The sequence below is a fragment of the Nycticebus coucang genome, chromosome 1, assembly GCF_027406575.1.
Source record: "Nycticebus coucang isolate mNycCou1 chromosome 1, mNycCou1.pri, whole genome shotgun sequence".
NCBI classification, from domain to species: domain Eukaryota; kingdom Metazoa; phylum Chordata; class Mammalia; order Primates; family Lorisidae; genus Nycticebus; species Nycticebus coucang.
Genome location: NC_069780.1, coordinates 47,850,420 through 47,972,315, shown reverse-complemented (window position 1 = coordinate 47,972,315; position 121,896 = coordinate 47,850,420). Strand labels below are relative to the sequence as shown.

Below are 121,896 nucleotides of genomic sequence, written 5' to 3'. Positions count from 1 at the left end.
TTCATCCAAGAAGAGATCCAATCAGTTGATTGGGGAGGGGAGACTTAGGATTTTATTTTTAATTTTATTTCTCAGATGGCTTGTTTGTTATAATGCAAAAACATAGGAATAATGATATCCGTAGCATTTTCCTTAAGTTGTTGACATGCACTGCCAGGATCTGAGAAGAGAAATAAGAAAATATTGGGAGGATTAACAAATCCCACTGCTTTTTATGTGATCCTTTATCAGAATCTTGCGATCAGTATGACACTGGAGTCCTCTGGGGACTATGCAGAGTTAGACAGAGAACTCTTACAATCTGATAGTCATTAAGTCATTTTTATCTTTTAAAAAAACTTTTTCTTTTTGAGACAGGGTCTTGCTCTATTGCCCTGGCTGGAATGCATTGGCATGATCGTAGCTCAGTTTCAAACTCCTGGGCTCAAGTGATTCTCCTGCCTTGGCCTCCTGAATTATAGGTGCATGCCACCATATCTGGACAATATGTATATTATATAATATACACAAATAATATTATATATAAATTATATATGACTTTTATTTATATATAAAGCATTACATATAAATAAATATATACATGAAATTTATTTTTGGTAGAAACAGAATCTTTGCATGTTGCCCAGGCTGATCTCTAAAACATGGTCTTAAGCAATTCTTCTGCTTTGGTCTCCCAAAGTGCTGGCTTGGATTACAGGTGTGAGCCATAATACCTGGCAAAATTTTATTTTTAAAATGTAAAATTTTACTTAAAAATAATTCAAAAAGGCCAGGTGCGGTGGCTCACACCTGTAATCCTAGCACTCTGGGAGGCCAAGGCAGGTGGATTGCCTGAGCTCACAAGTTTGAGACAAGCCTGAGCTAAAGTGAGACCCTGTCTCTAAAAAATATCCAGGCATTGTGGCAGATGCCTGTAGTCCCAGCTACTTGTGAGAGTAAAGCAAGAGAATCACTTAAGCTCATGAGTTTGAAGTTGCTGTGAACAATGTATGATGCCACGGCACTCTACCGGGGGCAACATAGTGAGACTCTGTCTCAAAAAAAAAAAATTAATTTAATTTAAAAAATCTCCTTTATGAAATAGCAAACATTGTTAATTTTAAGTCTCAACTCATGACGGCTTCTTTAATATTCTGAGTGATGGCATGGGAAGTTATGTATAAAACACTTTCTATTGAATATTAAAATCCATGAATTGTCTCAAGAAAAACTACTCGTGTGATTAAGTTGCTAACTAAACTGCTTTTTTCATGGATCTTTACTTTTATTTGAAGGCCCTACTGGCACATTATAATTATTCAGACTTGGATATTTGGCATACATTTTCTTGAGAATTCAAGGAGGGAAACCCCAGTTTAAGGAAAACAACTGACTTTGGTTGCCAATGCTTAAAATTTCAGCTTTCAAGCATGAATTCAAATCTTGGAAAACACATGTTTACCATCAGAATTTGATGGCTTCTTAATACTTCTTTTCTAATGAGATCTGCAGTGATATTAACAGATGAGATTTTCGGGAGGGGATGTTCTATAATGAAGTCACATTCTACATTGCAACTAACCTTTCAAAAACTACTACTGTTGAGTTCGGAATAAATTTTCTTCATTTACTTAAATAAAAACAGCATATAGCAATAGACGGAATGCAGAAGCAGATCTGGGGCTCCCACTGTCTACTATTAAGGTGAACAGAAAACAGATTTGCACACAATTCCAGTTGCTTCATTTTACTTATTTTTTATGTTGAAAAAATAAGGTGTTTATGTCATGCATTTATTTCTTTTTAAGGTTGATGGATATCTGTTATTTATTGACTAGGATGGGGACAGTGAAGATCTACGTATTTTTCTGAATTAAATAAGGAAGATATCAATATATATCCATTTTGGTACTCTTTATAATTTATAAATACATATGAATAATTACACTCTAACATGATTCTAATAATAAGGAATTATGTGATTGTCATAAACATCATAAAGACATCAACTGTCTTACATGGTCTATAAAATTTGTCATTAATCTTACCCCTCGAGGAAACTTAGAGTTCAACATTTTCATTATATTCTTTAAGTTCCTTTAGTAGGATCTCCCCTAGTCCTGTCCTTTATTAACAGTGTTTCCCAAATTGTCACTGTTGGTCATCTGAGAAATTGCAGGTCTTTGTTCTTGCTCCCAGAGCTGCATCTTCTGCTGAGTAAGGTCAGGAAGCCCCCAGATCAAGCCTCATCTGATCCACTGACAGGCTGTGATCTCCTCTCCAAGGAAGAGTTGGACCCATCTTCCTCCTAGGAGGAGCTGTGAATTCTCCACCCAGGGCTGGATCCCTAGAATCAGGCAGTGTAGTGAGCTTCCCTCAGTAGGGAAGACAAAGGTCACTTGGGTGGCAGTGGCATAGGTTTGCCTTGCTGTGCTCATAGGCCCCTGAATCCAGGTGAGCTCGAAGAGGTGCTCCCAGATCAGTGGGAAAGGTACCTGTTGTTCTCATATCCAGGCTATGTCTTAACAAATGGCCCCAGACACAGAATGGAGGGAGGTATCCAGTATTTTTTGAAATGGCATCAGGTGATCTCCTTGGAACTGAGATCTGGGCCACTTGCTGTACCCAAGGTGAGCCTAACAGGAACCTCTACCACAGGCATTGTAGGTCTCCTCAATTTCACTAATATGTACAATGTTATAGGACTTTAGTTTCTTTTCCAATGTCAAACTGTATTCTGTGGCTCTATCTTGGAAGCTGTCTGTCCTTGGAACTGATTTTCGTTTTCCCAGAGTTCCCCCATTTGAGCAGGACACTGATTCTATTCCTTCAAATGATTTTTATTTATCTGGACCTTTTTCTGTAAACAGGTGTGTTGAAAAGGGGGTCTGTGAGTGGGGCATTGCATGGAGGGGCAGTAGAGTTCTGAGTCTTCCATTCCCACTCTCATGCTGAAACTCAAATGAAAAGTCTGCTATCTTACACATCCAGATTCAGAGTGTTAGGTCTGCTGAATCTTCCGTTTACAAGCAGGTGTGGCTGAAGAGATCTCTCTTTTGCCATAGCCTCAGGAAGAAATGTTTTATGTAAGGGTATATATATAATACACCTCCAGGGTAGAGGACACAACTACAACAGGAACTTCATAAATGCAAACATTGTAACCTAATTGTTTGCACCTTCATATTAATTTGAAACATAAAAATGTTTTGGCTGTGATTGCACTGGGCACCCAGAGATTGGGTTTCTGTAGTTCTCTAACATTATATTTACACAATTTTTTTTCTTTTTTCTTTTCCTACACAAATTTTGCTGAGCAGTGTCCAGGTATTCCCACATCCCTAAATGTCAAGTTTCTTTAAAAACATGCTTGTAGAAAAAAAAAATCTATGGAAGATAGCGAACCAAAGACACCAGCTACCAGATCATCTCATCAAAAAGGAAAATCTTTCTGGATTTAAATAAAAAACATTTCAGTTCTAATGACTAATATGGTAAATTATCAATAGGTCACTTATTGATAGACCACAAATAGTGTTTGGAGTCCTCAAAAGTTTTTTATTTTTTAGAGATGAAATCTCACTATGTCTTCCTGGGTAGAGTGCTGTGACGTCACGGCTCACAGCAACCTCCAACTCTTGGGCTTAAGAGATTCTCTTGCTTCAGCCTCCCAAGTAGCTGGGACTACAGGTGTCCACCACAACGCCAGGCTATTTTTTTGTTGTAGTCATCGTTGTTTAGCAGGCCTGGGCCGGGCTTGAACCCTCCTGCCTCGGTGTATGTGGCCGGCGCCCTAACCACTGCGCTACGGGCGCCGAGCCCTCAAAAGTTTTTCAATAAGTTTTGTAAGGGCGTCCCAAGGCTGAAAGTTTGAGAACTGCTACTGTAAGCCAACGTTTACAGAGTAAAAGAGGTCAGAACCCACGCGGACTTCACATTAGTCTTTCCTACACAAAAGGGGAAAGACGCCGAGGATTAGCTCCTGGCGCGACTGAGGGTGGAGCCAAGAGGGCGTCTCTGGTCTCCTTGGAAACCGCCCTTCCGAGACTCTAGGACCGCGTTCTTCGTTTTTCTCCGCCTCTGATTGGAGCAGCCTGTCAGAAAGCGGCGCGCCGGCAGAGGGGCGGGGCTTTATCTTCGTTTAGGGGCTGCTCGCCGGAGCGTACTGACGTCACCTAAGACGCCGCTACCCTGTCGCCCGGCTTGTGCAACCCCCAGCCGAGACGTAGGGTTTTGGCTCTCTGAGGGGACTCGGGGTGACTGCGTGTCGGGGTCCTCGGCCTGGGTGCCGGCAGCTTGAGTCCCCCAGTTTCCTGCCCGGTGCTACCGGCGCGTCCGTGCAGTCGTCATGGATCTGGTTTTAAACCGAACGGATTATTTACAGGTAAACCCAAGGGATGAGTCGGGCGCTCAGCTGGGTGAGTCCTGCTCCCTTGAGAGAATTCCTTCCTAACACTGACCTAAATCAGGGTCGCGGGAGCGGGTGTGGAGTCGAAGGAGTAGGCCTGGGTGCTGCCCTCGGGATCCCCCAGTCGCGGGCAGCCCCGCCTCGTCTGTGTGGATCCTCGAGGACTGGAAAAGAAGCCGCAAGCCCCCGCTGTTTGGTGCCTGCAGGGTCCTGAGGATGCTCCCGGCCTCTGGACGCGGTCAACTCCCGGATTCCTCCCCAGGGCTCTTCCCCGGCTCCTCCCCGTCTGCAAGCTGCCTGTGGGCCTCTAGCGCCTGAATCTCCATCTCTACCCGGAGCCTTCTCCCCAGCGCCAGAAACTTGTTCCCTCCTACTGTGAGCTGGGCCTCATGAGTCAGATCACAATAAAAGCGATGACAGCCGTTTACCTTATTCTAAGAGCTTAGCATACATACATGGTTAATCCTCTTAAGAATTTTCTTTTTTTTTTTTGTAGAGACAGAGTCTCACTTTATGGCCCTCTGTAGAGTGCCGTGGCTTCACACAGCTCACAGCAACCTCCAACTCCTGGGCTTAAGCGATTCTCTTGCCTCAGCCTCCTGAGTAGCTGGGACTACAGGCGCCCGCCACAACGCCCGGCTATTTTTTGGTTGCAGTTTGGCCGGGGCTGGGTTTGAACCCGCCACCCTCGGTATATGGGGCCGGCGCCTTACCGACTAAGCCACAGGCGCTGCCCCCTCTTAAGAATTTTCAAAGTAGGCAGCATTAGAAATGAGGATTCAAGGGCTTAAAGAAGGTAAATACTTTGCTTAATTGCTAAAAATTAAGAGTTACCGTTTGAATCAAAGTCTTGGACTCCAAATCTAGTGTTCTTTGTGTCACACCACGCTGCATTTAGGATTTTCTTTCAGTCCTAGAATTCTTACTCACCCAATTCCCCATCTCCTCCTTTTTCAGCCACCCCATTTTAGCTAATGGTACAATGGTTTGCCTAATTTTCCGCGAATTATTTGAGGTACTTCCCACCTTAATAATGTCCAACTAGTCATCACAACGTGCTGTTTTTATCTCTTAAATCTCTCTTTCTTTTTTTTTTTTTTTTGAGACAGAGTTTCACTTTGTCACCCTTGGTAGAGTGCTATGGCATCATAGCTCACAGCAAACTCAAACTCTTGGTCTCAAGCAATTCTCTTGCCTCAGCCTCCAGAGTAGCTGGGACTACAGGGGCTGCCACAACACCCAGCTGTTTTTAGAGACGGGGTCTCCACTCTTGCTCCGGCTGGTCTCCAACCTGTGAGCTCAGGACAATCCACCCGTCTCTGCCTCCCAGAGTGCTGGGATTACAGATGTGAGCCAGTGTGCCTGGCCACTATCTCTTGAATTTGTACCGGTTTCCTCCATCTCTGTTACCCTCAGTTTGAGTTTTCATCTTCTCTTGCTTAAATAATAGAAGTAGCTTCTTCGTTAGGCTTCTGGCCACCAGCTTAACCTTTTTACAAGCTATCTTTCAAATCATTTGCTAGATTGATGTTTCAAAAATATAGATCTAGGGCAGCGCCTGTGGCTTAATGGAGTAGGGCACCGGCCCCATATGCTGGAGGTGGCGGGTTCAAATCCAGCCCCAGCCAAAAACTGCAAAAAACAAACAAACAAACAAACAAAAAATATATATGGACAGATTACTTTAAATTTTAATACTACTACCTAGAATGTAGAATAAAATCATATATCTATATTATATGCTGGTTCTTTTTTTTTTATTGTTAAATCATAGCTGTGTACATTAGTGCAATCGCCTGTACCCATTCTAAGATGGTAGGTGTGGCCCAACCCATTCTACAGTGGTAGGTGTGGCCCAACCCATTACCCTCCCTCTACTTAAACCTCCCCCCTCCCTTCCCCTTCCTTGGCCCTTTCCCCATAGTCTTGTGCTATAGGTGGGTCATAGTCTTCATGTGAAAGCTATAATTTAGCTTCATAGTAGGGCTGAGTACATTGGATACTTTTTCTTCCATTCCTGAGATACTTTGCTAAGAAGAATATGTTCCAGCTCCATCCATGTAAACATGAAAGAGGTAAAGTCTCCATCTTTCTTTAAGGCTGCATAGTATTCCATGGTATACATGTACCACAATTTGCTAGTCCATTTGTGGATCGATGGGCACTTGGGCTTCTTCCATGACTTAGCAATTATGAATTGGGCTGCAATAAACATTCTGGTACAGATGTCTTTGTTATATTGTGACTTTTGGTCTTCTGGGTATAAACCTAGTAAAGGAATTACAGGATCGAATGGCAGGTCTATTTTTAGGTACTTAGTATTCTCCAAACATCCTTCCAGAAGGAATGTATTAGTGGATATTCCCACCAGCAGTATAGAAGTGTGCCCTTTCCTCCACATCCACGCCAACATTTCTGGTTTTGGGATTTTGTTATGTGGGCTACTCTTACTGGGGTTAGGTGATATCTCAGAGTAGTTTTGATTTGCATTTCTCTGATGATTAAGGATGATGAGCTTTTTTTCATGTGTTTGTAGATCTTGCGTGGGTCTTCTTTAGAGCAGTTTCTCTTCAAGTCCCTTGCTCACCCTGAGATGGGGTCACGTGTTCTTTTCTTGTTAATACGTTTGAGTTCTCTGTGGATGCTGGTTATTAGACTATATGCTGGTTCTTTCATGCTCTTTCTTTTTTTTGCCAACTTCTCTCCCATTATTTCCATCCTCCCTTAACTGTGACAGTTCCCTGCTGAATAAGCCACTCTGTTTTCATCCTATGTATCTTTTGTAAAATAATCTAGGGCGGTGCCTGTGGCTCAAAGGAGTAGGGCGCCAGCCCCATATGCTGGAGGTGGCGGGTTCAAACCCAGTCCTGGTCAAAAACTGCCAAAAAAAAAAAAAATCTAAATCATCAATTATAGTAGATGTTACTGACATTAGCGTGTTTGGTATTTTATTTATTTATTTCAAAGACAGGGCTCTGTTGTCCAGGCTGGAGTGCAGTGGTGCAAGTGCAGCTGACTGTTACCTTGAATTCCTAGCCTGAAGTAGTCCTCCTGTCTTGGTCTTCTGAGTAGCTGGGATTACAGGCATGTGCCACTACAACAGGCTAGTTTTTAAATTTTTTTTGTAGAGATAAGGTCTTGTTTATACTGTCCAGGCTGGTCTTGAACTCTTGGCCTAAAGTGATCCTCTTGCCTTAGCCTATCACAGTGCTGGGACTGTAGGTATGAGCCACCATGCTTGGTCAGCATGTATGAATATTTTTAGCAGAAATCTTCTATGTTGCATTTTTAATAACTGTAATCTATTTCTGAAGATTTTAAGTCACTTTATAAAACAACTGAATGAAGTTAGATAAAGAAGGCTTCTAGAAGTATTTTTTTCAAAACATACCTTACCAGTAATGTCATAACATTATTTTTGATGTGACAACTTTATAGGATAAATTATTGTAGAGACAGGGTTCTTGCTCTGTTGCCCAGGCTGAAGTGCAGTGGTGTAAAGCGCAGCTGACTGTTACCTTGAGTTCCTAGCCTCAACCAGTCCTTCTGTTTTGGTCTTCCGAGTAGCCTTTGACATGTTTTGTTAGAAAGTAAGTTCATAGGGCTGGGAGTAGTGGCTCACACCTAATCCCTGCACTCTGGGAGGCAGGGGTGGGTGGATTGCCTGAGCTTAGGTTCCAGACCAGCCTGAGCCAGAGCAAGACTTCACCTCTGAAAATAGCCAGGCCTTATGGCGGGTGCCAGTAGTCCCAGCTACGGTGGAGGCTGAGGCAAGAGAATCACTTAGCCCAAGAGGTAGAGGTTGCTGTGTGAGCTATGATGCCACAGCACTCTACCAAAGGTGACAAAGTGAGACTTTGTCTAAAAAAAAAAAGAGAAATTTATAGTCTGTATAGTCTGGATACTGTGGCTCATATCTGTAATATCAGTACCATGGTAGACTGAGGCAGGAGAATTGCTTGAGGTCAGCAGTTTGAGACAAGCCTAGGCAACACAGTGAGACTCCGTCTCTAAAAACTTTTTTTTGAGACGGAGTCTCACTATGTCGCCCTGGGTAGAGTGCTGTGGCATCACAGCTCACACATCCTCAAGCTCTTGGGCTTAAGCAATTCTCTTGCCTTAGCCTCCCAAGTAGCTGGAACTATAGGCAACTGCCACAATGCCCAGCTATTTTTTGGTTGGAGTTGTCATTGTTGTTTGGCAGGCTGGGGCTGGGTTCGAACTGCCAGCTCTGGTGTATGTGGCTGGTGTCCTAGCTGCTGAACTACAGGCACCAAGCCACTAAAAACTTTCTAAAAAAAAAAAGTTCATCACTGAACTGTTAATAGTTATGTCACTAATTTCAGTAAAAAAAAAAAATAAATAAAATAAATAAAGCTCACTATGACCTGCGTCTGCTGATCCTTTTAATGTGTGATATAATATGATAAATTAAATTCACTAGGTGGTTGGTGTTTTTTCTTAGGTGGGAGTGACCTCTCAGAAGACTATGAAGCTGCTTCCTGCCTCAAAACATAAAGCAACACAAAAGGTAATTGTATAGATTCTGATCGCTCCACTTTTCCCTAGGTCTAACAGAAAAGAGGCTCATATTATAAGTTATTCTTTTAAAAGTTGCTGTGGTTAAAATTGAAATTAATTTTTTAAAATTCGAACAGAAGTTGGAATATCGAGCGACATTTACAGGAATAATCTTGTACATTAAAACCATTATATACAGTTTGAATAACTGAAATAGCTTCCTAATTGAGCTTCTAGCTTCACCTCTGTCTAAGCCATCCTTCACATGACTTGCTAAATTGATGTTTTAAAAATACAAATCTAGACAGATTACTTTTAAACTTTAATACAATTTCCTGGAATGCAGAATACAATTTTTCCGTTAATAGTTTACTATGTGTATTTGTGTCTACCAGATTGTGTACATGGAAAAAGAAAGAAAAAAAACACAATAGGACATGGAGAAAATGCTTTCTTCAAACTTTACAATAGTTACAACTGAAATAAAATGCCTAGCAATAGGTTTAACCAAGGAAGTGAAAGACCTCTTTAATGAAAACGACAAAACACTGGTGAAAGAAATTAAACCAGATACAAAGGGAAAGATGTTCCATGCTCATGGATTAGAAGAATTAGTATTGTTAAAATGACCATGCTACCCAAAGAAATCTGTGTTTTCAATGTAATTCCTATCAAAATACCAATGACATTCTTCACAGAAATAGAAAACAAAAATCCTAAAATTTGTGTAGAACTGCAACAGACCTCTCCTGAGCAAAAAGAACAAAATGTCACACTACCAGGCCTCAAAATATACTGCAAGGCTATAGTAACCCAAATAGCATGGTTCTGACATAAAAAATTGACACACAGACCAATGGAACAGAATAAGGAACCTAGAAATCCACATATTTAGAGCCAACTGATTTTTGACAAAGAGGCTAAGAATACTCATTGGGGAAAGGACAGTTTCTGTAATAAATGGTGCTGGGAAAACTGGATATCCATATATCCATATACATAAGAGTGAAACTAGACTCCCTCTCAGTGAAACCAGACTCCCTCTCACCCTGTACAAAAATAAATTCAAAATGCATGAAATATCTGATATAAGATCTGAAGCAATAAAACTACTAGGAGAAAACATAAGGGAAATGATTCAGAATATTGGTCTGGGAAAAGATTTTGAGAACCTCGAACAGTCAGAAAAAGAAAAAATAAATTGGATTACATCAAACTAAAGACCTCTGCAAAGCATAGGAAACAATTAACAAAGTGAAAAAGATCTATAGAATGGGAGAAAATATTTGCAAAGTACTCATTTGACAGAGGATTACTATCCAGAATATATAAGGAACTCAGATATCTCAATGGCAAAAAAAGCAAATGATCTGATTAAAAAATGAGCAGGTGGGGCGGCACCTGTGGCTCAGTCGGTAAGGCGCCGGCCCCATATACCGAGGGTGGCGGGTTCAAACCCGGCCCCGGCTGAATTGCAACCAAAAAAATAGCCGGGCGTTGTGGCGGGAGCCTGTAGTCCCAGCTACTCGGGAGACTGAGGCAAAAGAATCACTTAAGCCCAGGAGTTGGAGGTTGCTGTGAGCTGTGTGATGCCACGGCACTCTACCCAGGGCCATAAAGTGAGACTCTGTCTCTACAAAAAAAAAAAGAGCAGGTGATCTGAATAGATATACAAATGGCCAACAAAAATATGAGAAAATGTCCAATATCAGTAATTATCAGGGAAATGCAAATAAAAACCACAACAAAGTGTTGGGCACGGTGGCTTATGCTGGTAATCTGGCACTTAGAGGCCAAGGTGAGAGGATCACCAGAGGTCAGAAGTTTGAGGCCAGCTTAGGCAACATAGCAAGACCCCCAACTCTACAAAATGTTAAAAAAAATTTTGTTTTTAAAATTCACTGAGGTGATAGCACATGCCTGTAGTCCTAGCTACTTGGGAAACTGAGGCAGAGCATTTCTTGAGCTCAAAAGTTCCATGTTGCATGGGCTATTATTGCACCACTGTGCTCTACCTTGTCTCTAAAAACAAAACAGGCTCGGTGCCTGTGGCTCAAGCAGCTAAGGCGCCAGCCACATACACCTGAGCTGGTGGGTTTGAATCCAGCCCTGGCCTGCAAAACAACAATGACAGGGCTGCAACCAAAAAATAGCTGGGCATTGTGACAGGCGCCTGTAGTCCTAGCTACTTGGGAGGTGGAGGCAGGAGAATTGCTTGAGCCCAGGATTTGGAGGTTACTATGAGCTGTGATGCCACTGCACTCTACCCAGGGCAACAGCTTGAGGCTCTGTCTCATAAATACATAAATAAATAAATAAATAAAAACAAAACAGGTTTGACCCTCGTAGCTCAGCGGCTGGGTGCCAGCCACATACACTGGAACGAGCAGGTTTGAATCCAACCCAGGCCTGCCAAACAACAATGACAACTACAACTAAAAAATAGCCGGGTGTTGTGGCAGGTGGGAGGCTGAGGCAAGAGAATCACTTAAGCCCAAGAGTATGAGGTTGCTGTGAGCTGTGATGCCACAGCACTCTACCCAGGGCAACAGCTTGAGACTCTGTCTCGAAAAAATAAAAAATAAAAACAAAACAAAATAAACACCACAATGAAGTATTGTTCAATAATGGCTATTATCAAAAAGGCAAAAAAAAAAAAAAACAGTAACAAATGATGGCATTGGCAAGGATGTGGAGAAAAGGAAACACTTTTGTACTGTTAGTGGGAATGGAACCTAGTATAACCACTATGGAGACCATTATGGAGGTTTCTCAAAAAAACTACAACTAGGCTTGGTGCCTGTCCCTCAGTGGCAGGGCACTAGCCACGTACACTGGAGCTGGTGGGTTTGAACCCAGCTCAGGCTTGCCAAACAAGGACAATTACAACAAAAAAATAGCCGGACATTGTGGTAGGTGCTTGTGGTCCCATCTACTTGGGAGGCTGAGGCAAGAGAAATGCTTAAGCCCCAGAGTTTGGGGATGTTGTGAGCTATGATGCCACAGCACTCTACCAAGGGCAACATACTGAGACTCTTATCTCAAAAAACAAACAAACCCCCTACAACTAGAACTACTATATGATCCAGCAAACTGACTCCTGAGCATTTACATCTTCACTCCTATGTTTACTGTAGTACTATTCACAATAGGGATAAGATGGAATCACTGAAGGCCAGGCGAGGTGACTCACTACTGTAATCCCAGCACTTTGGAAGGATGAGGCAGGTGGATTGCCTGAGCTCACAGGTTCAAGACCAGCCTGAGCCAGAGGGAGACCTCGTCTCTCAAAATAGGCGGGCGTTGTGGCAGACTCCTGTAGTCCCAGCTAGTTGGGAGGCTGAGGCAAGAGAATCACTTAAGCCCAGGAGTTTGTGTTTGCTGTGAGCTATGATGCTGTGGCACTCTACTGAGGGTGACAAAGTGAGACTGTCTCAAGGCTCGGGACCTGTATCCCAGTGGTTAGAGTGCGGGCCGCATGCACAGGGGCTGGTGGGTTGGAACCCAGCTGGGCTTGCTAAACAACAACAACTACAAAAAAAAAAAATAGCCAGGTGTTGTGGCGCACACCTGTAGTCCCAGCTACTTGGGAGGCTGAGGCAAGAGAATCACTTAAGCCCAAGAGTTTAAGGTTGCTGTGAGCTGTGATACCGAGAGCAGCATAATGAGACTCTGTCTCAAAAAAAAAAAAGATGGAATCACTATAGCTTTCCAACAGCAGATGAATGTATAAAGATAATATGGTCTATATACACAATAAAATACTACTAAGGAATAAAAACGCATGATACCCTGTTACCTGTATTATCGTGGATGGAACTAAAGTACTTTATGTTATGTGAAATAAGCCAAGAACAGAGAAGTTGAAATAGTGTATGTTTTCACTCAATCTGGAAGCTAAAAAAAGTTGATCTCATAGAAGCAAAATGTAAGATGGAGGATACCAGAGGCTGGAAAGGGTAGAAGGAAGGAAGGGATAAGGATATATTTGTTAAAGGTTACAAAATTGTAATGAGATAAAATAAGTTCTAGTGTTATATACTACTGTAGGGTCACTATAATTAACAATAATGTAAAGTTTCAAATAGTTAGGAGGATATAAACAATCACAACACAAAGAAATATTTGAGATCATTGATATGCTGATTACCCCAATCTAATCACATTAATTATATGTATCTAAACATCACTGTGTATTTCATAAATATATACAGTTGTTTGTCAATTAAAAATTAAAATTAAAGTGAAAAAAATTAAAAAGAAATTTTTTTATTGCCATTTATTCAGTCTACATGATCAGCACTTCTTGGTCTAAGGAACCTCTTAACACTTAAATTATTTGAGAATTTCAGAGAACTTTTGTTTAAGGAGGTTATCACTATGGATACTTAACTATGTTAAAATTAAAACTGAGAATATTATTTTATTGTAAAAAACACTCATTACATGTTTATGTAAATAATACATTTTTACTGTTTTTCAAGACAAAGAATTTAGTGAGAATAATGACATATTTTTTGCGCATTCTAGCATAAGCAAAGGCACATGGATTCTAATACCTGTTTCTTACATTCAGTCTGTTGTTATATATTGTTTTGTTTGAAATATATGAAGAAAATAAACTTACCCTGACAATATAATTGAAAATATGGAAGAGTATTTAAATAACTTTTCTAGATAATTATGACTCTGCCGATTTGATACTACACTAAACTTGATAAGTAGTATTTTCTTAAATGCTAGTTGCAGTGTGGAATCTGAAACCATATTGATGAACTTGCTTTGGTACATTAAAATCTATTGGTCTGTTTTTTCCCCATACATGATTTTATAGCATCCTGTAATGGCATTGGTCAAATGAGTTATGCATATTTTTCACATTATAGAATATTATTATAATAGTCTGTAGCAGTGGTCTCCAACCCTTTTTTGGCACTAGGGACTAGTTTCATAGATGACAATGTTTTTTGTTTTTTTTTTTTTGGTAGAGACAGAGTCTCACTTTATGGCCCTTGGTAGAGTGCCGTGGCCTCACACAGCTCACAGCAACCTCCAACTCCTGGGCCCAAGCGATTCTCTTGCCTCAGCCTCCCGAGTAGCTGGGACTACAGGCACCCGCCACAACGCCCAGCTATTTTTTGGTTGCAGTTTGGCCGGGGCCGGGTTTGAACCCGCCACCCTCGGTATATGGGGCCGGCGCCTTACCGACTGAGCCACAGGCGCCGCCCAGAAGACAATGTTTTCACAGATCATGGTGGGGAAGGATGGTTTTGGGATGATTCAAGCCCATTACATTTATCGCGTATTTTATTTCTATTATCATTACATTGTAATATATAATGAAATAATTACATAACTTAACATAATGCAGAATCCTTGGGATCCCTGAGCTTGTTTTCCTGCAACTAGATGGGGTCTTGGCGCTAGGTGGGCCTCAGTTCTACCTTAGATCATCATACATTAGGTTCTCATAAGACTTACATAACCTAGATGCCTTGCATGTGCCGTTTATAGTGGAGTTCATACTGCTGTGAGAATCTAATGCCATAGCTGATCTGACAGGAGGCAGAGCTCAGGTGGTGATGTGAGTGATACAGATGAAGCTTCCTTCGCTCGCCTGCTGCTCACTTCTTACTATGAGGCCTGGTTCCTAGCAGGCCCTGGATGGACGGATTACTGGTCTGCAATCCAGAGGTTGGGGACTGTAGTTCTATGGAATATCAAGTATATCATATTTATTCATTTCATTACTGATTGCATCAGAAAAGTTAAGTATTTCAAAGCTGTCATGTTCACAGAGGCAGATACTAGTCTTCCAAGGTACTAATTTTTAGTTGAAAGCTCAAATTTTATCAGCAAATAATGTCAGTTTTTCTTTTCTTTGAAGTGACAGGCTTCCTTCAGTTTTAAGAAAATGTCTATTAAATATACAAGTGTGGTATTCAGTTATTTTTTAATTCTTAAAAATGTTTCTTGAAAAAAGTGGTTAATTTAGCACTTAACTCAAATAATTACACAAGGGCTTTTTCTCAGGCCTGTTTTGGTGTGTAGCAGAAGTGCTTTATGCATACTTCCTAGTTTGTTACACTAAATATTAAAAAGATATGTACTCAGGGGTTGAGATTTAATAAAATTAGTAGTATTTATTGCTTCATCAAGGATATTCTTAAGTGAAATGATATTTTTTCTTTATTTTGAGACAGAATCAAGCTATCGCCCTGGGTAGAGTGCCATGGCGACATCATAGCTCACAGCAACCTCCAACTCTTGTGCTCAAGTGGTCCTTTTGCCTGAGGTTTTTGTATTTTTAGTAAGAGATGGGGACTGGCTCTGGCTCAGGCTGGTCTCGAACCCGTGAACTCAAGCAATCCACCTGCCTCAGCCTTGCAGAGTGATAGGATTATAGGCTTGAGCTTCCACACCTGTTTTTTCCTTTAGTCACAAGTGAAGATGAAGATTAAAGGGACTATTGGTATAGTTTGGTGTGATTTCTTTTGATTCTTGCCAGATGGTAGTAGTTTTACCCACCATTGCTTTTGCATCACCATCATAAATACCAACATGGTGAAAAGGAAAATATTTATGGTGATTAAAAAAATAGTTTTGAACTGGTAGATTCCTAAAATGGTCTCCTTGACCCCCTTCCTCCCACAGTAGTCCAGGGGATCACACTGTGAGAATCCCTGTTAATAGATTATCATTTTACAAATTACTGGAATAGCATATTGTCAAAAAATTGAAAATTTAATCTTATATATTTTTTCCATCTGAAAAATGGAAATACACTTTTTGAATATATATTGTTCTGTGGAGAGTATCCACACCTCTCATCAAATACACAAAGGGTTTTGTGATCCCTGTAGAAAGTTAAGGATCAAGGGCCCAAGAACATACTCTACGAAATTTTCAATATTTGAGACTTGTTTAATGTCCTAATATATGGTCAGTTTTCTAATGTTTTTGTGGTTGGAGAGAACAATTCTTGGGATTTGTGATTTATTAATTTATTAATATACACATACCCCCCTATATATGTATACATGCACACATATATACATATATGCATATATATTAGAAAAGGTAATTGTTTTTCTAATCTTTTGTTTACTTAATAATCCATTTCTGAGAAAGAAATGTTAAAATTTCCCTCTATAGTTCTTTCAAAATAATTCATTTGCTATATGTACTACATGTTGGTAATTGAAGCTGAGTGACAGATATATGAGAATTCATTATAATATTTTGTGTACTTTTTATATGTTAATTTTTTATTAAAAGGGTTAAAATTTATCAAATAGGTCAGTCACAACCTTATTTGATACTCTTTTTTTGAAAGATAATCTTAAAATGTTCTTATGCTCCAGTTAAGAAAATAAATTACTTCTTGGTCTTTTCCCTTCCCTTCCCTTCCCTTCTTCCCTTCTTCCTTTCATTTTTGAGACAGAATCTCATTTTGTCACCCTGGGTAGAATGCTGCGGCATCAGAGCTCACGGCAACCTCAAACTCTTGGGCTTAAGCAATCCTCTTGCCTCAGCATCCTGAGTAGCTGAGACTATAGGCATGCACCACTATGCCTGGCTAGTTTTTCTGTTTTTAGTGGAGATGGAGGTCTTGCTCTTGCTCAGGCTGGTTTCAGACTCCTCAGTTCAAGCTATCCACCTGCCTCAGCCTCCCAGATTCTTGGACTGTTTCTGCTCATATTTCCTTGTTCTGTTAACATTGTAGGAATGAAATATGTGGCCAAGTACTTTCTTAATGGCTCTTGATAGCTTTCTCTTTTGTCGTTTTCTTTGGAGGATCAGTTTTTGTGAGGGTGTCTTTTCTAGATTTTCTGATCTCTATTTTTATTGTCATAATTTCTATCCTGAGAAACTTGTTTTCCCCATGTATGCTTACCAGGGTACAGTAATAGTAATTTTAGATTCCCTTTAATCTGTTACAGGTGGTTATTGGAGATCAAGATGGGGTAGTTATGTGCTTTGGCATGAAGAAAGGAGAAGCAGTGGTAAGTACAGCTTTTTTAAGGGGAAAAATGGATTTCTAAAAAAGAGTACACTGTTAGTTTAAAAAAATTTTAAAATACAGGCAATGGAATATGGATTGTGAGGGAAGTAGTTACATGAAGTATGAGGGTGCAGGCAGCACACGAGTCATTTGCTGCCTAGTCATAACACACCTTTGACAGGCTATGGTGGTATATTAGTTTTTTTATGTTATGTAACATATTACCTCAAATTTAGGCACTTAAAACAGCAGGCATCTATTACCTGAGAGTTTCTGTAGTTTAGGAGTCTGGGCTCAAGGTCTTACATGGCTATAATTTAGGTGTCTGCTAGGCTATATTCCTTTCTAGAGCACAGGGTTCTTTTCTATACTTGTAGTTTGTTGTCAGAAATCATCAGCTGCTGGTGTAGGACTGAGGCAGAACTCAAGTGTTTATTGCCATCTGTAAGCTAGGGGCTGCTCTCAGCTTCTTGAGGCCTCAACAGTTTCTTGCTATATGGTCCTCTCATAGTCGTTTTCATAACAGGGGTAACTAACTTCTTCAAAGCCAGCAGGAAAATCTCTCTAATCTTCTAAGATGGAGTCTTATACAGTATAATGTAATCATGGAAGCGTCTATCCCATCACTTTCACGGCTTAATGTACCCTAATCAAAAAGTGATTACTGCTGCAACAGGATATAGTTTACAAGTGGTGGGTCTAAGATGTGAACTCTAATATTCATTGTATATTATATAGAATTTAGAAAAAGATGAACAGTAAAAACTACATGGTGTCCCAAAGCTAGCCATACATAGGGAAAAATAAAAATTGTAGCTAAATGTACCTTTATTTACAAAATATCATTACAAAATTTGACAAAAATATTTCTTTACATGTTGATATGTAAATATAAAAAATATAAAGTATAATATAAAATTTAATATGAGTTTGTTAGTTTTCCCATGTATGGTAACCTTTGGGACATCTAGTACTAGAAACCTAATGTTTACATTATTCATATATTTTTTTCAGACATTTTATACTCTGTATAATGTCTTTGCTGGGGAGAGTGAAAGAAACTAGTACAAATAATAAAATGGAAAATAACCAGGAAAAAAATTAATGATTAGAATGTTGTTGGCTGGGTGTGGTGGCTTATGCCTGTAATCCTAGCACTCTGGGAGGTTGGGGTGGGTGGATTGCTTGAGCTCAGGAGTTTGAGACCGGCCTGAGCAAGAGAGAAACCCCATCTTTACTAAAATTATAGAAAAATTAGCCGGGTGTTGTGGTGGATGGGCGCCTATAGTCCCAGCTACTTGGAAGGCTGAGGCAAGAGAATTTCTTTCTTTTTTTTTTTTTTTTTTTGAGACAGAGTCTCACTTTGTTGCCCTCGGTAGAGTGCCACAGCGTCACAGCTCACAGCAATCTCAAACTCTTGGGCTTAAGCAGTTATCTTGCCTCAGCCTCCCAAGTAGCTGGGATGATAGACAACTGCCACAATGCCTGGCTATTTTTTTGTTGTAGTTGTCATTATTGTTTAGCAGGCCCGGGCTGGCTTCGAACCTGTCAGCCCCTGTGTATGTGGCCGGTGCTCTAACCGCTGAGCTACAGATGCTGAGTCTCAAGAGGATTTCTTGAGTTCAAGAGTTTGAGGTTGCTGTAAGCTATGATGACCCCCGTGACACTCTTCCCAGGGTCACAAAGTTTGGGAGGATCGCTTGAGGCTTGGAATGCAAGACCAACATAGTGAGAGGCTGTCTGTATAAAATATTTTAAAAAATTAGCCAAGCATGGTGGTATATACCTGTAGTTCTACCTACTGGGTAGGCTGAACCAGAGGATTGTTTGAGCCCAGGAGTTTGAGGCTGTGGTGAGCCATGATCTTGCCACTGCAGTCTAGCTGAGACAACAGAGCAAGACTCTGTCTCGATTAAAAAAAAAAAAATGTTTTCAGTTAAATAAAGAAATATGATTATGGGTATTAAGTTATACATTCACATTTTCAGTAAATTCTATATCCTTTACTACTAAAATTTATTAACATAAAAATTGTAAAGAAGCCAGGGAAGATTAGTTTTAAAAAGATGATTGAGGCGGTGCCTGTGGCTCAAGGAGTAGGGCGCCGGTCCCATATGCCGGAGGTGGCAGGTTCAAACCTAGCCCCGGCCAAAAACCAAAAAAAAAAAAGATGATTGAAATGTAAAAACATATTCATTGGCTCTAAACAATTTACCAAGTGCATTTTCTTGTTGATGAAAGTATTCTTTAAGCTGGTGCTTCTATGTTAATATTTATAGGAACCAACTGGAGAATCTTATTAAAATTCAGATTCTTATTCAGATCATGAGACTAAGCCTTAGATTTTGCGTTTTTAATAAATTTAGTGATATTAATGTTGCCAATTAGTGAACCTTACTTTGATTTGCAAGCATTTAGACTTTTAATTAATGATGTAATAAAAGTACTTATGGGAATAGTCCAAAGTTTAAGGATATTTAGTAAAAAATCTAAAACCCACTAAATAGATTATCTAAAATTGTTTCTGTATAGAACTGTAATATTTTGCAAGTTTAAAATCATAACATTTTCTATAAAATGTTTACAATAAAATAATTTGTGTAATATTTTCCCAAATGATTTTTACAGGCAGTGTTCAAGACTTTACCAGGGCAGAAGATTGCAAGGCTGGAACTAGGAGGGGTCCTGAACACACCTCAGGAAAGAATTTTTATTGCTGCCGGATCTGAGATTAGAGGCTTCACAAAGAGAGGGAAACAATTTCTCTCTTTTGAAACAAATCTCACTGAAAGTATTAAAGCCATGTATGTTTTTTAAATTTTTATATATTTATAATATTTTGAATAAATGTAGGGCACCTGATTAAGTTATTATATCTTAATAGGTTTTCTAGAAAATAAAATTGATTAAAGGTGTTAGAAACTAAGTTTGACCTAGAATCAATATAAAGTTGATTGGTTGTTGAAATGTTTTCTTTTTAAGAACCTTATAGTATTTACATACTCGTTTTTGACTACTTGGTTCAGCTATGATTCATGATCAGTGTATAGAGAAAAAATTGAGTGAAATCTTTAGGTATTTAGGTTCATATTCCTTGGCTCTTTGGTAGTTCTGGTTTTGAGGTAGCATCATTATGTTAAAAAGCTGGCTGTCAAAAGTTGAAGACTACCAATAGTGTATAATTTCAGGTGAATCAGGTAAGACTCAAGGAGAAAAATAGCTCGCTTAATGGCTTCCTGGTATACAGGTCATTACAAAAGTTTTGAGATACACAAAAATCAGAAAATGTAAAATCTTGGCAGATGGAGACAAATGAAGCCTGCCCAGCAAGTTGAAACTTGCATAGGTGAATCAGAAAGGATGCGTCGACTATGTTTCTTGGAAGTGAAGTAATGGAACATAACACAGTCTATCTCAAAACTTTCGTGGTGACCCACATATGTGAAATTTTACAATTAAAATTTTAGTTTTTGAACTATGGGGAGCTGTAAAGGGCTTTAAAATTCATTTAATCCTTGTCCTCAAACTTGCTATTTAGCAGAATCCCTTGGGATGCTTAAACACTTGATTTCTTATTCCATTTTCTCGTATCTACTGAATTGGAAAAATCAAGAGTGCTTTTGTTTGTTTGTTTTTATTTATTTATTTTTTTGTTTTATCTTATTTATTTTTACAATTTTAGAGTATTACTGGTTTACATACGTTTTGGTTACATAGTTTATTTTATACATTTCAGGTCAAAGTTATAAGAATGCCCTTCATACAGAATGTGTTCCTTATACCCATTATGTGTGATTAACCCACCCCTGCCTCCCCCCTTCCACCTACTGGATTCCTGTTGAGCTTTACTTCCTTATGTAAATCAACACATGAGTGTTGATTCACTAGTTCCAATTTAGAATTGAATGCTTGGTTTTTCATTCTTGCAATACTTCACTTAGAAGGGTGGTCTCCAGTTCCAACTAGGTTGTTACAAAAGATAGTATATAACCATTTATTTATTCTTTTTTTATTGTTTGGGTTTCCTTGAGGGTACAACGAATTAGGTTACGTTGATTGCATTTGTTAGGTGAAGTCTCTTTTTTTTTTTTTTATTGTTGGGGATTCATTGAGGGTACAATAAGCCAGGTTACACTGATTGCAATTGTTAGGCAAAGTTCCTCCTGCAATCATGTCTTGCCCCCATAAAGTGTGACACACACCAAGGCCCCACCCCCCTTGTTTTTAAAATTCTTTATTTGACTATGATGCAGCCATGTTGTACACAGGGGTGTCCAACCTTTTTTGTTCTCTGTTGCACTTTGGAATAATTAGAGTTGTCTTGGGCCACACATTAAATACTTTGGAAACACATAGACACTAATGAAACATAAACATAAGTTAAACACTAATGAAAGCTGATTAGCAAAAAAAGGTCTGTGCATACTTTTAATGATACCCCAAACCACAGATAAACAAAAATAGTCCTCACAAAAAAGGCATATAGCCCCAAAGGCCGCAGGTTGGACACCCCTGTAAGCACTAGACTCCTGGATTTGGAAACTACTGATTTAGTCTGGTGTTCGGTATAATGCATAGCACATCTGGTGTTTGGGCTGTAAAACTTCGGCTTGTGTAGATTAAATAAGAATTAATGGCAAGTGAAAGTATATAATTTCAAGTGGTTTAATAAGAATGGGACACTTTTGAAATACTCTTTTTTTTTTTTGAGACAGAGTCTCACTGTGTTGCCCTTGCTAGAGTACCGTGGCGTCATAGGTCACAGCAACTTCAAACTCTTGGGCTCAAGCAATTCTTTTGCCTCAGCCTCCCAAGTAGCTGGGACTATAGTTCCCAGCACAACACCCAGCTATTGTTTTTGTTGCAGTTGTCACTGTTGTTAGCTGGCCCGGGTCGGGTTTGAACCTGCTACCCTCTGTGCATGTGTCTGGCACCGTAACCACTGCGGTACTGGCGCCGAGCCTTGACATACTCTTGTAGATAACATGGCCAATGATAATTGTGAAATACTAAAATCTCAGTAATATGTTCAATATGTACCCTATATGCAGAGAGGCATGTGAATAGTGGCATGAAGAATTTAAGGAGCTTCCCAGTAATAGTTTCTTTGACCAGTTTCTTAAATGTTTTTATTGGAGTGCAGGGGTAGGATAGAAAATTTATTTACTCCATTTTTGAGAATTGATTTTCAGAATCCCCACATTAAAAGTTTTACAGGAAAACAAAGTTTATAACTTGAAAATACTGAGTAAGGAAATTGACCACTTGTAACATTGGTCACCACATATCTTTCCCTGCCATCTGTCCCTACACTTATCAACAGAAGTGATTGTGAATAGTACTTTGGCTAATATAATGCAAATTTAATGCAGATTTATTCGCAGTGGAATTGCAAATCTTGAAAAAGATACAGAATTTTATAAGAATTGATAAAAATGGTATTAAGAAAACTATACAATCATATGCAGAACCACAAAGTGAGACCACTTAATAACTGAGGAGAAATATCCACTGAAAAATCATAAGATAAGCTCTTCAAAGAATAGCTTTAATATCAAAAAATTTTTAAATAGACCTTGGAAGTAGAGGAATAGATGACACCTTCAAATAAAAATTATCCTTTTTTTGATCATATGGTGATAGAACTCTAGAAGTGAATGATACATTATACTCGTATATAACTTGTCAAAAAATGTCAGCTTCCCCAAGTGAAAACTTGATTCAGTCTAAGAATTAGAAAATAGCTGTGTACTGCCTAAATTTTGTCAAATATGTAATAATTTGAAATGAACTTGATTTCACTTTTTTCAAGATAAAGTTCTAATAAAATCATGTTTTCTATTGCTTGCCATGTAATTTGAGGTAGATTCACTTTGAATAGACTTTTCCAGGCAATTTAGTGTGATTCTAAGAAAGCTAATTCTAAGCCAGGCTTAGTGGCACATACCTGTAGGCCCAGGTGTGTGGGAAGCTAAGGCAGGAGGTTCACTAGTACAACATAGGGAGACCCCTGTCTCAAAAACAAACAAAAAAAGAGAAGCTAACTCTAGAGTTTGTGCCATTAGGCAAGTTACTTACCATTATTCACCTATAAAAAGTAATAATGGTCCCTGCTTTATAGGGTTGTGAAGATTAATTTAGCTAATACATCTAAATCACTTAGGACACTATTTGGCACATAGTGTACAAAAATGTTACTTTTTGACAGTGTCTTCAGATATAGACAATTAAATTATCATTATCTTTTTTTTTTTTTTTTTTGAGACAGAGTTTTACTTTCTTGCCCTTGGTAGAGTGACGTGGCATCACAGCTCTCAGCAACCTCAAAGTCATGGGCTCAAGAGATACTCCTGCCTCAGCCTCCGGAGTAGCTGGGAGCACAACATCTGCTGGTTTTCTTTCTTTTTTTTTTTTTTTTTTGAGAGACGGGGGTCTCACTCTTGCTTACACTGGTCTCTAACTTGTGAGCTGAAGTGATCCACTGGCCTCAGCCTCCCAGAGTGCTGGGATTATAAGCATGAGTCGCACCTGGCCTTAAATTATCATTGTTTTCGGTTTTCTGAGCTCATCTTTTACTGAGAAGCTGAAGGCCTTAAGATCCCCTTATTTTCAGCTTTCAGAATAGAAAACAATGTTGAATGAAAAACGTTTGAAATTAAGTAGGAGAAATGAGAATAATTTGTGTTCTCTCAATCTGTGATACAATGATAGTAAACTAAGTAAATAAACCTTTGATTTCATTTCTTTTAGAAATATTCTTGAGTTACTTGTGCTTACTTTCAGAAATATGGTTGCTTTAAATTGCTATTCTAATGTTCTCAGGCACATATCTGGCTCAGACCTCTTTCTCAGTGCAAGTTACATCTACAATCATTATTGTGACTGCAAAGACCAGCATTATTACCTTTGTGGGGATAAAATAAATGATGTCATCTGCCTTCCAGTGGAAAGATTACCTCGTATTGTACCAATATTGGCGTGTCAAGACAGAGTGCTCAGAGTTTTGCAGGTTGCTGTTATTTGCATTTTTATATTTTCTAACAATTTATGTAATGAATATTGGTAAATGTTTATGTATTTGAGATAAATTACTTTAGTGATTGCTACTTTAAGTGTCCTACATAAAATTGTATCTGGGAAAATGTTTTAAATAATTTAAATGATATGGTAATATTTTTAATTGAATCAAATGTTGAAATCTTTCCCAAGTTTTTAGAGAGACATATATGGAAGGAAAAGAAAACATACTTTCCCTATTCACATTTTCTGAGCTAGTACAATCAGAATGGAATACTTTTGCTACAGAGAAGCTTTTCTAACCTTTTAATGTTTTGTTTCGTTTTGGTTTTCTTCCTCCATTACTCTGCTCTTCCTCAACAAATCAAATTAAAGGAAGAATTTGGGTTGAAGAAAGGATGTTCTATGAGGGTCCAAAAAATTTCCAGCCATATAGTATGAAAAATAGTATTAACAATGGCTGTATAATTTCTGGACAGCCCTTGATAACTTGAGTTGATCCAGAATTTTTGACAATATGTAGAATAAAGTAAACACTCAATAAATATTTGTTGGACAAGAAAATGAGTGATGGGGAAAAATACCATTTTGCTGTCCTTGTATTTCTAGTAAAAACCATGATTGGCTAAAACTGTCAATAGTAACAACAGTCTATGTCTTATTGAGAGTGGGTTTCAATAAAATACATACAACTGAGTATATGTAAATAGCATATACTATGTAGATTAACTAGATCAGAAACTTTGGCTGATAATAGTTGGTGTAATTGATCAAAAAAGTTAGCTATGAAGTCCATGCCACCACAGGATATCTCACTCTTTGGAATTTCAGTCAGATGACCATTTCTTGGCATCAACTCTTTTGTAGAATGAGAAATGTAGTAAGATTTTTTCATCCCAGTCTGAGCAACAAAGTAATACTTGAGATTTAATCTAGAGGTATGAATAATTAATTTCTCCTATTAGCCTATGCTTTCAAATCTGAGTTATTTGAACATGGCTTTTAATAGGAGCTGGCTAGTATACAATTAGTAATTGATTTGGCTTAACTCTAGGATTCTGTTTTAATAAGAGATCTGTATGCTTATTGCTTTTAAAAATATCACTAAGGACTTATAGAAAGTAGAGTTGAAGTCTTTCCCTGTGCCCTGCACACTTCTCCCCTACTCCCCATATGCCTTGTAGGCAATCATTATCATAGGTTATGTCTCAATAGTTTTATGTATATTTTGTATTTATATAGTTACTTGTAGATAATCTATAAATTTTAAAATGGCCTTTTTTTTGAGCTAGTGTCTTACTCTGTTGTCTAGGCTGGGAGTACCATGGCATTAGCCTATCTAACAACAACCTCAAACTTCTGAGTTCAGGTGATCCTTCTGCCTCAGCCTCCTCAGTACCTGGGACTACAGGCAATCCCCCCTCCCCCCAGGACACCTGGCTTATTTTTCTGTTTTTTAGAGACAAGGTCTTACTCTTGCCCAGGCTGGTCTCAAACTCCTAAGCTCAAGTGATCCACCTACCTTGGCCTCCAAAGAGTGCTAGGATTATAGCCATGAACTACCACACCCAGGCTTAAAATGGTATTTTAAATAAAAGATAAATATTTTTAAATATTTAGATATATTTACTATAATTTTGCAAATTGTGTTTTCATTGAATATATACCATAGATACGTTAGTATGTGTATTACCTCTTTTTTTTTTTTTCTTATAGAGATGAAGTCTTGCTATGTTGCCCAGGCTAGTCTTGAACTCCTGGTTTCAAGTAATCCTCTTGGCTCAGCCTCCCAAAATGTTGGGATTATAGGCATGAGCCATGACACCTGGACAGCACTTTTATTCTAAATGTTATTAAGAATATTGATGTTATTCATGAATGCCTGTATTATTTTAAATATGTATTCTTTTTCAGTTTTTAAATACTTGTTCTCCTTCAGGGATCTGATGTGATGTATGAAATTGAAGTTCCTGGCCCACCTACTGTCTTAGCATTACACAATGGAAATGGCGGTAATCAAGATTTCATTTTTCACAGTCAACTAGGTGTTGATAAAAAACATTAAGTGAAAATGGGAAAATGTAGAAAGGACATGAACTGAGTCAGTTTTCTTCTGATAACTTGCCAGTAGCTAATGGTAATAAGTTATCAAACTTCAATTTTTATTTCTTCTTCTTGAAATTAGATGATGGAGAAGGGTCTTATCTCTTATGGTTATAAAATTCTGTGACTATATAGCCATGCTCCCCAATTAAGTTTTCTATCCTTTTTACAATACCTTTAAAACTCATATTTTTATGTTAAAATATTTTAATTTTAAAGATACTATGAATTGTGAAATAAATATGTTGACTTTAATTATAACTAGGTGATTCTGGAGAAGATCTTTTGTTTGGAACATCAGATGGAAAACTGGGGCTTATTCAGATCACTACATCGAAACCAGTACACAAGTGGGAAATTCGAAATGAGAAAAAGAGGGGAGGTATGCTTTTGATGTAGTGCAGACTCTGAAATGTCTATGATTCTTAAATAAAGTATCTTAGGTTATATACTTCATTCTGTTATATTTGTTTATATAGCATACTTAGCAATTCACAGAGCCCACTTCAGATTTATCTACTATTTTATTTATCAGATCTGCTGTTGGCAGTTTTTTAAAAGCAAGAAATACTTATAGTAATTTGGGATAGATAGGTTTTATAAGGTTCCCCATTCTATACTAAAATCCATTTTTAATTGTCTGGAGTGTAGAATTAATTGGAATCTGGGAGTTTTTGGTATGAAGCAAAGAAGTATAGTGAGTCAGGGAATATTCCTATTTCCTGTTTTTTTGTTTGTTTTTTTGAGACAGTCACCTTGCGTAGAGTGCTGTGGCATCATAGCTCATAGCAACCTCCAACTCTTGGGCTCAAGCAAGCAAGCCTCTTGCCTCAGTTTTTCTATTTTTAGTAGAGAAAGGGTTTTGCCCTTGCTCAGACTGGTCTTGAACTCCTGAACTCAAGCAATCCACCTGCCTGGGCCTCCCAGAGTGCTAGGATTACAGGCGTGAGCCACCCCGCATAACCAATATTCCTGTTTTCTAAGGAATGTGTTCCTTTCTCAGGGGACTTTCTAACTGACTTGTTCGTTAGTAAGATAACTATATGTACAGGATGTTTAGTCATATAACTGTTTATTCTTTCAACAAATACATGTTAGGGCAGACAGAGTATAAACAAATTAATACATACGAGATAGTTTCACCTAGTCATTTGATGAAAATACATTGGGGCAATGTTAATTAGAGAGTGATAGAATGTGGAGGACTACTTTTAGACTGGGTGATCAAAGAAAGCTTCTGAGAAGAGGTGAAAATTGAGCTGAGATATGATTGATAAGAAAAAGATTGAGTAATGTGAAGGTTTGAGGGGAAAGAATGTTCCAGGAAGTGCCAAGGATTTGAGACAAATGGAAATTTGATTCATTTAAAGAACAGTAGGAAGACAGTGTGGCTAAATGCACTAACATGGCAGGAGAGGAAGTCAGAGAGGTAGAGCAGAGCCAGCTTGTGTAGGTCCTTCTAAGCCTTGAGAAAGAGTGAATTTTAATATGAGTACAGTAGGAAATCATTGGAAAATTGTGAGTGGGGATCTGACATCTATTTACTAATAACAAAAGAAAACAAAACAAACTACCCTACATGGAGAATGGATGTAGGGGGAAGCAGGTCAAAATTGGAAGCATGGAGATCAGTTAGAAGTTATAGTTATTATACTTTGACTCAATCTATACAGAAACAAATTATGTAACTGAAACATGTATCCCCTATTATTCTGAAATAAAATAATAAGAGAATTTATAGTTATTATAATTTATTCTAGTCTAGGCTAGCATAGTCTAGGCTCCTGGTAACTAGAAATTGAAAGAACACATTTTAGTATAAATTGTGGAAATAGAACAGATAGAATTTGTTAGTGGATTTGATCTATGGGGACTGGGTCTGAGAAAAAGACAGAAATCAGAGATGTAGCTAAGATTTTTGGCCTGAGCAACTAGCTGGTTCTAAGGAGAAGGAGCAATATTGAGGGGGTTTGCCAAAGAGAGGAATAAAGGATTTTGTTTGGAGCATGGAAAGTTTGAGATGCAGATATCTATGTGAAGATGCCAAATTGGATGTATGAGTCTGGAGCTCTGAGGAGAGGCCAAAGTTGGAAAGAGATGTAAACTTTTAGGTCATTGCCACATAGATTATATTTCAAGCCCTGGAAATAGATAAATATGGATGGCAAGAGAAGGGCACCTGTTTTTGCTCAAAGTTGTCCCCCCCATTCTGAGTTGGCATATGTATTTTTTCATTCTTGCTTGGTATATACTTGACTATTACTAGCTTTAATAACTTATCACATATCTTTTTTTAAAGGTATTTTGTGTATTGATAGCTTTGACATCGTGGGTGATGGGGTTAAAGATTTGCTTGTTGGGAGAGATGATGGAATGGTGGAAGTGTATAATTTTGATAATCCAAATGAACCTGTTGTACGATTTGATCAGGTAAGTTCATTAAACAAAGACTATATATACTTATTATTTGTTAAGTTATTATAGAGATGACTGATGGTTTGAGTTTTAATGAGAATATGTTAAAAACTTATGTTTGGTTTAAAATATTGCTGTTATCCGAATCTTCTTTAGATTACTCTTGTGCTTGAGTAAAAGACTGTTGCTTTCAAGCAGAATAATAAATTTTTCGTTATACTTTTAAATATTATTATAAACCTTTAAAGTACTAAATACACATATTTTATCTTTTTAACATATAATAACACATCATAGGAGTAACATTTTATGTTGGGTCATTGCAAAAGTTGTGAGTTACACAAAAATCAAGAATTATAAAATTCATGCAAACAGAAACAAATGAAGGCCTCCCAGCAACACCAATAAGCCGAGCAAGTTGGAACTTGCATTGGTGAATCAGAAAGAGCACTATCAACTGCTTCTCAAAAGTGAAATAATGGACCATAACACAGGCTGTCTCTCAACTTTCATAGTGACCCATGTATATGTTTGGGTAATATAAATGAGATTGTTGTTTTAAAATAATGAGATTTTAAGAATAACCTTTATATTGTTAGGACAGTATTGCAAATATTCTTAAACAGAAATGTTAAAGTAGCAATTTCGCTTCTAGCCACTCAGTTATCAGCTATGTGAGAAGTACTAGATAAAAGTGATTTTAGTTCACAAATTTTAAATGTAAGTAAGCTTATTTGAGCCAAGCTATAAAGTCACACACAGAACCATTCTGGTATAAAATGAATCTTTCATTTTCATGAACTGGTGTTCTCCAATCCAGAGCTTCCCCAGCCTGCCTCATGCAGGAAGCACTGAGGCTGTTTAAAAAAAGAAAAAGTCTACAACTCAGTCTCAACTCTTTTCTTTCTTTTTTTTTTTTTGGTCTTATTTCTCTAATAGTGGCAATCCCAACTTTGTTTAACTGAGAATAGGTTTAGAGCATATGTAAAGTATATTTTATAGATAACAGGGATAAAAAAAAGTTACACAGTTGAACTTATTTTATAGATTTATTTCAAATTTGATCATCTTACTTTGGTGAAAAAAGTCATCTTGCTAATGATGCAAGTAATAGTTTAGGCTTCAAAGGATATAATAATTACTTGTTGATGATCTCCTATTTTTTCTCATCAGCCCTTGAGAAACTTTCTTATTTAAACCCCAAGTCTCCTCTTTGACTTCTATTCTAAACTCCAATAACATCCTAGCAATTACCTGTTCTGCTAGGTCTGGGGAATCCCCTTCCCTTCCAACCCCTATTTCTTTTGTTTGTCTAATGACAGAAGTACTGCTTTTAGGTTATGCTTAAGCTGGGAATATTCTGCCTCATCTTGAATTTACAGTGTTACTTTCCAAGAGTTTAGAGGATCTCTTATCTGACACACTGTGGACTAATTGGTTGGTTAATCAGAAAAGTTAGTTAGGGGGCAAATCATAAAAAAATAAAATATGTATACCTTATATATCGTATTTTAACTTATATATTCATTTATCAATATTTTGAGGAATGACCAAGTTTGTAAGTTTAGTTACATGTTGTTTTCTTACATAAATCATACCAATAATGTATTGTCTAGGATCTCTGATTTTATGGTTCCCTAACTAGTATTTTAAAAATATTAGTTGAGGCTGGGCACGGTGGCTCATGCCTGTAATCCTAGCACTCTGGAAGTCTGAGGCACATGGATTGTTTGTGCTTGGGAATTCAAGACCAGTCTGAGCAAGAGCGAAACACAGTCTCTACTAAAAATAGAAAAACTAGCCAACCACAGTGGTATATACCTGTAGTCCCAGCTACTTGGGAGGCTGAAGCAAGACAGTTGCTCAAACCCAAGAGTTTGAGGTGCTGTGAGCTGTATGCCATGGCACTCTACCAAGGGCGACAGTGAGACTCAGTCTCAAAAGAAAATAAAATAAAAAATAAATAAATAAAATAACAAGAATTATTTGATTTAGATAAATCTACATCTCCAAGATTTTTAAAAAAATATGTTTGGGGTGGCGCCTGTGGCTCAGTGAGTAGGCCACCGGCCCCATATACCAAGGGTGGCAGGTTCGAACCTGGCCCTGGCCAAACTGCAACAAAAAATAGCCGGCCATTGTGGTGGGTGGCTGTAGTCCCAGCTACTTGGGAGGCTGAGGCAAAGAGAATTGCCTGGAGGTTGCTGTCAAAGGTGATGCCACGGCACTCTACCGAGGGTGATAAAGTGAGACTCTGTCTCTTAAAAAAAAAAAAAAGTATTTGGAGTATGTAAGGTAAGTGAATTTTATTAAAATATTGTATTGGCAAAAAAATTACTAGAAATAAACAGTTTTTAAGGTACTTCTAGGTGAAAGAGTAAAAGTTACAATTAATAGTCACCTGAAAAACCACTGGGCAAATGAGAACGTATATGAATCTATTGACTGGGTAAAACATCCTTCAGTAGATGAGGTGGCTTCCAGTGTTTGGCATTTAATAATTTAAACTGAGTTGTCAGATGATACATCATTGAAACATTTTTTTGGTGGTAGATCAGGTGGTTATTTAGGTAGATAATTTGGAAGATGTTTTGAACTTTCCATAACAAACTTTCTTTTATTCTCATCAACATCTTTATGTGACTAAGGTTGATCAGTGCTTATACACAGTTGTGAAAAATAGGAATAGAACTGATATTGAACCTAGTCATAGTCTAGTGATATGTAATATTAATTTGTAATACATGAATAATTTGGAAGGAAATTAAAATTCTCATTCATTTCATGAGACACATTTTCTACAGAATTTTTATTTTTTGATTATTATTTACTAAAACTTATTTGTTTTTACCAATTGCATAATACTAGTATTATAGTATTAGAATTAAAAATTCTAATGCTTAGAGCTTTATGATTACAGAAGATAATTTTTGATTTTTTTTGGTTATAGAGAAGTATTAAAGTATAAAAGTATTTTAAGCATATGAGTATATTAAAAGCATAGGGATAGTAAAATGAAAAGTTCAAGGAGAAAAAGGAACAATGTAAAATAAAATTTCCAACTATTAAAGAAGGATTTGTTTTTCTATTTTTTACCTCAGTGATTTTTTTTTTTTTTTTGTGGAGACAAGAGTCTCACTTTATCCCCCTCTGTAGAGTGCTGTGGCATTACACAGCTCACAGCAACTTCCAACTCCTGGGCTTAGGCGATTCTCTTGCCTCAGCCTCCTGAGTAGCTGGGACTACAGGCGCCCGGCTGTTTTTTTGTTGCAGTTTGGCGGGGCTGGGTTTGAACCTGCCACCCTTGGTATATGAGGCTGGTGCCCTACCCACTGAGCCACAGGTGCTGCCCTACCTGAGTGATTGTATATATAAGTATATTGAGATTCCTCAGGTATGTATGTATGATTGAAAGATGTGACAGTTTGATGGCTGGGCACGGTGGCTCACACCTGTAATCCTAGCAATCTGAGACACCCAGTTTGGAAGATCACTTGAGTTCAGGAATTTGAGATCAGCCTAAGCAATAGTGAGACTCTATCTCTACTAAAAACATAGACAAATTAGCCAGCATCATGGCAGGGGCCTGCAGTCCCAGCTACTCAGGAGGCTGAGGCAGGAGGATTGCTTGAACCCAGGAGTTTAAGGTAGCTATGAGCTAGGCTGATGCCATGGCACTCTAGCTCAGGCAACAGAGTGAGACTTTGGCAATAGTCAATCAATCAATAGAAAAAAAGAAAGAAAGAGAGAGAGAGAAAGAAAGAAAAGAAAGCAAGTGACAATTTTATTTTTAAATGACATTATTTTTAACTTGCATAAATTACTATCTTTATAACTACAATTATGATAAAAAGTCTAGAAGTCAACTTAAATATATATGGGGGATGCACAGTTTTGTTCAAAATTCCTTTAGTGAGTACATGAATGAAAAAAGTTTAAAAAAGAGTTTGAAGATTTCTATTATGTATGATCAACTGGGATACTTGTTAAAAATGCAGATATTTGATCCCACTTGTGACTCCAATTTCATCAGACTTAAAATCAAAGCTTTCTTACTTGAATCTCTCAAGTAATTAGCTCCTGGAGTAACTAAAATAACCTAATTTGCAAGATAGCTCAGAGGTCTCCTACAGGGTGGATGGAGAAAGGAGCATTTTGTTAATTTTGTTAATTGTCTAGTTTAATGCTAGTCACTGCTCTCTCCATTAACCCCTTTAAAATAATGGTTCTGGTCAAGTGGCTCACCCCCATAAACCAGCACTTTGAGAGTATTGCTTGAGACCAGGAGTCTAAGATCATCCTGAGCAACATAGTGAGACTCCATCTATGCAAAAAAATAAAACAAATAATTGTTCTCAGCCTCACCTAATTAGAATTGGCTACCAGAGTTTTTCAAACTGCTAGTCAAAACCAACCATTTGTGGGTTGCCAGTGCATTTTTTAAAAAATAAAATAGATTAGGATGTATCACAGTGTGACACAAACCTTACAAGTTTTGTATGTTGTTATGTTCATATTGTGTATGTTCATGTGTATGTATGCTAGACTGCAGTATGCAATTGATTGCTTGCTTGCCAAATAGCTTGAAAGCCACTGACCTAGAATGCTTGTTAAAAATACAGATTCCTAGTTGACTTACCTAAGTGATTAAGTCAGATAAGCTCGGGAAGTATCACTTAGAAAATAGTTATTATAAACCCTGAACCATCTGAGAAACTTGATTTTTATCCCTTCCCTCCCCTAGTGACAGATTTCCTAAAGGTTCCCTAGAAGCTATTATCTTTATGTATCTAAAAACCTATTTGGAGAAAATACAGAGAGGTGTTCTATAAAATTCAGATAATAAACTAAACTTGCTAGAAGTTTTGCTTATGTAATCTTTAAATGTTTTTTAAAAAAACTTCTTTATATAAATAAATAATTTTTCTCACTACATGATTATTCTATTAGCTGAGTGGTATATACAGATATTCTAGAGTCATTTTGAATATTCTTGCCCAAATTTAAAAACCTTGGCCAGGCATAATAGCTCACATCTATAATCCTTGCACTTTGGGAGGCCAAGGTGAGAGGATCACTTGAGCCCAGGAGTTCAAGACCAGACTGTTTGAAACTGCAGTCAGTCAGGATCTCACCATCTTATTCCATCCTGGGTGATAAAACTAGACTTTGTCTCTAAAGAAAAAAAAACACACTGGAATTTCCAAGATTTTGTCTTTCTAATCTCAGTGTCTGCACATTTTAAGTTTTGAGAAAATATTGGTAGAATGTCTGAAAATAAGTTTCATTCACTTATTATAACATCTGGGAAACTTTTGGTTACTAATGAATTGTTTGGTCTTAAATTTTTCTAGACGTTGTCTGAAAGTGTCACATCTCTCCAGGGTGGTTGTGTAGGGAAAGATGGCTATGATGAAATTGTGGTGTCCACATACTCAGGTAAAGTAAATGAGAATAGGTAGTTGAAGAAAGAGTCAATAACAAAAAATTTTAACTTTAATAAATTGCTTTTGATGACATTTTTGAACAAAAATATTACAGAAGTCTCCTCTTATCCGTAGGGGATATGTTTTAAGACCCCCATTGGATGCCTGAAACCTCAGTACTGAACCCTATATGTACTGTTTTTCCTATGCTTACATACCTATGTACAAAAGTGATTTATAAATTAGGCACAGTAACATAACTAATAATAAAATAGAACAATTATAACAATATGCCAACATCACTACTCTTGTGCTCTGGGGTCCTTATAAAGTAAAATAAAGGTTACTTAACACAAGGATTGCATGCCACAGCAGTTGGTCTGCTAACCAAGATGCCTTCTAAGTGACTGAGGAGCAGGTAGTATTTATAGTGGGGGATACACTGAACAAAGGGATGATTCATTTCCAGGGCAGAATGAAGCCATATGGCTTTCATCATGCTACTCAGAGTGGCATGCAGTTTAAAACATAGATAACTTCTGGAATTTTCATTTAATATTTTCATACTGACATTGACTAAGAACTGAAACCATGGAAAGTAAAGCCATGGTTAAGGGAATACTACTACTGTATTGGTAAATCATTATTACAGCATTAAAAATTTAATTGGTTAAAAAATAAGGAAGGAGAGTAAAGCTTGTTGATTTATAAAATTGATAAAACTTAAAAAATATTTTTAAGTAATCCTACCACTCTGGGAAGCCAAGGTGGGTGGATTGCCTAAACTTATGAGTTTGAGACCAGCCTAAGCCAGAGCGAGAACCCGTCTCTAAAAAAACCGGGCGTTGTGGCGGGCGCCTGTAGTCCTAGCTACTTGGAAGGCTGAGGCAAGAGAATCGCTTGAGCCCAAGAGTTTGAGGTTGCTGTGAGCTGTGACTCCATGGCACTCTACTGAGGACAGCAAAGTGAGACTCTGTCTCAAAAAAATATGTGTATATATTTTTAAGAATGCTTATTATGTCTCTACAACTTTCAAGTATTAAATGATATTCTTGGTTTAAGAAGTATTGAAATTTAGTATATGTTTTGAACTATGTAAAAACTTGCTTTTGAGTAGATAGTTTTTGCATTTTCACACTAGTCCTGTATGAGTTTAAATTTACACAAAAGTAATTTTTGAAAGACCATTCATATTTTTCGACTGTTTTTGAATTTGTTAGAATGTGTCGACTTACTCCATTCTTGAGAACTCAATTGTTAAGAAATGAAAGACTCCTACAGTCATAGTATGCAAGCCAAAAAAAAAAAATGGTATTAAAAAATGCTTAAGTAGGGCAGCGCCTGTGGCTCAGTGAGTAGGGCGCTGGCCCCATATACTGAGGGTGGCGGGTTCAAACCCGGCCCCGGCCAAACTGCAACAAAAAAATGGCTGGGCGTTGTGGTGGCCGCCTGTAGTCCCAGCTGCTCGGGAGGCTGAGGCAGGAGAATTGCGTAGGCCCAAGAGCTGGAGGTTGCTGTGAGTCCTGTGACGTCATGGCACTCTACTGAAGGTGGTAAAGTGAGACTCTGTCTTTAAAAAAAAAAAAAAAGTAATTAAGTAATTTACTTAATTTGCTTAAGTAATTTACTTTTGTTTTCTTTTTTAGGACAAATTCTTACTCTAGATTAAGTAATTTCTTTATGGTTTGAATGTTTTTCAGCTTGATTTTATGTTTTGTTTCATTTTTTAAAAAAAGTCCTAGATCTAAGTTAGGTTGCTGTTAGTGGATATGGATATTCAGGTTTCTGCTCTATGGTGTATAATATATCTCTTTTAATACTGACACTACCAAATGGTGCATGATTGCAATTCATCTTTACAGGCTGGATTACAGGTCTGACAACAGAGCCCATTCATAAGGAAAGTGGACCAGGAGAAGAACTAAAAATTAATAAGGAGATGCAAAATAAAATTTCTTCTTTACGGTAACATTGAGTTTTGTTTGCTTTTCCCCCATCTCATGAAGTATGTGGTTGTTGCTTTTTATTATTATTATTATTTTTTTTTTTGTGTGTGTGTGTGTGTAGAGACAGAGTCTCACTTTATGGCCCTCCGTAGAGTGCCGTGGCCTCACACAGCTCACAGCAACCTCCAACTCCTGGGCTTAAGCAATTCTCTTGCCTCAGCCTCCCGAGCAGCTGGGACTACAGGCGCCCGCCACAACGCCCGGCTATTTTTTTTTTTGGTTGCAGTTTGGCCGGGGCCGGGTTTGAACCCGCCACCCTCAGCATATGGTGCCGGCGCCTTACCGACTGAGCCACAGGCGCTGCCCTGCTTTTTATTATTTACAGATGCAGTATATCTTATTTGAAGGAATGATATAACTAGTTTATCACTTTTTAAAATGAAAGTTTATATGTGGGTTTGAGAAAATTAGCAGGAAGTGCTGGTTAATATTTTGGAGTTAAAAATATACTTTTTGTATGTTTTATTCTATATTGATGTTCTCTTTGATCAAGAATTATTTATTTTTTTCATTTTAGTCATAGATAGTTGTGTTTGTTTTTGTTTTGTCACAGACATTAGGAAACCAACACAAGATGGCTGTGTTTCTCATTCACTGAAATATTCCCATTCCTGTGGACACTCTGAGCCTGTATTGTTGGCTTATAATTTTCTTTTTTTTTTTTTATTGTTGGGGATTCATTGAGGGTTGGCTTATAATTTTCTTACTGCAACTGAGTAATGGTTGACTTTCTTAGACTCAGAGATTGCTTTTATGGCTTCAATTTGACATATCCTGTGAAAAGGGACTCGAAACTTATAAATTGCTTCATACAATGAAGAAGTGGGAGTTGGTGAAATTTTTAATGACGACTTTTCCCCTTTCAACCTTTGCTAAGCTCTTGTGTAAATGAAAGCTGATTTTTTCTTGGTGGTATTTGAAGGCTACAGTAACTTTTAAGGCAGAAAATACCACAGGTACAGTAGCACAAGGCAGTTCACTGAAGCCACCAGGAGAGCAGAGGGATTGTGTGAGATTCTTAGGTGTTGCCTTAAGAATGAAGAAAAATGAAACAAAACAAAAAAATCCCCCCCTTTTTTATTTTTAGAGACAGAGTCTCACTTTGTCACCCTCAGTAGAGTGCTGTGGCATCACAACTCACAGCAACCTCTAGCTCTTGGGCTTAGGTGATTCTCTTGCCTCAGCCTCCCAAGCAGCTGGGACTACAGGTGCTCGCCATAATGCCTGGCTATTTTTTAATTGCAGTTTGGCTGGGGCTGGGTTTGAACCCCACCACCTTTGGTATATGGGGATGGTGTCCTACCCACTGAGCCACAGGTGCCACCCCTATAACAAATCCTTTTAATAAAGGGATTTGTTCTGTGAATGAAGTTTGGGTTCAGTTGAGGACCCACACTTGGGAATCTGGAGGACCACATGTGACCTTGAGGCCATAGACTCCCCACCCCAATACCTTTTATGTATAATAAAGTCTACCCCTCCCAATTCCACTGGAATGTAAGCTTTCTGAGAAGCTTTGTCTGTTCTGTACATTCAGTACTTGGAATAGTGCTTGGTAATGTTAAATAAAAGTAAGTATGTAAAAGCAATAAATATTTCTTGAATGAATGAAGTTTGTTGATTGCACAAATCCCTTTCAATCTTTCTCCAGACTTCTCCCTAAATTGGGGCTTGCTGAGCTTCATGTTGAGCTATCCCACTTACTGGTAACTTCATTTGCATGTGGCTTTTTCCCCTACGCAAAGTTCCTCTAAGCAAAGCAGTCAAATTTCAGCAGAATCTTCTCCAACACTTAGTAGACCTTAAATTAAGCTGTACCACTGGCTCATGATCATCCTTGTGATCCCCAAAACATTAAAATTCTTCAGCATCCTCCTTATTTTTGTCACCTCTCCTTAATGTCTTATTGAAAGGTACATATTCACTGGTGTTATACGTTTTGTTTCTTCTCATTAAGTCTAATATGTTCTTCTGCCATATTAGTTCCTCTTTCTTTAATAGTTTGTACCATATGCAACTGCAGCTAGATTCCTCTTGTATTAGAACTTATAATTTTCACCAGACATGTAGATACCTGTAGTTCTACCCACTCTGGAGGCTGAGACAGGAGGATCGCTTGAACCCAGGAGTTTAAGGTTGCTCTGAGCTAGGCTGAGGCCATGGCACTCTAGCCTGAGCAACAGAGTGAGACTCTGTCTCAAAAAATAAAAATTAAAAAAAGAAAAATGATTATTTGCAACCTGCCTTAATATTTAAATTCTTGAGTCATTTTGCTGGTATGGGACTGAGAAAATGTTTTAATTTGGGGATTAAGGATAAATAATGTAGAATCATTTGGTCAGTCATAGAAACAAAAATTTTGTTCCTATTGGTGTCATAGTTCTAGTTCAACAAATAAAATCCATTTTGCAAAAGCAAATGTCTCAAATTTTTGTAAATATTCAAAAGATCTCAACTATTTCTACTTCTAGGTGACAAAATTTTGTATATTTTCCATCTAGGAGTGAATTGGAACATCTGCAGTATAAGGTGTTGCAGGAAAGAGAGAACTATCAACAGTGTTCTCAATCAAGCAAAGCAAAATCAACAGTACCTTCATTTAGTGTAAATGACAAATTTACATTAAATAAAGATGATGCCAGCTACAGCCTTATCTTAGAAGTGCAGACTGCAATAGATAATGTTTTAATACAGGTAAGCAAAATGTCTTCTTTCTTAGTTAAGTGATTGGATCTGTTTTGAAAACCAATCATAAACACAAACTTTTTAGTTTGAGATAGTAATTTTGAATGTTTATGGCTTTCTAGTCTTCTGTTAGATAATCAGTTTGCTCATAATTTATTAGAATTATGTCTTTACTTTTATTTATCATATACTTAATAAACAAACAAAAGATGGACATAATTTTCAGGAAGAGATAGAAAGGACAGTAAGGATTTTCTTCTTCGGCTGCCCTCTGGGTAAATCTTAATAGAGATGTGCCTTATAAAACTACTGTATTTAATGCCTTTATTAGAACTTTTTTTAAAAGCCCCAAACACTAAAATGAGTACAAGTTGCTCATTAACCTGATAGTTTCTAGGTAGTTCAATAGGCATAATAGATAATCCCAGAGGGATTTAGAGATAATAATGTACAACTTCATTTATTAATATACATATATATATTTACTTATTTAAATCAGAAGATATTGAGGAAATAGAAAAGGATGATAGAATGAAAGATAGTAAACCTATCACAAAGTGAGAAAGTAATAAGTTAGAGGAAGAAAACAGGTTTAAAAGATGTTATTGAGAGGTCAGATTATTATTAAATAATTAAAACTTTAAAGGCAGAAAATTCTCTTAAGGAGTGCTAGCTCATCAGCTGTTGCATTGAACAACCCTAGGAGTGCCATTCATACATAGCATGGTGCAATGCCTCTGTCCTAGAAACTGCTCCAGAGGAGCAATAGTTATCTTCTTTCTGTGTTACAGATGAAATTAAAACTGATAAAAATGAACTGATATAATCAGAATGGTTATATGATTATTTACAGCTCATGATAACATTTTTAGCACTAACAGAAATAGGTAAGGAAGTTGTATTTTAAGATGATAGTTTATGATTTCTGATATTCTGAATTAGAAAAAAATAGGTGATTGTAAAATAACCTTTATTATATTTATTTTCTAAAAGTATGTACTATCAAGTATAAGTTTAAAGAGAACTCTCAAATTTAAAGATGAACATAAACTAAAATAAAGAGAATCCTTAGAGAAAACATAATTGTGAACATTTTTAGGTTTTCAGTGTGAACCTTTTTTCTTTTTTTTGTATTGACTGTAGAGTGATGTTCCAATAGATTTACTAGATGTGGAGAAAAATTCTGCTGTTGTTAGCTTTAGCAGTTGTGATTCTGAGGTGAGTAAAAAGTATCCTTCACAAGTTTTTATTTCTACTATGCCATTTGATTACAGCTACAAGGGCGGCACTTGTGGCTTAGTGGGTAGGGTGCTAGCCACATACACAGGGGGCTGACGGATTCGAACCCAGCCCAGGGCAGCCAAACAACATGATAACTGCAATAAAAAAATAGCTGGGCATTGTGGCAGGTGCCTGTAATCCCACCACTTGGGAGGCTGAGGCAAAGTGTATAAATGGTAGCAGCTTTTGATGTTTCTTTTTCTTTTTTTTTTTTTTTTTGATGTTTCTTTTTCAATCATTTCTTACATATTCTTTCCCGTAAAATCTGTTTCTATTCTCTTTGCTTGTCCTTAGATAATCCAGAAACCAGGGTGTTGTCCTAGATTCCTTCTTTTCTCTGATCTGTTGTAGGTTTATATCTTATAAAATAAGAGATATAAATACCAGAAGTGTTCAGATTTTGAATTTTCTTGGATTTTGGAATATTTGCATTATACTTCCTGACCTAGCATCTCAGATTCAAAAATTTGAAATCTGAAATAGTCCAGTGAGCATTTTCTTTGAGTGTCATGGTGGTACTCAGGAAGTTTCGGATTTTGGAGCATTTCAGATTTTGGAGTTTCGAAATTAGAACACTCAATCTAGTTAATCACTAGTTGCTGTTAGTTCTACCTCCATGACTGTCATATCTCTACTCAGCTTCATTTCTATATCTTATTCCAACCCCTCATCATCTCTTGCTTGAACATAACTCTGTCAGCTTCTTTGGGTCTAGGCTATGTTGTACATTGGCTACCAGAGAGGTCTTCCTAAAATACAAGTATCATGGTATCATTTCTTTCCTAAAACCTTTTTAAATATTCCTTATTTCCTGGTGAATATAAGTCTAGAGTCCTTACTGTGGCATAGAAAACTTTCCATGATTTAGCTCATGATTATATTTCTAACTTCTGTTACCAGCTGCTACCTCCCCTCCCATGCACATTATTTCTGTCAAACTGAGGTTCTTAAAATTTCTGGAAGATGCTACATAGTTTCACACATCCTAGCATTGGAACATGATCTATTCCTTCCTCCGCTCTTCCTGGTCTGCCCCACTTTTTCTGGGCTTGTTGAATGTGTGCTTAACCTTCATTCAGTAGACATTTACTGAGCACTTTCTATGTGCAAAATGCCTGTGATGAGATCACGTCAGTGCTTTTGGACATGCTTACTGTATCACTTCCTTGTTGCTTAGTACAAGGAGGTAAGAAGTCTCACTCCTGAAGAGAAGTTAGGGCAAAGATAAGGTCTCCTTCTTCATTGGAGAAGGCAAGCCAGAGCAGGAGATGGTGACTAGAGTTGGTGGGTAGTTATATATGTGTGTATGTGTATGTGTATGTGTGTGTGTGTATGTATATATACACATTCTTTTTTTTTTTTTTTTTTGTAGAGACAGAGTCTCACTTTATGGCCCTCGGTAGAGTGCCGTGGCCTCACACAGCTCACAGCAACCTCCAACTCCTGGGCTTAAGCGATTCTCTTGCCTCAGCCTCCCGAGTAGCTGGGACTACAGGCGCCTGCCACAACGCCCGGCTATTTTTTTTTTTTGTTGCAGTTTGGCCAGGGCTGGGTTTGAACCCTCCACCCTCTGGCATATTGGGCCGGTGCCCTACTCACTGAGCCACAGGCGCCGCCCTGCATTCTTTTTTTTTTTTAACAAAGAAGGAAAAAAGAGTAAAGAAAAAGGTTGGTAGTTATATGAGGGAAAAATTTCTGATAAAATTTTATAGTGAACATTTTCTTTCTTTCTTTCTTTTTTTTTTTTTTGAGACAGAGTCTCAAGCTATTGCCCTGGGTAGAGTGCTGTGTCGTCACAGCTCACAGCAACCTCAAACTCTTGGGCTTAAGTGATTCTCTTGCCTCAGCCTTCCAAGTAGCTGGGATTACAGGCGCCCACTACAATGCCCAGCTATTTTTTTTTTTTTGGTTGTAATTGTCATTGTTTGAAAGGTCCTGGCTGGATTCAAACCTGCCAGCTCCAGTGTATGTGGCTGGCGCTCTAGCCACTGAGCTACAAGTGCCACGCTGTAAACATTTCATTTTCAGTAAGAGATTTTATAGAGCCAGGAATAATGGGTCATGCCTGTAATCCTAGCACTGTGGGAAGCCAAGGCAGGAAGATTGCTTGCAGTCAGTACCAGCCTAAGCAAGAGTGAGACCTTGTGTATACTAAAAATAGAGAAAAATCAGCTGGTTGTGGTGGCATATGCTTATAGACCCAGCTACTAGGGAGGCTGAGGCAGGAGGATTGCTTGAGCTCTAGACTTAAAGGTTGCTGTGAGCTAAGTTGATGCCATGGTACTCGAACCTAGGTGACAGAGTGAGAATCTGTCTCAAAAAAAAAAAAAGAAAGATTTTATAACTGTTGTATTATGTTACCTATATATGGTTTGCCACCCCTGTTTGAGGAAAAAAAAAAAAAACATAAAAGATTAAGACCTGGCGGAGCCTGTGTTCAGTGGGTAGGGCGCCAGCCCCATATACTGAGGGTGGCGGGTTCAAACCCAGCCCTGGCCAAACTGCAACAAAAAAATAGCTGGTCATTGTAGTGAGCACCTTTAGTCACAGCTACTCGGGAGGCTGAGGCAAGAGAATCGCCTAAGCCTAGGAGTTGGAGGTTGCTGTGAGCTGTGTGACACCACGGCACTCTACTAAGGGTGATAAAGTGAGACTCTGTCTCTTAAAAAAAAAAAAGGATTAGGACCTACCTTTTAACGAACATTTAAAAAAATCAAATTAAAATTAACTTAAAATCTATGATTCCTAAGTTACTATGAAAGATTAGCCTGTTTTACTTACATTACTGCAGGATTCTTTGAAATGAGTATTTTATACTAATTTAAAAATCTGTATTTTAGGATGATGGTTTTTTACAGAAAAATTGATTATGGAAATTTCAAATGTACTTCAAAGTATAAAAGCTAGTATAATAACCTCCATGTACCTATCACTAATTTCCCACATAGCACGGGTCTTATTTTGTGGTCTTTACTTTCTCCTTCTGCTAACCTAGTCCCAGACATACCATTTTATTTAATTTATTGTTTCATGTGTAAATACTTGATTACATAACATTTAAAGATTTTTTTTTTAATTATTTATTTTTGAGACAGGTCTTGCTCTATTGCTTGGGGTACAGTGCAGTGGTATCATAGCTCACAGCAACCTCAAACTCCTGGGCTCAAGCAATCCTCCTGGTAGCACAGGCTACCACGCCCAGCTAACTTTTGTATTTTTTTCACTGGTCTCACTGTGTTGCCCTGGCTGGCTTGAAGTGGTCCTCCGACTTCAGCCTCCCAAAGTCTTAGGATTACAGGTGTGAGCTAATGTATACAGCCTTACTTACTTTTAAGTTTTTATTTTTGTTTATTTATTTGTTAGAGACTGGGTCTTGCTCTGTTGTTGCCTAGGCTGGAGTGCAATGGTACAGTCTTAGCTCACTGTAGCCTCAAACTTCTAGGCTCAAGGGATCTTTTCCTTTAGCCTCTTGAGTTGCTAGAACAATAGGCATGCACCACCATGTCTAGCTAATTTAAAACATGTTTTTGGCTGGGCAGGGTGACTCACGCCTGTAATCCTAGCACTCTGGGAGGCCGAGGTGGGTGGCTTACATGAGCTCAACCATTCACAACCAGCCTGAGCAAAAATGAGACCCCATCTCTACTAAAAATAGAAAAACTGGGGCAAGAGGATCGGTTGAGCCCCAGTTGGAGATTGCTGTTAGCTATGACACCACAGCACCAGGGCAACAGCTTAAGACTGTCTCAAAACAAACAAACAAACAAAAAAACATATATATATATATATATATATGTTTTTGTAGAGACAAGGTTTGGATATGTTGCCAAGCTTTGTCTTAAAATTTTGGCCTCAAGCAATGATCTGGCCTGGGACTCCCAAAGTGCTGAGATTATAGGCGTGAGCCATCCCACCACACCCAGTAAACATTTGTTTTTAGTTTTTAATCACATGAGTATTTCCTTTTTTTTTTTTTTTTTTTTTGGCCTTTTTAATGATTATGGGTACATAATAGTCAATAGTCCTATATCTTTATAGGGTACGTGTGATATTTTAATACAGGCATATAATGTGAATTGATCAAATCAGGGTAATTGGGGTAGCCATCACCTCAGGCATTTAACATTTTTTGTGTTATATATTACTTTTAAATTGATCAGTCCTCTCTGTTTATTGAGTTTAAATGATTTGCAATCAAAATGTTTGTGGCTCAAAGGAGTAGGGCACCAGGCCCATATGCTGGAGGTGGTGGGTTCAAGCCCAGCCTCAGCCAAAAACTGCAAAAAAACAAAAAACAAAAAACAAAATGTTTTGAGTTTTCTTTTTGACATTAGCATCCTTATTTCTTTGGTTATTTATTAAAAATAGGGGAACAGAAGTACATGAAAATTGCATATAAAATATTTCATACACCTAGATACATTTTCCTATTTTTAGTAGTTTGAAAGTAAGTTCAAGAAGTCATAAAATTTCAAGGCACTTCTCTAATTCAATTCATCAAACATGTATTAAGTGGCTACAGTATGCTACACACGGTGCTGTTTGTTGGGAATACAGAGATGAGGTATGTCTCTTTTCTCTACCAGCATTTGTGAAAATGTAAGAGATTCGGCATCAAACATTAATGTACATGCCTTTATAATACAGACATTTGGTGTTTGTATTGTCAGTAGGATTTTAGAACTCTTAATGTTTAAAACTGTTATTGTAGAGACCCAAGAAGGAAGGAGCATGAGCTTTGGAGTCTTAAAGATATGAATTTGAATTCTAGTTTCATCACTTACTAGCTTTGGGGAAACTATTTTTTCCTAAATAAACTTTTATTCCCTGATAAACTAATTCATCTTTTTAAACTTACTTTTAGTGTGTGTTTCTAGGAATAAGTGAGAAAATAGTCAAACAGCACTGAGCACCAATGATAGGTACTCAAGTAAATGGTAACTATTATTATTACTGATGCTGTTTTTCTTGTTAAAAACAAAGATTCATTCTTTTCCTCAATTTTGAATTCTTCCCAGACAAATGACAACTTTCTTCTCGCCACTTACCGGTGCCAGGCAAATACCACTAGGCTGGAACTCAAGGTAAAAATGTTACAGTTACCTTTTCTTGAATTTTTGAATGCTTTTTCCCCCTTACTATACTATACATCTTACAACATATTATTATTATCTTTTTTTTTTTTCTTTTTTTGAGACAAGAGTCTCACTTTGTCACCCTTGGTAGAGTGCCATAGCATCACAACTCACAGCAACCTGAAACTCTTGGGATTAAGCGATTTCTCTTGCCTCAGCCTCCCAAGTAGCTAGGACTACAGGTGCCCGTCACAATGCCCGGCTATGTTTTTGTTGCAGTTGTCATTGTTATTTAGCTGGCCTGGGCTGCGTTTGAACCCGCCAGCCTGGATATAAGTGGCTGGCACCATAACCATGGTGCTAAGCCCTTACAATATATTATTTCTTTGCTTTGAGTTTCTTCCTGAAATGAGTTATTTTGGAATAATGACTGTTCAGTGACTAGGTAGGTTTTAATTTAGCCCCATTTAGCATTCAATTACCTTCTCTAAAATTATTGATCTTAAACTTTCTCCTAACTGGAATTCTTTTTTCTTATTTTTTATTATGGCAAGTTTCAAACATATGTAAAAGTAATGGATTCCTATTTATTTATTACCTAGCCTCAGCAATGAATGAGCTCATGACAATCTTATTTATATTGTCTCTTACTGCCCCAAATCATTATTTTATTGTTACTTTTATTTATTTATTTGTTTTTTTGAGACAGAGTTTCACTTTGTTGCCTTCAATAGAGTCCCCTCACGTCATAGATCACAGCAACCTCAAACTCTTGGGCTCAAGTGATTCTCTTGTCTCAGCCTCCCAAGTAGCTGGGACTGTAGGGGTCTGCCACAATGCCTGGCTATTTTTAGAGATGGGGGTCTCACTCTTGCTCAGGCTTGTCTCAAACCTGTGAGCTCAGATAGTCCGCCTGCCTTGGCCTCTCAGAGTGCTAGGATTACAGGTGTGAGCCACTGCACCTGGCCTACTGCCCAATATTATTTTGAAGCAAATATAAAATATTTAGGATTTAAATTTTAGATGTTTTAGTATATATGTCTTTTTTTTTTAAAGATAACTACAATACTATTATCACACCTAAGAAAAATTTACAAGAATTCCTTAATATTAAGAAGAATTCCTAAATATCAAATATTTAGCATCCAGATTCCACTGATTTTTATTTTTAAAAATTGATCCAATCCTCATCCAAATAAACTAGTTAGTAAGTATCTGGGCATTCACCCTGTATTTTCCTAACTGTCTACATTTTGCTTATTGTACTCCAGCAATGTCATTTATTAACATCTGTTCTACAGAAAACCTTTTAAAATCTTCTTTAGCAATTTAATAACATCATCATTTTTATAATTAAATACTGAATGTAGCACACAAATCTATTTAGTTATTTGTAGTGTGAGATTTAAAAAATTTTTTATACACCTATGATTTAAAATTAAGGACTGTATCTCTTCTGGTGTTGCTGATGTTTTGAAATTCAGACTATTTTTTGTTGTTGTTCAAGAGAGATGCTGTTATACAGTAATTTTTTTTTTTTTTTTTTTTTTTGTAGAGACAGAGTCTCACTTTATGGCCCTCGGTAGAGTGCCGTGGCCTCATACAGCTCACAGCAACCTCCAACTCCTGGGCCCAAGCGATTCTCTTGCCTCAGCCTCCCGAGTGGCTGGGACTACAGGCGCCCGCCACAACGCCCGGCTATTTTTTTGGTTGCAGTTTGGCCGGGGCTGGGCTTGAACCCGCCACCCTCGGCATATGGGGCCGGCGCCCTACCGACTGAGCCACAGGCGCCACCCGTTATACAGTAATTTTTTTCACATTTGATTAAGGAAGTTCCAGTTAAATGCAATTTTTTTCCCTAAATGATTCATTTTTGTCTGTATGAGTTTCCTGTGATATATTTTGAAAGGAAAATTGAAAATGGGATAAATTTATTTCTAAAAGAATATGTTTAAGTATACTTTAAAAGTCATCTAATTAATTTGAAATGATATATCTTTCAGAATGTTTGTGCCAATAAATTGGAAAATGGGTTCTAAAGCATTTTTTAAAAGCAATGTTCTGTTTTTATTTTTATTTTTCTTATTTATTTATTTATTTTTGAGACAGTTTCACTTTATCACCCTCGGTAGAGTGCTGTGGTTTCACAGCTTACAGCAACCTCCAACTCCTGGGCTTAGGCGATTCTCTTGCCTCAGCCTCCCGAGTAGCTGAGACTACAGGCACCCGCCACAGTGTCCAGCTATTTTTTTGTTGCAATTTGGTTGGGGCTGGGTTTGAACCCACCACCCTCGGTATATGTGGCTGGGCACTCTACCCACTGAGCCACAGGTGCTGCCCAATGTTCTGTTTTTAATTGGATACAATAATGTTAAAGTCCAGAAAAAAAAATAAATGCCTGAAAAGAGCCAAGAAAAATTATGAAAAGGTCCCAATACAGTATTCCTGAAAAAAGAAAAATAAATTATGAAAAGGAAGAAAAGTAAGGTGGAACTTGCTTTGCCATATAACAAAACATTCTATAAAATGATCATAATAAAAATAATTGGGGGGGAGGGTGTTTCCAAGCCTAAATAAATAGGCCATGCAACAGAATAGAGTCTAGAAATAGATACTAGCATATATTTATGGAAATTTAATGTATGACTCTTCTATTTGGAGGAAAAAATCTCTCTTTTCTTGAAAGCTACTGCTTCTGTTTACAAACTGGTGTCACAACTGGCATTCATCTGGAAGAAATTTAAGTGGATTCTTATGTCATACATAAATTCACATGAATAAGTTATTTAAAAAGAAAAAACTTTGTCTTCCAGATAATAGGTAATTATCAGTAAAATATAAAGACAGCCTATAAAATTGTTATAATAAAGACCACTAATTATGGGAAATAGGCCACAGATATAGATAGATAATTCACAGAAGAGGGAATCAAAATAACAAAAAAAGTTCTATCCCATTATTAGCTGGGGAAATTAAAATTAAAATTAAAAAAAGCAATTTCTGCTTATCAAACATTGGCAAAATATGTTATTTTTGCCACATCTTTTAGAGCAATATCTCTAGGTGACATGAATGACTGTCACTTATACCTGGTGGAAAGATAAATTGTTATAACTACTTTTAAAAATGGTTAATAGCCAAAGCACTCAAGCTAGACCTCCCATTTGATCCTGCAATCCCATTACTGGGCATCTACCCAGAAGGAAAGAAATCCTTTTATCATAAGGACACTTGTACTAGACTGTTTATTGCAGCTCAATTTACAATCGCCAAAATGTGGAAACAGCCTAAATGCCCACCAACCCAGGAATGGATTAACAAGCTGTGGTATATGTATACCATGGAATACTATTCGGCCATTAAAAAAAATGGAGACTTTACATCCTTCGTATTAACCTGGATGGAAGTGGAAGACATTATTCTCAGTAAAGCATCTCAAGAATGGAGAAGCATGAATCCTATGTACTCAATTTTGATATGAGGACAATTAATGACAATTATGGTTATGAGGGGGAAACAGAAAGAGAGAAGGAGGGAGGTGGGTGGGGCCTTGGTGTGTGTCACACTTTATGGGGGCAAGACATGATTGCAAGAGGGACTTTACCTAACAATTGCAATCAGTGTAACCTGGCTTATTGTACCCTCAATGAATCCCCAACAATAAGAAAAAAAAAAAAATGGTTAATAGCCTCATTTGAGAAAATTTATATAATAGCAATAAAATGACTAATATACAAGTACACACAGATGTGTATATATAATTAACTATAGCTTTGCTTGAAGAGGCAGGAAAATGGAACCAAAGTGAATACTCATAAGTGATAGTATGGTTGAATAATAAGTACTTATCCATATAACATGGAATATTATATAGCTCCTAAAAAAAGAAGGAGTTGATCTATACCTGTTAATATGGTATAGATAAAATTGTGAATTAAAATATCAGTTAGAGAAGTAACCTTTGTGGTGCAAGAGGTACTACAATCTGTCCTATGAATTGGAACAGAGAAGAACAGAAAGGAGGACAAGAGGAAGAATCTAGACAGTGTTCCTACTCCTCTTAAATTAGGTCTTCATAATTTAGTGAATTGTTATTTTCTGTTAGGAATTTTGAATTCTTAGAATATCCATCCAGCTATACTTAAAATAACTTAAAAGAATTCTAGTCCAAATATGCCATAATTAGATTGTAGGTATGCATCTCTGTTTTCACAGAAAATCAAGACTTAAGTTCTTAGAAACATTTTGTTTTGTCAGTAAATTTTTATAACAAGAGCTATATGCTATAATGCTCTCATTTCGTAGAAAATGAAGTGTTTCATGAGTTTTAGTTACTTTGAAAACTCATTTATAAACAAAATATCTGATTTTAGCCATTTTTGATGTGAATCTTATGAAACAAACAGAGATGATAGGGTAGTATGTGAGAATGTGTATCTTGGACTGGCATAGCATTGGTAAGTGTAGACAAACAACTTAAAATATGTGGTAGAGATAACTTCGAGGTTAATTAATTTTCCTATTAACCACCAGAAGTTTTATTTAATTTTCCCCTTTAGTGGCAAAATGTAGTTGTTTAATGGAATGTCATTGTATCCTTCAAAATAGGACAGAAGAGATTAAGGCATACGTACTTGATAACTTGTGTGGAACATTTTTGTGTGTGTGGAACATTTTAAAGATGTGTTTATATTGCTTACTGTTCTTATTTCTTTCTTCTTTTATGTTGAATCAGATTCGCTCAATTGAAGGCCAGTATGGCATACTTCAAGCATATGTGACTCCAAGAATTCAACCCAAAACCTGTCAGGTCCGCCAGTATCACATCAAACCTCTTTCACTCCATCAAAGAACTCACTTTATTGATCATGACAGGTAAAACAAAGGAAAGAGCAGTTTATTTTTAGGGTATTACACAATTCATATAACCTGATTTTTATATTTATACTATAAATTTTTGTAGCTCTTTCTATATTTTAATAATTAAAATATATATTTTAAATGCTATGGATTTGGTATCTAATAAATATAAGATTCTTCATCTTATTTTAGAAACTAGTTTGGGTTGAACTTTCCTGCCTTTCTTCAATGACTATTCTGAGATCATTAGAGTAGCAGTTTCTCTTTGTCAGACACCTCTTGTAAGCAAATACTATTTAGGTTAGATTGTGGTCATATGTGTATTAGCCTTAAGCATTATATTTCTTTTCTGTTTCACTTCATGGAATGCCGGTAGAGCAATTGGTTATTATAGTCTCTTTTATTTCTGATTTTCATTCCAACTTAAGCATCCTTCTGTTGTTTTTTGGGACATGGGCTTAAATGAAAGAGAAGGGAAAGAGGTGAACAATTATTGATTACTTTCTTTTTGTTACGTATTGTGCTAGGGGCTTATGTATTATCATTTAATTCTTACACCAATTCTTACAGTAATGTTCCCATTTTACAAGTGACAAATGGAGTAACTCAGAAAAGCAAGTAACTTATATTAATAAAAGGAACAAAAGTATGAATTGAAGCCAAAGCTCATCCATGTTCTTTCTATTGCAGCTTGTCATTTAAAAGATATGTAAATTAAGTAAGATATAAGGGGGAATATTCTTAGAGAAGATTTCCAGAAAACATAAAAGATTCCTTTGGGAGTATCTTCCTGCTTAAAAGTCAAAGTTGGATCTGGGCTCAGTGGCTCACGTCTGTAATCCTAGCACTCTGGGAGGCCAAGGTGGGTGGATTGTTTGAGCTCAGGAGTTGGAGACTAGTCTGAGCAAGAGCAAGACCCTGGCTCTACTAAAACTAGAAAAAAAACTAGGCGGGGTTTGTGGCAGGCACCTATAGTCCCAGCTATTTGGGAGGCTGAGCCAAAAATGGCTTGAGTCCAAGAGTTTAAGGTTGCTGTGAGCTATGATGATGCCATGGCACTTTACCCAGGGTGACAGAGTAAGACTCTGTCTCAAAAAAAAAAAACAAAAAAAAACTAAGAGAAAAAAGTTAAAGTTGGCATTAATGGAGGCAGCATCATATGCAAATTGAGAATCAAGAGACTTAGTTTATAATCTATTTCTGTGTGATTTGGGGGAAATCAGTTAATTTCTCCGGATTTTTTTTTCATCTGTAAATGAGAAGATTAATCTGGATGATCTCAAAAGTTCCTTCCTTTTAGATTTTAGATTACCTTTTAAAAATAAATTTATTTTTATATTTATGAATGAATGAATGACACAAGGTCTTTCTGTTGCCCAGACTGGAGTGCAGTGGTGCAAGATGGCTTACTGCAGGCTTAGACTCCTGGGTTCAAGTGATCCTCCTGCCTCAGGCTCCAAGTAGCTTGGACTATAAGCTTCTGCCACCATACCCAGCTATTTGTGTTATTTTTTTGTAGAGATGGAGTGTGACTGTATTGCCCAGACCAGTCTTTCCAACTCCTGGTCTCAGGCGATCCTCCTGCCTTTCCCCCCAAAATTTTGGGATTGTAGGCATGAGCCACCACACCTGGCCTAGATTTCTTAATTCTGTATCCTACTAAAGTTCTTTTGAACTTTTCATAAACTTTGTATTTTCTGATCTCTTTATAATTACCCACTTGATTTATTTTAAATATATTTGACTTATTTTTAGAACATTTTGTAAGCTAGAGAATATGATCACATATTTCTACAAAATAGAAGGTATTATTCTCTAACTTGTCCAATTGGGCTTACATAAAAGCCCAATTCTTTGCTTTCACACTATACTAATTCTTTTACCAAGGAGATTCTTGTATAATTATGTTTGGTAGTTTAGAAATGGTAGAAATACTAGATGAACTTTTAAAAAGTGAAATCTACCTGAGTAAAGTCAATTTTATTTGAAAAGCATGTTACAAATACAAGTTATAAGGAAAGAAACTATTTATGTATATCACTTGGCTGAATATTAAGACAACTAGTACAGGTACAGGTATAGACAAATACTGAAATTTTTTTTTTCAGGAAATTGGAATGTTTTTTTATTTGATGTGAAAGATTAATCTGAGAAATTTAAGTTCTTAATGTTTGTTTAGCTACTGTTGCAGAATTTTTCTTATTAATGCTTACATACAAAGTTTTCATGTATTCCCACACACAAATGCATACCTCTATCATTAAATTACAGACCCATGAATACACTGACTTTAACAGGCCAGTTCAGTTTTGCTGAAGTTCATTCCTGGGTGGTTTTTTGCTTGCCCGAAGTTCCTGAAAAACCTCCAGCAGAAGAATGTGTGACATTTTACTTTCAGAACACCTTCCTGGATACACAACTGGAAAGTATCTATAGGTAAATCAAACTTATTACTGGTTCTTAAGTGTTATTTTATATAAATATAGCTTATAAGTTTTCACTTGTTCTAAGGGAGGAATAATTTGCAAATAATATGATTGGAAATCTGTTTTGTTCAAGAGAATCTATTGAAAAACAAGTAGAATTAGTAAGTTTAGAAAAGTGATTGTGGGTGGCGGCTGTGGCTAAGTGGGTAGGGTACCGGCTCCATGTACCGAGGGCGGCAGGTTCGAACCCAGCCCCAGCCAAATTGCAACCAAAAATAGCCGGGCGTTGTGGCGGACACCTGTAGTCCCAGCTACTCAGGAGGCTGAGGCAAGAAAATCACCTAAGCCCAGGAGTTGGAAGTTGCTGTGAGCTGTGACGCCATGGCACTCTACTGAGGGTGACAAAGTGAGATTTTTGTCTCCAAAAAAAAAAATAATAATAATAATAGAAAAGTGATTGAGTAATGATGAATATACAAAGGTCAATACCTTTCCTAAATTCCCAACAATAACATCAGAAAATAAATTGCTTTAGAAAAAACCTTTCAGAGTAGCAATAATAACAAAATAGCCACATAAAATCTGTAGGAATGTTCTTAATTCAAAATACATAGAATTTACATAAAACTATAACATTTTATTGATATAAAAGATTGAATGGATTAATCTACAGTTATCAAAATCAAGACATTGTAAAATATAGCAGTGCTACCCAAATCGATTTAAATATTTATTCTAATTCCAATAAAAATTCCATTTGAATTTCTTTATTCAAAAATATAAAATGGCATACAGTGGTGTCCAACCTGTGGCCTAGAGGCTGAATGCAGATTATGTGAGGACTTGTTTCTTATTTGTAGTGGCAGGTATTATGAAAACTGTGCACAACTCATCAGCTTTCATTAGCATTTCTCTATTTAAGTCACCTATTTTTCCAAAGTACAGCAGTAAACAAAAAAGGTAGGACACCCCTGGTAGAACATGCAGTCTTTTTGAAGGAGGAAGGAGCGCAGCTATCATGTTAAAATGTGGAGGTCATTATATTCTTTTACACATTTCTCAAGCTTCTAGTTGTGCTCCCTCCTCCTTCACTGTCACTTCTCACTCATTTCTCAGAAGTTCCCATAATTTCCCTCAATTTCACAATGCAGTAGAGGCTGAACATTTCCTTTTATACCTGTCTCTGAACGTGCATTGACCTACTTCTTGGGCAATGCTACTATCTCTACACCTGCTCTTTGAGCTTGGGTATACCCACTTCTTCAAGGGCTTTGCATTCTCATTCTTAACATCTGTAAGCTTGTTTTTATTTGTGTTTGTTTGTGTTGTGTTGTGAGGGAGAGAGCATGTTATCCTTTCTCCACTTTTGCCTGCTAACGATTTTTTTTACCTAAGCAGATGATTGAGGTAATCTAATTCCTGCTCCCTACTTGACACTTTTATCATGTAAGCTCTAGAAACAGCAGCGAACACCTCATTATACCTCAAAATTTCAGCATTTTGGTATCAAGAACTCATTAGTAATCTAATTGGTTTAATATCAGTTCTATATAAGTGTTTCACTGTACCCTCTAAAAAAGCTTATCTACGTCTAAACCTGTAATAGTTATCCCTGTTTTGAAGTACTACAATGAACCTCATTTACTAATCCTAACAGACAATTCAATATGCTCCTAGCACATTATATACGTTTACAATAGCACACATTTGGTAGGGTGATAGCTCTTTACCATTCTGTGTCTTTGAATATTTCCTTAGCAGTCAAAACTCTTTCAAGGCCCAACTTAATAGCAAGGTTTTTTTGTTGTTGTTGTTTTTGTTTGTTTTGTTTTGTTTTCTTTTGAGACAAAGTATCACTCTGTTGCAGACTAGAGTGCCATAACATCAGTCTAGCTTAAAGCAACCTCAAACTCCTACTTTCAGGCCATTCTCCTGTCTCAGCCTCCCATGTGGCTGGGACTAAAGGTCCCCAACACAATGCCCAGCTAATTTTTCTATTTTTTAGGAGAGACAGGCTGGTCTTAAACTCTTGAGGTCAAGGGATCCTCTGGTCTCTGCCTTCCAGAGTGCTAGGATTATAGGCATGAGCCCCATGCCCAATAGCAATATTGTTTTTTTGCTAGGGTCTCATTCTTGCTCAGGCTGGTCTTGAACTTCTGAGCTCAAGCAATCCAGAGTACTAGAATTACAGGCATGAGTAATTGAGGATTGCCCAGCCCCCAATAGCAACATTTTTGAAGTCTTCCTTGATTCTCTTTTCTTCTCTTGTAGCATTTTCTTTTTTACTATCTTTGGTATTAATACTGTTATTTGCTTAAAGTATATAATAATTTTTTTAAGTAAGCTTATCTCTCTTAAGTTAGACTGTATCCTCATGGACTAAGGCTATTTTTAATTATCTTTGTATATATCCTCCTAGGATCTACCATGTATTAATAGTTTTGCACATAGTAGATGCTCAATAAATGTTTTTTAGGTCTCTGAATAAAATGTGTATATGGAGGTAGTATAGAAGCATGTGCTTTGGAGGCAGACATACTTAGGTCCAAGTCTTGGCTCCATGACTTCCCAGCTATATGACCTTAGCTGATTACTTAACTCTCTGAGCTTCAGTTTTCTTTCCTGAAGAATGGAATTAATAGTGCTTACTTCATTGAATTGTGATGATTAAAAGAAGGTAAACCATGTGAATCATTCCATTGTTCCTGACACTGTATAAATGTTTACTAAGTATTGTTAAAATTAAAGAGTAGTAAAAATGTCATGATTTCTAAAACATAATTAGTATCAAAATAGTAGGGGCATATTATTCATCTTTCTAGAAAAAGCAACTAGCATTTGCCAACCTCTATTCAGTATCAATGATGTAAGTGTGCATGTGTGTGAGAACAGGCAACATCAAATATATGAAAATGGTATGTATTCATTAGGAAACTTGGTCACCATAAAAAGGAAGAAAATATAGGCAGGCTTACCCAAATAAAAGGAATGTATTGGCTTATACAACTTAAAAGTGTAGCAGTGCTCTGCCTCAGGTACAATTTGACTGATGCCATCAAGACTTTATCCCTTTCCATTGCTCAGTTCTGTTTTTATATTTTCTTCACTTTATCAGGTAGTGGAATGGTAGCTACCAGTAGTTTCTGGTAGCTACCATACCAGCCTTATGTATTTTCAGCTGCCATGGAGCTTCTTTTCCCCAGTTGTTTCAACAAAAGTTCTAGGATTTAGTATATTGTCAAGCTGTGAACCCTTGTGGTTAGGCATATGGAATATATTGCTAAATGCATCATCCTGAAGTCCCAGAAATGGATTGAGGCCACTGCCACTGAAGCTATGTGGACCGAGAAGGGGGAGGGAGAAAGTGATAAGCAATAATTCTCTAAAGAAAAATAAAGATTTTGTGGCTATAAGCCGTGACAATGGATGCTGGCATGTAAAAACAGCAGATGGCACAATCAGGTTTGGTATCAGATTTATTTTAAGAAGGACATAGGTGAGGTGTGGTGGCTCACCCCTATAATCCTAGCACTTCGGGAAGCTGAGGTGGAAGGATTGTTTGAGGCTGGGAGTTTGAGACAAGCCTGGTCAAATAACAGAAAAGTTACTCAGGCATAGGAGTGTACCTGTAGTTTCTTCTTCTTGGGAGACTGAGGTGGGAGGATCACTTGAGCCCAGAAGCTTGAGGTTGCAGTGAGCTGTACTGGTGTTACTAAATTCCAGCTGGGGCAATAGAATGAGGCCCAGTCTAAAAAAAAGAAGACGCATATAGTCATGCTGTACTTCGTGTGATTACATCAAAGAGAAATAGTTTGTAAGTAAGCAATTCCAAATATATATAATAAGAAGTTAGCCATAGGAAATATTAATGAAAATGAAAGGTAGTTTTTTGTTTCTTTTTTTTTTAGAGATAAGAGTCTCACTTTGTCGCCCTCGGTAAAGTGCTGTGACGTCACAGCTTATAGCAACCTCCAGCTCTTGGGCTTAGGCGATTCTCTTGCCTCAGTCTCCCGAGTAGCTGGGGACTACAGGCACCTGCCACAATGCATGGCTATTTTTTTGTTGCAGTTTGGCCGGGTCCAGGTTCAAACCACCATCCTCAGTATATGGGGCTGGCGCCCTATCCACTGAGCCACAGGCACCGCCCAGAAAAGTAGTTGTTTTAAATGAAGTACTTAAACTGTCTTATCTTATGAGACGTATGAGGGCTTCCCAGAAAGTATCCAGCTATGTACTATGAAAAATAGTATTACCAATGGCTAGATGCTTTCTGGACAGCTCATATATCTAGTATATTTTGTATAGTTCTGCAAGTATGTTCAGAAACTGAATTAATACAGTATAGCATTATGTATTTATGCTTCATATTAATGATATATGTATACAAAGAAATCTAAAAGCAGATGAAATATAACATTACATATACTTAGTAATAAAATGTGTTATTTACTGAATCACTTCTACCACTTCTAGCTGTTCTTTTAAAAAATGTATTAATTTTATAGAAAAGGAGAAGGAGTTTTTAAATCTGACAACATTTCTACTATATCCATCCTAAAAGATGTGCTTTCTAAAGAAGCTACAAAAAGGAAAATTAACCTCAACATAACATACGGTAAAAATAAAGAAAAATTCTCTTTGATTGTTGTTGTTATAATAATACTGTATGTGATCAAAGTGACTTATCTAATTGTGCCTGGCTGACTTCTTCTAGAAATAAATGAAGTATCAGTCAAACATACTTTAAAGCTAATCCACCCAAAGCTGGAGTACCAGTTGCTTTTGGCTAAAAAAGTGCAATTAATTGATGCTTTAAAAGTAAGTATATATGTTGTGGACTAAGGATCATTATTTTAAGTAATGGAATTTTTTAAATTATGAATACTTTCATGTTACACTGGATTGAATTTTTAACATTAAGGTACTTCTGTTTTACTTTCAAATAAGGAATTACAGGTTCATGAGGGAAATACGGATTTTCTGATACCAGAATATCGCAGTATTCTAGAAGAGGCAGATCATCTACAGGAAGAATACAAAAAGCAACCTGCACATCTTGAAAGATTATATGGTTAGTGGACTATTCTAGAATACCTTTGTCATATTTCTTTTCAAGTGGCTATTTTCCCCAGGATAATGTGAGAGAAGGTGGATAGAAAGAGACAAAGATTACAGCCATCATGAACCAATGACAACTAGTTTATTGCACAGAATATATCTGCATTTCATCAAGCTAGTTTTAATATTTAATAATTTTATTTGATAAAAGAATGTAAGTAAAAACAAGTGAAATAAGTATACTGTTGATGAATTTGTATATATATATGAAGAAACCTGGTGTAAAATGAATATAACCCATAAAGCATTAGAATATAGATTATATTTGATACAAATAATTTTCAGGGTTTTTTGCTATTGTGAAATATAAAAATGTGGAATTTAATTTTTATATTTCACATGTAGAGATTATATAATCTTTGTATTTTTTAGGCAAGGTTTAATAGGGCATATGTAGTATATGTGAAATGTAATTTACAGTTCAAAACTCTCTTTGGTGGTGAGAATCGGGTGTTTCACAAATTGTATTGAAAGAAAGAATGAAGGAGGTCAGGGGAGAGAGGAATGAAGAAAGAAAGGAATAGCTAAAGAAAAACAATTTTGTTAGTGATCTTTCCATAATACCTATTATAAACTATTTGCACCATCTTCCTAATCAGGAATTTAATTCTTACAAGAGCTCTGCAAGGTAGATGGTATTATCTTCATTTTTCATATTTAACTGAAATCTGAGACTAAAAATGTTATAGTCAAAGATTTAATTAGTGACAATGCCTACCCATTAGAGTCTTTTTACCCCCAAATGCATAATTTTTACACTGTGCCAAGTCTTCCATAGTTACTACAGAGTCAGTTGATCCTAAAGTTTACCTACATACCTGGAAGCTTTCTCATAAAATGTAACAATACCTAATATCTTCATGTCTACCATATGGCAAGCCCATGGTCACTTTTATTCTTATAACGAGATCAGTGGTGTGGATCCATTAATCTTTATGTCTGATTCCAATTTTAAAAACCATTTTTTTGTTTGTTTGTTTGTTTACTGAAGCAGAGTCTAACTGTTTTGTCCAGGCTAGAGTTCCATGACATCAGCCTAGTTCACAGCAACCTCAGACTCCTGGGTTCAAGTGATACTCCTAACTCAGCCTCCTGAGTAGCTGGGAATATAGGTGCCCACATGGCTGATTTTTCTGTTTTTGGTAGAGACAGTATCTTGCTCTTGCTCAGGCTGGTCTCAAACTCCTGAGCTCATTTGATCTTCCTGCCTTGGCCCCCTAGATTGCTAGGATTATAGGCATTAGCTACCAAGCCTGGCCAAAAATCAAATGTTTTTTCATAAATCATTTGACTGCAAAATCTTGACTTAATCTGAACTAATTTAATGACAAAATCTGACTTGCCTTGATATGATTAAGATTATTTATAATCTTTTAAATTCCATTTAGTGTAGATATCATATATTTTGTTGCAGAAATATTACTGTGTTTTATTTTTGGATGCTGCCATTCAGTCCCTTTGGGTTAATAACATATGTAGTATATATATTCTCTTTATTGTTTTCCAAAAATATGGAAAATTCTGAAAAATATCTTATATCAAGAGTTTTAGATAAAGGATTGATGGCTTGAATTATTCTCATTTTACAGATGAGAAATGATGTTCTAAATACTGATAGCATTTCAAAATGGACAGCAGTTGATTGAAATAATAGCTTATAACTAATTGATAAGAGAGTTATTAGTCAAATGATTTATATCTTGAAACTTGCTTAAAATCCCCTCAAAATGAATATTTTTTAAAACATCAACCCTTTTAGGTTTTGTTTAGTTTTGAGAGTATATTCACAAACTGTATATATTTTTTTGTTTTTTTACCCTCTGTAGAGTGCTGGAACATCACAGCTCACAGCAACCTCCAGTTCTTGGGCTTAGGTGATTCTCTTGCCTCAGCCTCCCCAGTATCTGGGACTACAGGCACTCACCACAATGCCCGGCTATGATTTTGTTGCAGTTTGGCCAGGGCTGGGTTCAAACTCCCCACCCTCGGTATATGGAGCCAGCACCCTCCTCACTGAGCCACAAGCCACAAATTTGCCCCAGAAACTGTATTTGTTAAGTAGTAGAATTACAGATACTTAGAAATAGATTATCAAGCAGTCACTTACTTTCATGAAATACTGCATCATTAAATAGAACTAATAAATGACAGGAAATTAACATTTTTCTTTATAGGTATGATCACAGATCTTTTCATAGATAAATTTAAATTCAAAGGCACAAATGTAAAATCTAAAGTACCTCTTCTACTGGAGATTCTGGACAGTTACGACCAAAATGCATTGATTGCTTTCTTTGAAGCAGCATGAAATATAACCAAGGTAATGTCCCAAAGAAGTGATCTTTTTAAATGAAAAGTGTTAGAATTACAAGCTAACTGTACATACTTTTAGTTTAAATGCTTTTTAATCTTATCTAAAAATATTTGAGCTATAATTATTTTAGTAATTCTTCTATTTCTTTGGACAAATGGAACTTTTCTAAAACTAAAGAGTATTTTTATTTTTAAAACACAAGTAGAATGATTATAAGTAGGATTTTAATAAGTTTTGGAAAGTAGCTGTTTTAATTTTTTAATTGAGAAATATTTGGAAAAATAAAAAATATTGAAATATTTTACAAGGTAAACACACGCATAAATGTATAAACTTGCTTTATAGGTTTCAAAATGTATGTTTACATATCACTGTATTTTATCTTCACAATTGTTCTATAAGTTTGTGAAATCATAGAAGAAAACTGATTTCTTAGTGAGGTTACATAAGGACATGCTAGCATTTTATAAAGCTGGGACCCAAACCCAAGTGGTTGTACCTGTTTTCTGTCTTGGTTAGTATATACGCTCATCAACCAGCATATGCAATCTACCAATTATTTTTTCTAGGAGTTAGGGTTGATTTGCAACTGATTTCTCTGTTTGGTAATGTTTTATGACCCTGCTGTGGTTTATGAAATGCTTGACTTGACTTAGTGCTGTAAATTGTGGCCAGGAAAGTAAGCAGAGCTTGCACAGAGTAGGGGGATCTTAATTTGTGCTGTGACTAATTGAGCTATACAAATGTATTATATATAGATGAAAGGTGCAGAAATAGTGATGGCTTCTTAGATTTTCCTGTACTAGTGTCCTGTAATTCCCTTATCATTTGTGAAGGAAAATACGTATTTAAGGCTACAGAAGTTTTGTTCCTTAATTTTAATTCATATTTATTTATTTTAGGGGAAAAGGTTTTAAAATGGCATAAATATGGTGGGAAATAAGCTATTCTTTACGTTTTCAAGAAGGGCAGAGTCAAGAATTTTTCAGAAAATAATGCTTCTTAATTATATACTCTTATGTTTATTAATTATGTGCCAGCCTTGTATATAAACATTTGTTAAAGGCACATGTAATTAGTTAAGAGAGTTTTTATTTTAATAAGGTCATATTATTTGTACTATATTTAAACAGCTTTCATTCCTGAATGAAGCGTATCATTGTATCTCAGTCGCTAGAATTTCACTGTGTTTCTTGTTGGCTTCCACAGCTTGGGGAAAAATAGATAAAAATAAAAACTGTCTTATTTGAATTTCTCTTAATACATTACTATTTGTTATATATTCAACAGTAGTTGGCAACTTAATTAATTGCATCTTCATTAGGAAAACTAAAAAGCATAAGACACAACTTCTGCCTACTGTGAATAAACACATAAATGGTAAGATAACATAGTGTGCCACTTGAGGACTGTAGTACTATGTGTACAACATGTTAACTAATTATCCTAACAACAACTGTAGGACGTGTAGATGTTATTGCTCCATATTAACAGTTAAGAAAACTAAAAAATCGGCAATGAGTATCCTGTCCCAGATTTTAGACCTCAGGAAACAAGTCAGTGGAGCTAATTAAAGGTCCCAGGGCCAAAGGCTGGGGTGGCCCACTAATAGTTGCTAAGTTTAATTACCTTTGCCCTAAATGGCTTGGAGACATCCCTTAGCCCTGAGCCAGGGGATCGGGATCGGCCTACTGGCTTAGTAAACACGGGCGGCGTGTCTCCCTACCTCTGCCCGGTGCTGGTGTTTTTCCTCCCGCCCGAGTTCGACTTTTCTTTACCCGGCCCCGCCCCGCCCCTTCGCCGGGCGGAAGGATCAGCCCCGCCCCTTCGTGGCTGCCTTTCATCTGCGACCCCGTCGCTTAGAGTGTCGTCACCTGTCTTGGCCGCTTTCATTGGTCCATTTCAATAGTCGCGGGATACTTGAACTGCATGAACAGCCGCCGCTGCGGCGGGCAGCTTGCTACAAGTCGGGCACGACTTTGGCCCGCCACGCCTGGCCGTGCCTGCCCGCGCCTTTCACGACCTCCTCGGTCCTACGTGGTCCGGAGCCCGGGGAACAGGCGGGCGGGCAGGCAGGCTGGCTGGTTGGCTGGCCTGGGCTGCAGCGGGTGGCTACAGCTGGAGTGCTGCTCGGCTGAGTTGGAGCAACTGGTCGACGGAGCGGAGTGCACGCTGCTTGGCGCCGCAGGTTGATCTTGCCGCCCGCCCCCGGGAGCAGTGATGTTGGGCAACTCTGCGCCCGGGCCTGCGGCCCGCGAGGCAAGCTCGGCACTGCTAACATTGAAGCACACGGCGCTCCAAGAGGATCAGGAGAACATCAACCCGGAGAAGGCGGCGCCTGCCCAGCAACCGCGGACCCGGGCCGCGCTGGCTGTACTGAAGGCTGGTAACCCGCGGGGTCCCCCGCCACAGCAGAGACCCAAGACGCGACGGGTAAAAGGATGCGAGATGTCTAGGAGGGTGGGTCGGGCGGGAACTGGGCAAGGGCTAAGCGGGAAGAGAATAGTGACTGTAAAGCATCTTCTCTGGCTTGGGGGGTGGTGTGGGGCTCTGGAGTTCACCTGGTCCCCAGTTTCTGGTGTGTGGATGCCACAGTAGAAGCTTTTAACCTTATTCTTAGTATCATGTCTCCCGCCAGCACTGAGTATGCTGTCTGCTCTCTACTGGGAGCATTTTCCCATAGATAAAGGGGTCCGACCCAGTGTGTCTTTGCCCAACTCTGCGCCTTTCTCTACTTAACAAATCCCAGGCAGTGTTCCAGGACCCAGTTTCTATTCCTTTTCATCATTTGGTTAAGAGAAGATCTTTACTGTAGGAAAGGGGATTAAAAAATACCTTGCTTTTGATAAATTCCGCCATTTTTGCCGGTTTTGCTCGGTTGCTCCACCCTGGGGTGAAAGTGGTGAACCAACACTTTTTGCCTACCCTTTCCTAAACTTGTCAACTATTGGCTTGCCATTCCACCGTTCTTGTGGCCTTGATTACTTTTTGCAGAATTCCATGTAGTATTGACTGCGCTAACCTTTGTGGGAAGGCCTGTGGCAAATTGAATTATCCTGTCTGTCTTTGCTCAAACTACTCTTTGCCTAGACTTTGTCTCAGAAAGTTTAGTATCCTGATGGAATATTTGGGAGAAAAAGGAAAGGCTGAGACCCATAGGTTAAAGAAAGCAAAACCTCATTTAGAAAACTTAAAGCCAGTTATCAATTTTTTTTTAGGTTGCACCTCTTAAGGATCTTCCTATAAATGATGAGCATGTCACTGTTCCTCCTTGGAAAGCAAACAGTAAACAGCCTGCATTCACCATTCATGTGGATGAAGCAGAAGAAGAGACTCAGAAGAGGCCAGTGGAATCCAAAAAAACAGAATCTGAAGATGTCCTGGCTTTTAATTCAGCTATTACTTTACCTGCACCACGAAAACCACTTGTACCTCTTGATTATCCAATGGATGGTAGTTTTGGTAAGTTTTAAGAAAGTCTGTATTGAATTAAGGTAATTGTAACTAGATTGTATTACTGTTATTTTGTATATTAAGATAATGTCTTAATCATTATCATGAAGTTAGCTTTAATATAATAAGGCTTAAAAAGGGTATGAGTTATCTCAGATCTCACAGCTACACTTGACCTGGTGACCTACAAAAGGATCTTAATCTAGGCACACTGCCAATTACATGAATCTGATTACATCTTGAATGTTTATTTTAATCTGATCCCATAAATAGTTGTTGAGAGAATAGATTTTTAGTTCTCAGACTCAATATATACATACTACTGTATGTATATGTGTATTTATTTGAGACAGAATCTCAAGCTGTCACCTTGGATAGAGTGCCGAGGTGTCATAGCTCACAGCAACCTCCAACTCGGGCTCAAGCAATCCTCTTGCCTCAGTTTTTCTATTTTTAGTAGAGTTGGGGTCTCGCTTTTGCTCAGGCTGGTCTTGAATGGGTAAGCTCAAGTAATCCACCTGCCTTGGCCTCCCAGAGTGCTAGGATTATAGGCGTGAGCCACCACACCCGGCCTTACATACCACTTTAGAGTGTGCTATTTGAGGATGCAGTCTTAAATACTGTGATATCTAACATCTTTTCCAGCTTTACAGTTTTGCTTCTATAAAAGCAGTCTGGATCATTTGATAGCAGAAAGTGTCACTGCCCTCCTACAAGTCAGTGGTTATACCATGGCTGTTTATCCTTAATGACATACAAAATACAATGGCTGTTACAGACAGTTCCGCCTACACTTCGTGCTGTTATTTTACCAAAGGGCTATTGAGGCAATGGACAGCTCACTAAATCCATTCTCATTTTAGTTTAAGTTCTATTAACTGTGTGGGATGGAGAGTAAGAAGAAAAGTTCTTGGAAAATAATTTGTGTTTTTATTCAAATTTTGCAACAAATTTTTATCTTCAAGGTGATCTTTGAAGTGAAAATAATGATGGATGATATTCTTTGCCTAAAAAGATAATTTGTATTATAAGAAACGAATCACTTCTTGACAAATCTAACTTCTCGTTAACATTTGTTTATGAAAATCATTTCACTGATTCTAGCTATATTGCCTAATTGTGCTTTGAATATGTTAGATTCTAGGATCCTGCTAATATCTCTTAGGGAAAAAGTCTAACATATTGTCTTGGATTTTAACTGCTTTATCCTAATAGAACCACTTGCCATCTGCATCTTGCTCATGGAAGATGAAGCCTTAAAGATAATAATCCTGTTTTTTCTTTGGTTGTTTTTGTCATGAGAAACCCTTTTTAGTTGGCTGAAATGAATACTTTTGTGGCATGAGATTAGTTAAGAGGGCAGTCATTTTTAGCTATTAAACCAAATAGAAAATTAAGCAATTAATTTAATCATATCTTTTGAACTGTTCCAGAATCACCGAATACTATGGACATATCAATTGTATTAGAAGATGAAAAGCCTCTTAGTGTTAATGAAGTACCAGATTACAATGAGGATATTCACACATACCTTAGAGAAATGGAGGTAAAGGCTCTCTGAATCCAGTTTATATAATGTATTCATTAAATGTGGCTAAATTAATTGAGAGGATGTTTAAATTTTTTAACTAGTGAATTGCTCTAATGGAATGTTTCAGTTTATGGTATTAGCATCTTTGTTAATAGTATGATAACCTAATTATCAATTTTAACATTGCTAAATAACTTTCCCAACAGGTTAAGTGTAAACCTAAAGTGGGTTACATGAAGAAACAGCCAGACATCACTAACAGTATGAGGGCCATTTTGGTGGATTGGTTAGTTGAAGTAGGAGAAGAATATAAACTACAAAATGAGACTTTGCATTTGGCTGTGAACTACATTGATAGATTCCTTTCTTCAATGTCTGTGTTAAGAGGAAAGCTTCAGCTTGTGGGCACTGCTGCTATGCTGTTAGCTTCGTAAGTCCACCTTGGTTTGCTTGATTAAAAGTGATCACTACTTTTGTGTAGGAAAGAAATTGAGATTAATGGTGATATTTTAACATGCTACACCAGGCAGAGAGTCAGTAACTACTTTAGAATGGCAGTGTGGTGGCTGGGGAAGTGGAAGAAGATAAAACTGTTCTAATGTATGATAGTAATTTTTCCCATCTGGATTCCAGGGTACTTTTAATGAACATGGAAAGTGGCTGTACTTCAGTACACTAGGACTAGATTACAAATTTTAAAAACACAGTTCCTTCTGTAATAAAGTGCTTTCTGAGATATAAGTAGTGTCTTACCCTCTCCCAATTAAGACCTGAAAACTAAATTTAAAAGTGAAATGTAACATTTACTTTCCTAAGACTTGTGTTTCTTAAATTTTTAGTTGGTGAATGCTAGCATTGTCCCCTTCTTGGGAAATCTTGTGCCTTTCATTTATTTCCTTTGACTGCATGGGAGAAATATCTCAAAAGTCCTTTATTGATTTGGACCTTTTAATTAGTGGTTAGCTAGCCAGTTATAGAAGTGATGATCAAGTGTCTATGGAAACGTAGTTGGTGCAGAGTGTAGGTTTTGAGTTCATTCCATGTATTCTGCTCATGGGATTTCAGAATTGGGATAAAGAATCTTCTCTTGACTGATAACTTAAAAACTTTTTTCATTGTAGAAAGTTTGAAGAAATATACCCCCCAGAAGTAGCAGAGTTTGTGTACATTACAGATGATACATATACCAAGAAACAAGTTCTGAGAATGGAGCATCTAGTTTTGAAAGTCCTTTCTTTTGACTTAGCAGCACCAACAGTAAATCAGTTTCTTACTCAATACTTTTTGCATCTGCAGCCGGCAAACTGCAAAGTTGAAAGTTTAGCAATGGTAAGTTACTTTCATTTTGTTGAATGGAGATTCTTGGGTAATTAGAGTCAAGCTCTAGTTTCATTGTACAGCTTTTAGTTATCTAGGGAAAGACTAATGCTACAGGATAGAAAAAACCCTACCCCTGGCAAAAGATAATATGAGAAAAGCACTAGGAGTTAGTAGTATGAGGATGAAGCCTTAGAAGATGGTAGAAGAGTTGTTTATAAAAAGCTATTAAAGGGAAAATATAGGATAAAAATGGTGCTGAAAAAGTTGTAGATAATGTTCAATGATGAGGCTATTGAATATTTTTTCTAGGGTTGCTACAGACCCAGTTTCAAAGATAAGAAAAAATTAAGTAGGAAGGCAAGGATTTGGGGTTTGAATTTTAAAGCTCTCAAGTATTTTTCATTCCAGTTTTTGGGAGAATTAAGCTTGATAGATGCTGACCCATACCTAAAGTATTTACCATCAGTTATTGCTGGAGCTGCCTTTTATTTAGCACTCTACACTATCACGGGACAAAGCTGGGTATGTATTACAACATCATATATTAACCTTGTCACTGAAGTGTTTATGCCGGATAAGTTGAATAACTGTCCTGTAGAACTCATTTATCTAGATGCTCTTAGTTGGAAACTGTCCAAATATATACAGTTGACCTTGAATACCATAGGTTTGAACTGTATGGGTCCACTTATACGCAGATTTTTTTTGTCCAACCAAATGTGGATCGAATGCACAGTATCCTTGGGATAGCATCTGTTCAGTAGAAAGTTTAGTTGTAACTTGGATTTGAAAGGTGCGCTTATTCAGGCTATCTGACCTGCTGCTGGCAAGGCAATTAGTAAAAGTGGATCAAAGTTAGCACAAATGAGATGAAATAGTGACCCAAGAAAACTAGATTTGCTAGTTGGAGGTGTTAAAGCTTACTACTGAAATTTAACGTCTCAGTTTAATGCCAACTATTAACACTGTGTTGTGTCTGCCACTAAAAACAAAATTCAGTGGTTCTCTCCTCCTTTCTCTATAGCCTGAATCATTAGTACAAAAGACTGGATATACCCTGGAAAGTCTTAAGCCTTGTCTCATGGACCTTCACCAGACCTACCTCAAAGCACCACAACATGCACAACAATCAATAAGAGAAAAGTATAAAAATTCAAAGTAAGAATTAACTTGGATATTGAAGAAACTTGCTCTTCTAGACTATGGTTCGGGGAATCATTCACACTTTAACGTTATTAAAAGGATTCACTAATCTGCCACGGCCTTCTTGAGAAGCTGTTCTCTTTTAACAGGTCCTATGTTTGGAGAAGGTTGTAGTTAGTGTTTTCTGCTCTGCAAAGGGGGGAGAAGGGAATTTCTGAAACTGTCAACTCAGAAGTAGCATTTTTGAGTTCCAAGTGTATGTATTATCTTCATCCAATGAATACTTACTAAAAATAGTTTTTTTTATCTCTTTACACAGATATCATGCAGTTTCTCTCCTCAACCCACCAGAGACATTAAATCTGTAACAGTGGAAGATTGCCTTTTTCTAAGATGTAAATCACTCAAAGTATATGATGTACAGTTTTTATCTTAGGTTTTAATTCTACAATCATTTCTAAATACAGAAGTTATGGCCTAGTACAAATTATGGTAGTAACTATTACTTTTTAAATGGTTTTAATTTGTATATCTTTTGTACATGTATCTTAGACATTTGGCTAATTTTAAGTGGTTTTATTAAAGTATTAATGATGCCAGCTGTCAAGATAGAATTAATAAATTGATGTGGAAAACTTTGCCAGTCATGTTTAATTTGAGGTAAAAATCTGACTTCAGGATTCCACTTAGAAAGATACCAAAGCTTTCCCCTAAAATTAGCTTTAGGAAAACAGACACTTAAAGCCTGGCATTATTTTCCTAAGCAACTGGACCATTTTGGTAACGTGGGCATAATCTAAGCATATCTGGAATAAATATCTGCTTACTTATCAGAAAAGTGGAAGTTTTTTGTGTTCTTTTCTTTTTTGAGACTGAGTCTTACTCTGTTGTCTAGGCTAGGATAGGGTGCTCGTGGTGGCAGCCTAGCTCACAGCAACCTCAAAATCCTGAGCTCAAGTGATCCAACTTGGATCCCTAAGAGTGCTAGGATTACAGGGATGAGCCACTGCACCTGGCCAGAACAGTGAAGATTCTTGAGACTCATTCAGCTCTGTACACAATGCAGCAGCTTACAAAAATGCTTTGCTTTTTTTTTTTTTTTTCTTAACGACTTTTACACTTTACCAGGTCACAATTGTTTAAAACCTTGTCAGATTATGAGAGGACAAAAACTCAATCAAGGTTATGGATGGGGGTGGGAAGCATTTATGCAAATTTACAAGGCAAGGTAATTTTCCACAAGGTTTATTTTAAAGCATAATGTCAAAACAAAACACCATTATTTTTAAAAGCCTGCTAGATTTTTATAATGGATTTATGAATAAAAATAGCCAAGGTTGTCAGCACTGAATAAATATCCTTTTAATAGTTATATATACAACTATGTTAGCTTTAATTAACAGCTCTCTTCTTTTTTCTCTTTTTCACTGGCTTTTTAGTTGGTGCTTTTTCTGGCTTTGCACTGATGTTCTGTGTTCTGTGAATAAAGTAAAGTAACAGTTTACTAATAGTACACTCGTTAAATTTTGTATCACTGAAATAGGAGGCCTTATTTTTTTCCAATAGGATGTAAAATAAGTCAGCTATGAGAGTAAAATGCATTAACTCTGAAAGGCATCCATGGAGTTTTTTAGTCACAGGGTAAAGAAACCACAGAAAGAACAGCTGGATATCTAATGAAAGAGGTATCTTTATATTTTATAGTAGTATGTGAGAAGAAAAAAACCCGAGAGCAAGCCTCTAAATGGTCTATTTATATATTTGCAATAAACCAGAAATTAAATACCTTATTTTCTTCAGATTCTTGTCTGGTTCTAAAATGATGATTTCTTCTTCTTCACTATCTGAGAGTACTATAGGGGCATCTTTAAAAAAAAAAAAAAAATTGTTCAATCTCTTGGGAAATAAATCCCATGTGGGTTTATTTACACCAGAGGTTCTAAAATTCCCATTTCCATAAATATTATTGAGAGCGCTTCTTGGGTGGAGGCTTATAGAGACACTTTTTTCTTTCCCCATCTTTCTCTCTGAAGAAGTTCCTTGGAGCTCTGAAACCTTTTGTAAAAATTCTTATGCTTCCTTTAATTGTAAAAGTGGTAGGGAAAAAAGTCCACATGGCATGTTTTATAGAACCAATTTGGAAATGATTTAAAGTCAATATAACACTGGAAAAAAAATTCTTAGAAGGACTGTTTGGTCAAAAAGCACATAAATTCTAAAATAACTCCCAGAAATGATAAATGAAGAATCATTTTCCATATACCCTTATAAACGTTGGTTTTTTAAGACTGCCAAATATGGTAATAAAAAAGTATATCTTTTTTTTTTTTAGTTTATTATCACCAGGGTTGACCATGAAAAAATATTACCACTTGCATTTTCTTTGAGAACTTCTTCCTATATTTTGCCCATTTTTCTTTTCTTTTTTTAAGACAGTATCACTGTGTGCCTTGGCATCACAGCTCATAGCAACCTCAAACTCTTGGGCTCAGGCAATCCCCTTGCCTCAGCTTCCCCAGTACCTGGATTACAGGCACTTGCCACAACAGCTACCCTGTTTCCCAGAAAATAAGACATCCTCCGAAAATAAGACCTACTTACAGGAAAGATAAGACGTCCCCTGAAAATAAGACCTAGCGCATCTTTGGGAGCATACCTTCTTATTTTCGGGGAAACAGGGTAGATAGTTTTTTTCTGTTTTTAGTAGAGCCAGGGTCTTGCTCTTGCTCAGGCAATCTACCTGCCTCGGCCTCCCAGAGTGCCAGGATTACAGGCATGAGCCACCATGCCCAGCCATTTTGCCCATTGTTCTCTGGAGACTTAGTGAATGATATATACATAAAGTGAATGAATTAACCCTTTTCCCAGTTGGTTGGTTATATATCGATTCTCAATTTTTTTAGTTTTCAATTAGTTTCTCCTTTTGTTCATATGCTTTAGATAAGGCTTTACCTGTTCCATCTTATGTTCACCTTCATTATTCAGCTGAAAATTTTGTTCTTCAAACCAGCAATAGAATGTCTATCAACCTTATCAATCTTAGAATTCTGAACAAATAGGCTTGGCACCTGTAGCTCAAGTGGCTGAGGCACTAGCCACATACAGCAGAGCTGGTGGGTTTGAATCCACCCTGGGCCTGCCAAACAACAATAACAACTACAACCAAAAAAAAAAATAGGCGTTGTGGCGGACGCCTGTAGTCCCAGCTACTTGGGAGGCTGAGGCAAGAGAATCGCTTAAGTCCAGGAGTTGGAGGTTGCTGTGAGCTGTGATACCACTGCACTCTACCCAGGACAACACCTTGAGGCTCTGTCTCAAAATATAAATAAATAATATTAGTTATTATTAAAAAAAAAAGAATACTGAACACATACATATAAAGAGCTATATGCAAGTGCAAGGACACTGTAGCAATGTAACAGTGAAAAAATGGAAACAATTTACATTCTCAACAATAAGGTAATGGTTAAACTAGCGACAGAAGTTATGCAACATTTAAAATGACAGGGACTCATCTACATCTACTGACATGGGAAAACTTTTAAAGTCCCTGTGTTTAAGCAGCTTGTATCACTCCACATATAGTAAACAAATAACCTGGGACAAGTTATGGAAAAACAATACCACATAGAAGTAACCACCCAGAAAACTGAATAAGGGCCCCAAGCAATGGGGATTTTTCTGAGTAATTAAAACACAAACAACAAAGAAAAACCCAGCAGGCTTTCAGTAGCATTTATAAGCTATAGTTTCCCTCCTTGAAGGCATATAGTATGTGCATTTACACTCCTTCAGAGTGCCACTTTCACTGTTTCCTCAACCAGATTTAGTAGGTCCATCCTCTAGTTCCCTGTCAGCCTAGTTCCTAGATCCTTATATGATTAGTGTTTTTTTTTTTTTTTTGTAGAGACAGAGTCTCACTTTATGGCCCTCGGTAGAGTGCCTTGACGTCACACGGCTCACAGCAACGTCTAACTCCAGGGCTTACGCGATTCTCTTGCCTCAGCCTCCCAAGCAGCTGGGACTACAGGCGCCCGCCACAATGCCCGGCCATTTTTTGGTTGCAGTTTGGCTGGGGCTGGGTTTGAACCCGCCACCCTCGGCATATGGGGCCGGCGCCCTACTCACTGAGCCACAGGCGCCGCCCATGATTAGTGTTTTTTCAAAATTTAAAAAAAAAAAATTTATTTTGTTATGTGGCCCAGGCAAGAATTTAGTTTTCTTCAAAGTGAAAATGTCCATTGGTAAAATCAATAATTTCTTTAGTTCTACAGCTTTCAGAATGCAAGGAACTACTTGTATTCTAGTCACGTCTACAATTTTTTATGTTCTAATACTGCAATATTAGGGTAGCTATTTATAGCTTATTAATATATTAATAGCTATAATATGGCTATTTAATTTTATGTTAAAGTTAAATGAAATTTAAAATTTAGTTCCTCAGTCACACAAACCACACTTCCAAGTGTTCACCTGTTACAGGGCAAACAGCTGCTTTACTAGGCTGTGTAGACATAGAATGTTTCTAACATTGCAGAAAGTTTTATTTAGACCACATATTATAATATGGGCTTTTTATTTCAGTTTAGAAATGATACAAAAAAAGGCAGCATGCAGGAATGAGATCTTCAAGAAACTTATCCTCTTAAAACTGGACCAAATATATATACAAAAGAAAAAAAACAAAAAAAAAATTAAAAATGTTGCTATCATTTATATACCAAAGGGTATACCACTACTCAACAAAGATAACCATACTCTTTTGAAAAAGAATTGGTATCGGGCGGTGCCTGTGGCTTAGTGAGTAGGGTGCCACCCCCACATACCGAGGGTGGCGGGTTCAAACCTGGCCCTGGCCAAACTGCAACAAAAAAATAGCTAGTCATTATGGCAGGCGCCTGTAGTCCCAGCTACTTAGGAGGCTGAGGCAAGAGAATCTCCTAAGCCCAAGAGCTGGAGGTTGCTGTGAGCTATGATGCCACAACACTCTACTGACTGAGGGCGACAAAGTAAGACTCTGTCTCTTAAAAAAAAAAAAAAAGAATTGGTATTACTATTACAATTAGCCTCAATAATTAGTTGAAATTTAAATCACAATAGTTAGCCCCTCTGAAAATGGAATACATCTATTCTTGTATATAGCTATCTATATTCTCTATAGGTATCTATATAGTATGTAATATATATCACACAGATCTTTAGTTAATATAAATACATATCTATGTATAGGTATCTACATATAATATACATTATATATGTATCTATATCATATAAAAGTCATAAAGTATCCCCTACCTTGGCTTCCAATATCAGAGACTTCTAATCCAGTGTCCATTTTTATGCTATCAAGCATGATAGCATCATCACTGCCACCTTCATCCTCATCCTCCTTCCCAGAGTCTTCGAGATCACCCCAGGAGTTTTCTATTCCCTCTCCAATTTGGGCAGTTCCAGGAGTCCATAACACAGGTTTAGAAACACTTAAGAAGTTAAGAAAACTAAGTACAAAATACTGTTATTTGACGAACCTTTGAAAAATTCAAAGAGAGACCTAAATTTCTTTTTCCAAAAGTGATCCAAGTGTGCCTCCTATCTTTAGGTAAAAAAAATTTAATATAGCTATTATTATGAATGGCTGAACAAAGAAGAAAAATTAAGTTTATGATCCAGGAAATATTTTATGGATGTAATTAATGGTATGAAATATCAAGGCACAGGCTGTCAACATTTTAGGTATAGTGCTAAATTTAGTGAATAAATGAGTAATTTTGATAAAAATGTTGATAGTATATAAAGCAGCAGTTATCAACCTGTGGGTTGCGACCCCTTTGTAACAATGAAAATACATCCTGCATATCAGATATTTACATTACGATCCATAACGGTAGCAAAATTAGTTACGAAGTAGGAACGAAAATAATTTTATGGTTGGGGGTCATCACAACATGAGGAACTGTATTAAAGGGTTGCAGCCTTAGGAGGCATTAGGAAGGTTGAGAACCACTAATATAAAGTGACCATGTCATCAATAAAAGAATACTTTTTCAAAGGAAAATGAAATGGTATGACTCGCATCTCTATTTTGTACCGTGCTTTCTCTAACAAAGTAGTGTTTCAGAAAACTAATTTCAGCATGCACACCCGTGTAGCCTTAATAATACAAAAAATGTCATGAATCTTATTATAAATACCACCCAGTAAAGATACACTTCTGAAGGAGGTTCAGCTTCAGCAATGATTTCTTCTGCTTTCTCCTCTACATCTGAGGTATCAACAGGGGCCTTTTCCATTTTAAATGCTGTGATCCTTTGATTTGCTATAGACTCTGCAAAGCCAAACTTTCCACCTTCTTTTCTGTATGCAGGTTTTGGTGGGGGGTGTGGGGAAGGATGGAGGTGGGGCATGGGAGAGAGAAGGAGCAGGAAGATGACAGATTAGAGAGAAGACAGAAAGGAAAAAAAATAGTATTTTATCCTTTGGTGGAAGAGATCTATTGGAAGGGAGTTAGTTTATTTGACTAAATTAACCTCACCAATTTATTATGCCCATCAACAGAAAAAATAAAAAGTTATCATAATTATCATTTATTGGACCATGTGCCAGACCTGTGCTAAATGCTTAAAATATACTTTTTTCTAATCCTAAAATCAGTTCTACCAGGTAGGCACTAATATCCCATATTATAGAAGAGAACACTGACATGCGTGGTCATATATCTTAAGATAACTGTTACAAGTAGAGATGGGCATCAACTCATTTGTGTTCTTCCCGTTAATATGATTTTTTCCCTAAGAAAATGTTAACTTTTAAAGAAAAACCTTATGTGGCTTTGCAATACAAGTTATATTTAAATTGGATAAAATGTAATAAACAGAGTCCAATCAACTTTTAAAAAACATGAGGTAGTATATTCAACTGAGATTAACAAATAAAGATATGTAAAAATTATATGGTCATTCTTGTGCAATAACAACCTTTAACAAAAACAAAATATAAAAAGACCATTTAGTTCTGAAAAAATTAAACTTACCTAACTTTCTGGTCATTCTCCAAAGCTTTCTGTATTAGCTCTGTAATTTCTGCTACTTTCACACCAGCTATTTTACTGCATCTCAAAACCTATTTATAAAGGTCAATTCTGTTATGTAAAGAAAACAAATCAAATGGCTTTCTCTAATGAAACTAACACTATGAAATTAGTTTTTCTACATTTATAATTTAAGCCTGATTTTTTTCCCCCAAATATGAAAACAGTACCAATGTAAACACAGATTAAGCCAAATTATGAGAGTTCTTTTAAAATATTTAAAGGACTATCACATTAAGGGAGCAGATCCAAAAACTTTCTTACACGACAGTATAAAAGACAATATGGAAGAAGCCAAAGACATACATATATGCTAGGAATGTACTAATTTCCTTTCTTTGTGAGTAAGTAATTGTGTATAGTAATAGTGATGTATAGGAGGAAGATGACAGATTAGAGAGAAGACAGAAAGGAAAAAAAATAGTATTTTATCCTTTGGTGGAAGAGATCTATTGGAAGGGAGTTAGTTTATTTGACTAAATTAACCTCACCAATTTATTATGCCCATCAACAGAAAAAATAAAAAGTTATCATAATTATCATTTATTCCTGTATAGTAATTGTGATGCTAGTAATAAAGACGATGATGATAACAGAAATTAACATTTACCGCACACTTTTTACTAGACACTGTGCAATATATCTCTATTTATATCCTTCTAAAAACAACAAGGTGGGCTTGGCACCAGTAGCACAGTAGTTATGGTGCCAGCCACATACACCGAAGTTGGTGTGTTTGAACCCGGCCCAGGCCAGCTAACCAACAATGACAACTGCAACAAAAAATAGCCAGGCGTTGTGGTGGGTGCCTGTAGTCCCAGCTACTTGGGAGGCTGAGGCAAAAGAATCACTTGAGCCCAAGATTTTGAGGTTGTTGTAAGCTGTGACACCATGGCACTTTACTGAGGGTGACATAGTGAGACTCTGTCTCAAAAAAATAAATAAATAAAAACAAAGTGTCAGTAATAATATCATTCCCTATTTAAGGGCCCATCACCAAGGGATGAGACCAATTTAAATTATGTGAAGGAAAAAAGAAAAACTGGGCCCAAAGATATGAATTGTTTGCTCAAAGTCAGTTAGTACAAGGCAAAGCTAGTATTCAAACTAAAGTTCTCTGTGCTCTGAACCATCCACACTACGTGCTATGTAGCAATCTATTTTCTAAAAGCTCCTTGATACATAGCTGACGTTGAGAATCATTATTTTATCCAAATTCTGAAAGTAGAACTTATTTTTTCACCTAATTTCTACCTTTTGATTTTTTTTTAATAGGGATAATATACATCTCTGTCTTTACTAGTTGAAAGAAGTGTTTCTCTACTTTACCTAACAATTGCAATCAGTGTAACTGGCTTATTGTACCCTCAATGAATCCCCAACAATAAAAAAAAAAAAGAAAAAAAAAGAAAGAAGTGTTTCTCTAGTTAGAAGGGTCAGATTCTAGAGGACCAGACATGGGAACAACAAAGGAGGAAGGAGGGTATCTCATAGCCACCAGTTATTAAAATGTGGTGATAGTACTGAAACCAGATTATAACACACCCTAGAATCAATCACTGAAAGTATCCTCATTGGATCTGGTTAAAACATAAGAAGCAACTTCTAAGAGAAGTAACCTATACTTAATGGGACATTAATGAAAGCACTAACTTGATCTTTTAGCAGCATTATCCCACCACTGGATTGGATAGTACAAATCTCTCGATGTTTGTTCATGGCAATCACCAGCAAGCCATCCATCACACGTTCTTCTCGTTCATTGGGATCCACCAATAAATATGTTCTGAAATGAATGTTAAATGGACCTGAACAAAACTGAGGCTGAATGCTTATCATTTTTAGTGTAGTGAATTTTAAAAAATAAAATAGCATATTTTGAAAAGATATGATTCAGTTCTGGTGATTGGCATAACAGGATACATTTCATGCTATTTTTATGTTGATGTGTATATAAGTAACTGAGTGAGCTTTATAGTATTAATCTCTGAGTTAAAGATTGAAAACAGACTCATGGTTAATAAAAAGCAGGAAAGAACAGAATTATGAATTCTGTATTCTATTCCTAGAAGTAATTTTTTTATTTGTTGGAAATGTCCTGAGCATTTTATTTTTCTATTCATATTGTAATTACATGTATTATCTCGAGTCATCTGTTCCAAAGATGTAATGAATAAATGCATTAGTTACTTCTAAAAGTTCTTTGGTATTATGGAAAATAAAATGCTCCTGTGCTATTAAAAAAAAAAAAATAAGTATGCCATGAAAAGAAAAATGTTGGGAAGTAACTTTATTATAGCATAAACGTTTTCTCAGTTAGACTGAGAAGGCTCTTTGCCAATGGGAGGAAGGAAGGACTAAAGGAGTAGTAGGTGCTTTAATATTAAAGAGGTGTTTGTTCATTTGTCCATGACATATTTGAGTAATAAAATTTTTAGTTGCATTTATAATTTTGGCCCATGACAAGGCAAGACTTACCCTTGCTGGAAAAAGGCAAAACTGACACAAATAGGCATGTGGTGGATGCTTAATGGTACAGGATCACGCTCTTCATGTGTATACTGTTTCAAAAGAAAAGGTTCAATAATTATAGTTGCTAAATTTTTTTTTTTTTAAGACAGTCTCACTATGTCGCCCTTGGTAGAGTGCCGTGGTGTCACAGCTCACAGCAACCTCAAACCCTTGGACTCAATCGACTCTCTTGCCTTAGCCTCCCAGGTAGCTGGGACCAGAGGCACCTGTCACAATGCCCAGCTATATTTTGTTGCAGTTGTCATTGTTGTTTAGCTGGCCTGGGCCAGGTTTGAACCCGGCTCCCTCGGTGTATGTAGATGGCGCTGTAACCACTGTGCTATAGTCACTAAATTACGAACCTAAAAAATAACACCCTGCACATCAAATACCAACATAAAAATAAAATTTCTTTAATTCTCAGTGAATACCTAAATATCTTTTTACAAAAACTTTACCATTCATATTCCTCAAAACTGTACATCTTTTAAAAGCTCTGAAGTATACTTTATATCCCATAATATCCACTCATTGTAAGTGCATGATTAAATTTTTAGATGATAGTTACAGATCCATCATCACAATCCACTTCTTTTTTTTTTTTTTTTGAGACAGAGTCTCAAGCTGTCACCCTGGATAGAGTGCTGTAGTAGCACAGCTCATAGCAACCTCCAACCTGGGCTTAAGTGATTCTCTTGCCTCAGCCTCCCAAGTAGCTGGGACTACAGGCACCCACCACAATGCCTGGCTATTTCTTGGTTGTAGTTGTCATTGCTGTTTGGCAGGCCCGGGCTGGATTTGAACCTGCCAGCTCTGGTGTACGTGGCTGGTGCCTCAGCCCCTTGAGCTACCGGCACCAAGTCAAACTTCTTTCAATATTTCCATTCAGAATTCTTCCTCAATTTTTACTCCCACTCTATCCCCAAGCAACCACTGATCACTTGTTCTCTATCTCTGTAAATTTGCCTTTTCTGAGCATTCCGTATAAACGTAATCGAACAAGTTGAAGTCTTTTCTGCCTGGTGTCTTTCAACTTAGCAGGTTTCTTCCACCGTGTAGCATCTATCAGTAGTTCATAGTTCTTTTATTGCCAAATAGTATTCCATTATACAGTATGTATATATGCTACATTTTGTTTATGTATCATTTGATGAACATTTGATTGATCCCAGTTTTTGGCTATTACAATTAATGCTGCTATGAACATTTACATACAAGTCTCTCGGTGAATATATGCTCTCATCCCTCCTATAGATTACTGGGCATGCATGGAATTGTTTGAAATTTTTTTCCTGGTTTTAAGCCATTGTAAGTTGTTTTATTTCATAACAAGGTCAAATATGCTGAAATAAGTACATATTTTCCTCTCATTGCTATTTTTCTGAATAGAGGATATTATTTACACTTAATTTTTTAAGAAACTTCTGAACTTCAACATGGCTGTATCATTTTAAAAACATTCCCATCATTAATAATGCTACGTATTTTTAATTTTATTTTCAAGTCTATTAATCATTCTTAGGTTTTTCTTTTAACTCCATTATATAACTCCCTCCTCTAAAGGAACTTCATCTTTACTACCTAAACTTTTGTTCCTAAGTCTTTAAAGTAGGGGTGTCTAACCTGTGGCCCATGGAGCTGCATGTTAATTATGTGAGGCCTGTTTTGCTCACCTGTGGTGTGTCAGATTTCATGGTAAGTATGCACAGACCTTATTTTTTGCCACCAGCTTTCATTAATGTTTGTGTATTTAATGTGTAGCCCAAGGCAACTCTTATTCTTCCAATTTGTGGCACAGCAGAAAAAAAAGATTGGACCACCCTACTTTAAAGAGTCTGCTGCAGTCTAAGACCTAAAAATAGTGTTATAAATAATTTCTTATAAAATTTAGGCATGTGATGTTTTCTTTTGTAACTTTCAAACTCAAACTAGATTACAGTGCACTTATTTTAGCATGTAATTTATATAATCAAAACTGACATATTCAGTACAAAAGAGAAAAAAAAATGTAAGTCATTGATTTTCAAAATCATCTGGGAACTCAAAGTTAGAAGTATAAATTCTTAGGTCCTACCCTTTTCTTACAACCGGAGTACAACCTAGTCATCTGTTTTAACAGCCTTCCAAATTTCTAATAAAATTTTTTTGCTTAGTGAACAAAAGTCCTACAGAGAGATGTGTATCTACTGATTCTTCAGTCCTTCGCAGTTTTACTGCATGCTTCTTACAGGGCAAGTATCTCAGTATCCCAAGAATCAAGTATTTTTCACACATTTGACCTCCAAACACAGTCAATTGCTTCATCTAATTGTTCAATTCAAAAAAATAGTCATCTAATTTTATTCTGGAAAACCAGGCTGAAGTGTATTCTTACTGACAGACATATGAATACAGATAATTTAACAGATTTCTAGGCAATTTTCATCCTATATAGTTTTTGCTTTGTGAACAAATTTTAGAACTTACCTAATTGCCATCTATAACATAATTTCACTAGTAACAAGTTGTCTGCACATTCAGGATACTCATTTGTTCATAGAAAGGATCCTGGCTCCCATAATAAAACTTACCAGTGTCACTTCATCTCCCTGGACAGAGACATCAGGTCTTCGGAAGTGACTTAAGGCCACAATTGCAGCAATGCTGGCAGCATCAATAATATTTCCATCATGATTTAATAAATGTAGATCCACACGTATTTGCCAAACCTGGAAGTGAATTTAAAATAAAAATAAATCCTAAGTGAGCATAACCAATGGCTGTTCATTAGGAAAACTAATACTATATAATTTTCTTACTTGCTGTTAAGATATGCAGTTACTCCTTCTAGTTTATTGATAAAAAAATTAGAAAAATTTTCAGCCAAACATTTGAAATACCAATAATTCATCTTTCTATGTGAATCATTTGACAATAGTAAAAGATACATTGTAATAAACAGAGCTGCTCTAGAATTTAATACTAAGATTTTCCTAACACCAAATCTATTAATATTTTTATTGTCTCTACTAGCATAAAAACCTCAACCTCATAGGTTTTATTTATTCATTTTTTGAATAAATAAAGACCTTGTCTTGCTTGTTGCCCAGGCTAGAGTGCAGTGGTGGCATTATAGCTCAACCCTGAATTCCTGGGCTTAAGCAATTCTCCTACCTCAGCCTCCTAAATAGGTGGACTACAAGTGTGTGCCACCATGCCTTATAGAGACAAGGTCTCACTATGTTGCTTGGGCTGGTCTCAAATTCTTGGCTTCAAGTGATCCTCCTGCCTCAGCCTCTCAAAGTGCTAGGATTATAGGCATGTGACACTGTACCCAGATACCTCTTAGATTTTATGTGATAATATTTTTGTTAACCTTAGGGTAATATAAATAAACTATTACATTCAGGTATAGAATGTGGAAAGCTAAGTTACTTCTCTGGGTTCAAAAAGCTGGTCAAAATATCCTAATCAAGAATAAAGTTCTAATATCCTCATGTAACATAATTTACTGGGACTAAAGATTTCCAAAGCCAACCCTGCCACCGACTCATTCTGTGGTCCTGTATAAATCAATAAACCTATCCAAATGAGGGATTTAACCTATTCTTCAGCTCTTCATCCATAAAAAAGGAAAACTACCTGCTTCTATCAACTCATTTAAATAACATGAGAAAATAAATGAGAAACTATATGTAAAAGCCACAAGTTCTTTGAATAATACATTTTTACACAAATCCACATTAATATCTTCAACCTTTTAAGATGATGTTTTTTGTCCCTTCAGAGAGAAAAATGGCACAAAGTTCTAAAGATAGCACTCAAGACATTTGGAGTGAAGTGAACCAGCACAAAACTGAATTAACTAAAGTGCTGTAAATAAAAGCATAGATATAGGAACCCACGAATCAAAAATATTCAACCTAAGATTGGGAGTTTTGGGCATATTCCCCACCTTTTCACCAGCAACAACACAGAGAGATTCAGTGTCTATACACTTCGAATTTCTTAGACATCTTTCCAAGAGTCGATTCAACTTCACCAAGAGATCTGACTGCCTATGAAAATAGGAATGGGCTAATGTCATAAAATATAACACCAGGCATTTAAACAATAGCTCACTGCTATCAGGTTTTCCTATGGCTAAAGCAGCCTAACAAAAAGATTTAAATACCTGCCAGGTTCAAAAGCTGGAGCTGCCATCTGAGAGAGTTCAAGGTTAAAAAAAAGAATACCTTCTGTGGCCCTATTAAGTTTTGGAGACACAAGTTCACAGGAAACCTGTCCAAGAACTCTGCAAAGATAAAGGTACAAAGTGGTTAAGTAAATAGATTTTCCAATTAAGAAAAAGTCTTAAACAGATAACAATTAAGTTTCAGTTTTACTTTGAGTAATAATGTAATAAATATAAGAGGGAGAAATTACATATAAAACACAGTAGTAGAATATACATAGAAATAAAACATATATTGGTAAACCTAAAAAGATGGCAGAAAAAGAAAACTCTCCTCTTATTAGTATTTACTATTCCACAGATTTGCAGAAAAATCAATGTGTACTTCTTTCTACAAATATTTATTGATACAAAAGGGCATAAAAACGTGATTTTTTCTTAAGAGTTTTCACATGGCATGGCTCATTACCCGACCAAATGTCTTCACAACTTTCAAAAGAGTATTAGAAGCCTAATTCTCATGTCACTCATGAAAAAAGGAAAGCGGGGCCTACTTAATAAGATGCTCAAAAGCTCTACATTCCTCACACTGGAATGTGAAAAAGACTGCAGGAAACAAATTAATCGCTGCTGGTTGTCTATATGATTTACAGAGGTCAGAAAACTATATGATACTCGTGTAAAATCACAAAATATGTCTATGATTAAAAATTTAAAGTGTGACGACGAAACCAAAAACATTTTGCATAAAAAAATACTTTTGGCAGTTAAACAAAGTATTGCAGAGACGTTTTAGCTGCTTTATAAACAACCCTCCCTTTTGAATCTGTATTTAATTTGAATCCTGTTACCTTGTCTTCCCAAGTTCCACAATACAGCACCCATAATCTGTTCCAAATGAGATCCTGATGTTTCTATAATCATAGGTTTGTCTGCCATCCAGCCGCTGTAAGCACAACATTCATTCATTTACTCCTTCAAAAAGTATTTCTTGGGCAAAGATTTTGTGTCCGGCTTTGGGATAAGCAGTTGGAGGAAGTGGTATCCTAACCCCCCCCTCCCGACCCCAATAGGTAAGTGGAAACTAGGGCATCCAGTCGAGCCTTGAAAAGAACCTGTCTGGAGAAAACGCCTGGGTGGTAGGAGCCCTAGGAACATTCAGGCAGGTCCCCCAAGCTGCTTCCCGGCCCGCGCGGGCTACACCAGAGAGTCCACACCGTGCGATCTGAGCTACGACGCAGCGCGCAGTTCCATCGACCGTTTACCTTCTTCTCTTCGATGGCGCGGAGCAGGAAGCGGCGCTCACAGTTTGAGAGTGGCGTTTCCTTCATGGTGTTGGGTCGCGAGCCCCAGGATCGTCAAGCAAAGGGACATCCGAGCTTCCTCACGCGCGGCTCCGCCGCGCAGGAGATTTACGTCATCAAGGCGCGGTGGCTGAAGGTGGGAAAGCAAAGGCTTGGGCGGCTGCTATTGCGCAGACTCAAAGCAGGTCTGCGGCCGGCCCAGCCAGCTGAGAGAAGCTGCTGTGGCTTGGGGCGGCGCGCAGCCGGACGTGAAGTTTTATTGTAAAGCGCGAGAAAAACGGACACAAACTCTGTCAGAATGACAGAATTAATGTCAATAGACCTCTCTCATGCTTCACCCTTTTCTGGCGGGGTTGAGGCTAAGCAGGTACTATTACAGATGAGGACGTTGACATTGGCCCCTAGGGAGCCGCGGAAGCAGGGTTTGGAGCAGAGTCCCTGGAGAAACACTGGGATGAAGGGGCGTGGGGTTGCGAGTGAGAGAGGAAGAAAGCTGAGACCGGGAAGTGGGATGTTCTTGGAGGGCCAAAGGTGAAATCTTGTGGGATCTGAAACGTTAACAAAAAATTGAAAACGTTTCCACGTCCTGATTATGTTACTACTATTGAGGTCTGAAACTAAATTTACTGTTTTATTTCTAATAGTCTCTCCAGTTATTGGAAGTTGATAGACTTATTTTTACGGGTATAGAGAAAACTTAGTGGGGCCAGCCTGCCAACCAGTCAGCTTTGATGGAGAGGCAATATCAAATAGTAGAACAAAACAAAACAAGGTCTAAACTGTTCAAATTCTGACTCTGGCCATAAATACTTCTGTGACATGCGCAAGTTACTAAGCGCATTCTGTGTTTCACTTTACTAACCTGCAAAAAAGGGGGTGGTAAAGCTATTTATTATGAGGTATGAAAAAAAGCTAATACATGTAAAATGCTTAGAACAGTGCCTGGCATACAGTGACACTTTTAAAGTGCTTGTGTATTATTATTTTGTTAACTTTTGCTTTAGAGGTGGTAGGCACAGCACTCCTACATAGGCATCATATAGCTAGCTTTTTTTGTCTCTTCTCACACTTTTTTTTCCCTACTAGTGATACGTTTTAGTCTCAGTTTGTACCACTTGCAATGCAGGTACTCAATAAGTATTTAAAGCGGGCCTACTGCGTCCAAGAATAATTTAAGTGCTGGAGAAATGGAGGCGGGGGACTACAAAATCCTTTCTCTTAAAGATTTTGTGTCTTCTGTAGAAGACATAAACAAGAAAAACCTAAACAAATAGGACAGTTTCACACACTGATAAGTGCTGAAAATGGGGATGCTATCTTAATGGGCGGTTGCTGAAAGAGATGACTTAGTAGAGGTGACATTTAAGTAAATCGTTGGTGGTGAAAAGTGCAACCTTGCTATCAGTTGGAGGAAAAGAAAAGTGTTTGAAAAAAAGGAGTAAGTGCAAAGACTGAGATGGGATGAGCTCGACATGGTCCTGGTGTAGAACTTGTGAGGGTGGAGCAAAGTTGACAAATTAACTTTCAAAGTAGGTGAGAGGATTACAAAGTACAAGCCATTTAAGTTCTTTAACAACATAAATTTATTTTTATAGTATAGTTTCACACCATAATTCCTGGTTAAGTTTGTCATTAATTCATTGGGTTCTTTCAGTGGGCATTTAGTAATTTCTCTTTCTCTTCAGAGATGAAATAGGCCTTTATTGAAATAGCAATTCTTTCCTTCCAGGCAGCTTGGCAGTTAGTTCAGATAAACCAGGTCAAATGGACCATAATCGAGTTAAATAATCTTTCTGTATCTCTAAATCGGAAATAATAATTACACTGTGTTTAAGTAGTCCAAATGAAAGCATCTAATGAAATGTCTTGGACAAGATAGTTATTCAAATCTTAGTTTCCTTCCTTTTTTGGCTTGGCAAGGCTTCCTGTGAAACTGCCCAAATTCAGCATGACAGATTGCTGTTCCAAGTCTGCTGCTTGATTACTTGCCTTGGCTTTTCTTCCACTTTTATCGACTTTCCACTGTTCTTCTTACTTTCACTATTCTATAATTTCAATACTCCTGCATTTGCCTTTTATTGGAGTTAATCCAAATTACATGACACATCTCCACTCACATCTCTTTACCATCACAAAATATATTTATTTCACAGCCTTGTTTTTAGTAAGAAACTTTTGAACACCTAAGAAAAATTTGTTCTGTGATTTCAGAGGAAAATAGTTTTTTGAGGCATGGGAAGAGGTTCTGATAATGTTACACACTCTGCTTTTTATTTTTTTAAAAAATAACCTAATTTTTAACAAAATATTTGAGTATAGATCTTCTTTATAGAACATTTGTTATTTTGTCTGACCAACACCTTTCTATTTCCTGAAGAAACAGCCCTTTGCTGGCATCCTGTGATTCTGGTGTTAATGGTAATAGCAAGTGTGACCAGACCTAGCTAATTGTGGAACCCCAGTCTAGTCACCACATGGTCTGTTTACCCAGCCAGGATGAGTTTCTCCATCAGTCTTGACATGTGGACTCTGGGAATGAGACAGTTTTTCTTTCTCTGAGATTAGAAACTCTAAAGACCCATGCAAACCCGTATCTGGCAGGGGCCATTTTGCCATCACATGGAGAGAAGCTGTTTAAAGATAAAGTTAGAGAGAGGCCCCAGATGAGAAATAAGAGAGAGAAATGCAATCGTTATGTAGAATTAGAGCTAACACTACTTCTTGGAATTCCCAGTCAGGTGAGCCAATATATCTAAAGTGATCTTTCATTAAGTGTGTCCATAGGAATTCTAATACACTTCTACTAGAGTATAAAGATGCATGTTTTACTAACTTTTGCAGCACCTACTGAGACTGATATTGTACCTTGTGAATAAATGGATGAATGACCTATTACAGCACATTTGGTGAAAGAATTAGTGGATGGATGAATGAATGAACAAATAAAAGCTTACCATTTTACTCGCCATGTACCTGCTGTATAATTTCTCATTATTGAAATTGGCATTCCAAAAATTATCCTGGAAGAAAATAATATGAAATGTTAAGAATGGTTACCTCTGGGTGGTGGACTGGGGGGAAAAATTAGTTTTGATTTTTTTCTTTATGTTTTTCCCAAATCTTCTTTAAGGCATGTGACTAGCTCTTATTATCAGAAAATGTAAAAGTCTTTTTTTTCTTCTTCTAGCATATTTAGCTATTTTATTTTTAATTTAAGGAAACTTTGACTTTCAATTACATTTTAACAGATATTTTTTGTTTTCAAGACTCAAACTGGAAACCACGTGTCAGTTAATATGTTGCAAAGATTTTATGCATTTAAAATAAACATTAATATGTCAAATGTAGTGTATATTTTCCTTCTGTATATTTTTGCCTTGATATTATAGATTTTAAAACCATGTAAATTATCGAGTCCATCTCCAGCTTCTATGAATATTTAAAAGAACTTTGCCTTTCATTCTTACATCATTTGGTATATCCAGGAAGCTATATAATCTCTCATATTATCCTGTTCAGTATGTTTAGAGGAATAAAAAATGACCAGTGTTCAGCTTATCGTAAGTACAACAAATGGGAGGGGAAGGAAAGTAGAGGACATTTTAATTTCCATGCACTCAGACTGTTGTAATATGTGAATAATCCTGGACACACAAAATAATTAGGCATATGGCTATATCTTGGATACATCACTGAAGTCCTTTGATCTAATTCTTATCTATAAGAGTCTTATTCATTAATAGAAATCTGTAGAAAATTGTGTAGTCTAATGTCTAAGCAATACATATTTTTCTGAAAAGTTATATTTCAATTAGATTTCTACAAACAATAAATAAAGTGCTATTTGTTATTGTGAGTTAAACTCATTGTGATGCAAGTAACTATTGTGTGGTGGTATAGTAGGCAAAGTAAGGGCTCTTCTTTGAGATGTCCATGTTCTAATCTCTGAAAACTGGGAATATGTTGCCTTATGTAGCAAAACTTATTTTCCAGCTAAGATTAAATTTAAGATTTTGAGATAGGGAGATTTTCTTGAGTCTCAGTTACACTGGCGAGCCCAGTGTAATTACAAGGGTCCTTACAAGAGGGAGGCAGGGGTGAAGCAAGAAGATTACGATGACAGAAGCAGAGAGCAGAAAGGAGGGAAGATGCTACATTGCTGGGTTTTTAAAGGAAGAGGAAGGTGATCACAAGCAAAGGAATGTAGGAAGCCTCTAGAAGCTGGAAAAGACAAGGATGTGGATTTTCTCCTCTCAGGGGTCCTCAAACTTTTTAAACAGGGGACCGGTTCACTGTCCTTGGAGGGCTGGACTATAGTTTAAAAAAAAACAAAAACAACTATGAACAAATTCCTATGCACACTGCACATATCTTATTTTGAAGTAAAAAAAACAAAACGGGAACAAATACAATCACACCAATGCATGTGGCCCACAGGCTGTAGTTTGAGGACCCCTGTATCCTTATAGATACATTTTATACTTCTGAGGTCCAGAATTGTAAGATAATAGACTTTACGTTGCTTTGAACCATTAAGTTCATGGTAATTTATTACAGCAGTACTGCATTCAAGACTTCTATAACAAAATACTATAAACAGAGTAGCTTATAAAGAATAGAAATTTATTTCTCACAGTTTTGGAAGCTGGGAAGTCCAAGATCAATGCTGGTCAGAACCAGCTTTCTGGTGGGTGGATAGCCATTTTCTTTTTGCTATGTCTTTATGTGGTGGGAGGGTAGGGGAGCTCTCTAGGACCTATTTTATAAGGGCACCAATCCTATTCATGAGGGCTCTTACCCCAGGACCTAATCACCTACCAAAGGCCCCACTTTGTTTTTTTTGCTTGTTTGTTTGTTTTGAGACAGTCTGAAACTGTCGCCCTAGGTAGAGTGCCATAGCATCACAGCTCATAGCAACCTCAAAATCTTGGACTTAAGTGATACTCTTGCCTCGGCCTCCCAAGTAGCTGGGACTGTAGGCACCCACCACAATGCCTGGCTATTTTTTGTGGTGTTGTTGTTGCAGTCTTCATTGTTTTAGCTGGCTGTGACCGGATTCGAACTGCCAGCCTCTGTGTATGTGGCCTGCACCCTGCCCACCTAGCTATGGGTGCCACCCAAGGCCCTAGTTCTTAATACCATTATATTTGGAGTTAGGATTTCAATATATGAATTGGAGGGAGGTACAAATATTTAGTCTAGAGCAAGCAAGAAATAGAAAACTAATATAGATTGACAACAAAAGATGCTTAGCTAAAATTGAATTTCAGGTAAACAATGAAAATTTTTTATATATGTATGCCAAATTTGTTCCAAATACTGCACAAGACATAGAGAAAAATTTGTTTATCTGAAATTCAAATGTAATTAGGCATCCTATATTTTATTTTTACAAAATCTGGCAACCCAGATTATAGTGTGCCTCATTTATTTGTTTTTGTATTCATTTTGATACCCAGTCTTATATGTCAAACTCTCTTTTAAAAGGATGTGTGTGCTTATCATGAATTACGTTGTTGTGGGGAGATACAGTTTCATGAAGAGATTTTTACCTGAGAACTTCTTATCACAAGGGGGGATATGGAGTTGAAAATAATCGGGTACCAGTGATTCTTTTCTGTGCTGGTAGCAACTTGTTCTCTGGCACAGAAGAGAAAGTCAGTAGATATAATCTCATAATTTTAAAGTTGTATGGGCTCTAAAATATTTTCTAGTACAGGGCTTGCAAGCCAAATGATTTCAGGGTCAAGGCAGATTATCAGTAAGTGAAGCTGATCAGTTACAGGATTATAGGAAGTAGTGGTGACTAAGGTGACCCACATAACACATGTCCTGTTTAAAGGATCCAAATATCGTTCAAACATTTTGAGAGAAAAACAAAACATGGGCTGCTAGCTTGTTTAGTTCCCTCTCGTAACCCCCATCACCCCAATCTATCCAAATAAACTCTCATTTTAAGTAAATACAGTATTCTTGCCAAGCAAATGCAGACTTCTGAGAAGTTCCTTAACTCCCTTGGGTCAGATTGCTGACCCAAACTCTTCCTGCATGTATGTATATCTATGAACTCCAGAACTTCTACTAAGCACAATTCATCTTTTAAAAACATTCAAACTCTTTTTTTTTTTTTTATTGTTGGGGATTCATTGAGGGTACAATAAGCCAGTTACACTGATTGCAATTGTTAGGTAAAGTCCCTCTTGCAATCATGTCTTGCCCCCATAAAGTGTGACACACACCAAGGCCCCACCCCCCTCCCTCCATCCCTCTTTCTGCTCCCCCCTCCATAACCTTAATTGTCATTAATTGTCCTCATATCAAGATTGAGTACATAGGATTCATGCTTCTCCATTCTTGTGATGCTTTACTAAGAATAATGTCTTCCACGTCCATCCAGGTTAATACGAAGGATGTAAAGTCTCCATTTTTTTTAATGGCTGAATAGTATTCCATGGTATACATATACCACAGCTAAAACATTCAAACTCTTGCAACTTTTAAATGTGACCTGCTGAACCAATAGTGTGAGCATCCCCTGAGAGCCAGTTAAGCATGCAAATTCCTAGGTCCCACCCTAGAGGTAGCAAATCAGAAACTCCAAGAGTGGGGCCCAGTGATCTGTTTTACAGCCCCTGCAGATGATTCTTATATACTCTAAAGTTAGAGAAGCCCTGCTTTAAATTTTTTTTGGAGAAAGAGGTATATGCACTCAGTCTTGCTTAAGAAAATGTGCTGGCAGGTGTCATCCACTCCTCTGTTCCCAGAGGACACCACCAATTGCATGTTTACAGATTTTTTTTAATTTGGGTGGGGCAGGAGAGGAAAGATGAAATTCCTGTTACCTCCCAGGCAGTGTGATAGATGACAGGAAATTTGAGTAAGATGGGCTTCTCTACAATGTTTGCCAATTTCCTCTTCTCTCATTTGCAGAAGGAGTGCTTTTGGTTGCAATCTAAGCTTGAGGCATATTTTAACATTATACTTTTTAAAAATATTAATAGATAATTTTAAGAGCAATTTTAGTTCACAGCAAAATTGAGGGGAAAGTACAGAGAGTTTCCATTTGCCTCAACAGCCTCTCTTACCATAACATTCCCACCAGTGGAGAATGTTACAGTGAGCCAGTATTTGTTATCTCTCTTTTCCAGATAACCATTTTACAAGGCACAGAGAGTTTGAGTAATTTGCCCAAGTGTGCACAGCTAATAAATCATAGAACAAAGATTTATGCCCAGTCTGACTCTAGAGACTGTATTTATAACTACTAAAACCGTACTGCTTCTCATAAATGGGAAGCCATTTCTATATCAAGTGTGTCATCTTTGACCTTAACACCAAATCAGGGTATTGCCCTTCTCTTTGTGAGGATCTTAACTTTCTTCACTTGATTACCTTGCTATCTGACATCTGTATAGAGGATAAAGCTGCTATTTTTAGGTTATCCAAACTCAATGTATTATGCTTTGACTTGACACACAATTAAGAGTATAATCGTGAAGTAGGACTTATTAATGCAAAGAGGCATAGGAAGTCTGACTGCAATTTCAAAACTAGTATGTTGGCAAGAGTTACTGAGATTTTATTACAAGCAACAGGAGGAGTTGTACGTGCAAAAGTGATCTTGGCTCTTGATTGAGAGACTCTTACAGAATGTCATTTGTATATCCTTGGCCACTCTCCTTTACCCCCAAACCCCCGGGATGCTGTTTGCATATCATTGATGTAGTCTATATTCAAGATGAAAAGTTTCTACTTTGTTTCTCACCGTTAATAATTCTTTCTAAAGTTGCCTAGGAAAGAAGAGTTAGGTGTCAGAGGCAGCGGTTTCAGTAGAAGTGGGAGAACACCAGATGATGCTGACGTTCCCACGGGGTGACAATGGACGGCCAAGGATGGCAGGTGGTACCATGTGGGTACATTTCTTTTTCTTTTCCTTCCTTCCTTCCTTCCTTCCTTCCTTCCTTCCTTCCTTCCTTCCTTCCTTCCTTCCTTCCTTCCTTCCTTCCTTCCTTCCTTTTTAATTGAGACAGAGTCTCACTTTGCAGCCCTCTGTAGAGTGCTGTAGTGTCATAGCTCAAAACAACCTCAAACTCAGGCTCAAGCAATTCTCTTGCCTCTGCCTCCCTAGTAGCTGGGACTACAGGCACCTGCCACATGCCCGGCTAATTTTGTTGTTGTTGTTGTTGTTGTTTTAGCAGGCCTGGGCTGGGTTCCAACCCACCAGCCTTGGTGCCTGTGGCCAGCTGCAGGCACATTTCTTAAGCAAGCAATACAGTATTATTTTTCAGCAGTAGGCAGCCTCTAAGATGGCCCTAGCGACCCCTACTTATGTAATTCCCTCCTCTTGAATAACTTGCTTGTAACCAGTGGGGTATTTCAACATTAAGGACATGGCACTTCTGTTATTAGATTATGGGAAAATGTAACTTCCAACATGCTAACAGACTCCCCTGTCACTGGATTTGATAAAGCAAGCTTCCATGTTGGGGGGCCCACATAGCAAGGAAGTGAGGATATTAGCCAGCTTATCTAGTCCTTCAATACAGCCACCTAAAATGTGAATGCTACCAATAATCATAGGCGAGCTTGCCGAGCATCCTGCGTTAAGCTTTCAGATGAGAACTGAGACCTGGCTAACATTTTGATTTCATTCTTTAGAGAGATCCTTAAGCAAAGCCAGTTAAGTTGTGCCTCCATTCCTGATTCACAGGAATTGTGAGATAGTGTGTGTTGTTTTAAGCTAAGAAGCAATAGACAATTAATGCAACTTGGAGCACAAACTCTTCATCGGTGAACATTACTTCTGGATTTCAGGATTCACTCATTATTCTTATCTTCATGACAATGCAAAGAAAATCTCATTTGACATTTTTTGTAACATCTGAGGTCATCAAGATGCTGCTAATGCCAGGCATGGTGGTGCATGCCCGTAGGAAGCTGAGGTCGGAGGAAAGCATAAAGGTTCTGTGAAGGAACAAGAAGGGAGGGGTGGAGGGGAGGGGAGAGAAAGAAAAGTAAGAAAGGGAGGGAAGGAGGAAGAGAGAGACAGAAAGGAAGTAAGATGTAAAGGAATTTTTAGCACATAAAATTCTAGATCTGTATCATTGAAGTATGCTTTCTGTAGTGACCTTCAGTGATTATCTTTTGATAATCTCTAAAAGGTTGGGAGGAAAGCATGATTTGTATCTGAAGAGTTTTGCTAAAGTTAAGTACTACTGGACTGTAACTATAATTTCTGTCTCTGGCAATATACAGTACAGGTGAGCATGACTTGTCATGTACAAATGAAAAGGCTTTGATCAACTTTGCTTTTATTTAAAAACCTTAGCCTGAAAGTGCTGCTTTATCAAGTTATTGACAAATAAAAAGTCATTCAGAAACGGATTTTTTTTGTCAGATCTGATAATGTTATGTGAAATCATGGAGTACATACTGAATCTCCATAAAAAGAAATGTCAGGGTTAGCTTATAAAGAAGGATAGAAGGGAAAATTGAAAGTAAAAGAGATTATGCATTTGATGGTTGGATTTTTCTTTAATTTTTTTCTTTTGGCATTACTTACAAAATTCAGGTTTGTAATAAATAAAAATTTATAAGAGCATAGTCATTTATGTAAGTATTTTTAAGAACCTACTATGTGCCAGGCTCTATTTTAAGCACTAGGATAATACAGTAAATCAAGTAGAAAGAGTCACTTGGAGCTTACAGTGTAGAGATAGGTGGGCAATGAAATGATCAGCAGTCAAGAATGCCTGGCGGTGAGACGCGGTGCAGAGAAAAGTAAAGCAGGAGCAGGGAGAGAGAGCGGCCAGGAGGGTACTGTGCTGGAGGAGAACCAGTAGGGGCCTCGTTGATGAGGAGGCTGTGGAGGAAACCTGGAAATGTAGGGGATGAATAATTAAATCAATGGAGTTTAGTATTCAAAATGGCCAAGGGGGCTGGGAGAAAGGTTGCTGGAAACAAATAGGGTAACTGAGTTTTGAAGATACCAGTGACTTCTTGAAGGTTCTTGGATGAGAACTCAGCACATCTAGGTGTGGTTTCATGAGAAGTTTAGTGGATAAGGAGCCCAACCTCCAGAGCTCAGTGGCCTGGTTTAAACTCTACCTCTGCAACTTACTAGTTGGCTGACCCTGGACAAGTTGTAAACTGCTCTGAAATAAAACAATGGGACTTATAATAGTACCTTACCTCACCAAGTGGTAATGAGGATTAAATAAACCAGTAAGTGAAAAGCACTTAGATAGGCCTGGGCCCATATTAAGGAAAACAAACAAACAAACAAAAAAAGACATTAGCTACTGTTTTTTTTTTGGAGACAGTTTGAGACAGGGTCTTGTTCTGATGACTGGGCTAGGGTGCACTGGCATCATCAGAGCTCACTGTCACCTAAAACTCCTGGGCTGGAACTATCATTCTAGCTTAGCCTCCCCAGTAACTGAGACTTCAGGGACTTGTCACCATGCCCAGCTAATTTTTCTGGTTTTTTTTTGTAGAAACAGGATCTCACTGTGTTGCTCAGGCTGGTCTTGAACTCCTAGCCTCAAGTGATCCTTCCACTTCAGTTTCCCAAAGTGCTAAGATTACAAGCATAAGCCAAAGCACCCATCCCCAATATTTATTCTTTATTAAATGTCAACATACACTGCTTTTCAGAATTATAATGATACACCTTTTAAAATGGAATGGGTGTAGCTTTCAAAGTTGCAGACCGAATTTCCTAGGTAACTTTCCTGGCCTCCAGAACAGTTTCAGCACAGAGGCCCCCAAATAGCTCCCCAGACATATTAGCTATAACATACATTATTTTTCCAGGCACAGTGGCTCATGTCTGTAATCCTCGCACTCTGGGAAGCCAACGTGGGAGGATCATTTGAGCTCAGGAGTTGGAAACCAGGCTGAGCAAGAGGGAGACCCTGTCTCTACCGAAAATAGGAAAAATTGGCGGGGCATGATGGCATACGTCTGTAGTCCCTGTACTCTGGAGCCCGAGGCAGGAAGATCACTTGAGCCTAGGAATTTGAGGTTGCAGTGAGCTGTGATGATGTCACTGCACTCTAGCCTGGACAACTCTGTCTCAAAAAAAAACAAAAAAAAAACCCTTGCATTATTAAAACAAAAGTATAAAAAAAGGATGTCAAGTGTTCTTTGAAATCAGCTGACAATGTCACACATTTTTAAAAATGCAATTTTTATGGTGGCTCTGGGCATTGGTTTAGACATCAGATAACCTTGGGTTTAGATCCTGGCTGAGGAGACTGTGGTGTCTGGGGTGCATGATCTTACTACTCATCTTAGGTAGCTCAGACAGCTGTGTAACAGTGGGTGGTTTAGGCAACAGAAGTTTATTTCTCCCAGTTGTGGAGACTGGAAAGTCCAAGACCCAGGCACTGTTTGCAGAGGGCTTCTTTGTTGCTATATGCTCACATGGTGGAGAGAGAGATCCTTTCCCTCATGTCTCTTTTTGTAAAGGGCATCTTATGACTTAATTGCCTCCCAAATGTCCCACCAACAAATCCTATCACATCAGAGATTATTAGGGCTTCAGTATATGAATTTGGGGGGGAAACAAATGTTCAGTGAATAGCACCTATCTAAAATGGAGTTGTAACAGCTAATACTCATAGAACATTTATTACATACTTGACACTTTTCTAAGATGTTTCCGTGTATTAATTTATTTAATTTTCACAACTCTCTTACAAAGTATTTACTATTATCATCCATTTTACAGATGAGCAAACTGAATCAGAGATTAAGTAACTTTCTCAGGGTTACACAGCCATTTAAGTGGCAGGAACAGGGTTTGAATGCAGGCTGTCTTGCTTCAAATCTGTGTGCTTAAACAACCCTCTGTTGCTCTTGGTGATAATGGCTTCTACTTCACAGATAGGATTGTATTAAAGGAGATATTTAAGCACCTAGCACAGTGAAAGACACAAAGTAAGGGCTCACTAAATACTTGTTGAATGAGTGACTTTGCAAAGTCATAGTAAGTCAGAACATAGTAAATAGAATATCTGCATACTCGATTATGACTAAATTCAATTTTTCATCTTTTTAGGTTCTTTTGTGTGTTTGATAGCAGGTTTGCAAATCTATTTTTGCAAAATAACTCTATTTTGATAGGACATTATATTATGTAGCAAAATTTGTTTGTGTTGAGCCCATGCTGCCTCCTGATGGTCACCTCTTACTTCTACAAGATCACAGACCATCTGTTTGAGAACCTGTTTTAGAATTTTGCCTGAAATCAGTATTAAACTTTTCATTCTACTTAGTTTACAGTATTTGCCTTCTTTGCATTTTTGGAATATGGGAAACTTCTAGTTCTCTTTGGGATAAACATCTGGCTTACATTACTGGTATATTAATGATGAAGACCATTAGAAATTTTCTACATTTAATTTTTAATGAAAGAAATGAGATGACTACATTGTACTTGAGGAGCATTTGAATTATACAACTAGCAACTGATTCCTATTTCAAGCCATAACTCTGTATCAAACTGTGGGGCTGATCCAACATAAAATAAGATTACTCATCTGTTAGAGGAAAAGTTCCAACAGGAAAATTTAGGTAGGATGTGAGTCATATAATGTGATATTCTTCTGCCCTGTAAATAAATCCTGTTTAACTAAACCATATGTTTTAAAGTAGTTTAAAAATTAAAATGTAAAATTTTTATATATCTAACCCTTGACTAATTATGTATTTTATACATTTGAATTTCTCGGGTTTATAATTGAACTTTGGAAATGTTGGTCATTTTATTTGTAGCAAATCTTTGCAACTGTGTTTCTTCTTTAATGATTAATTTATGATCATTTAAAGATAGCAAAGAAATTGAGCTGTGTGTAATTCCCTTTTGTTGTTGTTATCTAAATGATATTGCCTGTAGCAAATGCTAGTAGCAAAAGTTCTGAAATGCTAAAATGTATAGTCCATGATTTCCTTTCTTAAATTTCCTTCTTTAAATTTTCCGAGGGTCAATTGAGTTGTTAGGAGATGAGAATTAAACTTCATAACTTCTATGGTCAAGTTAGCATTTCATCTCTACAAACGTACCTTTAAAATGATATTATAACCTGCTTTTACTAGGAAGTTTCAGTTTAACAGCTCCAATCAGGGTACTACTGAAATGGATTTAGTTTGGTCACAGGATTTTTAAATTGCACCCCACTCCTTTTTCCCCCCTCTTTTGAGGGCCACAGATGAGTCACAGAGTGATTACAAAAGATGAGGGTGGTAGGAGAAAAAAATAGGACACAGACGTTGGTGGATCTTAGAGGAACACTAACCCATTATTTGAGGATTTAAAGTCTCTGAGTATGGATCGGGTGCAGTGGCTCATGCCTGTAATCCTAGCACTCTGGGAGGCTGAGACAGGAGGATCACTTGAGGTCAGGAATTGGAGACCAGCCTGAGCAAGAGTGAGACTCCATCTCTACAAAAAATAGAAACATCAGCCAGGTGGGCACATGTATTTCCAGTTACTCAGGAGGCTGAGGGAAGAGGATCACTTGAACTCAGGAGTTTGAGGTTGCTGTGAGCTAGGCTGACACCACTGCACTCTAACCTGGGCAACAGAGTGAGATTCTGTCTAAAAAAAGAAAAAAAAATTGTTAAAACTAATGAAATAGAGTTTCTTACTTAATTTTCTATATTATCTGATATCATTTATCTTCTTGAAATACTTTTTTCCCTTGTCTTCAGCCACCTTGAAGTACTTTTTCCTTTTGACTTTAGTGACTTGTAATTCTCCTGATTTTTTGACCTCTCTGGGTAACCCTTTCCAGTCCCTTTTGGGGCTTCCTCTCCCTCAGTTCTTAAGTGTCAATGTTTCATTGGATTCTGTTCTAGAAAATTTCTCCTTTTGTATACCCTCCCTGGTTTTCTACTTCTATGGTTTCAATTACCAGCAATATGCTCATTACATCTAAATCTATTGTACCATCCCAGACCTCTTCTCTGGGATCTGGATGTCTCTAGATGTTCTCTGGACATTTCAAATGCACGGTATCTGCAACTGAGCTCCTTATCTTCCTTCCCAAACTTGTTTTTCCTTGTATTCCCTCTAGTGAGTGGTCGTACCACAGAAGCCAATCAACCAGAGAGCCATTCCAGATTCCTCCCTCACCATACTAACTCCTCTCATAAGGTACCAACCCCACCTAAGGCCACCTACTAAACACCTAACCCATGTGTTTTCTCCAACCCCATTGCCACCACCACAATTCAGATTCACTACCATCTTTTGTCTTAATCGTCGCAGGAATCTAGGCCCAGGGAAGGAAAAGTTACCCAAACACAGAAACAGCAGAGGAAGGACTTTTAATTCATCCAGTGGAGCCATGGCAGAGTAGATCCAAAATGGCCGAGCTCCCCATCAGCTCTGTCCTTGTCCTTTTATTGGACTCACAGCTAGACAGACAAAGGAATTATTGTATTATTTTTCACTGGAGGTGTCAAATCATGTGCAGGGTTTACCAAAGTGGAAGCAAGCAGCAAACATTAGTTTCTAGGACCCAGGAAGCTAAGTTTTACAAATTCTTAAGAGCTGGGTTACTATGGAGAGGACCTTGCAGGTGCGTCCTTGGGCTTCTGTGAGAAACTCATTGTTCTTTCAGACTTCACTTTTCCTGGGTATCCTCTCTCAAAATTATGATATCAGTCTCCAATTTAGACTTCCAGCCTCCAGTCCTGCCCTTTACCAGTTCATTTTCCGCATTATGTGTAATGCTTCTAAAACACAAATCTGACCACACTGTTTTACATCCAGTCCTCCGATGACTTCCCATGGACTTTAAGGTAAATTCTAAACTCTATGCCATGGTTTACAATGCCTTTTATGAACTAGTCATGCTAATTTCCCTAGCCCCATCTATAAACACTTCTCTATCTAATCTTCTGCATCATTGAATTATTTTTTCAGTTATTCAAAGGCCAAGTTTTCTCTTCCAGCCATTTGCATTGGGGGTCCCCTGCCTGAAACACTTTCCCCCAGTTTCAGGTCAGAGAAAGCAAGAAGCCTTTCCAAAAACTCAAGACAAGGTTGAAACCCCTCTCTGTGCTCCTACAGCTTCTGATACTTCCTTCATCTAAACATTTATGTTATAGACTTACGGTGGTCTCTTTGCCTGACTGTGTCTCCAGCTAAGTTTTGTTAGGAGAATCTGTTTTGTTTACCTTTCTTTTCTTTTTAGGGGGCGGGGAGGACAGAGTCTCACTTGTTGCCCATGGTAGAGTACTGTGGCATCACAGCTCACAGCAACCTCAAACTCTTGGGCTCAAGTGATTATCTTGTCTCAGCCTCCCAAGTAACTGGGACTATAGGCACCCACCACAATGCCCAGCTATTTTTTTTTAGAGACTGGGTCTCACTCTTGCTCAGGCTGGTATCCAACTCCTGAGCTGAGGCAATCCACCTGCCTTGGCCTCCCAGAGTGCTAGGGTTACAGGTGTGAGCCACTATGTCTGGCCTATTTTGTTTTCTTTTCAATCCACGTGCGTGGGCCTGGAACATGGAAGGAACTAAGTAAATATTGAATAAGTGAATGAGAGAAGAGTAGGAAGAGGATGAAGATGGGAGCATATTCACCTGGAGCCACAAACCTAACTTGTAGTCTTAGCAAAAGTTGTCTTCACAGCCACCTTTGCATTCCTACTGTGTCCAAGGCACTGTTCAAAGCAGCCCCCATACATTTAATTTTCCCAAAAACCTGGAGTAGATGATGGTTTTGGTGCTTAGGTAAATAAGGTAACTTGCTAAGGTCAGACATTTATTAATTTGATGCTTCTTCCCCTTTTGTGGGGAAGTTGAGAGTGTTCACTATGTCTAACCAGACAGGTTACTAATCACATTTTGCATGTAAGTCTCACTAATCTGATTATCAAAGACTTCAAGTTTGAGGTTTAAAGTTATCTTAAGCAAACTAAGAAACAAATACATTAAACCTTCAAATTAGAAAATATCATTTTATTTGAAATATCCATACATCTTTGTTGTGAAAAACTATTTTATAATTACTTTTTTATTAAATCATAGCTGTGTACATTAACGTAGTCATGGAGTACAATGTGCTGGCTTTATATACAATTTGAAATAGTCTCATCGAACTGGTTAACACAACTTTCATGGCATTTTCTTAGTTATTGTGTTAAGATATTTATATTCTACATTTAGTAAGTTTCACATGTACCTTTGCAAGATGTACCCTAGGTGTGGTCCCACCAATTACCTTCCCCCCACCCAACCTCCCCCCACCATCCTCCCTCTTTCTCTCACCTCCCTTTCCCCATATTCTTGGGCTATAATTGGGTTATAGCTTTCATATGAAAGCTATAAATTAGTTTCATAGTAGGGCTGAGTACATTGGATACTTTTTCTTCCATTCTTGAGATACTTTGCTGAGAAGAATATGTTCCAGCTCTATTCATGTAAACATGAAAGAGGTAAAGTCTCTATCTTAAAGCCCAAGTGCCCATCGACCCATGAATGGATCAATAAATTGTGGTATATGTACACCATATGAAAAACTATTAAATGATATTAATTACTTTCTAGAATCTTTAGTCAATATTATACATATTATGAAAAATTTCAATGAACCTACCCTCCTTTATTCAAAATAGTTTCAAAGCTTCCTTGAGAAGAACAGATGGTGTTTTCGCAGGAAGGATATCAAAGTCAGCTGAGGTGAGGCAAAGCATCAGGTGCTATAGAGGCAGGCTATTGAGTTATGAAGCATAAGGAAATTTGTTTGTTATTGGAAAACTTTACGGAATGCAGAAAACCCCCACAACAAGTCTAGCCATTCAAATATATTCCATAAGCTTCTCAATACACTCAATTTTTAAAGAAAATATTAGTCAATATTTTGGCAATCAGATTTGGGGAAGATAATTGAAAACTCTGGTTTTCACAGAGAAGGTGATCAGTGTGTATTTGTTGATGGAGTGATTTTAAATGGCTACACTTTGAGCTTTCTTCTGAAGGAAATACATGCTGGTCGATTAACATCGTGTAAAAATAATTCCATAGCGATGAACACTGAAAATAATTTTATAAAACTTAAACCAGTGGGGTGGCGCCTGTGGCTCAAGGAGTAGGGCGCTGGTCCTATATGCCGGAGGTGGCGGGCCCTGGCCAAAAAAACTGCAAAAAAAAAAAAAAAAAAAAAAAAATACTTAAACCAGTGAATGTGTTAGAGTAGTGGAATTTTTACCCCTTAATTTTGTGGAGATGTTTTTATGTGCCATAGATAAAAATCAGGAAAGAAACACAATGTTTGCCTGGCAACTCATGGTGGGGGCAGGCTCGGGCATCTGACTCACATGTAGGCAAACTCTGTGAAAGCAACCCTGTGGACTAGAATATTGGCTTAACCCTCAGATTTTCTTTTCTTTTTTGAGGAGCAGGAAAGAGAAATTTATTAATATGCTGGCAAATGAGGAGGCCAGCAGATTTCTATCTCAAAAAATACCAGTGTCCGTACCTGAAGACCCCTCAGTCTTTGATATTTATTTTGGCTCAAGACTGTGGCACCAGTTAGCAAGATCTCATTCTGTCCCCAAGCACAAAACAAGCTGGGATCCTTTGATCAGCCCATACTCTGTAAGAGCCCTGCATGCAGTAGCTCATAGTCACGGACACACACTCAGTTGTAATTTCTGGGTATCTGAGCGCCTCTAGCAGAGCCCCCGGGCAGAAACAGGGATGCTCTCTGGGGCTGAGTTCTCTCCTTCCCCTCTGTAGGCGTCACACTTCTCTGGAAGAAATAAGGGGAACAGCTGGAGCAAGGCAGGGCTGCTGGCAGCAGAACGTGGTGTCAGAACCCACTTGGCAAAGAGCACCCATTAGCAGTTACATTAGGAGTGCCAGAACTTTTTAAGCTGCCAAGAGAGAATGATGGTAGGTGAGTGGGTAGAACAAAGAGGCAAAGGGAACACAAGCCCATTCCCAAGGAGGGGCAGGGAATAAGCAATGGAAAAGATGCCCTAAGAGATATGACAGTTGGTGGCTCTTCTGGGGGTGACACAGTCTGTATTAAGTGAACTACCTACAGATAAGGTAAGTCAAGGACTTGCTTGAGGGTCTACGTCTACACACTCAGGGATAGAGTTCCAAGACAGACTTCATGGCTGTGCTCTGACCACGCAGGAGGCTTGGAGAGGGATGCAGGGCTCCTCAAATCTCTGTGATGGCTCAGTCTTGGCACAGGAGACAACTCTCTAGAACTGCAAGGCTCTTGTACAACTTCTGGACCAGCAAAGGACTGCTTGAGTTTTAGGAAGACATGTTTGTAGCACCCCAGGATCCATCAGAATTTCCAAAGAAGTTTTACCAGATCTGATCTCTTGAAAATAACATATGTAAACATAAATAAGTGACCTCCTGGTTGGAGAAATGAAATATAAATATTTAAAATGTTGACTCCATATCTGTCGGTATTTTTAATTTCTTTTACCTTTTGTTCTGCCCACCACTCACCCACCCACTGTCCTTCTCTCTTGGCAGCCTGAAAACAAGCAGTGGGCACCAAAGAAGTGGCCCGACTAGAAAAACGTTCTCTTTCTAAATTTATTTTTATTTCTTTAAGCTATCGTCAGTGGTAAAGAAAAACTTTCAATGAATGTTGCTGTCAGTCTTTCCTTACTAATCCCACCTCATTATATTTGTGGATATTACTTTAATACATATGGTATTAAGTTTTGTGACTCTTTTCCATATTCTGCTCTATAATTATCTATTTTTTCCTTATATTAGTCCCTTCCTAATGAGAAAACAGAAATTCCTTAAAGATGGGGATGTGTATCAGTCAACAAGGGTTACTATAACAAACTACCATAAATTGGGTGGCTTAAATAACAGACATTTATTTCTCATAATTCTGGAGGCTGGGAGTCTGGTATAAAGGAGAAACAAATTGAGTCTAAATAGGATTCATCTTTTATTAATTGGTATTCTAGCTAATGCCTAAGGCAGGGGTCCTCAAACTGCAGCCCGTGGGCCACATGAGGCAGTGTGATTGTATTTGTTCCCGTTTTGTTTTTTTACTTCAAAATAAGATATGTGCAGTGTGCATAGGAATTTGTTCATAGTTTTTTTTTTTTTTTTTTTTTAACTATAGTCCGGCCCTCCAACAGTCTGAGGGACAGTGAACTGGCCCCCTGTTTAAAAAGTTTGAGGATGCCTGGCCTAAGGGCTGAACTATGGACAATATAGACATGGTAAGTGTTTTTATTTCTTTACTTAGTACCTCACACAGTACATGTATAATCAGACAGTACAATCCTTTTGTTGATCTTAGACAACTTTACGTACATGAAAATTTTTAGGCCAGGTACAGTGGTTCACGCCTGTAATCCTAGCACTCTCAGAGGCTGAGGCAGGTGGATCACTTGAGCTTAGGAATTTGAGACCAGCCTGAGCAAAAGTGAGACCCCATCTCTACTAAAAATAGAAAAAATAGCCAGGCACAGTGGCACATGCCCATCATCCCAGCTACTTGAGAGGCTGAGGCAAAAGGATTACTCAAGCACAAGTGTTTCAGGTTGCTGTGAGCTAGGCTGACACAATAGCACTCTACCCAGGGCAACAGAGTGAGACTTTGTCTAAAAAAAAGAAAGAAAGAAAAAAGAAAAGAACATTGTTTTTTATTTTGAACTTATTAGGCAAAATGACGTAATGAAGTGGAGAGTTTCAGAATGATCTGGTGAATCTGGATTAAGTCAGTCCACCACTTCCCACACACTGGGTTGGCTATAACAAAAACAGACAGACACAACAAGTGTTGGTGAGGATGTAGAGAAATAGGAACCTTTGAACACTGCTGGTGTGAATGTAAAACGGTATAACCACTTTGGAAAAAAGTTTCACAGTTCCTCAAAATGTTAAACAGACAGTTAGTGAGTTACCATGGAATCAAATATATGACCAAGCAATTCTACTTCTATGCATCTACCCAGGAGGAAGGAAAACATGCTCACATAAAAACTTGTACATGGGCCAGGCGTAGTGGCTCATGCCTGTAGTCCCAGTACTTTGGGAAGTTGAGGTGGGAGGATCACTTGAGGCCAGGAGTTCAATACCAGCCTGGGCAACATAGTGAGACTCCATCTCTATTTAAAAAGAAAAATCCAGGCATGGTGGTATGTACCTAGGTCCTAGTTACTGGGAGAGACTGAGCAGGAGGATTGCTTGAGTCCAGGAGTTCAAGGCTGAAGTCAGCTAGGATTGTGCTACTGCATTTCTGCCTGGGTGACCAAGGGAGACCTGATCTCAAGGAAAATAAGAAGGGGTGCCCGTAGCTCAGTGGTTAGGGCACCAGCCACAAGCTTTGGGGCTGGTGGGTTTAATCCTGGCTCTGGCCTGCTAAACAAAAACAAACAAACAAACAAACAAACTAGTCAGGCGTTGTTGTGTGGCGGGCACCTGTAGTCCCAACTACTTGGGAGGCTGAGGCAAGAGAATTGCTTGAGCCCAGGAGTCTGAGGTTGCTGTGGGCTATGATGCCACAGCACTCTACTGAGGGTGACAAAGTGAAACTGTGTCTCAATTACAAAATAGAGAGAGAGAGAGAGAGAGAGCAGTGCCCGTGGCTCAAAGGAGTAGGGTGCCGGCCCCATATACCAGAGGTGGCGGGTTCAAACCCCACCCCAGCCAAAAACTGGAAAAAAAAAAAAAAGAAAAAGAATAAGAAAAAAGTTGACTACAATAAATATTTACCTAGATGCAAATCAAACAAATTATGTTTCCAGATATTTCAGGAGAGTACCTAAAGGCGTAAATCCTAATTCTATGAGGGTCATCATACAAGCATATTCACAATTTCTACAGAGAGAGTTTGTGAAGAAGTTTTACCAGAAATATCCAGAAAAGACAAATCTACAGAAACAGAAAAGAGATTAGTGGTGGCACAAGATTAGGAGAGGAAGTGGGGAGGAAAAGAGGGAATAGAGATTGGGTACAAGGTTCCTTTGAGGGATGATGAAAATGTTCTCAAATTCAGTTAAGAAGATGATTGCACAAGTCTGTAATACACTAAAAACCATTGAATTGTATGCTTTAAAGGAGCGTACTTTATGGTATGTAAATTGTATTTCAATAACTTGTTACAAAAAAAGAAAATGTCAATCCATGTGTCCAAGCTATAAGATAAACTTTTTCTTAAATGATCAATTTTTGAACAAAGAATCAGAGGTTCCAATTTCCAGCTTATGTTCTGCCACTACCTTGTATGAACTACTTGACTTTTTTTTTTTGACATAGTTTTATTAAACACGCTTTCCACAATCTAATTTCATAGTATGTAAAATATTGCGGCATGCAAAATAGTTTTAGAAACACACTGCCATTATGCATGAATTATCTTACAAATATGATTATCAATAGTTTTTCACAAAATGGTGGAAAAATCATGGTCCTTTACATTAGTATTCTGCTTGTGTTGAAGCTGAAAGCCAATGTTGTCACATTATTCCTTTGTGGAGTAAATCTGCAAGTCTCATTAGAAATGCATGAATACCGGGCGGCGCCTGTGGCTCAAGGAGTAGGGCGCTGGTTCCATATGCCGGAGATGGCGGGTTCAAACCCCGGCCAAAAACCAAAAAAAAAAAAAAAAAAAAAAAGAAATACATGAATACCAAATAGCATATAAAATACACTAGATTTGTAACATTGCTGTGAAATTATTATTGTGATATTAAAGAAGATACAAAATAACGGATCATCAAATACTTGATATCAAAAAAATGCTCTATTAGTAATTTACTGTTTAAAAATTATCTGTAAGATAAGACCAATTTTTGTTGAAAATTATGTGATAACTAAGTGAAGCCTTTTTCTCAAAATAGTGGAGATGTAAGAAGCATTCTTTTTAAGATTTTTAAATTTCAGATTAATATAAGGGTACTTACAATTAGGTTGCGTTGCTCGCATTTGTTTGGTAAGATCTAAGTTGTAGTTGAGCCCTTCACCCAGGAGGTGCCGTGCACCCTTACATTGTACCTATCAGGTGAGAGCTTACCAACCCCACCCCCACTCCTCTTCTCTCCCTTTCTTATTGAATTTAATTGTGTCTTTCTCTCATGTGAGCACGTAGTTCTTCACCCACTGGTTTCGTATTAGTGTTGAATGTATTGGATGCTTGCTTTTCCATTCTTGTGATACTTAGGAGGATGATCTTCAACTCCATCCAGGTTAACACAAAAGATACAAACTTCCTGGAAGACATTATTCTTAGTAAAGCATCACAAGAATGGAGAAGCATGAATCCTATGTACTCAATTTTGATACGAGGACAATTAATGACAATTAAGGTTATGGGGGGGAAGCAGAAAGAGGGACGGAGGGAGGGGGGTGGGGCCTGGGTGTGTGTCACACTTTATGGGGGCAAGACATGATTGCAAGAGGGACTTTACCTAACAATTGCAATCAGTGTAACCTGGCTTATTGTACTCTCAATGAATCCCCAACAATAAAAAAAAAAAAAAAAAAAAGATACAAACTTCCATCTTTCTTTATGGCTGAACAGTATTCCATGGTACACATATACCATCATTTATGAATCCATTCATGAGTTGTTGGGCACTTGGGTTGTTTCCACATCTTGGTGATTGTGAATTGAGCTACAATAAACATTCTATTGCAAATGTCCTTAGGATAAAATGATTTTTTTTCTGGGTAGATACTTAGTAATGGATGGCAGGATCAAATGGAAGATCGACTTTTATTTCTTTAAGAATTCTCCATGCTTCTTTCCAAAAGGCTATACCAATCTGCAGTCCCACCCCAGTGCAAAAGTGTTCGCTTGTGTCTGCACCCACACCAGCATCTGGGCTATTCTCACTGGGATTAGGTGGCTATCTCAGGGTGGTTTTGATTTGCATTTCTTGATGATTAGAGACTCTGAACATTTTTTCATTTGTTTTTTGGCCATTCATCTGTCTTCTTGGGAGAAAGTTCTGTTCATGTCTCTTGCACAATGATAAATAGGGTTGTTTACTCTTTTCTTGTTGATTAATTTGAGTTCTCTGTAGATTCTGGCTATTAGCCCATTGTCAGATTTGTAACATGTGAAAATCTTCTGAAGGTTGTCTGTTTGTTTTGTTATGCTTTTAGCTGTGCAGAGAAAGTTTTCTTCTTAAGCCTGTACAAATGAATTTTTATTTATCCTAATCTGAAAGACGCTCAAAACTGCACACAGTCACACTCTGCATGAAGCCCTGTCCTCAGCAGCATGGTATGGAGGTCTTACACACTCATTTCTACTTGGCAGTGGTTTGAGCTGGATTAGAGTTGAAGAGGCATGTGTGATACTCAGGGGAGAAATATCTTCTTTGAGGCTAATAGGAACATTCCTTGTGGGCATGGTTTATTTTATTTAAAGAGGAATTTGATAAATCTATATGTAGAAGCAAGTTTGGATTGGTGCCCATGTTTCCTGAATAACAAAGAAAGCAAAGGAGGGGAAGTCATAACTGTGTTGGAGGAGAAAGGCTTATGAAAAAGAGAGCAGCTCCAGGCGTCCTCTCTGTTATTCATTTGTGGAGTGAGTTTTCTCTTTTAGCAAAACGTTATATGATACCGAGTCTTGCTTCATGGTTTGCACACATGGAAACCATGAGGAAAGGTGGTTGATATGTAGGTGATGAGTGAATGACTCCACTTACAGTAAAGGGAATCATGTCACAGTTGGGGTGAGTTGTGAGGAGTGGAGAAATAGGCTCTCCTGTTAATGTGTCAGAGGCCTTCACAGGGGGCAGATTGCTCTCCTGAAAGAAGGTGCTCTGAGTTCCCATCCTACCCAGTCATCATGGCAGCTGGGAGTAATTCACCCAGATAATCTCACATTTCCACCACCCCTAGTTTTGGCACTAAAAATGATAAGCCATTTGAATTTTGGAACTAGAAGGGATATGAAGGTAATTATGTTTAATCCCCTAATTCAGAGAACAGAAGCATAGAGAAGTTAAAGGCATGCCCAGTGCTGTATGGCTCATGCTGGCAGGGGATGGTTAGAATCCAGGCAGCTGAAGTTTCTAACCAGTGCTCTTTCACAATGCCAGAAAATCTGAAGAAATTTGGAGAAGGAGAAAAAAATCATACTGATAAATATAGCTAAGGTATCAGCAAAACGATGAAACTGATGTATAACTGTTTTCCTCTTGTGAAAGACTTTTTCATCTTGACAAGATGAAAACACTTAAGAACTGAAAAATCTGTAGGCAGCAGGTGCTGAGCTTTGTATAACAAGTTGTGAGTTCAATTCTTGTCATAGGTGAGAAATGGTTTAACTACAGCTGGGGTGGGTGGGGAAACATAATTCTTGATGGTGTATAGTGAAAATCATAGCCCACCAGCTCAGCCACACAACACATGAAGAGATCATGATTACAAGGGCCCCACACAAGAGCCAGATGTGTACCTGCAACCCAACCTGAACGTGTATCTCCTTCAGCTGTCACAAATCCTGATTTTCATTACTGAGTAATCACTGTGATAGCATCATTTACTTCAACCAACAGGATCTGTGATGGGGCAAGAGACAACCTCAAGACAGTATGAATATTTTAACACTAGGTGTTTCAGAAACACTCTGAACATTTTCTCTCTACAGTGTTTCACAGGTTGCAAAGAAAAGGATAGGATAATCTCTTTATTGCTAAAAGAATAGAAAACCCCTAGCTTTTGGTTCTTGAGAAAATACTGTCATGTCTGCTGCCTCTGTGATGCTGATCATCTCTGCATTCAGGTGTGCAGATTGAACAAGCTAAAAGAAAGCACAAATGAGTGAAGTCACAAAGGGAGCCCTTGTCTCTCTCTCCAAGCTTGGTAGCTTCCGGTCAGTAGTAAAGATTCAGGGCAGAGAGTTAGAAAGTACCTTGGGTGGACTCACAGTCGTTTCTAAATGGCCAATACAAAAGCCAGAATGAAGCTTGGGTGAGTAGTCACCTGTAGGCTGGTTTATGGCAGGGATAGGAAAATGAATATACAGATGTATTTCTAACTAGAGGGTTAGGGTCTCTTATGAAAGGTTTCTACTGTAGATTCCAACTGGTATTCATGACAATGAGCCTTCTAATATGACATATTACAGAGGTAATCATACCAAGCCCATACCTTACCCACCAGGGAACTGGCCTCATTAAATATGGAAAACGAAAGTAGAAATGTAGTTCTCATATGTGAAACAGTATTGTAGCTTTCTGAATTAGGTATATTTAAACTCTCCAGGAAATAGTTCTTCAAGAGGGTTATGCGTATGCTTTCCTATAACCTATAGCCACCAAAGTAGATTACTTTAATGTTTTAAGGCATCTGCTAAAACTGCAGGGTTTTTTTTTTTTTTTTTTTAATTGTTGGGAATTCATTGCAGGTACAAAGAACCAGGTTACACTGCTTGCATTTGTTAGGTAAAGTCCCTCTTATAATTGTGTACCACCCCCAAGAAGTGTGTCACACACCGTGACCCCTCCACCTTCTTCCCTCTCTCCCCTCCCTCCTTCCCCACCCCCTGCCATGTACTAGCTTCAACTGTCCTCATACTAGAATTGAGTACATTGGGTTGTTGCTTCTCCATTCTTGTAATGCTTTACTAAGAAGAATGTGTTCCACTTCCATCCGGGTTAATACAAAAGATGTAAAGTCTCCATCTTCTTTAGTGGCTGAATAGTATTCCCTGGTATACACATACCACAGCTTGTCAATCCATTTGGGGATTGGTGGGTGTTTAGGCTGTTTCCACAATTTGGCAATTGTAAACTGAGCAGCAATAAACATTTTAGTGCAAATATCCTTATAAAACTTTTTACTCATTTTTTACTCAAAATATCTATAGGAATGGTATATATATGTAATGGAATGTGTGATAGTCAATGTTTTTCAGAGAAACAGAATCAATAGGAGACCTTACATATATACATACATACACAATATACACACACACATGCATACACGTACATTACTTACAGAGAGAGCGAGCAAGAGGTTTATTTATAAGAAATTGGCTCATTTAATTATGGAGGCTGAGATATCCCAAGATCCTCATTCAGTAAACCAGAGCCATTGGTGCAGTTCCAGTTTAAAAGCTGAAAGTCTGGAGACCCAAAAACAGTCCAAATGTTTCAATTTGAATTTGAAGGCAAGAAAAAAACAGATGCCGCAGCATGAAGGCAGTCGGAAGACATTTCCTCTTATGCCCAGGGCAGTGAGCTTTTTTGTTCTATTGAGGAATTGAATTGATTGGATGAGGCCCTCCCACACTAGAGAGGGCAATCTGCTTTACAGGTCAACCGATTCAAATTAATCTCCTCCAGAAACACCCTCACAGATGCAAAGAATAATGTTTGACAAATTATTTGGACAGCACGTGGCCCAATCACATCAACACGTAAATTTGCTATCACAGAATATTATTCAGTCTTGGAGAAAAGGGAATTCTGATACATGTTCAACATGGAGGAACCTTGAGGGTATGAAGCTGCGTGAAATAAGCCAATCACAAAAAGCAAATGCTGTCTGATTCCTTGTATGTGAGGTGCCTAGTATAGTCCAGTCCCTAAACACAGAAGGTAGGATGGTGGTTGCCAGGGGAGTGGGGAGAAGGAAAATTGTTTAACAGGTACAGAGTTTCAGTTATAAAGATGGAAAAATCCTGGATATGGATGCTGGTGATGGTTGCACAAGAATGTGAATATATGTAATACCAATGCGCTTTACATTTAAAAATGACTATGATTGGGCGGCGCCTGTGGCTCAAAGGAGTAGGGCACTGGCCCCATATGCCGGAGGTAGCCGGTTCAAACCCAGCCCCAGCCAAAAACTGTAAAAAAAAAAAAAAGACTATGATTGTAAATTTTAATGTTAAGTGGATTTCACCACAGTTAAAAAATAAGACGAAAAGAAAAAAGCTATCTGCAATAAATATTTACCTAGATGCAAATCAAACAAGTTGTAATGTGTCCAGATGTTTCAGGGGAGTACCTAGGTGGTGTATTAAAGCCCACTTCTATCAACGTCATCACACAAGCATATTTGCAGAGAGAGTTGTGGAGAAGTTTTACTGGACAACATAAGTGAGTCAATTTTAGATTGTCAGTTTATGCACAGGAATATCATCATTTTTCATAAAACAGCTTCGGTCCCCTGATATAGTGAATATTTTTTTACACAGGGAAGATTTTAACAATCGACTCATATCTTCCTGTATTTGCTTCTATCTCACATAAAAATTTATAAAATTGGAAACAAATATTTCAATCATTGGTTTTGCCTCTAATGTATTAGATTGCAATGTGTGGAATGCTTTCATGAGTATCACGTTTGATTCTTAAAACAATCCCACAAAGTTTTCTTGTTACTATTGATGAAATTTAGCATTAGAAAGATTATATAATTTTCCTGAAGACACACAGCTAATCCACAGTGGAGTGGACTATAACTCCCACCCCTTAGATGAGAGCAAACTGCTTATCTGCCTGCTTACCAGAAGAGTAAGTAGAGTATCAGCATGGGACACAGAGGCACACTCAAAGAGGTGATCCAAGAGATGGTGTCTCTTTGGCTCAGCGCCTATAGCTCAGCAGCTAGGGCGCCAGCTACATACACGGGAGCTGGAGGGTTTGAATCCAGCCCGGGCCTGCCAAACAAGGACAACTGCAACCAAAAACTAGCCAGGCATTGTGGCGGGTGCCTGTAGTTTCAGCTACTTGGGAGGCTGAGGCAAGAGAATCACTTAAGCCCAAGAGTTTGAGGTTGCTGTGAGCTGTGATGTCACAGGCACTCTACCCAGGGTGACACAGTGAGAGTCTGTCTTAAAAAAAAAAAAAGAAAAAGAGAAAAGAAAAAAAAGAGATGGTATTTTTGTCCAGAATGGTGAAACAAAAAATGGTGAAAAAAGAAATCGACAGGATGACTTAAATAACAAAACTTATTTGTTAGTTCTGGAGGCTGGGAAGCACAAGATCAAGCCACCCTTAGGCTGTGTGTCTGGTGAGGCTTCCTGGTGCATAGACAGCTGTTTTCTCATCTTCTAGCTGTGTCCTCCCATGGTAGAAGGGGTGAGGGAGTATGCTATCACTAATCCCATTCTTCAGGACTCTGGCTTTAAAAGCCTCACTTCTAATACATTGAGGGGCTTAGCATTTGACATAAGCATTTCAGAGGGATGCAGATACAGTACAACCTCTGTGAGTTGATTACCCAAGGGATGGTAACAAACTGGTCAATAGAGAGAGGTGGTCCACATAAGGAACTAGATCTACTGTACTGATATGTACATGTGGTGCGTGTCTGGTCTGTGGAAATAATTCAACTTAAGGAGGTGGTCAACTATGGAGATTCTACTGTATTGTCTTAGCCTGTTTTGTGCCCCTGTATCAAAATACTTGAGACAAAGAACAGAAATTTATTTTTAACAGCTCTGGACGCTGGGAAATGCAAGATCAAGGCCCGGCAGGCAGGTTTGGTTGTCTGGTGAGGGCTGCTTCCTCCTGAGGAGGGACATGTCATCTCCTCACATGGCAGCAGGGCAAGATAAATGGATGAGCACTGTGTGAAGCCTCTTTATACATTGGCAACACCTGAATTTTGGAGAGAACACATTAAAACCATAGTAAACATTCAGTCCTTAGCAGATGATAAATAATGAGGGGGTAATTTACAAAGGTGAAGACAGGATTAAGGAGATAGTAATAGTGGGAAACCATTATTGTTATCAGAGGAAGAGGGTCCTGCTGACTACTATTGGCTGTTACTGTCAGCCAATGTGCAGAGTCAGGGAATAATGAGGGGGTAATTTACAAAGGTGAAGACAGGATTAAGGAGATAGTAATAGTGGGAAACCATTATTGTTATCAGACGAAGAGGGTCCTGCTGCCTACTATTGGCTGTCACTGTCAGCCAATGTACAGAGTCAGGGAATAATGAGGGGGTAATTTACAAAGGTGAAGACAGGATTAAGGAGATAGTAATAGTGGGAAACCATTATTGTTATCAGACGAAGAGGGTCCTGCTGCCTACTATTGGCTGTCACTGTCAGCCAATGTGCAGAGTCAGGGAATAGGTCCACCAAACTTTGTCAGAAGGCCAGGATTCTGGAGAACTACTGGAGAGTAGCCTCTCCAAGACTGTCCTGTTCTTATTTCCAAACTTACAGTTTTATACATTAGGCTTCAAAGTAAAAACCATGTTAACCTTTATCTTAAATAATAATTGGTATAACCCATGACCCAAAACAACATTCCAATTTACAAGTTAATCTCTAAAATCAATTGCCCTAAATGTCTCAAGATGTACACCTTTAGGTTAGAGATGGATTTACAAAACAAGAATGGGAGACATGAGGTCAAATTCAGGTAGGACCTAAACTGACCAGACCAGCTGCATCATGGTGGCCCTAGCCTGACTGGTTCCTTCTTACTTCCACCACATGTGTTCTCATTACCATCCATAATCTTGAAGAGGAAAAAGGAGAAGGTGAGTGCTGGAACCAGTGAGATCAGCAGCTGTTGGAAAGTGAGGTCTGCAGTAGAGGAACTCAGCTACTACCCAGCTACAGCCTGTCAGGGAGGAGCCTGGGGCAAATTCCACCACCTCTCTCTGCTTCTACCCTCACATGGTCCTTGCCCTTGGCCAGATTCTACTGGAAAGCATAGGGCAGGGGATGCCTCATCAATGTGAGCAAATGGGGCGCAGAGCAGGGTAGAGGACGCCTGAAAGGTGCAGGGAGAATGTGTAACACAGACAGAAGAGAGGCCAGCTTCGTATTACAGTTTTTTAAAATGGGTGACTAATTTGCAGGACTTCCAGGTACAGTGGTGAGTAAGATATGTTATTTAAAATTTTAATAAATTTTAAATATCATTACTATAATTTTTTGATTGACAAATGAAATTGTATGTTATTTTCCTTTCTGAAGAATTCATTTCTTTGAGCTCTCTCATGTAAAACATTTTGGTCTGTTACAGTGTGAATTGATAATATTTTTGAAGTTTAGTGTAGGTTTTAATTAACTCTAACTCAAGCAAAATTACTATTTTTTGAAAACAATTCTGACTACTGCATAGTTTAAAACTGCTGCATAGTTTAAGGAGAAAGGAGATTCCCAACATGGTGTGTTGGAAGGAGCATTGCACTACCAGAGTCAACTTGAATTGCAGTTTTCACTTTCGTACTTCCTTTGTGTCTGACTTGTACCTCTTTCCTCCCTTCCCTTCCTCCTTCCCTCCCTCCTTCTCTGTCTCTCTCCTTTCCTTTATTCCCCTCCTTCCTTCTTTTTTCCTTCCTCCCTTTCTTCTGATACCAACTTACTTTATTGAAATGAATAGTACATATGTTGAAGGGGAAAAACAGGTGGATTTTTTTGGTACCATTTATGAAAAGAATGATGATAGCCCAAAGGTGCATATACTATACTGGTGTCCACAGAGAGTCAACCCCATGGCTATGAGTAGCAGCCTGAAGCTTAGGATGGGCTCTTCAAAGAGAGGCTCCACATGCCAGATGCTATGGTCAACATTTTGTGCAAGTTGTTTACAGCTGCTCATTTGGAAATGAGTCTCAAGAAAGTCACACCATCCGAGATAGTTTTTGTCAATGGCTAATATAGGTAAATTCAGTAAAAACTGATCAACATTTTAAAAAAAAAATATATAAATACATTGCATTGCAGCCAGCTCTCCTAACTTTCACAGTGTGCTTTCCTGATGCCTTGAAGATTTGGTCACCTCATTGATTCTGCTGTTTTACTGGTTTCTCAGCATGACTCCTCTCCACATCATCTGACTACTTCTAGAATAAGATATGGCAGGTAGAGGTGAAGAGCTCCAAATTAATCATGTGTCTGAGTCCTGGTGGTGGCTCTGGTCCTTTTGTGAGGACTAAAGGGAGGTGGAGGCTGTGTGGTGGCTGGTGGTGCAGGCCTTAGTGGAAATGGAGAGCAATATGTGGCAGGGATGAAAGGTTGGCCCTGACTGATCAAATTTATGATTAAAATTATTAAGCTATATGTGCATGGCAACACAGAGATACTATTATCTTCGTTAACAATGATAATAAAAACACAAACCACCAGTTGTTGGGTACCTAAAAAAATGCCAGGAATTTTGTATGTATTTTACATTTATTTATTTATTTTTATTACTTTTTTTTTGAGACAGTCTCATTATGTTGCCCTCGGTAGAGTGCTGTGCTGTCACAGCTCACAGCAACCTCAAACTCTTGGGCTCAAGTGATTCTCTTGCCTCATCCTCCTGAGTAGCTGGGACTATAGGCTCCCACCACAATGCCAGCTATTTTTTGTTGTTGTTGCAGCTGTCATTGTTGTTTAGCTGGTCTGGGCTGGGTTCGAACTCGCCAGCCTTGGTCCATGTAGCTGGTGCTGTAACCACTGTGCTATAGGCACCAAGCCTGTATTTTTCATTTAATAGTAACAACACCCTTATTTAGGTAGATGCCACTGTCATGCTAGTAACTTCATTTGACAAATAAGAAAATTGGGGCTTTTTTGTTTGTTTGTTTGAGCCAGGGTCTTGCTTTGTTGCTGGGGCTGGAGTGCAGTGGTGTCATGATAGCTCACTTCAAACTCCTGGGCTCAAGTGATCTTCCTTCCTTGGCCTCCCAAGGTAGAACCTCTGTAAGTTGACTATCCAAGGGATCATCAGACAAATTGGCTCAAAAAATAATGATATGTATTTTTGGACCAAATAGGCTGTCCAGAGGTGGGCAAGCCTTCGGGTTTGGTTGATTTGCTGGTCCAGGAAAGCGGTTCTTTCTGCTTTGCCATTTAGCAAGTCAGTTTCATCCTGTGGCCAGTTTTCCTCAAGGACACAATGTAGCTGTCAGCAGAGACAGGGATGCCATTCTTATTTACCAGTATGTGACATGCATGAGGGAGAACCCTCTTCCCAGTATATGGACTATGTGCACCTCCCATGTCAGACAGTGCTTGTTGTCCTTCAGCTTCTCTCTTGCCCTCCGTTCCTCTTTACTGTTTGTTTGTTTGTTTGTTTTTGACAGTCTCAAGCTATTGCCCTGGGTAGAGCACTGTGGTGTCATAGCTCACAGCAACCTCAAACTCTTGGGCTCAAGCGATCCTCTTGCCTCAGTTTTTCTATTTTGCTCAGGCTGGTTTTGAACTCATAAGCTCAAGCAATCTACCTGCTTCAGCCTCCCAGAGTGCTAGATGACAGGTGTGAGCCACCTCACCCAGCCAGCTTTTGGGGTTTTGAGACAGAATCTCACTTTGTTGCCTTGGATACAGTTCCCTGGCCTCGTAACTCATAGCAACCTTAAATTCTGGGGTTCAAGCAATTCTCTGCTGCAGCCTCCCAAGTATAGGCACCCACCACAATGCCTGGCTATTTTTAGAGATGGGGTCTCACTCTTGCTCAGGCTGGTCTCGAACTCCTGAGTTCAGGCAATCCACCCACCTCAGCCTCCCAAAATGCTAGGATTACAGGCATGAGCCACTGTGTCTGGCCTGGCCCCTCTCTACCATTTTACCAATGGCCTTGTCTTCCCTGACCCCCAGCTTCTGTTTAGATTTCACCCATGGGGGGCACTGGCAAGAGGTTGGAAGATGGGAGGAAGGGAGAAGACTGCTTTATTTCTAGCTCCTGGTGGGGTCTTGGGAAGTGGCTGGTGAGCACAGGCCCTTCCATCCTGCTGGGAGATCTAGCCCCCCCGTAGCAGGGGCAGCAGTGGGCACCACGGCCACCTTCCTGACACAGAGACCATGGGCTCTGCTTGTGACTATTTTCCCTTTTGCTCCCCCAGCACAGGGGGGCTATGATCTTGTGATAAACTCACCTTCTCCTTTATATTCCTCCTACCACCCCACAGCCTTGGAACTAATTTTACCAGTTTAACCAGTATTCAGTCTCCCTACTGTAGATGCCTGCAGTGGTTTTGTTTCCTTTTTGAGCACTGAATTATATACTCCTATTAGATGAGGTCAATTTAGGTCACATGCTCCTTCCTTGGAGAAAAAAAGTTGTCATATTTCCTGAATGAATTTTAGACCATTCAAGATGCGCTTCCCTGAAAAGTTTCCTCTAAGTCACATGGGGGAGAGGCAGATACATGTATAAAGTCAGGATTCTATTAAAAAGCTGGGTAGGTGAAAAAAGATGTCTAATATCACCCAGAAGAGATGAAGTCAGAGTACATGTCCACGTGCGTAAACTTGAGATGTTTGCTTCACCTCTTGGCACTGCAGTACACAGTGTGGCACAGGGTAGGGTAGCTAGGGCCATGCTCCAAGTGTGTTCACTGCCAGTCTGTACCACAGTGTGTAACTGTGTATGTCAGGAGGGCAAGTCCTAGTTGTTGAGGAGGTCAATGAAGGTGGCATGTCACTAAGGAAACAGGGGTTATAAAGTCCACTTTTCCCAATTCCTTTCCCCCATAGAGCTGTCCAGTTTTAGTTCTGTATCTAAACTGGACATATCATCAGGTTATGTAGAAGCTTACAGACCTTCCACTAGCAGCAACAGTTTTACCACTGACATTCAGTTTGTGCTGAACAAAAAATATATTGACCCGTATGTTCAGATTCTTCACTTTGCTGTATGACATAATATTAAGTCGAGAGTCAGCCTTGACTTTCTCCAATGTTCCAGGTAATTGACTGGAAAGGGTCTGAATTAAAGAAACAGTGCTTGGCTATAATCACAATCTGTCACTTAATATTTTTCTCTTTCAGTATCAAACAGACTTAGTGTATCTTTTGTTATGTTCAAAGACATTCTAAATCAAGGACAGAATCTAGAGTGTTTTTCATAGAACTATTCTTAGTGGTGAATTCTGGATTCAAGGGCTACCCACATAGGCTGATCTCCCACATACCCCTCAAATACATTTCTTCCTTAGATTTCCCACATTCCTCTTTTCTTCCTCCTTTGCTCTTCTCCCTCCTTTCCCTTCCTTCCCTTCTTCCTTCTTGCTGGAATTCCTAAATGGTTACATAAGATTTAAATAGCTTATCACATAGATTTTACTTGTTTCCTGAAGAGTATCCCATTTTGTATGCACTGTGTAACCACTGAAATCATTCATTTGGGGATGGGGTGGGGGAGAAGGTAGAGATGTGAACAGAAAATTATTACTGTTATTATCAGTAAGTTATCCTATTACTGTTATTAACAGTAAATTATCCTATTATTGGGGTGTTATAGTAACGATAACTGTTGATTAACCTTACATGACCTGGACAGGAAGAACAATTCACTTTTTTCCTCCCCTACAGCAGTGAACATTCTCATACATTTTCTAATTCTGATCTAGAGAATTGTAAGTGTGATGGAGTGTAAATAAGGAATGATTCCAAGGAAGCCCAGTTTGTATCTCTAATGTAGACATGAGCATGGTGGTGTATGAGGCAAAAGCCAGGGAGGTGTGTGTCTAAGAGTCATGAATAGAGCCGGGCATGGTGGCTCAATTTAGGTCACATGGTGGCATTACATGGTGGCTGTAATCCCAGCACTCTGGGAGACTGAGGTGGGTGGATCACCTGAGCTTAGGAGTTTGAGACCAGCCTGAGCAAGAGCGAGTACCTGTCTCTAAAAAATAGCCAGGAGTTGTGGCAGGCAAAACTACAGCAGTAGTACCAACTACTCAGGAGGCTGAGGCAAGAGAATTACTTGAGGCCAAGAGTTTGAGGTTTCTGTGAGCTATGATGCTACAGCACTCTACTGGGGGCAACAAAGTGAGACTCTGTCTCAAAAAACAAAAACAAACAAACAAACAAACAAACAAACAAAAAACAAAGTGTCATGGATAGTCTGGCTGGGATATTTCTGAGTCATTGGGGTCACCAGGATCACTGGAGCTGGTTCAGGCCCTGACAAGCTGGGACAGAGTGTCCTAGAACCTGGAGGCTTTCGTGAATGTGGGCTTTATCTCCAGCACGTGCACGGGTGCTTTAAGGAATATACCATCTAAGCAAACGCCATCTATGTGTGATTCAATTTTTATGGCCCTCAGCACCTGAGAAGGTGTGCAGTTAACTAAGAACCCAGTCTTACTCATCAAGTTAACAACACATTCCAAGTCCAGAGCATGGTGTGAAACATTTTTTCCATCTGGGAAGGGTTCATGTCAGGCCAAATTGAGTCAACCTTAGAAAGGTACCTGGAACTCTCATGTTCTCTAGTTTCCCAATCACCCTATCTTTCTCATGCTTTCACCCTGCAAGTGGCCCCCAAAAGTAAGTCCAGGCAGGATTGTGACCATAGATTTTTACAGCCCTTTTTGGGAGCTTTCTTTCATGTTTAGGCTCTTTAGAGAAGCACATTTACAAGCCAAATAAATCTTTCTACTGTCACTGTTAAGCACTTCTTATAAATACCTGTAAAGCTCGAATCTGATTAAGTGCCCTTTTTTCCTATCAGAGGTGAGGGTGGGAAGAATAAAGTAGGCAAAAAAGGAAGAGGAACCCTATCTTGCAGTGCACCACTGAGGTCCACAGGGTAGGATCTTGGGCAGCCCTGGGGTACCATCCAATTGTTTTGGGAAGGAGATTGAGGAGATGAAAGATGTATGAAGTTTGACTCCAAGTGGGGAAGAAGCCATGCTGTTAAGTGGCAACCCATGTGGGGTCCACCCTGTGGGGCAGGATTGTAGTGACTAGCTCCCCCTCCACTTTACCTGTTTGTGCATCATGAGGGCTCAGCTCACTTTTCAGTTGCTGGAACCACACAAGTTCTTAGTCTGGTGAGTGTCCTTTCTGACTTTTAAAATGTTTGGTTTTTCTTTCTGTGGATTTCTACTAATGGTGTCTTTAGGAAGAGAAAGGTTGTACTTTATTTCTAAGGAGTCATTTATATCCTACCAACTGAAGCTCAGACCATCTTAGGAGGTGTATAAATACAACCAGAGGCTAAAAATCATGCGGAACATCTACTAAATGTACTTTTTTATTCTTTGTGGCAGTAATATTATTTTAAATACAAATTCTATGGAGAGTGAATATGAGGATTTATTAGTTAATATCTATAAATCTGTTTAAGCTGCCTGGATAAATAATCTAAATAGTTATGGTTGGGAAGGCCGAAATGGGTTTGAGCTTGGCTACATAAAACCCTCATCCCTCGGTCCCTTTCCCCAGCCTTCTTCAGGCAAACCCTGGCTCATTTGAAGCTTTGATATTCAAGATTTCAAAGGTAGGAGCTGAGATGTACGTAAGTTAGAAGATATGTGTCTTCTGAAATTTGTTTCCTTTGACAGTTTGACAGTCAACAGAAAAAAATATCATCTTAATTTGGTGGTCATGCACAAAAAAAGTGTACAAAAAAAGATATGTCTTCTGAAATTTGTTTCCTTTGACTGATAGTCAACAGAAAAAAATATGATCATTAATTTGGTGGTCATGCACACAAAAAGTGTACTTTTCTCACGAGGCAGGCAGGATATCATGGGGGTGAGAGTGCAGGCTCCAGAGCTAGACTCCCTGGGTTCACATCCCAGTACTGCCATTGCTAGCAGTGTGGCCTTGAGCAGGTCATTTAACCTCCCTCTATTTCAATTTCCATCCCTCTTGGGCTTGGATATCTGAATAGCAATGTGTCAAATGGTATATGCCTTTTCTATCAAACACCTTGTTGATTTTTTTAAAAAGTGCTCTTTGTCTTAAAGCCAGTCAAATTTAGTGGTGGTGGTGGTGGTGGGGTTGTATTACCAACTTTACTGATACTGCTATGAGTATGTTCTGAGAATACACTACCATCACATCAGCCCACCTTGTGGATCAAGAGTGCATAACATGTGCACAGTGTGTAAGTAATGTTTTCTTTATGTGTCTGCATTTTCATTTGTAAACTGTCGCTAACCATTTACAAGCCACAATAAGCCTTCCTGGAAAACCAGTGGAAGCTTATAAAATGGAAAAGAGGCAAGAGGACCTCATTTGAGAAAGGGCCCGGGGTTGAGGGTGCTGCTGAAGTAGGCAGAGAGGGCTATGCCCAGTCAGTGCTGGAACTGGGCTGGCCCTCCAAGAGCCCCTGCAACTGGAATGCACCTGGGCCCCAACATTCCTCTTGTTCAGTCAGCTCCCAAGCTTCAAAGTCCTGGAATCAAGAACGTTTGTCAAAGTTTCTGGCATGGCTCTTCCTGCCCTCCTCCCTACACTGTATCAAGCGTGGGTAAAAGGTATGTTTGATCCCCTTGGTTTCCATATGGGAGGTGAGAATGGAAAGTAGACACTAGGTCCTGTCCTCCTGCAAAGATTATAAACAATGGAGAATTCTACCAGTAAAGACATGTGATACTTAGAGTGGAGGTGTATGGATTCTGGGAAGTAAAAAAAAAATGACAAATCTCTACTAACTTGGCCAAGACTTTAATTTTTTCCAATAACTCCACTAGCAGTTGTGTGCTGGTTAACAACTTCCAGATTCATAACATGCAAATATCTTTCCCCATTCTGAAGGTTGTTTGTTTGCTTTAATTGTTGTGTCCTTAGCTGTGCAGAAGCTTTTTAGATTAATTAAGTCCCATTTATTTATTGTTGTTGCCATTGCCAATGAAGTCTTCTTCATAAAATCTTTCTCTAGGCCAATATTATCAAGAGTTTTTCCCTCACTTTCTTCTAGGATTTTTATTATTTTGTGTCTTAGATTTTTTTTTTTGTCATTTTTGGCCGGGGCTAGCTTTGAACCTGCCACCTCTGGCATATGGGACTGGCGCCCTACTCCTTGAGCCACAGGTGCCGCCCTTGTGTCTTAGATTTAAATCTTTTTTTTTTTTTTTTTTGTAGAGACAGCGTTTCACTTTATTGCCCTCGGTAGAGTGCCGTGGCATCACACAGCTCACAGCAACCTCCAACTCCTGGGCTTAGGCGATTCTCCTGCCTCAGCGTCCTGAGTAGCTGGGACTACAGGCGCCTGCCACAATGCCCGGCTATTTTTTTGTTGCAGTTTGGCCGGGGCTGGGTTTGAACCCACCACCCTCGGTATATGGGGCTGGTGCCCTGCTCACTGAGCCACAGGCGCCGCCCAGATTTACATCTTTTATGCATCATGAATCAATTTTTGTAAATGGTAAGAAATGTGGGTCCAGTTTCGGTCTTTTACATGTGATTATCCAGTTCTCCCAGCACCATTTGTTGAATAGAGACTTTTGCCACAGTGTATACTTTTATTTCATTTGTTGAAAATCAAATGGCAATAAGAGGCTGGTTTCATCTGTATATTTTCTATTCTGTTTCATAGATCTGTGTCTCTTTTTTCTGTGCCAATACCATACTGTTTTGATCTCTGTGGACTTGAAGTATAACCTAAAGTCTGGTAAAGTGATGCCTCTGGATTTGTTTTTATTGTTAAGAATTGCATTGGTCACATGGGATTTTTTTCTGGTTCCATACAAAATGAAGAACTCGAATCTGATGAAGGCTTGATAACCAGAATCTACAGAGAACTCAAATGGGAAAAGCGCAAATAACCCCATTTATCATCGTGCAAGAGATATGAACAGAACTTTCTCCAAAGAGGATGGATGAATGGCCAAGAAACACATGAAAAAATGTTCAGTCTCTAATCATCAGAGAAATGCAAATCAAAACCACCCTATCTAACTCCAGTGAGAATAGCCCACATCATTAAGTCCCAAAGCTGCAGATGCTGGTGTGTGTGCAGAGAGAAGAGAACACTTTTACACTAGTGGTGGGACCGCAGACTGACATAGCCTTTTGGAAAGAAGTATGGAGAATTCTTACTAGAAGTAGACCTTCCATTTGATCTTGCCATCCCATTATTAGGTGTCTGCCCAGAAGAAAAAAACAAAACAAAACATTTTACCATCTAATGACATTTGCACTAGAATGTTTATTGCAGCTTAATTCACAATCACCAAAATGTGGAAACAAACCAAGTGTTCTTCAGCATGAATGGATTAATAAACTATAGTATATATATATATATATATATATATATATACATACCATGGAATACTATTCAACCATAACATATGGAGACTTTACATCTTTTATATTAACCTGGATGGAGTTAAAGAACATTCTCCTTAGTAAAGTATTACAAGAATTGAAAAAACAAGTATCCAATGTACTCAATACTAATACGAAACCAGTAGATGAACAAATACACAGCCACACAACTGAGAAACACAAGTAAACTCACATGGGAGGGAAGAAGCGAGGAGAAAGGAGGAAGAGGGAGGATTGGTGTGCTCTCACCTAATAGGCACAATGTAAGGGTATGGCACACCTTCTGGGGGAGGGGCACAACTACAACATGGACTTTAACTAACAAATGCAAAACAATGTAACCTAATTCTAATTGTCTGTACCCTCATATTAATCTGGAAAAAAAAAAAAGTAACAGCTGCCTCTCTGGTTCTGATCTGCTCAGGACAAACACTCTCACCATGGCCATTTTCAAACTATCAATATGACATTGGATTGAAGATGGGAAGAGATGTGTAGTAATATACCTTCATCTAGTATTTCAACCATATGGCTACGACCGATGTGTTAATAAATAATCTCAAGTGCATAGATAATACACGTAGCAACAAGTAGTAAATAATTCGGAAGTGATGAGTTTTGAGAATTACCTTTATTGTTAACATAATTTAGTTCACCGTGAGGTTATATAATTTTATTTTAAATAATAGCTGTATTTTAATAATTGATTTACAGAACTTAACAACCAGCTCTGTGAGTCATTATGAGCCTATGGATTGGATTAATACAGTGTTATTCGGAAAGAGAGGAAAAGAGACAGGGAGAGAGTGA

The 121,896-nt window shown here is 38.1% G+C and overlaps 3 protein-coding genes across 4 annotated transcripts; 2 read left to right on the top strand and 1 right to left on the bottom strand.

Moving 5' to 3' along the window:
• Positions 1 to 4,166: 4,166 nt before the first annotated feature.
• BBS7 (Bardet-Biedl syndrome 7) lies at positions 4,167 to 60,890 on the top strand. Of its 2 annotated transcripts, XM_053573757.1 has the most exons (19): positions 4,167 to 4,363; positions 8,853 to 8,918; positions 16,852 to 16,914; positions 19,542 to 19,717; positions 23,736 to 23,922; positions 25,870 to 25,942; positions 26,299 to 26,415; positions 28,333 to 28,463; positions 33,803 to 33,887; positions 35,737 to 35,839; positions 38,382 to 38,574; positions 39,709 to 39,783; positions 44,865 to 44,930; positions 49,657 to 49,796; positions 52,053 to 52,217; positions 56,713 to 56,822; positions 56,922 to 57,025; positions 57,155 to 57,278; positions 59,500 to 60,890. In XM_053573757.1, the coding sequence occupies exons 1-19, from the start codon at positions 4,328 to 4,330 to the stop codon at positions 59,631 to 59,633; spliced, it is 2,148 nt and encodes a 715-aa protein (XP_053429732.1). In that variant the 5' UTR covers positions 4,167 to 4,327; the 3' UTR covers positions 59,634 to 60,890. The 2 variants fall into 2 exon arrangements, 1 of the variants encoding a protein (XP_053429732.1); XR_008376485.1 differs by lacking the exon at positions 56,922 to 57,025 and having other exon boundaries at positions 59,500 to 59,636.
• Positions 59,664 to 67,727, top strand: CCNA2 (cyclin A2). Its single transcript, XM_053574026.1, has 8 exons — positions 59,664 to 62,072; positions 62,858 to 63,101; positions 64,526 to 64,638; positions 64,830 to 65,053; positions 65,745 to 65,952; positions 66,352 to 66,465; positions 66,968 to 67,101; positions 67,406 to 67,727. Exons 1-8 carry the CDS (start codon positions 61,860 to 61,862, stop codon positions 67,452 to 67,454), a joined length of 1,299 nt encoding a protein of 432 aa, XP_053430001.1. The 5' UTR covers positions 59,664 to 61,859; the 3' UTR covers positions 67,455 to 67,727.
• A 707-nt stretch (positions 67,728 to 68,434) lies between these two features.
• Positions 68,435 to 82,267, bottom strand: EXOSC9 (exosome component 9). Its single transcript, XM_053573908.1, has 12 exons — positions 82,103 to 82,267; positions 81,689 to 81,783; positions 80,838 to 80,957; positions 80,619 to 80,721; positions 79,255 to 79,392; positions 76,652 to 76,734; positions 75,827 to 75,959; positions 74,117 to 74,205; positions 73,294 to 73,440; positions 72,382 to 72,566; positions 68,873 to 68,951; positions 68,435 to 68,563 (listed from the first exon to the last, which is right to left on the bottom strand). The coding sequence occupies exons 1-12, from the start codon at positions 82,166 to 82,168 to the stop codon at positions 68,479 to 68,481; spliced, it is 1,323 nt and encodes a 440-aa protein (XP_053429883.1). The 5' UTR covers positions 82,169 to 82,267; the 3' UTR covers positions 68,435 to 68,478.
• Between the last annotated feature and the right edge of the window lie 39,629 nt (positions 82,268 to 121,896).

Coding starts and splice junctions, on each gene's coding strand:
- BBS7 (XM_053573757.1), top strand. CDS start 4,328: ATGGATCTGGTTTTAAACCGAACGGATTATTTACAG. Junction 49,797..52,052: donor CACTTTATTGATCATGACAG/GTAAAACAAAGG, acceptor ATTAAATTACAG/ACCCATGAATACACTGACTT. Junction 52,218..56,712: donor CAACTGGAAAGTATCTATAG/GTAAATCAAACT, acceptor TTAATTTTATAG/AAAAGGAGAAGGAGTTTTTA.
- CCNA2 (XM_053574026.1), top strand. CDS start 61,860: ATGTTGGGCAACTCTGCGCCCGGGCCTGCGGCCCGCGAGGCAAGCTCG. Junction 63,102..64,525: donor TCCAATGGATGGTAGTTTTG/GTAAGTTTTAAG, acceptor GAACTGTTCCAG/AATCACCGAATACTATGGAC. Junction 66,466..66,967: donor CTATCACGGGACAAAGCTGG/GTATGTATTACA, acceptor CTTTCTCTATAG/CCTGAATCATTAGTACAAAA.
- EXOSC9 (XM_053573908.1), bottom strand. CDS start 82,168: ATGAAGGAAACGCCACTCTCAAACTGTGAGCGCCGCTTCCTGCTCCGC. Junction 74,206..75,826: donor TAATGCTGCTAAAAGATCAA/GTTAGTGCTTTC, acceptor CTTTATAAATAG/GTTTTGAGATGCAGTAAAAT. Junction 72,567..73,293: donor GCTGAACCTCCTTCAGAAGT/GTATCTTTACTG, acceptor TAACTTCTTAAG/TGTTTCTAAACCTGTGTTAT.